The sequence below is a fragment of the Pyrgilauda ruficollis genome, unplaced genomic scaffold (genome assembly GCF_017590135.1).
Source record: "Pyrgilauda ruficollis isolate IOZ18807 unplaced genomic scaffold, ASM1759013v1 scaffold40, whole genome shotgun sequence".
Classification (NCBI taxonomy): domain Eukaryota; kingdom Metazoa; phylum Chordata; class Aves; order Passeriformes; family Passeridae; genus Pyrgilauda; species Pyrgilauda ruficollis.
Genome location: NW_024525490.1, coordinates 11,387,164 through 11,509,059, shown reverse-complemented (window position 1 = coordinate 11,509,059; position 121,896 = coordinate 11,387,164). Strand labels below are relative to the sequence as shown.

Below are 121,896 nucleotides of genomic sequence, written 5' to 3'. Positions count from 1 at the left end.
AGTGTGTTTGTGTATATATGTGGGACTATAAGATCATTGCATCTATTTTTTCCAATTTTAGTATTAAAGACCTATCTTTTTAAAAAAAATTACTGCCTACAAATTATCTGGACTTTCTCAGACTCCCAAACTCCACTAAATACCAGTTTCTTTCTATTTATAACTCTGCTTTTGAAAGATTTATTTGCTTTTCCAGTTCTACTTATCTGGAGCCACAATAATTAACTTTCAGAACATTACATGATGGGAAAAAACAATTACACAAATTAGAGAAATAAATAGTTGCTATGGAAAACATACCTGGTAAGGCAGACAATTATTTCGTGGCTGTCACACTTTCCAGGGATGCTGCTTCTGTAGTTGTTCCATTGAATGAGCAGATTTCAGATAGAACAAATCCTCTCTGAACACTGCTAATATAAGAAGCCAATCCTCATTATGAAAGGTCAGACTAGTTCTGCTCTCTGAATTCCAGCTCTGAAATGAACTTATCCAAACCAACACCAGACTGAGTTTTTCTCCTGCCATTGACTGGAAATCTCTCATATAAGGAAGAGCCTGGTGGAAGAAGTTTAATGTGTTTTGTCCTTCTGCATTTTATGAGTGCAGATATAATCCTGTGCAATATTGTTTCTATGACTGATTTCATAGGGAATACAAAATATACTGGAAAGGCTGTCCGTTGTGCAGTGAGGAATAAACGGGCCTCTTAAATGACTGTACTAAGACAGTGTTTAATTTAGATGCACTGTAGTGATAGATGCAGTGATAGACTGACCAGCAAAGTACTTCCTGGGCAGATGTACTGTACTGACTGCAAGTCATGGGCAGCAGCACACTTTTGCTTGTATAAAAACACTTAATGCTTAATCTTTATATTGTTTGATGTTCAAAGAGCTGACACTTTTTTTTTATTCTTCCTCTGTGCAAAACATATACTTAAATACATATATACATATGAATAACACATTTACCATATTCATATGTAAAGCAGATGCAACTAACTGTCAGGACAATACAGAGGCCAAATCTAGTGTGATAGCCACATGGAAATGATATTCAAGGTTAACAGTGCTGAAATGCAGAATATACTGTTTTATTCTGCCCTGGCAATGCAGTTTAAGGTAACAAAAAAAAAAAAAGAGGCGTCAGAAAGACAAAGTTTCCTGAATTACTCTACATCTGAAACCATTTCAAAATTTCTAAGAAATTCCTGGTTACCTGCAATATTACTATTACAAACCTACACCAGAAATGGACAATATTATTAAAAGTATACATATGAATTTAAATTTTGATTTTTGTATTTAAATCTGCTACTGTTTCAGTGTGTTCAGATTAGACAGCAAAGAAAATTGTGGAGTTGAAGTGCAATGGTCTTAATGTGTTTAACACTTGTCTAAGAAACAAGCAGACAGGAGAGTGTTAGTAAATGTTTATGCATTTCAGAAATGCCTTCTGCATCACATACTATGTACTCAGACTATGAATGTACATAGCAACAGTGCTGATTGAAAACAACCCATTTAATTACTGTGATATATGGAAGCACACACTCTAAATGCAATTTGTTGGTGTAATTTGCACGTAAATGATCTTAGGAGAATCATGGTTAGAAGAGTTCGAATAAGGAGTTAAGGATAAGAACAAAATCCTGCTGCCCTTGGAGTTAATTAATTGTTTGCTCTTGCCAGCTCTGAATCTTATTTCACACAAAGAAATTAAGCAATACTGGTCAGCTGAGAGGAAGGGGAGATACTCCCCTCAGCAGCATCTAGGCCTGTGAGGGAGAGCATATGATATTCTTGCTGACCTGAGAGACCCCTTGCTTTCAAAGTCTCCACTAATATAAATCCACCTGTAGCAACACACCAAATTATTTAAACAATATTTCTGAGTGATTTAACTTTAAAACAGAACAATGCATATTTTATTCCAGCTTCATTTTTGCACTAATTGTTTTTAACTATTAACATAAAATCTTCGTTATCCTATGATGAAAAAAATCCACAGTATATTGTAAAAAAATACCGTTGTAGTGCACAAGTGATAAAAAGACCTCATTTGCATTAATTCACTTTCTGTGGAAGGATATTTCATTGTAATCCCTGATGTCCATTCTCAAGAAACTATTTTTCACGCCACATTTATACTCATATTCTTGGCGTGTTCATTCAGGGGACTAAAATTTTTAAAATGTATTATTTCTTAGAAATATTGCTTTTCCATATTAGAGCTACATAGGAAGAAATCCAGTTACCCATGCCAAAATGATGCCAAAAGAGAAAATTCAACTCAACACCGGGGCAAGGGGGTTTAATAGGTCAAGAGTTTTATCAGTGGAGGAGATGTTGCTTTTGGAAAGTGCATTCTATCAATACCAGACAGCTGAAACTGTGCCGTGTCCTAAAGAGGAGCTGACTCGCTTCCAAAGTGTCTGGAAATGTCAGCACATGTCTTCTGGTTATCACTTTCTTTTCAGCATTTGGGTTGCTGTGTAGATGACAGGTCCGTTGCAGAATGAAGCTCAGGAGAGGCAAGTCCTCCTGCCGACAGGTCCTTGATCTCCCAGTCCTGCGGAAAAGTGCCCAGGAGCGGTCCACTGATAAAATATTCATCTCCACTATCGGTCACTTCCAGCCGCCTGGAGCCCCCGCGGTGATTCGGCCGGTCACGTCGTGCACGGAGCCGAAAGGGATCCTGCGCGGCCCCGGAACCTCCCCGGCCGCTCCGAGCCAGGGTCCCAAGCTCGGCGCGGAGGCGTGACCCCATCTCTCCCTCTCGCCGCCTTTCCTGTGCCTGTTTTCCATCTCGTCCCCACAGTGGTGGCCCCGGGGGCCCAGCGGCAGCCTCGGCAGGCGGACAGGCAGACGGACAAGACAGACGGTCCGTATGTCGGTGGCCGCTCCTGCCCGGTGCCGCCACCGGGGGGCGCTCCGGCACCACGGATGGCCCCGGTGCGGCGCTGGGGCTCCGGAACGAGCGGAGCTGCGGCTGGGAGAAACCCGCAGCTTTCCCCCTCCCTGTTTACCCCTGCTCCTCGCTATCTCTGTTCCGCGTCCCGAGTTTGCGCACCCGCTCCGAGAGGACGTTGACAACCCGTATTTTAGCCCGAAGGGGTCCCAGAGGACCGCGAGCGTTACCGGGGATGCCGTTCCCCACGGGTGCGGGGCCCCCTGGGATGCTCTGTCTGGGCCCTCGGGCAGAGAAGGGCCCGGCTATTTCGCCGTGTCACTCTTTGGCACGGCGTGCTGCAGAGGCCGGAACACGTCGGGTCACCCGGGAGGCACCCTAGAGAGAGTAATGGGAGACCCTCGCGGAGCCCAGCGATTATCAGATTTCGGAAGGTGAAGTTCCTGAAGGCACGGAATTTCAGACATGAGTTACGGGCGCGGATTTTCCGCGGGGTCCGAGGGAGGGTCGGTGCGGCCGTGCGTCCCGTCCCTCAGCCCGGGGACCCATACCCGCCCCGCCGCAGGCGGAGGGCTGTCGGAGGGAGTATGTATTTAATGCAGGTTTAATGTATGTATGGCTGCATAGCGTTGAGGCTAGACACACCTGAACCGTGTCACAATGATTTTTATCACCTTTGCCCTCAAGGCTCCCGGGAGTGCCCGCACTCCTTTGCAAAGCTGTGCCGGGGATCAGGCCAGCCTCGGGTCCTCCGCGGGGGCGGCGTGGAACCCCCCTCCCGGGGACACCGTCCGCGCCGCCGTCCGTCGAAGCCTGCCCGAAGACTCAATTTTTCCACTGCCCTCCCGTGTCCTCCCCGTTTGGGAAGCCTAGGGGAGGGAGGGGGCGGCGGGCCGGGCCCCTGCCTCCGGGCGCGCTGCCGCCGCGGCTCCCGTCTCATGCCGCAGGAATGCGCGGAGGTATGCGCCAGTTTCCAGAAGTGGATCCCCTTCCTTGCTGGAGCACAGCAGCGCATATATCACCCGGTGGCAGCAGTCCACCTTCCCTGAAGTTTCGTAACCGCTTACGAGGGTAAATTGAGAGTTGGGAACAGCCCTCTATTAAGTAGCAGATTGAGAAGAGGCTCTTCCCACTTGGAGAAGGCAAGTCTTCCCAGACAGACCCCTCGCATCGGGAGCTACAGTAATCGAGACGCCTCCTCTGCGCTCACTGTTGCCGCGGCTGCTGCTCCTCATTCGCCGCTGCTGCTACTTGCTGCTCCCTCCACAAGGTGCCCCCGGAGCTTCATCCTTTAACCTCCTCCCTTTATCCAGGTCCGACGGCTGCGCTCCCGCCGCTGCGGGCACCACCGGAGTCATCGCCGGAGGAGCTGTCCCGTCACGGACCCCGGCACGCTGCGGCCACCCCGGAAGGTCTGTGTGTGCCCGCGCAGGAGCGGGGTCCCCTGCCCGGCCCGCCGCCGCCCCCCGTGTCTCGCTCTGTCCGCACGCAGCACGCCCGCAGCCCCTTCCAGTGCACCTTGGGCTGGAAGCTGACACGGGATTAGGAAGGAGCGTGTGTGCGCGCGTTGGGCATGCCAGAGCCGGCTGCAGGCGTGCGGCCGGGCGGGCGGAGAGGCTCAGGGCAGAGCGCCCCGGGGCTGCTGGCTGTCAGCCCGGGAAAGGCACGGGGAAGCACGGAGGGATGCCGGCCCCAAGCGCTGCCGGCGGACGGGTGCTGGGCAGAAAGGCGGGCAGGGGCGGTGGTGTCCCGGAGACGGAGGCTCGGGGCGGCCGGAGGCTCCAGGCGGAGCCGGCTGTCAGCGCCCAGGGCGCCTGCAGGCACGCTACCGCTGCGGCTTTGGCAGGAGCTCTCGCTTCCCTCCCTTGTGTGTGCAGCTGCCGGTGATGCTTTATCCTGCTTCCAGTTTTTTATATCTTTGATAGGTAGTGGATTTTTCCTGCGTTTTTTTTTCTTTTTTCGTTTACGTTAGTTTTTTCTTCTTGAAAGTGTTAAATTATGTGGTTTAGAAATGCTTTGGCTAAGCTTTTGTAGGTTGAATTAGCCTGAGATGGGACTGGCACTGTGAAAGCTCGGGTTTGACTTTTTCTAAGTGGTCTCCAAAGATCAATGAGAAAACCTTAATCCTGACACGAAGTCTGCTGTGTCCCTGCCAGGAGGCGTCTTCTGCCACTTCTAGGGTTTCTTTCACACACCTAAATTCGCGAGAAGGAAACAGAGTTTTTAGGTTAGCAAATGAATGCTTTAAATGAGGTGGTGTATTTAATGAAATAAAAACGTGTATCAGGAATGGTAGACCTCCAGCAGTGGAGAATTCCTAGATGCCTTTGTGAGATGATTAATTTCTGTTGCTTTTCAAAACGATCAAAAGATGGCAGTCAAAGCTCGCATGAGATTATCAGGACAAAATGTCCTTTTGCGTTGAATTTAGGCGATCCTTAAACTCACTGCAGGATGCTGTAGATCTGCCCAGGGGCAGCCGTTTCCCATGCAGAGCAGTGATATGATTTTGAAGCTTTCAGAGCATTTGAAGACTAACCTTGGCCTTTCTTGTGTTAGTGACATTATGGTCAGTATTACTCTTCTGTTTAGCCGCTGGAGCTGCCATTAGACTGAAACCTTTGCTTAGAGTTTTGGTGAGCTTTTGGTATTTTTGTGTGCAGTTAAGGCATTTGGCTAAGGCAAGTATATACAGCTGCTCAAATGAAGCCTATTAAGCTCAGAGTCAGTAACTGGGAAATTCCTGGATCTCCATAGCGTCTTCCCACCAAATGTGCCTTGACGGGTAGTTCTTTAGATGGTAGAAGAATATTCTTTTCCCTTTCAGTTGTTTCTGCAGACTAATGATTTATAGGTTTTCTTCTTTTGTTTTGCTCTTGGAACATTCCTGATAAAATCTGTTGCCTAATTGCTTTTGGAATTCTCTTTCCCGCAGCCTAATCATGATATATGAAGCATGTATGACTTTATTCATACAAATTGCCTCTCTCCTACTTCTTGAGATAGAAAATCTGAAACTATAGAAAAACTTATATGCATGTGTAGGTTCACATTAGGCTTTACTTAGACAAGGAAATAATTTGGAAGTTTTTCTGGAGTAATTGGCAATAATTTTACATGAATTAGATCATATAGTTATGAAGGTATGGCTGTTTGCAATTAAGAGCCACTAACTTGGCCTAATCCCACTTCTTTTGCTAGACAACCTGCAGTGGTTGTGAGACTCTTATGCCTGTCAGCTTTATATAGCCCATTTTAAATATATTTTCTCTCAGGACATGTAAATGAATTATCAGATGTTGAAACATCATGGCTAGACAGACGTGTCAAATTTCAGATGTGTGTTACACACACTTCTGTATAACCTATTTCAGACTTTCAAGAAATGAAGAATAGCGCAATTGTAGGCAGAACCCCTCAAAAAAGTTTTATTACAGTTTCCAAACTGCCTTGAGACCAGTAAAACAAAGCTAACTAAGTGGTTCAACAGTTATGAAAAGGAGCCGATTAAAATCCCCAGCTGAAAGAGACATTTAGTTGATCCAAAGCAGGAATGACCTCTGAATTAGCTATCATCACATTCAGCGATGAAGTCATGGAGCTCCCTTCTGGCTCCTGCCTATGCGGAGGCACAGATCTTCACTGCTCTTCCCTGATCAAATTAACCCTAACTAGGTTAAAGCTCCATGTGCTTACTGTGATTGGAAAGGGTTCAGCAACAAAAGGCACATTATTGCGAGACGAGACTCTCCAGTTAGTCATACAAATCTTTTGTCGTCTTGGACAGCTTTCAAGTCTAGAGGTTTCAACCTGGTCCCGTGGGTGGGGGCTGGGGATAAGGGAACAAAGTGAAATCCACGGTTTGTCTTTTTTATGTTTCATGAATACACCCACGCAATCCTTTAATCCACATGTATCATTTCCTTCTCGTTTCTCCCCCTTCCTCCCTTCCCCATCATTGCAGATTCATTCATGTTGTTGTGATCTGAAAGGGCAGAAATGAAGACAGCGCTGTGCTCGGCAGTCGCTGCTCTGTGTGCAGCCACCCTCCTCTCCTCCATCGAGGCTGAAGGTAACCTTCTCCTCCCTGCCCTCTTGCCCCAGTGCCCTGCTGACCAGCAAACCTCCCAATCAGCCTTGAGCTACTGGCTCTCTCCCTCTCTGTTTATGAGTGTGAATACTTCACCTTCTTTCTTTCTCTCCTTCAGAGAAACGCCTCTCCTTCCTTGCCCAGCTCCTTCTGTGTTCTGTTTCTCCCGGCTAATGAGCCGGACCGTAGCTCCCTCTCTCTGTCCCTCTGGTGTGCTGTCCACACCACCCCACAGACAGGACGTGGGCCAGCTGCTGTGGCCACCCGGGCGCAGTGCCCCGAGGAGCCCTTTGCCACTGGCGGGCAGCCCGGCGTGGCCGGGGACATGGCTCTGCCCCCAGGATGGACCAAGAAGGGCTGGTCTCTGGCCTCTTTTAGTAATGTTGAGAGAGGAAACGGAAAACCTACTACTCAACAACCCGCAACTTTGTAATAAAATGCTCCAACAGTCTGGCTCTCTGCGCCTGTGTGTTTTGTCCAGCCGGACGCCTCGCCCCTGCCCCACCGGCCTGCCGGTGCATCGGCCTCCCCTGCTCGGCGGGGCGACCCCCGGCTGAGCCTCGGGGTGGCCGGACCCTCCCTCAGGGACACCTCAGCTTCTGTGGTGGGTCTGACCCGGGGAACACGCCTGGGGAGGTGCTGGCAGCTCTGTGACACGCGCCATGGGCGCTGCTGAAGGGAAGGCTGGGCCAGGCCTTGCTGTAGCAGCCAGGGCTCCAAGGCTCTGGCAGGCATGTGGTACTGTCACCTCCAAAAAGGCTTTCCTTTGCCTTCTCCTCCTCTTCCTCAGCCCTCAGCGCAGTCTCTGGGGGCTGAGGCCCCTGGCAGCATCCTGCCTCCATCTGAAGATGTGGGGAGACCCATCTTCACTGCCACACTTGCCACAGCGCGGCTCAACATGGCCTGGCCTGGCATTTGCTCCCCGGTGGATTAACAGCAGCTGTGTCCTGTGCCCTCAGTGTGAGCTGCTTGGCTTTGTGGTCATAGTCATGGCATTTCTGCCAGCAGTGGCTTCCAGGGAAGTAAAAAGGCTGAACGTCCTGCACTGAAATGACTTGATCTGACCTCTGCGACTCGACTCCATTGTAGGTGTGAACACCCCTGGATTTACTGGAAAAAAAACAGAAACCAGCAACTGATAATTCTATTTTTTTGCCTTCCTTTTCTTTCTGTCTTGAGCTGAAACAAATTCCCTGATCATGGCTTGCCACAAGATCCCTTGTCTGGACCTGGTCACCTTGGCTGATCTCTTCTAAAAGCATGGGATGTCAGAGATGCCTCTGCAGTGTTTGCCCCCTAAGCGGTAGTAATAGTGCTTGCTTGGGGCATGCAGATGTAAAATACACTGGCTTTCTGGAAAAAGATGGCATTTTTGCCAGTAGTGCAACATCTGGTCATCCTCGGAGTGAATCAGTCCATTGCCTTCCTCTCGTGCTGTGTTGCTATTGGCAAAGGAACCGAAAAAGGTCATTTGAAGTCATTTCAGAGTAGTGTTTGAAATGCAGGACTGCTGTGCCAGAGAAAGCAGAGAAAGTGTACATTTTTGATGGAGGAAGGGAGTGGATGTGTTTGTGCATTTTTCCCCATCTTAGAAGGGAGCTCACTTAGAGCTGGAGTAATATTGCTGTTATCCTGCACTATGATTTACATATGTGGAGTATGTTATTTTGGAACGTAAGCGAAGGTGTTTTATTTAGCTATAGTGTAGACTAAACCAGCCATAGCTTTAGTTATGTTAAAGCAATCTACAGAAATATATTTGGAGCAGCAGAATTATAATAGCAAATCTTGACACATAGCTGGATGACCTTGATTAGATGTTGTAGGATGCACTATTGCCAAGCAAAAGAGTGGATCTTGAGAGTTGTAGAGGGCTCTTGGACAGAACTTACATTACTTTGCACTCAGAAATATTTGATAAATAAAATACCGAATTTACAGTGATCATGTTTCTATGAGAAAATTCTCCTAGCTCCAGAGTTTTGAAGTAAGAGCAGGGAAGTGTGGGGTGAAAAATTGTGGTGCTGAGAATGGAGTGAGAAATAGTGGTGCTGAAAATGAAAGTTCAAAACTAGGAGTGCCTTAGAACTTGCTGTGGTGGGAACTGCTTTTGTAGAGTTTTTTACAGTGGGGTTTTTGTTTGCACTATACTGATCATTCTTCTGTACTGTTTTAATTTTGTGCTGCAAGTTTGCATAATTTTGTAAACTGCATCTTATTTACTTTTGCAAGTTATTTCCTTAATTATTTGTTTACTTTATGTTGGTGTCATTGCAACTTAGATCCTGTCTGCTGAACTGACTTTCTCCTGTGAACATTTGACCATTGGTCTTATTTTTCCAAATTTCAGATCACTTTGTGACAAAGCTGTCCTCTCCCATCAGTCAGTCAGTCAGTCAGTCAGTCAGTCCTGTTTCTCTTTTCTTGCTTCTTTTTGACTCTCCATGTACCATTTACAGGACATGCATTTTAAAATTTCTTTCCCAAAGATGTGGGTAGACACTTGATGGGATGAAAAAGTGAGACCAGAATAAAGGAGAGGGCCATTTAATGTGATGAAGATTCTTGATATGATGTGAAAAGATGGGGTGAGAGCAGAGGAAAGAAAAAGCTTAATTTTGTTTTCTGCCCTCCTTCAGCTTTCATTTTTCAGTCTCCCCTGGGAGCAGATCTGGTGTTTATCTGATGCTGCTGTCCACAGATTCCTGAACTTTCAAGTATGAAACTGATTCTTCATCAGCATCACAGCTGCTCTGAAGTCCTTTGTGAGGACTGTGCTCTGCTGCTCTTGGCAATGAGCAGTAAATGAGCTGCAGTAATGGCAGTAGAGCTTTTCTACAGAAGTACAGCAGAACAGGAGCTTCCAGTTGGGCAGTCACTGTAGGAATAGAGGGAGGGAAAGCCCTCATATAGTCTAAATGCATTCATGCCCTTTCACTGGGGAAGTTGTTTGTTTACGGTGGTCAAGGAAGCAAATCTGTTTTCATGCTCAGCATTTTTGCTCTTTTCTTTTACAGTGAAATTCTTGCTTTATTTTGCAATCCTTCTGATATCTATCTCCCAGCTTAAACTCCTTGTGTATGATTCTATATTTTATACTTAAACATAAAGGTGTTTAAACATAAAATTGTTTTGTGCCTTTTTAGTCCAGAACAGCAATATTCCAGTGCATTCCATATCTGTCCACATGTCAGAATTTCTTTCTGTTAGAGTATTTTATTCATCTGTGATCACAAAGCCAAGGGCTCTTATTCTAGTCATAGTTAAGTACATTGGCATGTGAAGAATCTATTAATTATAACCTTCAGTTACTGCTGTGATGTTGTCATGGCTTCTGTAGCATATCATGTTTCTTAATACAGAGGGATTTTCAAAGGCACAGGAAAGAAATGAGGAAATAATTGGTTTTGTGTAGCCTAACTGAGCTTCTGAAGGTGCTGACTTTTCAGCTTTCCAGGAATTGGTTGAGACCTAGAAAAGTCTGTTTTCTAGGCTGGAGGTAGGGAAGGAGGGCATCACTGATCCAGGTGTGGAACCTTTGTGTTGTGCATAGAAAGGTTTGTCTGGTGAAAAATCTGTTACCAGGACCCCAGTATAGTAAGTGACAAATAATTGCAGCATAGCAGTTGCAAAGGATTAGAATTTTTGGCTTGTAATAAAGCTGTATTGAGTACATTAATTTTCATTGACTGAATGATTCAGAGGTGATTTGGGATAGCTAAAACTTTTGAAGTTTTGAAACTGGTTGGTAGAACCATTTTTTTATTACCTTTTGATAGCAATATCTTTTGAGAAAGAATCTGTTGATTTCAAAGTTCCTAAATAGAGAGCCATGTAGATTGGCATTGGAATTTTTATATACTTAAGGGTGACTATACTTTTTCCTGCTGCTAATTAGAAACAAAATATCCATGCATGTCTAAGTGTATATACACATGCATATACATATATATGCACACAGGTGTAAAATTTGGTAAATATTCATACATACAATGTGTGTATATGTATATGGGTTATGTTGAGATATGTATGTCTTTATTTGTACAGGTATATGGTTTTATATGAATTTTTGAAAGTACACTTATGAGCTGTATATCTTCAATTTTGAAGAAGTTTCATAAACATATATAAAATTAAAAATGCAAAGATACAGATGGCAATGTGTGTTATGGTTGGCAATGAATATCTAACAAGTCTAATAACTGCTCTTTTTAGAAGCTGCTCTTTACTACCTTCCTAGGCTGTAGGTCATTCCAGTCACTTTGACAATGCAGGCTTCAGAGGAGCTTAACTGGGGTCATGATCTAGTTAGTTGTACCAAATTCATGCCATTTCTGAAAAAAATAGTAAATTAAGAGTTCTGGCATCTTCCAGCCTCAGCAGGCCTTATCACTGGGATGGTAAGGCTGAGCTTACTCTTCAGCTTCTGTAGATTGTATGATATGTTAGCATGGGCTAACACATTATTTTACATGCTAATTGTAGTGTGTCCTTTCCAGTGATAGAATCACAAAATATGTTTCACATAGGGATTGTGGATGGCAGCTACTTCCAACTTATATCACTTCTAAATCTGCTTCTAGATATAAATTACTTGATATTCCAGTTTCATTTTATTTCTGTCTTGTTAAGGTATTCATTGGGATCCTCTAGCAGTCACATTGTGTTATCTGCAAAAAGCTGTAAAATTTTTATATTTCTTGTGAAGTAATACCAACTAATATAAGACATATAAGACCTGCATAGCATGAGAAAGATGCTTTGCCCTCTTTTTGTTTTTTTTTTTTTTTTTTCAGAAATTATAGCCTTATTACATGTGTATATAACACAAAAACTGGCAATGTTTTAAGTATATTATGTATGATTTTTTTCTTTTGTTTTTCTTTTGTGATGCATAATATAGAAGATCCAGTTGAGGAAATTATCATAACACAATTCTAAGGATGGTCAAAATTAATGCTGTGGAAACATGATTGTTGTACAGCAGGCTATGTTTTTGCTACTCTGGAAACCTGTAGGGGAGCCATGCATTTCTGTGCTTCAACAGTTGGATCACTGTATGTAGGCAATACTACAACACCATGACACGTTGTGATCATGATCCTGTACCTTGACAAGTCAGTGAGAGGTTTGGCATGGATTTTGATGGACACAGGATCAGCAGTGTCACTACAATAAGAATACGTGCAACTTCACTGCTGCAGGCAGCCTGACATCAAGACTTCTTGCTGGAGTTAAGCTGCACTCACACATAAGATTTTGTTGAGTGAAGTTTTAAGGTTTGTCCCTGTAAAGGGGCAAACTCCTACTACAACAAGGGGCATTTTTTTTCTAGAGTCTGGTTTGATTCAGTATTGCAAATGTATTATTTTTCCACTGATGAATTCCTTTCTGGAGAAAAATTTTAATGAGATGGAGTAACAGTTGCCCTGTTTTATTATCACAATAAGGTTTTTATCATCTAAACATTTTTCTGTACTTCAGATCAGCTTACTACTTTCTGTCATATGACCATGGTTTGGTCTTCACCCCACAGCTGGTTTCACTTGGGTGAAATCTGACCCCTGTGAAGGTCTATGGATGTTTTGGAGATTCTATTTGAGTATCAAAAGCTCACAGGCCATCTGGAAGACATTTTGATGACATTGGATCCAAACAGCTTTTTTTTTTTTTTTTTTTTTTTTTTTTTTTTTTTACTCAAGAAAGATTCCTTTTTGGATTTCTATGGGAGAAGCATTCAGTGCTTGAGTTTGATAAGCCAGCCATAGGCTGAGAATGAATGGATTTAAAGTACAGCAATGAAGGTGGGGATTAGGTGTCAGAAATAAATATGATGATAAAGGCAGTGAGGTCTTGGTGTAATTTCTGTGGGAAGCTGTCAGTCTTGACAATAGTGAAGGTCTTTAAGAATGATCTCAGGAAAACGTCAGGAGTGACACAGGGTGGCCAATCTTGTCTTGACCATGGGATGGACAAGGGGGCTTTCAAGTTCCCCTGCAGTGCCATTGTTTATGATCACCTGGATGAATGGATACATCACTCATGTGTCAATGTACTATTCTTGTTACCTGCCAAGACCCACATCTGAATTTTCATAAAATGGAAAAACATCCTTTAAAATGCTAAAGACTTTTCCTCACAGCCAGCTTTTTCAGTTTATCTGGAATCCGGTCATTTGGATATCAACAAGCTGGGCTGCTGCTGTCCTTCAGCAGTTAAAGCCTAAAGTCTCTGCTGCAACATGCCAATTTACTTGCAAGGTTGGTGGTGCTACTTTTTCCATGTACTGAATTTTTTTTAAAAGCATGCTCAGGTCAGTTGTCTCTGCCTTTGCATTAAATTTGTCCTGAGCCATTGCTACTGAAACAATATTTTATAATGATATTCTTATAATCTAAATGTATTTTACTATTAACACATGTTGCATGATTTTGATACTAAGTAACTACCCTGCCATCTCTAGCATTGTGATACTCATAAACTGAATGATGAATAAACTGTGCATGCAGGTTAATGGTCTAATCTCACTGCCTGTGTATGGACAACAGGAAAAATAACATTTACTTCAGTACTAGTGTTATCTATTGTATCAGTATTATAAAGCCATATTATCCTATGGTTGGAAATTACAGAAAATTAAAAGGAAAAAATGTCATATATTTTTAGCTCAGTTTTACTTTTTGTAATTGGACAGTGTCTTTTCATAATTAAACATTCTAGCATTTACTACTTTATCTGCTTTTAAAATGATATTCAAATCTGATATGAAATCTGACATATGATGGAGATCTTCTGTGAAACAGAAGATCTGTCTTTTAAAAATGCCTGCAAAACTCTCTCACTAGTAGTTAAGGAAAGTATGGCTAGATCTAATCTTACTTTGTAGACCTATTTAAACAATAATATATAATACACCTACCATGCACTGACAGTGAGTCAGTAAAATACTGCATGAATAAGCATGAAAATTTTAAAAAGAGAATATCATTATAAAATATTTATTAAATGTCTTTGTGTAATGAATCTTGTACATGGAGGCTTTGTCCACTGTGGGAAGCTAAAAAACCAATAATCAACATTTCATTTATGTATGCATGATGCTGCAAATTAGCATATATAAACTATTTCTTTCTGTACTGTTCAGTTACTTCTGTCATCAGCTCCTATAAGTTTTATTTGCAGTCATTTGTTCAGTTCACTGGTGCCCTCTTTGCCATTTTCTATAAATTCTGTAAAATAAATGTCCTTAAATACATTTTGATGTTGTCTCTTCATAATTAACCATTGTGTTGTTTGGAACCATACTGGCATTTTATGTTAAAATGCCACTATTAGTATGGGTACACCTGCTGCAAAGGGAACATGAAAACATAGTTTACACCTTTGAAATTGTACGGAAATCTGGTGTAAACAGGTAGAATTTTATTTTTGAGAACTTTACATCAGCTTGAATATTTTGGCAAATTGCAACCACTACTAATGCCATTTATTATTCCCTTCGTTCCTAAATCCTTTGTTGCTATATGCAAAGTATGTCACTTTAGTGGCTTCTAGGAACAAAGGGGTGGAGTTCTCCATATTTTGTAATATAATGATACATCAGTGTATCATTATTGCTGATATACATTTTGCATGTATATTCCTATCTAGACCCTAACAGAAATTGTTTTACTGAACATTAAATGCCCAGTCTTTTCCTATATTCTTTAAATAGTTTATTTTCTCTGCCAAGTTTCTAGTTTCAGTGAAATTGATAAGAAATACAATATGCAGAGACTATATAAAAAAAACTGATCAATTCTTTGATGTCTAATTAAGAAGAGTACTGTGTTCTCCACATCCTAAATGATCTCATGATATTGTAAGCAGGTTGTGATTTGGCATGCTTGTACGGATTGCACCCAGCATGTAAAAAAAATTCCTTTAATTGTTATGTGAAATGTTTGCATTTGTGGTGATTATCTGTGAACTCATTGTACTTGTATCCAAATGTGTTTTCTATTGTGCTTGATTTTGCTGGCCATTCTTGAATGTCTTGGCAACTCAAGAAACATGTTCTGTGCTGTCCTCTGTAATGCATATACTCTTTGATGTTTTGTCATATTTTGTCAGCTTTTATTTTACTCTTTTTCCAACAATATATCTTTATATTTGTTGGAAACAAATTTATGCAAAGACAATTTTAGTAAGCTTTGCTCAACATTGTTTTATTTATTCATTTGCCAAAACTTGTTCAAGATTTTAAACATCTACCTGGTATAAATCTTTTGCAGTTAACCCACCATCAGACTTGAATTTTACAATTATAGATGAACATAATGTTCAAATGTCATGGAAAAGGCCACCGGATGCAATAGTGGGTTACAGAATAACTGTGGTTCCAACAAATGGTGAGTTCTGTCAAATTTTTTCATGTGATTACAAGCTTTGAAATATTGAGTTTATTTTTGCCTATATCTAACTTAGGTATGAGAGTAGCCATTAAAATGTTTTGTAAGTTAGTGATCAAGCCTGGGTAGCAGCAAAGGGCATACAGGAAAAACAGTTATTCTTCCAAGTTAGAGCTATTCTTGCCTTAGTGTTTACCATTTTGGGACTGCAAGTAACAAGTTTTGGATGCCTTTGCTTTGTAAGTGGCAAAAGAAGGTAGAATCATCATTCTGCTCCTCTTCTATGCTTTCACCTTAAAGTTCAAGAATTGTATTATGCTGTGTAAGACAGCCATTATTCTATTTCACTTTGAGAAATAATCAGTGTGAAAGTGATATTGAATCAGAACAGGACATGATTTGTTAGATGATAGTACATTTTTTATGCACATTTCAAGTTTCAAATTTCCTGGAATTTATTAAACACTTTAGCATTTTTTTTTCACTATTAAAAAATACATTAGCTTAAAGTTTCATGTTTCAATATTTATACTTCATGAAAACAGAGAGTGTATAATTCTAAAATTATTATTGTGTTATTTGAGATAGTTTGTTGCCTGTTGCATTTTGTTTTACAATCAGCTTATCAATATTACTGGATTTTAAGTCTGCATTGAGTGTTTTATATATTTATTGCAGATGGACCTACTAAAGAATTTACTCTTTCACCTAGCACTACCCAAACTGTCATATCAGATCTTATACCTGATGTAGAGTATATTGTATCAATAGCTTCATATGACAACAGAGAGGAGAGTCTGCCTGTTTTTGGCCAGCTGACAAGTAAGTAGCTGCAGTACAATTAAAACGCAAATTAAGAAAACTGAGCGGTCATTCACAAAACTTGGCTTTGATCCAGTTCTCCAACAAAATTGCCACATACCTAAACACTCCTTTGATGAAACTGTCTGAACAGCTTTTTACCATTAGTCCTAGTAGAAGCAGAGAAAATTTGCAAGAGATCAAAGGACACTAACACGGATATAGTGTCTGCCAACCCTATAGAATTCTTGGCAGGAGGCCACTATGTTTTTTGAGCTATATCTACTTCCAATAAATTGCATCTGCTGAATTCAAGGGGAAGAAAATCATTGACCTCAGTAACAAATGAATGGAACTGGCATCCTGTGTGAGAAAGCAAATTATATTCATCAAATAATAATAAAATGTGACACAATATACCTAGATGCATACTAAAATATGGAATTTAAGCTTTAATAATTTATATGAATAATTATAAAGCATAAAATAAATTTAATTAAATAAAAATGCATAGCAGACTCTTTTCTATGACACATTTTGTATCATGTCTCAGGCTTCACAAAGAGCCATGGGAAAATTATCAATTCTCCTAGGTGTTAGAGACGGGTAATACTGGTATTTCTTCCAGACATGTTGCAGCTAATTTTCAGGAATTTTGTACATCTACAAGATGTACAAATACAGAAGATTCTTAGATATTTACATTTTGGTATTTTGTGTCATGCTGAATACTATGTTGTCAAATCTGGAAGTACAGGTGGTATATTCAGGATCTGCATTTATGTTTTTGTGTTCTGAGGCTTGTTAGATGCATGTCTCTAATTCCTTATGTGCTTTTCTTTGATGTTTAAAAATTTAACCCTGTTTCCCCCATTTATTCTGTCTATGTTGTGCTTTGTGTAGTTCAGACAGGCGGCCCAGGGATACCAGAGGAAAAGAAGGTTGAGGCTCAATTACAAAGTAAGGTGCTTTGCTTTTCAACTTATCTGACACTTATCTTATCTGAAGTCTAGCTCGCAAAGTTAAACTGTGCTTCTGTGCTACCTACCAAGAAGTAAACTTGTAAAGTTGTGCAGAGTTGAGAAAACTTGTGAAGGGACTTGTGACAGAAAGACAAGTTGCATTGAGAGATTAAGGTACAAAGTTGGTACTGAAGCTAGGGATTTCATGCAACTAACCTGAGCAAGTCCATGAGTGTCTTGGTCCTATCAACAAAAGGTGTTGTGCTGTGAATAAAAGGCTTTGCAGAAGAACCTGTGCAGCTACAATGGGGAAAAAAAGATGTGAGGCACAAATGGTAACAAAATAAAATTTTTCTGTAGCATCAAATCATTGCAAAAAGTTTTGTATGGGTGTTTTCATCTGTTGTGGCATAACAGATCTTGTGGATTAGCGTGAAAGGCGTCTCAAAGCAGCTCCATTTTGATAATGGCTGTTAGAAAACTCATATGGGTGTTCACTTATGTAAGTAATGTTTCCCCAAGCAAAGTATCCCAGATAAGATCAATCTTTTAAATATCTGTTTGCTTTGGCTTTTACCTACTAAGTTTCATTCGACATTTCTCACTGATTTGTAAGAATGCAATTGCTAATTTGCTAATAGAGTTGGTTTTCCTTTTTTCCCTGTTGTGTTCCAGGATGCTCCATAAGTGCAATGACAGATTTAGTTTTCCTGGTAGATGGTTCATGGAGTGTAGGAAGAAATAACTTTGGATATATTCTGGACTTCATGGTTGCTCTTGTATCAGCTTTTGACATTGGGGAAGAAAAGACAAGAGTTGGAGTTGTTCAGTACAGTTCAGATACAAGAACAGAGTTCAATTTAAATCAATATTTCAGAAGAAGTGATCTGATTGATGCAATTAAAAGGATACCTTACAAAGGTGGCAACACAATGACAGGTACATATTTCCCACATACATGTTTATTCAGCATTTGATTTTATAGTTCAAATTTGCTTTAAATACTAGTTCATACAAGTCTAAAAAGACACAACTTGTGATGTTGGTTTTAGGTGAGGCTATTGATTACCTTGTTCAAAACACCTTCACTGAGTCTGCTGGAGCAAGAAAAGGCTTTCCCAAAGTAGCCATTGTCATTACTGATGGAAAAGCTCAAGATGATGTAGAAATTCCTGCAAGAGAGCTTCGCAACATAGGAGTTGAAGTTTTTTCTTTGGGTATGTTGAGTTTTTCTAATGATTGAGAGATTAACTTTCATAAAAAGTTAATTTTTAAGTATTGCAGACAGTGTGTTTGAAGAATTTCATTATGACCCTCTTTTCATGTGTGCACCTTGAAATGGGTCATTTGTGCCCTCCAGAGTGGAACACACCAGTTGTGTTAATTTGATGGTAATTATGTAACTTCTACCTTGAGATTAATATGACTGACTAGCATAGTTTCAACCTTGGCCTCATTCTTTCCTTACACCATGTTATTTTCCCTGGTGGAAAATTGAGTCTGCCACTTCATTTCATTAATCATTATTTTGTAGCTTGATTGTTGATCATGATGGAAGGCAGAACTAATTTAAACTCAGCTTTATACCAGGATGTTTTAATACTTCACAAGTACATTGAAGGTGTCTGTATTTTATGGCTACTTAACCATAGCCCTGTCTATTACAACTTCTAGGTATCAAAGCAGCAGATGCAAAGGAACTCAAGCTAATTGCATCTCAGCCATCACTGAAGCATGTGTTCAATGTGGCTAATTTTGATGGAATTGTGGATATACAGAATGAAATTATCTTGCAAGTGTGCTCCGGTGTTGATGAACAACTAGGTGAACTGGTTAGTGGGGAAGAAGGTGAGATACTTTATAAAAAAGTCTTTGTAGCTTCAGTTTATCCCAATGTCTATTGAGGAGGCTATCCCTACTTCCTTTGCTTTATTTCTAGAAATGAGTTTCATCCCTTACCTCACTTAGCAAGTGTGGAAGACTGGTTTCAGTTTTGTGCCTTTAAATGTAGGATAACAGAACATGTGATGTAGCAGATTTGGATTAGCTCTATTATTCCATAGTTTCAAAGGCAATACAGTGATGTGCAGTTTGGACACAGGCATCACTTCTGTGGAAAAATGTGTTAAAGGAAAAAAAAATTGCTTGGTGAAGGGTCAAAATATGTAATAAATTGAGAACCAAAGCATGAAAACTGGAGAAAGCTGAGAAGGCAAAGACATGAAGCTGTATCACTGCAGCTTTCTCGCCCTGTAAAGTTTTAATAACTAATTATTCTTTGACAAAAATGGCAGTAGAGATGACTCTGCTGTTGTAGTATTCTGCTCAAGTCTGCATTTGTTCACACTTTCTAACGTGTTCCTGTGAGTGATTCCTTCCCTTTTGGTTGAAGCAATTTTAGAGCTGGGCAGCACTTTTCCTGGAACTTATACATGAGGGACCACAAATGCATTGCTCATATTTTTGCCTTCTCACTGACGTCTCATTTGGACTGTCCTGTAATTAATTTCTGTCTATTTATGCTAAAAAAAACCCCAAAAGTGATTTTAGTAAGGATCAAGCAAAGATAACTAAACTTATTCTAGAAATAAAAACTGTTAAGAACATATGTTTATAATTGTAACTAATATTTTGCATTTGCATTTGATTTCTTTCAGTGGTGGAGCCTCCTTCAAATCTGGTGGCAACTCAGATCTCCTCAAAATCTATTAGAATCACTTGGGATCCATCCACAAGCCAAATAACTGGCTATCGTCTGCAGTTCATTCCAATGATAGCTGGGGGAAAGCAACATGTACTGAGTGTGGGTCCTCAGACAACTGCTCTGAATGTTAAAGATCTCTCTCCAGACACAGAGTACCAAATTAATGTTTATGCAATGAAAGGACTGACCCCCAGTGAGCCAATAACGATAATGGAAAAAACACAACAAGTAAAAGTTCAAGTGGGTAAGTTTGGAGCCACCTTATTTTCAAATTGTAGCTCTTTGTTGATGAAACCTCTGATGCTTGTTTTAATATCATACCTTTATTATTTTTGAGAAATACCTTTGCTTAGTGTAGTTTACTTTGTTTATAAGCAGTTGTGTGTGTAATACACAAACTACAGATACCATTGTAATGCTATGTGGCTATTGAAAATACATTTACAGTGGTTATTCTTTTTCTTTGCAGAATGCTCACGTGGTGTGGATGTAAAAGCTGATGTTGTGTTTTTAGTGGATGGTTCCTACAGCATTGGTATCGCCAATTTTGTAAAAGTAAGAGCCTTTTTGGAAGTGTTAGTTAAAAGCTTTGAGATATCACCTCGAAAAGTACAGATAAGTCTTGTCCAATACAGCAGAGATCCCCATATGGAGTTTTCTTTGAACAGATACAACAGAGTGGAAGACATAATTCAGGCTATTAACACCTTCCCCTACAGAGGTGGATCTACCAACACAGGCAAAGCAATGACATATGTGAGGGAGAAAGTGTTTGTTACCAGCAAAGGATCAAGACCAAACGTGCCAAGAGTAATGATTCTTATCACTGATGGAAAATCGTCAGATGCTTTTAAAGAACCTGCAATTAAGCTGAGGGATGCAGATGTAGAAATATTTGCAGTTGGTGTGAAGGATGCAGTGCGCACAGAGTTGGAAGCTATCGCATCACCTCCTGCGGACACCCATGTTTACACAGTGGAAGATTTTGATGCTTTTCAAAGAATATCATTTGAACTTACACAGTCTGTCTGCCTACGAATTGAGCAGGAGCTGGCTGCTATAAGGAGAAAATGTAAGCAACTACTATTACTTAGAGGAATGTAGAAAATGCAATGAAAAGAGGATCTGAACCAATGTTTTGTGATTATAGTTACCTTAAGAATTTATTTTGATGAAATTGTCCATATACAAATGATAATTTTAATAACCGGAGATTTGCTTCTCATTTTCAAATATATTGAAAGCAACAGATGAAATTAATGGATAAATGGAAATGAAAAAAATATTGGAAAATTTTTTTTTCTCCACCCCTGCTAGGTATTCAAAAAGCTAATAAAATGTGTGTCTATTGGAATGACCTTAGTGCATACACTCTGCTTTTGTACTCAATGTCTGGACTAAAACAGTTACCAGAGCATTCTTTTTTTAGCTCTACAAAATGAGGTGGCAAGTCTAACCTTGTCTTTTAGATGTTCAAAGGTAATGAAGTAAGGCCAACAGCTCTAGAGGGGAATTTGATAAAGTTTTAGGGTAAAATTAATGGCCCTCTGGAACTGGCTTAGACAAGACAACTTGAGACAGCAGATGCTAGGTGATAGTGATTGCAATCTAATGGTAAAGACTGAAGGGAAGAGCACATGAAAGTCTTCACATGCATCCAAATTAGGCCAGCATGGATAATATTTAACATTCAGCAGTTTTCTTAATTGCCAACTTTGATCAGATAAAGTTACTTATGATGAGTTGCACCCACAATGTCCCTACCTATGCTTAGCAGGACACTAACATTGAAAAGTCCCCATTGTTGAAAGCCCAGTTCTCTTTAAAATTAAACCTTTTGTTTCAGGATAGCTTTGAGGAACAAACCAGCAAAGCAACCTTTGTTTTAGAAGGCTTGAACAGCTTTAAGATCCCCACTGACAGGCTGACTAGGCCAAGCAAAACAAGCCCAGGATGTCAGATTTGTGTTTGTGCCTCGTGTCAAATTCCTTGTTCCCCCTTTGACTTCATTCCTGAAAAAATACTGGGTTTTATTTTGTCTTGTTTTTAACCTAGATCTGAAAAAATCCCCAACACTTTTTAGTTTCCATTGAGGACATAATGTTATTGCTGTTCATTGGACATATGAAATAGGGAACCTGAGTTGATAATCAGATTCTAAATTAAGTTTTCATAACAATATATTTTTTATAGAGTGACTGTTTTCATTTGATCTAGAAATCACCGAGTCAGTGCTTCTACTTACTGTGAATGATTTTAGGCAGCCTAGATATGATGTTCTTGAAATTTGATAGATATAAGCAAGCGTAGAAAACAAATCTTGTGTGCGTGTCAAAACAAATCTGTTCAATTAGAATAAATCAAATGATTGAGGAACATTTAATTATTTGTTGTAGAAATTTTGTATTTAACATATTCTTGCCAGTATGTCTCATATGCACATTTTTGTTTCCATACAGCTTACGTACCTGCAAAGAACATGGTCTTTTCTGACATAACATCAGAGAGTTTCAAAGTGAGCTGGTCTCCAGCTGGATCTGAGGTTTTGTCCTATCTCATTAAATACAAAGTAGCAGTCGGTGGAGATGAATTCATTGTTTCTGTACCAGCTTCAAGTACTAGCTCAGTTCTCACCAATTTACTACCTGAAACTACTTATGCAGTCAGTGTGATTTCTGAATATGAAGATGGTGATGGCCCTCCCTTGGATGGAGAGGAAACCACCTTAGAAGGTAGGATTCCCATTATTCTCAGACACAAGGGAGTCATATGTTCAAATAAGAATTTGCTTAGCTGGAGAATGGGGAAATGAGGAACAGTGAACTAAGGCTGAGAAGCTGTACTGCCGTGCAGGATGAGAATAAACTATTGTATCTCAATGCATTCAGTAAAGATTTAAAATTCCAATAATATGCAAGCAAAGTTGCTAAGATTGGACTTTAATTTTTCTGAGGTTGGATGTGTTCCTCTGCTGTGTTCCTTTGCAGTAGCCTGCTTTCAAATGAAATAGCGTGCCCTCAACATTAAATTCCATGGCATGAATTATTGTCAATATAGACTCAAGTTGGACTAGATGAACATGGTAGATCCTTTCCAATGGAACTATTCAGTTCTATTCTACTCTATTTAGTAATTATGAGACTGATGCAGGAATGCATGCTGACTTCAATACATTTAAAGACAAATATGTGCCTATGCGATTTGCTATGTCTACATCTAATATAACACTAATAGAAATCTTGTTCTATATACAATAGGCTTAAAAGGCCTTGAGTTTTGGTTAACTGTTTTTTTTATCAGAAATTCATTGGTCTGATCCAATAACTGATTCAAAACTTCCATTGATGTCAGTATGTGTTTTATGTGATCAGTGGCTGTAAATTTAAGCATGGTAGCTTTACTTTTTCTTGATAGAGTTGCCATGATGCATTTCTCCTGATTGAAAAGAGCAGCATGACAGTAGATTTGATATTCTATTCCAGTAGTTGAACACTCAGTCTACTTTAAATCATGCTTTTAAAAATATTGATCTAGTCTTTTTCATTATTCCATGCTGTCATTTGTGACCTTTGGTGACATAAATGGTTCCAAGGGAGCAAGAGAAACAGCTTGAAGATTTGTTAATTGCTCTTTCCTCTTAAGACTGATAGAAATAAACACTTTTAAAATTGCTTAGTTTGGATGTTAAGTTTGGAAGATACAGGTTACACTGTCAGTGTGCACATTTCCATGACTGTACCAGAATATTTTGGCCACACATAATTTTCCCTTAGGAAAACAAACTCTTGGCTGATAGAACATGTAGCTTGTGTGCATAAAGGACAGGAGAAGGAAAAGATTTAATAAAAATAATCTGTCTTCCCATTTGTAACTGATACTGCCTTAAATAATGATTGACATTGTGATCTGATGATATCCCAGCACGTCTCAGAAGACAGAGTTCTTCTACAGCCACGTAAACATCAGATCTATGCAGATCTATCAGAGCTAACAATTTGAGCCAGATGGCTCTCTTGGCAATTAACTTTGGTTTCAGGCTTTTAAAGGATTTGAGGTTGAATATTGTGTTTCTGGTTAATAGAAAACAATTTTTTTTTTTAAATTTGGGATTATTAATTATTCCGCTCTTAACTTTGAAGAACAATACTTATGGAATATAGATAGCAAACAACAAAAAACCAGAACTTTTCCCCCCTAAGTGACAATGCTATGTACTGCTAGGCAGCATGCAGTACAGTAGATCTTTATTTCTGTTGGAAGTTTCAAGTCTTTTTTTCCTGTGCCCACTGAGCTCATCTGAACTGCTGTATCTTTTGTCAAGGAGCAGGCTAGGTTAGAGGATTCACCTCAGTTTTTTTTCTTTAGTTTCTAGGATAACAAGCCATTTCTTTGAGTTAGAGACTAAATTTAAGAAACCTTTTTTAAACATTAGATGCAACTGATATTTCAATGAATATATTTTTTGTTTGAAATATTCAAAGAAATAGAATTGGTTTGGTGGGGTTTTTTTGCTCTTTGTTCCTTGTTTGTTCTTGCAAATAGGACAGCCGAGTGTGTAGTCAGGTGTATCTGACAAATGCCATTTTCCACCTGTAAATGGAAGAGGTGCAGAAGCAAAGGACCGCAGCAAGGAAACTTGTATCATTTGTTGTGTTAAGAAGTTTCCTCACTATGCCCAAATGTCCCCTTACACTGTACAGTTCTACTGTTACCACTAAACACAGTCAGACTATCTTAAATTTCAGAAGCAGTTCTATAAACTGGGATGAATGCATTTTTGGAGACAACTTCATTCCACTGCTGAATGTAACTATGATCCTAAATTTTCAGAAATTACTAAAGCACCCTAAAGCAATGGTAGGGCAATATAAGCAGTTTTGGTAAGGTGGATGAACTAACAGAATGGTTGACGTGGTTTTGCTTCAGATACTTCTTCATTAAAAGCAAATATTTACAACTTACATGTGTATATTTTTTATAGTTAAAGGTGCTCCTCGAAACTTAAGGATTACAGATGAAACTACCGATAGCTTTGTAGTTGGCTGGACTCCAGCTCCAGGAAATGTCCTACGGTACAGGCTTGTTTATAGACCACTTACTGGAGGAGAAACGAGACAAGTGACTGTCTCAGCAAATGATAGGTCAACTACTCTGCAGAATTTGATCCAAGATACAAGATATGAAGTGTCTGTTGTCCCTGAGTATCAGTCTGGGCCTGGGAATTCATTGAATGGATATGCAAAAACTGATGAAGGTACATGATCAATGCTGTGAACATAGTAAGCGTGAGAAACTCACTGCATGTTGACATATTCATACTGAAAGGAGAATAAACCACATAGTCCATATGTATTATCCTAAATGAACAGAGAGTTATAATATTGCTCAAGCCTAGCTGAGAGATAATGTAAGACAATAGAATTTATCAAAATTGCAATATTTCATTTTAAAATACAGTGTCTTGAACCTGATATGGCAAGGTAACTTGGGTGAAGAATCTACTTGTATGTTTAATTGTCTCCATGATTCTTCATATAGTCAATGATATAAATTATATACCTTTTGAGCAAATTCAGACTCTGTTTGCACTTTGTGCTGAATGTTTAGCAAGAAATTAATGGAACATTTAATTTTCTCAAGTTATCACTGTAGATTTAATGTCTGTGAAAATGCATGATCCTTTAACATGTATCATGCCTTATTAAACAAAATCCAGAGACTACCGAAGGTATGACTGTCCTGATCATTGTTGAAGTTTCACTGATCCATCAAAGTCATAATCAAAAAGACCTCTTTAGGAAACCAAAACATGTTAATTTCACATTTAATTTGTCATCTTCGACTTGATTCTGAAGACGGTGACTTCAACATTGATCTTTGTTGAATCTGAGCGTATCTAGAGGAGCTAGTGTGTATAAGTGCTCCAGGATTGAGCCTACTTTAACCGGGAAAAAAAAATTAAGTGCACTTTATTGTACATTTTTGCCTAAGGAGGGTGGGGATGGGAACGTACAGTCCTGATTACAGTAAAGGTACACTGTAGCAGTGTTGGTCCAGCCTATTAGAGAATTGTATTTTAGCATAAAATCCTTTGTAGTGTTAGTCTAAGAGATAAACCAAGAAATTAAGCTTGCTTCAACTTGTTTTCAACATCTTTTAACATGTGCAGTCCGAGGAAATCCAAGAAATTTGAGAGTTTCTGATGCTACAACATCAACAATGAAGCTGTCTTGGGCTGCTGCTCCTGGCAAAGTGCAGCAGTACTTTATAACGTACACTCCAGTCGCAGGAGGTGAAACTAAGGAAGTGACTGTGAAAGGTGACACTACCTCTAAAGTGCTGAAAGGCTTGGACCAAGCCACTAGGTATGCGCTGACTGTGTCTGCCTTGTATGCCTCTGGAGCAGGAGATGCCCTTTCGGGCGAGGGAGAAACACTTGAAGGTAATTATTTATTGTTTCTGTTATTATTTATTCATTATCAGACTGATGTTTATGGTGTCTTAAAGTGCCTTCCTACAGTTTTCTGTAGAAATAAATATCTAAATGAAAAATAGATGTGGACACTCTCCTACTTCTCATGGACTTTCCAAATCTTCTGTCCTTAGAGAAGAAAAGTGGGTTAAATCACTAGTTGTGGAGGTAACTCTGTGTCTCTTGAAAAAGCTTTTGCCAGAAGCACCAACCACAACTGACTGTACTTCCACACCAGCCTCCATTAAATATTTTCTTATAACTATTATCTTCCAAGCTGTTTTAGTGGCATATTCTTCTTAATGTAACAGGATTAATTAATGGGGTTAAGGCATCCATTTGAAAATTTGCAACATTTCTACAGTACTGAGTTTGAAAGATGTTCAGGGATCATTTTAGTGTCAGAGAAACACATAGTCTTAGGCATATGGAGTCAAATCCTGCTTCTAACAAAGAACCTGAAGCTAACCATAAACAGAATGCTGGCAAAAGCATAAGTCAGACCCAAAGGCTTTCTTATAAGGAGGAAAAGCTGTTCTTTCTCTGACATTGAGCAGATAATTTACCAGACTAATTCTCTGTGAGCATTCTCAATGTGATCTGTAGATTGTCAGACGATAGGGAAAGCTTCCTCGTAGGCCTTGAAAGGAAGTGTGACTCTGCTCTGTGCTGGCCAGGGATGCACTGCTGAAATCTGGCACTGCAGCTGTGTAGGCACCACTCTTGAAAACATCTTATGGATGAATTATGTGGAATTAAGGCTGGTCTCTTTATGATAGTCAAGTTAGAGTAAGAATATACTTGATTCTCAGTTTCTCCACCAGTTTGACTTTTTGTTTATTACATAGGTTATGGATTAAAAGTATTTTAAATAGGAAAATGTAAAATAAAATAATTTTAAAAATCACTTTCAATGATTCACCAGTGTGCTGAATTCTTCCTGCTAAAATGTAGGTACTTGAACACTGCTGTTTGCATCATGGGCTCCCTAGGATTCTTCTGTGATTGATGAAGAAAGGCAAATACTTCCAGTAGGCAGATAGTCCATCTGATATAACATTTTTCCCTCAAATGAGCATTTCTCTGTCCACTGACTATACAAGGAGTAAGTGGGAGATCTAGATACTGACTGCCTGTCCCACTGCCTGAGACCTGCTTACTCTGATGGATGCAGCTGTCAGAGAATCAGGCACCTTGCAGTTCATGCTGAAAGTTTCCTAACTGCCTTGTTTTCACTAGAAATGCAAGGTCTAAAGAGCTCCTTTTGTAGGAGAAAAGAGCCTGTCTCCTGTCCAGAACACTGTTGAGATCCAGGTAAATTAAATCAGGTATGAATATTCTGCCCATAACCTCCAGAAAAGCCAGAGATGATCAGGACATAATGACCTTGCCTGATGGTGGTGGTAGTGCTATTTCCTAGGTCTAAATTTTTTTTGAAGGAAGAGGAAGGGTGAAAATGTAGATTTTGTGCTGTGTAGGAGAGTTTGCATTCACCTCCACATCCCAGCAGGTTCACAATACTGCAGAATATATTGGGCAAGAGTCTCCTTCATTCTTTCCACTGAACATGAGCCACTGTCCATCCAGGAATCAAATTTCACCCTCGGAACAAAAACAAACTGGGTCCCAAGCAGACACAGGAAGCTGAGAGCCCTGCTTTCTCCTCTGTGCTGTCAATGTGTAGAGCAATGCCTCAGTCTTCCTTTACAAATCTTGAGAAGCCTCTGTCTCACTGTTAAACAGACTGAATGGTTCACTTCCTTAGGGACATACCTCAAATTTCAGTAAAGGTTTGACCAAGTTAGCTGTTTACATTTAGTAGAAACATTTTCATTGAGTATGCTTGCAGTAAACTTAGGAGAGCTCCTTTATTAACATGGAATCGTGGAGACACCAAGTGTGTTTCAATTCATAAAGTAAGCTTAGCATTTTATCCTATCATAAAACTTGAGCAAAAGAAAAATCTTTTAGGGCACTGCCCAGAACTGCAGTTAAAACACATCCTAGAGAGAGTGATGAATGAAATACAGTAGAATCCAAAATCCAAAATAATCAGAAAAATAGAATTCAGTCTCAGGTACAGATTGTCTTGTCCTTCCAGTGTTCCCTGCCCTCTATCTCCTTCAAGGGCTCTGATTCTTATTTGAACTTTCTGAATTGCTAATTTGTTAACAAGAAGAAAAACATTCTCAACATTGCTTAAAGAGCCAAATAATTTAAAAGAATATTTGCCTCTATCGTAGGAATAGGCTTATATGCAACCAGATGAAGTTTAAAATGGGTGTTGGACTTAAAGGGTCACAGAAGCATTTCGGTAAGATATTTTGCTCTAAGTAACTGAATTAAAACATTACATTAAAAATTCAGTGACAGACTTTTTCTTGGGATAACTATTAATAAAGGAGCATCCTATCACTCAAATGAATGACTTCTTATCCAGGTCTTCAGCTGGGAGGAAACCAAATTAAAATTACTTACTATTTTTACATGTATAGCTTTATGACTCAAGTGTAAATTCTTTGAAGATTCAGCAGGATTTGAAAATCCTATCAGGGTGTTCTTCAGAAAACATTACTCTTCATATTAAAGCTGTCTCTTAAATTTTCTTGGTTAAATAAGATGTTAGAAAAAGCACTGTAGAGATGTCAATCCTTGCTGAGTGATCAAAGGGAAGCAACAGAATACAAATTTCTTTTTGCATGACAGCAAAGATCTAATTCATGATATTTCCTCATGGAATTTCTACCAGGTATTTCAGTAATCAGCATATCTGCGGTTTCATGGGGCAATAAAATTACTTGAATTAGGCCAGGACTCTTTGAACATAGTCATAGATATTTTAAAAAACTCTCTGACTAACAGTATGAAAGGTTTTCAGAATATTTGTTGCAGCATGAAAGACAGCATTTCACTGTATGTCCCTATCTTACCACAGTGAAGAATAAAATAACAAAACCTTTAAAGAAACCAGACAATTATGAATAAAGAGTTGCAATTTTAGAACTGAAAGGTAACATTCCAATTTCAAAGCTTAATATAGAAATTTATATGAAAAGAGGTGTCATGCTGGCTGGGAAGCTAAAATAAATATGGTTGGACCGGGATGAAAAGTTACATAGGTCAGTGAAGTGAATACTTGACTAATGAGTAGCTGAAATAACTTGTCTGACTGAGGCTGGAAATAGGACAGGTCTTAACTTCTGGAGAAATAAACTTATCAACAGTAATGACAAAAAAGCTGTGAAAGGAAGCATAAAAAGTGTTTAGTATTTTAGTTAGTTTTTCCATGAGCCATGGTGTCTGAGAAACAAAATAGTGTGGTGTGTGTTTTTCATTGCCAACAACCCAGAAAGAGTGAGCACTTAAGTATTTTTCTGTATCAGGAATCCCTATGGGGCTTACTTGATGTCTTCACCATATGAATTCTCACCAAACCTATTCAGTCAGTGGTGCCACAGTTGCTCATCATATCAGGAGCTAGGCCTGAGATTGCCTTTCAGACTGGTATGGTTACTAGTTCATGGAATTGATATGTAGCCTAAGAGGAGTGAGTTTGAGTGTAGAGAACATTTCAGCACTAATAGAAAAGTGAGAAAAGAAGAGTTGGATACAGTACCTTCTCCAACTCTCTTATAGTCAAGAGGCAGGAAATGAAAAATCCAAACTCTCAGATGTTTATGGAATTTTACTGAATCACTGAATGGTCTCCTGTGATTAAGGATGTAGGCAAGCATTCTTCCTGCTTTCAGTAATGATTTATTTTATTCTGCATGTAGTAGTAGAACCCACATGGGCAGTTACTCTCAGACAAGGATATCCTTCAGCAGAGAAGAAAAAACCTCTCTGCTGAAGGATAAGAAATTTTTAGGCTGCTCTAACCCAATCTGCATGGACATGTCTGCCCAGGAATTCACTGAAGGCCCTTCAGTTATATTTGTTATCTCCAAAATATTTTGGAGCAGTTACAATTTGCCCCCATATTCCTCTGCTTTGCTCTGCATGGTAGTTTTGCAGTGTTTTGAAGTGGCTTGTTTGTTTCAGGATTCTTGGGAAAATTGATCCACAGAAACCCAGAAACCATTCTGTGTACTTGATATAATTTACCATCTGGGTAATCTGAGTTTGTTGTTTTTTTTTTTTTTTTTTTTTTTTTTGCTAAGCATATGCTTGCCCTTATTGCTTCTCTGCATAAAACATAAAACAGAGAGGGCAAATATTCCCCCAAGTAACTGTAGATAATCTCTTTTATAAACTGTTTGCATAGCTCTCTGGTCCAGCCCTAAGATAAACACATGCCAGAGGATCAGCATTTTATGAACTGTTCACAGACAGCACAGTGTAGAGAGTTTAGCAAATGAGTAATCAGAAAATGACTCATTTCTGAGTGCTGTTCCATTACCAGGTAATTGTTATTCAGAGAGAACTGATTTCTTTCAGAATTGTTTTCTTTTTTTATTTTTTTTTTTTTTTTTGTTTTGTTTTGTTTTGTTTTGTTTTGTTTTGTTTTGTTGTGTTTTTGGAGCAGGAAAAGGGAAACAATGTATTTGCCCCTTTGTCGAAGGAGTATGCTTTCCTTCTTCAGTAATCCAGATTTTTAGGAAACTTATGATATACTCATCTTTTATATGACCTCTTTCAGTCATTGGCTGATTTTGTCTACAGTTATGAAGTACCATCCAGAGGTGAAAATTCTGGAGCTTTATATTTCATAGTGCTTTAAACATAACTGCATGTGCAAAATATGTGCTGTAGAAAACTCTCCACTTTTATTCTCTCACTTTCAAAAGTGCATGGCAATCCATCACTGGGCAGCTTTGGTTGGAGCACTTCTATAAAGGTGCCATGGAAAAATTTTCCTCAGACGTACTTTTTGGCTATGATTCCCCTCAGCTCACACAAAGTTGTTGAATCTGCTAAAGTAAATGCAATCAGTGAAGGCTACCATTGGTCTTGGGGTGGAACAGGGCTTGTGACAGCTGGGGGAACTAAACAAATTTGCCCTGGTGGTTATATTTGATGTTATGTAATACAGATTGAAGAACAAGCAAGAAACACCCATGGAATGTCTTAGGGAAAAGTCTTTCTCTTATCTCCAAACACTCCAAACAAACCATTTGGCTTTCAATATTCCTTGGGATCGTATGATCTTTACCCAAGTCCTCATACACCAGAAATAAAATACAATGAGAAACATGATGAAGGCAGTGAGTCTAAATGCAGCAGATGGTGGGCAGTTTGTGAGAGCTACTGTTTTTCTAATCTGTTTTTTAATAAGAGAAGTGGTTTTAAGTCTGGTAAGAATTTGATTTTCTGCCCAAACGCATGCTGTCAGATGAAAAGAACATACTGTACATTAGCTGCTAAGCAGATTAACTTTCATAAATTGCAGTTGTTTTAAAGACTAAAAAATTCATTGCTAGATTAAACAATCAATACAGAAATGCTTAATCCTAATGAATGTCTGAAAAACTTGAAAGCTGAAGATCTGTTTTAGGTGTCCTTTTGCTGGCAGCTATATGGTTTGCAGAAAAGTTTTAAGAATTGAGTTACTGCCTGTAATCAGGGAAGTTATTACACTTTTAAACACAAATTTCAGAGTAATTTAGAAAAAAGGCTGATTCTTTTTTTTCCCCTAGAAAAATATTCAGTAATCAAGTTTCCATCTTGCTTGCACTGAGAAATTTCCAAATATTTCCTCTTATTATCACTGAAGATTCTAGGCTAGACACGCTGTTGGTAAAAAAAACCAATTTGGCATATGTGAGGTTGCTGGTCTCCATTAGCAGAGGTGTCAGCCTGTTTTGTTTCTTATCTTTATGCTTTTTAGAATAAGCAAAAAGACACGTATTATATTCAGGAGAGTATAAATAAAATTGAGAAATAATTATGTCATTGTGTCTTCTGCTTTAGAAAGAGAATCTTTGTTTCAGTGATATAGGGCCCAAGCCTTCCATTCTGTTTGAGGAGTAGCTATTTGTGTTGTGAGAATTAGGCTGTACCAAAAGAAGATATGAAAAAAAGTTGTCATAAATGGGTGATTTTCAGTTTGAATTAATTTTCCATTAAATATATTTCTTATAGTTTAGGTTTGGAGATTTTGGAGGCAGGCTTGTTTTTGGTCAGAAAATGAGTAGCAGCTCTTTGCTAAATAAATGATTCTTTTTTGCTGTTTCTGTAGTAACATAAGAATGCTTTAGAAATGAATGGCCTCCTACAGACAGAATAGTACAAATTCAAGTGACATTTTCTTACAATGAGATTTTTAGCCTATCGCAGGCGCTTTACGTAATGGTCAGACAGCATAGTGCTGCTTCCATCCTGGCACAAACAAGGACTCAGTGTCCTCAGGAGACTTAATGCTGTATCATGCATTTTTAAAATTATACATTCCAAGATTTTTGAGTGTGACCTTTGAAACAGACTTGATAATCTGAGGAAAATTATGGAGGCCCTAGAAAATTATCTTAGTTTTTTCTAGGAAACAAAATATGTATCAGAAAAAAAACCCAGCGGGGGAAGGTTGTGTGAATAATAAGAAGATATTTCTTCACAGTGTTAACGGAATAACTTTTGGAAAAGACAGATAGAATATTAAAGGGACTGAATGTGAACACCTGTTGGCATTATCCTACATCAGGGACTCAGGAGTGCTCTGGCTAAAGTTCCTCTAACCATTGTTTTGGGTTAGAACTCTTGGTTGGCATCTTCTTGCCTTTCTGCAGAAGAGAAGAAATCTGCTTTCATGGGGTCATGTGAGGTTGCCTCTGTGTAGTAAGTCTTTGGCTTTCCCCTGCACCATGGACACATCCCCTCTCTGCTTGCCTGAGGGCTGGTTGCTAACCACTTTATGTCGTGGAGGGAGGGATATCAGCCCACCCAAATGGCTGCCTCCTCCAGTGCCGAGAGGAGTTTGACCATTAGAGAACCATCTACTATCTAGAGTATCATCTGCTATCATCTCATCTGATGCATGCACTTGGATCCTTCTCTGTGGCAATCTAGCCTGCTGACACAATGGGATACTCCTGACACTATGGGATTCTCCTTTTGCCCATTGTAACCAAGGCAGGACTCAGGCCGGAACATTTTGGTCTATTCTTCTAAAAGTGAAGGGTTATTTAATTGATTCTGACATTTTAGGATGCTAGCTTACAGAAATCCTATGTTTAACTTAAATGAAACATAGCTCTGCACAAAATTTACCACTGCAGATTGATTTTGAAACCTGGTTCTAAAAAAACACATACAGAAAGCTGTTTAAAATTTGGGCCCAAATTGCTTGTAAAAATCCCACTGAGATCAGCTGGAGTTGTACAAATGTCTCTGAGGGGAAAGGCCATTTGAATAAGGACATTTGATTTTTATGAATGTCAACATTTTAATTTTAGCTGATTCAGTCTTGTGTTCAATAACAACTGTGATTGCTGGAGAGCTACGGGAAGTAAGCCAAGTGGACAGAGGGAAACTGCTTTAATATCATATTGTGTCTCTGGCACACTACAGTGGAAAAACTTAATATAGAAACTGGACATTTCAGAAGTCCAGAATAGGGTATAAAAGCACCTGACTGAAGGTTACCAAGTGAATTTTTCAAAGTGTGTCTGCTCTAAGCGATGGTAAAGTTGTACAGGGGACTGCAGGCAGTGAAACGTGCTCTGAGATAAAAACTGCCAAAGTGAATCTGATGGCCTGAAGCTGGTGCCTGGCTTGCTCTCCCAGGCAAGGGTTTAACCTGTCCATGCAAGCCCTTTGTTTTCCTGTGTACATACTCACCATGGCTTGCAGCTGTGCTTACACCAGCTGGTTTGATGCTCCAGAGCATCATAGGACTCATGCCTGTTAGGGAATAATTTAAAAAAAACAGCTCTGTCTTTGTTTGCTGATGTCTTGGGGTCTGTAAGAGGTGATGAACACACATTGGCTTCCATTTCCAGTCAAGGAAAAGCAGGAGTTCTTTGCTAGCCAGACAGTACTTTTCTTTCTTATGATGTGCATTGTCACTCCATGCTCCTTAACTGTCCTGTTTAAACAAGCAGGCATGAAGTGGACGTTCAACAAGAATTTCTGAACACATTGACCAAAGACAAAAAAAAACCAACAGGGTTCAGGTGTTACAGTTGAAGATTTTTGTGTGTACATGAAATATAAGCAAGTTACCTAGGTGTGGAGACTCCGTGGAGCATTCCTGGTTTAGGGAGACACAAGAAGCTTCCCTCAAAAAGCTGTTAAGACCTCATTGGCTTCTTCCCTTGTTCCTATGCCCCTGAAACACTTCCTCCTTATTCCTAGGTATTTTGTTTTAATCCCAGGGAAGAATATTTCATAGGTCTCATTGTATGTTTGTTAGTGGCCACATTATCCCATTGTTATTGTGAAGGATAAATGTGTTTCTTGACTCTGAGTGTAGAAGCATTGATATTATTTCATGAAATCCTAACAGTTTAAGACTTACAGTGGGAGTGCATCTTAAACATAGGTGTTCTCCTAATAATAAATTTAAAAAAAAAAACCAAACACTGTGGGAGATCAAATGGAGCAGAAAAAAGCTGAGCGTGAACTTCCACCTCACACGTGAGGTGCAAATCAAGTTAGCGTGTTATGTTGAAGAAATGTTCTCTGCTGCAGAGTAACATATAAAATGTCCAATTTCCCTTAGTAGGTAAGTTGTCTTGTCAGCAGTTTCCAACTATTTGAAGTAAAAATTTTCCATTTAGTTCTAGTGGTTTGGTAGAAATCCCAGTTCCTTTTCCCTCTTTTACCTTGACTTATAAAAAAGACATTTAGTTCCAAAGAATATTTCTTTCAGAACCAACATATTACAGTAACTGCTGTTCATTATAATCTGTTCCAAACAAATTATTTTCCTCTGTTATTTAATGACCTCAATAATGACTTAATCAATAAGGGTTTTAAATAAGAGGTTATTTTTGCAGTATTTCCAACATATATCATTAGCTGTAGTATCCAAGAGTAGACTTGCAAAAAATTGTGCTGTGGTAGCAGATATTTGAATACTGAAATCATGTTGTGGCAGAGCCATGTTTTAAAGTAGCCAAAATAAAGTGACTTGTATATTTATATTACATTAAAATATGGAAAGAAAGGTTTTTATTGTGAGACATCTGTGCATTCTATCAAGTTAGGTTTTCCATATTTTTTCCATTTGGATTGCCTTAATATTTTTTTTTATTGTATGAAAAAGCCAAGATTTGAGAGCAGGAGCTTAAGAGCAGACAGAAAAATTGTTGTAATTTACTTTTGAAGGCAAATCTTTTTTTCAGGCTTCCAGGAAAATTGTTATTTGGAGCTCAGATTCTGCCCTGGCTTTCATTTAATGCAGTCACTGAATTTGGTGAGACTTCATGAAGCATAAGCTGAATTGGGCCTTTTCACTATAACTTTTTCAGTATATGCAATCACTATTGTGAAATGTTAACTGAACTTTACCAAACCCTCTGTATCTTAACCTTTATTTGAAGAGAAGATGCCATAAATTGTGGTAATTTATATTATGCTGCTAGAATTGAGTTTGAAGTGTGCAATTTTAAGAACTGATGCAGAGTTAGGACAAAGAAAAAGAACTGTGTCCAGAAAAACATGATGGAATGACCCTAAGACTGAATTAAAATCATAACCCCCCCCACAACATGTCTGTTATCTGTATTTGAAAGTCATCTTTGTGATTATTGTGGTACTCTCTGATTCTGCATTCTGTGTAGCTGGTGAATCTTTGATAGGTTGACATTAATTTCTATTCATCAAGTCAAGTGGGATTAGTTGGCTCACTTTTAATGAAGTTGCACCGGCAATGAGATGTTTCTAAAACAAAACTTTCTACAGATAATATATTTCTGCTCCACTGGGATTGTGTTTGGAAATGTTGCAGATTGTGGCGGAAGTAAAAGACAAATGAATATGAAAAGTGAAAACTCAGACTATGACTTTGAGCAATTTGCTGCTCAGCCTAAAACTGCTTCAGGCTTCTGAACGTAGTGAGATCTGTTCTTGCAATGAGACTAGGTAGTGGAAATTGGATAAGTATTGAATTCCTCTGTGTTCAAAGAATTTTGATTCTGCTCCTGTGGCTGCTATGGATTAGTATAAAGATATATTTTTATCAGTGAGGGTAAAACTTAACTGTGATGCCATGAGGCCACCCCAAGTGTTTAAGTCCTCTTGCTAAGCAAGAGCCACTCAGGAATGTCCTGTAGAGTGAGAAATCCCACAGAGCATACACACCAAAGAATTGAGTACTTCTTTGTCTATGTGGATCTGGTTTCACAGAGCCCTTTTGCAGATTTTTCTACTATGAGGCTGTTGCACTAAATCCACCAGTCAATGCTCCTTTCCTGCTATCAAAAGCAAGTCATTGCAACAGGAAAATTGAACATATGTTATAAATGTACATTGAACATTAAGCAAAGGCATTCCTTTCACTGCACCACTTTAGACCAATGAACTTCCTTTTTAAGCAGAGGAATTACTCTGGTGTGTTAGGTGAGACTCACATTTCCATCTGACACTGGATTTCACAGACTAATGAGCTGCTTTTTTTGTTCCAAGCCAGCTGAAACAAACTACAGGGAGGAAAGAGGCAGAGGTCTTATGAATGGAAAGATGGAGAGTGTTTTCTAAAGTGTGGGATGATGTAAACACATGCAAATTAGTTGTGAACAAAAAATGAAATAGCTGATCTCGTAAGTGGGACTCTAGAATATACTAGTACTAATAAATAACAAAATAAAGTTGTCAGAGAAAGAACTCTGATTGATTAGAGGCCTGGGCAATTATCAAGCATATGAAGTTCAGTAAAGGAAAGTGCTGGATTCTGCACCTGGGATAGTCAACCCTGGATGTATGGACAGAACAGGGAATGAGATGCTGGAAAGCAGTGCCAGGGAAAGGGATTTGCAAGTCCTTTCTGATGGAAAGTTGAATATGAGAGCAAAGACAGGAGCAGGCACTGATCTCTTTTCTGTGGTGACCAGTGACAGGACCAAGGGAATGGCCTGAATTTGTGTCTGGGGAGGTTTAGGTTGGATATTATAAAAAGGTGGCTGGGCACTGGAACAGGGACGTGGTCACAGCACCAAGCCTGACAGAGTTTGAGAAGTGTGTGGACAATTCTCTCAGGAACATGATGCGACTCCTGGGGATGGTGCTGTGCAGGGCCAGTAGTTGATGATCCTTCTGGGTCCCTTCCAACTCAACAGACTCTGTGATTCTGTGAAAAATCTCCATTATTTAACCCCAGGAAAAAAGTTACACACATAACAATGAAAATGAATGAAATAAAATAATTTTTTTGAGAGTTAAAATTTGCCTAAGTAAGCTGCACCACATTTAAGCACTGGCTTCATTCCATGTCTTTGAATACTGCCATTCTTATTTTTCATATTGTAAAGCATGACTGCTAAGTATCTTACATGGTAAGGATAGGATCATTCATAGTCTAACGTTTGCTTTAAGCATTTTGTTGAAACCTTAATATATTTTCTCTTGGGACTACCATTGTATGTTATTGAAAATAATATTGATGAGAAAAGTTTGGTTTAGTTCTTAAGATCATCGGACTTTTACATTTGTACTTTGCTAGCTTTTGCTGTTTGTGTTTAAGAGAGAATTTGCTGTTTTCTTTCTTGCAGAACGCGGTTCACCACGTAATTTGGTTACCACAGACATAACTGACACTACAGTTGGGTTATCATGGACACCAGCTCCAGGAACAGTTGACCATTACAGGATAGTATGGAAATCATATTATGATGATACCATGGGAGAGAAGAGAGTCCCTGGAAATACAGTGGATGCTGTGATAGAAGGCTTGGAGCCAGAGACTAAATACAGGATTTCAGTATATGCAGCCTACAGCAGTGGAGAAGGAGACCCAGTCGAAGGAGAGGCTTTTACTGATGGTAAGTGTAATACATTACCACCATTTGTAACATTATGTTATGGATGAAATTATAATTTTTAAAGAAAATGGACCTTATTTTTCCTCCTTTTTTTTTTTTTTAATGAAAAGTTTCTCCAAACAAAAATGCCACCTCAGCTCAGCCAATTTTGACATTTTGTTGGACCATAAAATAACCTACAAAAATCATAAAATAACCTATCAAAAATCCACTGGTTTGGATGCAGCAAGAATTACTTCCAAGTTAAGATATGATTTGGTCTGCATATTACTCTGAATTCAGCCTTTTATATGTTTGGTGTGACTGCTGAAAATCAGATGAAGGAAATATAGATAGAGTAAGGAGGAAAGATGGGGTGCATTCCCACAGAATCAATGAGTTTTCTTTCCAAGTTATTGCCATTCCAATCTTCACAGTCCTCAAACTGAGGCTCACTGGGTGATTTTGATGTTTGTTATTCACCTTTCTGGGGCTCTTCTTTTTCTTATTTGCTAAACATTATGTTATATTTGTCAAAGCAGGCTCAAGCCTCTCCTTCAGTGTAGGCAAAGTGAAAAACCACAGAGACCAGGAATGGCTTTTTTCTGTGTAGCAGGAACTGCAAGTAAAGGAGTCAGAATGAATGAAGGGATGTCCTGGATAAGGCTTGACATTTCTGTTTGCCTAAAGGGGCCATGTGAAGACAAAGCCTGAGGGAGGGCTCTGGGGAAGCATCATGTGTGTTTACATGTTCTTGTGCTCTGTCCTAAGCATCTGTTTTGACTACTGTTGGAGACAGGCTGCTGAATTACGTTAACCTTTGTCCTTGACCCAGTGCAGTCGTTCTTAAGGTTTTGCAAGAGTAGTGATTGCTGCTGTTACTAAGAGCTGACTCCCCAGAGTCAAAGCAGACTGCTGTCCCACGGCTTCCTTCTTTGTTCAAGCACAGCAGCACCAGCTATTCTAGCTTTTCCAGGTTAGGTGGGTAGACTAGCCTTATCATTGGTGCTGACTCTGTGCGCTGACTGAGGGAACTTGCTGTTAGGCCTATCAATAGCCCCACACCTGGGGCTAGTAGCCTGAAACTATTGTATCTTTCTGGTATACACACAATTAGAAATTGTCAGTTCCTAGGAACTACAAAGCCTACCTTACTGTGCTTTGAAATATTGACCGATTCTACCATGCCAAGAGGGTTCAGCTTTCCCAAAATCTAGATGGCTTATTTTGGCTGACAGCCAGCACTGCATACCTGTCAGTTCACTCAGGATTATTTATACCATTTGTACAGTCTGGAAAATATCTCTTAGAAGCTGAATGCTGCAATTTGTCGAGAAAATGCTTTATTAGTTCAAGGGCCTATTTCAGCACATATGCTATGTTGTGATGAGTGATTTTCCAAGCATTTGGAAAGTCACTCACCTCTATTTGAAGGACAGTATGCATGGGGTTCAACAGCCAGCTGCTTAGGTATTCACCAGTACCTTATCAGACCTGTAAAGTCAAAACTTAGAAAATCTATAGGACATGAAAAATCAATGTCATGAAAAATCAATCGTGTTCATGAAAATCAATGACTTTACAATTTATCACTTTCATTTGAAAGTGCTGAATCCATTATTTAATGTATTACTGAAAAACACGATAAATTAAAACTCCCAATCATGCTGTGTCATCATGTGATTTATACTTCCCCCTTTTTGGTCTCAGTAGTGAAAACCACACTTCTGTTTGTTTAGTTCGTTATCATTAAAAAATAATTAACAATGGCCTGTGAGATTCCCCTGTGTCTTCTTCACAATCAAATACTGGAATTTTAAAAAGGGCAATTTTATTTTTTAGCACAGCAGAACTAATTTTTAGTCATGCATTTGAATATATCTGTATATGATAAAGTAAAAATTTATCCATATTTTTACACTGAAAAGTGTCACCAAATGCCAGGACTCTGACAGTAGACAATGAGACAGAAAATACAATGAGACTTACGTGGAAGCCTTCGCCTGGGAAAGTCTTGTCTTACCGTGTGAACTACAGAGCGCGCAGCGGAGGAAGGCAAATGTCTGGAAGAGTAAATGCTCCTGCTACCAGCATAGTGTTAAAGCGACTTAAGCCCCGCACTACATATGACCTAACTGTTGTTCCAATTTATGATTTTGGACACGGCAAATCAAGAAAAGGAGAAGGGACAACAGGTATGTACCACAAGGTTGACCAGGATTTCATAATGCAAGATTTGTGCTTAAAATTATTAAACAGGAAACACAGAAAAGCATGGTGAAATCTGCCAAGATCACGAATTGACAGGAAAATTGAAGAAAATATTATGAGTTGAGAAGAGAGTTTGATTTGTTTGAAATTTCACTGTGGCATAGCCTAAGTACAGCTTTTTGCTGTTGATATTAAAAGGTGTAAGTACAGTGTAAAATCTGTTTGAAAATATTAGAATTGTTTTGAAATGCTGTCATCAGAAGTTCAAACAAGGTGTTTTGTGAGGAAGACAGGCTACCTAATTGAGTGTTGTCAGCTGTTGCATATTTTGCCTTTTGCTTGTGGATATTGATTAAATAGCTACCCAGCATCCTGTAATTTAGGTTTGTCTTCTCTGGTCACCATATTTTCTGTGGAAAATCCAAGGTACTAAAAAGGGGCAGTAGACAATTTTGAAGATTCATCTGTGGAAGTCTGACTTCATGGTATTTTGGACAGGCTGTCTTCTCCCTCAGAAACTGAAACTTTAAAATGTTTATTAAATCTCAGTGAAGGCATTTTTGTGGAAAAAGCAAAACTAATTTTCTACTCTACCTTTAGTAGGAATGTGATGCTGGTCTTAGGTTTTGTAAGTAAATGTTCTTTATACGTTCAGATCAACCAGATTTAGTGTCAGTTTTCTCCTTCCATAGATGGAAAGCTATTACCTAAAGAGAACCTTTTTCAGGATGTTTCTGCCTGTCTGACACTAGTGCCATTCACTGAGGTACTCTGTAGATAGCTCATGCCATTCTCTGTTTTCTGAATATATGTTATATTGAATGACAGGAAGTAAGATAAAGTGGAGATATCAGTACCTCAGTTACTGAATAAAGGTTTCTTCTTTATCTAAAATGTGGTTGATATAAAGGAGTCACGAAAACTTGATCAGCTCTTGACCAATACATACTTGTTTAATGCTGAAAATTATACTGAGATAAATTTTAGATCATCCAGCTGCTTTTGATTTTTGAACTTTGCATCTTGATACAGATATGCCTCTGCTTTCAGTCTAAATAACTGTGGTGGCAATCACTCTTTGGAAGCAAGTGTGGCCTGAGTAATCTTTTTAGTTGAAGTTATCATGATAATTCAGGGAGTATGATGAGAGATGAGACAGGGAATCTGTACTTTTCCTTGTGAGTAGGAATGTATCTACTCTTTCTCAGCAGAATTCACATGTTGAAGATGTTTATGATTTTTTGCCTACAGCTAGACAATTGCTTAGACACAGGGACTATGTCTTTCAGGCAAAAGCTATACTGGTAGCTTTTTGTTTACTCTAATTCACATTTTTTTTTTCACTTTGAGCTTACAGTGATGCATTATTTTCCATGACTGCACTTTAGAGTTGCACACAAGCAAAAGTTGCACAAAATGCAGAAGTAAGCAACAGCTTTTTAACCATTGTCTGTGAGTACTGCCCTGCAATGGGCAGCTGTTCGTCTTTGGAGGAAGTTGCTCTTGACCTAAAAACCTCAAGCTGTTTGGCTGGCGCTCCTCAGAAGAATTGCTTTTTGACACACTGCCACACCTGTGGTTGGTGAAATTGCTTTAGCTGCCAGGCAATTTATCCCTCAGTACACTGACTGCAGAGGGAGCCGCAAAAAGAGACTTAGCCCACGTACCTATTGGTTAGATAGATGAGATTTCTGACACTTAAGACACTTAAGACTCTTATTACTTGTCTTTGTGTCTAAAGAAAGGAGCAAAGAGCTTAGGACTGTCATTAATACTAGATTTGCACAAATATATATATATATATATATATATATATATATACATAAAAACATACTTGTTGATTTTTTGACATGTGCAGACCTGATCGAAACTCTTTTGTTTCTCACCCTTTCAGCCTCTCCCTTTAAGCCACCTCGAAATCTGAGAACTTCTGATTCAACTATGTCAAGCTTCCGAGTAACCTGGGAGCCAGCCCCGGGGAGAGTGAAGGGCTACAAAGTAACTTTCCACCCTACTGAAGATGACAGGAGCCTTGGAGAATTAATAGTGGGGCCATATGACAGCACAGTAGTATTGGAGGAGCTTAGGTATGGTTGCTCCCTCATATTGGATTTTGTTTTGTTTTGTTTTTTTTCCTTTAAATAACTTTAGCATAGGATTTTGTTTAATCGTGATCTGGTATTGAAATGCCTGGCAAAATCTACTGTAAGTTAGACAAGTAATTTTGTCAATTAGCTATGAAAATCCTGTTATGCCATCTCTGAAAGGTACCTGGTAGATTTCTTTCTAAGGTTATCCATTTACATCACTTGTGGTCTTCTCACAGGAACTGAAGGAGGCAAAGATATCAGCTGGAACTGTATTCTGTATTTCACACATGAGAAAGATAATGGAATAATGAAGGATATTTGGGATTTCTAAAGTTTCCTCTCAAAAGTTTCTTGTCTCATGTTTCTCAAAAGATGCTTAGTTTAGCCTTCACAGCATAAGTATTCCATCCCTCTGATCATCTTTTTGATCTTCCTCTGGAGTCATTACAAGAGGTCCAAGCTCTTATATTGGTGGCTCCAGAGCTGGACACTGTACTTCAGGTGGGGTTTCACATGAGCAGAATAGAAGGTGACAATGAACCCCCTTGACCTGCTGGTCGCTTCTTGTGATGCAGCCCAGGCATCACTCCCAGTCCCTTAATTTGCCCTCTGTGACCTTCCAGCAGTGTGGCTGGAGCACTTTTCAGTGAAAATTGAGGCAAAAATATAATCTAGTACCTCAGCCTTCTCTACATCCTGGGTAGCCAGGTCCCCTGTTTTCTTCTGGAGGGGGCCCATTTTCTCCCTAGTCTTCCTTTTATTATCAATGTACCATAGAAACTTTTCTTGTTGCCCTTGGTGTCTCTGGCCTGATTTGATTATATCAGGGCTTTAGGTTTCCTAACCTCATCTCTGGCTGCCTGGACAATTTCTCTTCACAGAATTAAATAACTTCAATGAGGAAGGCTATAAATTTAAGTATAGAGTGTAAAACCAGCTTTTAAATTGTTGAAACATCAATGTCTTGTGGAAGAGCCAGTTTTGGGCTTCATGTTTTACCACCTTCTTTTCCATGAAGTATTTTTTCCTGTGAGAATTTAATAAGTGTTTAGTATTTAACTAGCCAAATGACTTTAGTTAAAGAACACCTCTTTGACTATTTCAGGGCAGGAACTACCTATAAGGTAAATGTTTTTGGGATGTTTGAAGGAGGAGAGAGCAACCCTCTGGTTGGACAAGAGATGACCACCCTTTCAGATACTACTACGGAGCCATTTTTATCTAGAGGTAAACATGACTGAATATTGAGAAAAAGGCAGTCTTGTATTTTGGATTAAAAAAAAAAAAGATAAAAAGTTTACTACATTTCCTTTTTGTTTTCCTAATGCACATACATACTTGTTTACAGGATTCAATATATTCCCTTCCCTGATGATATAAACCCTGTTCTGAAATGACCACAAAGCATGACCCAGTTCACAGTTCTAGTCCTCTGCACCCTTCAGATGATCTTACAAAGATGATAATGCAGGCAATCTGTGTTTTGCTGATTATTCAAAGCCATCTGCATTGCATTTTCAAGCTGTCCACATCTGTGTTAGATCACATAAGGTCAAATTTTTGAAGAGAGATCATGGCCCATCTACGGGGGTTTTCACAGGAGTAGAACAAGGAATTTTAAGCAGATTGTTGGCCCTTTTCTTGTCCTTACATGGTGACTTTTCCTTTTTAGACTAAGATGATAAAACGAACAAAGATCTGATGGTTGGAAATGTGTGTTAATATATATTATTTAAGTTTATATTCAACATAGTCATTGTTTAGTCTTTTGGGTTTTTTTCTATAGTAGGAGGAGACTTTTTCACAGAGGCAATTGCAGAATGCTCTCCAGTATCTCCTTGGGAGCTTCTCACTAGTAAACCTGTAGCTATTAAACCTTTCTTTCAAGATTTCTGTGAATATTATAGTATTTACCTCCCTTTGGTGTGGTTAATAGGCCTCTGCATGTTAATATTTGTGATCATCATACCCTCAATTATTCCACCTGAAGAAGGTTTCAGGGCTCAGTCCTTCATGGAAAGCATAAAAAAGCAGGTCTGCTTCTGAATAGCCAAGAATACATGAATAGGTAAAGCCTTTTCTCCTCTGCCATTTCAATGCTTGGATAACAATCAGAGAGAATTTGGTGAGGAGAAAAAACCTAACTGAAAAGCCCTTTCAGAGTTAAATAAAGCAAAAAAGGTTTCTGACAGCTGACTATATTGTTTTTGCTTAGCTCACATTAGGCTATATAAAAAGTACTCTTCTTGTATCTGACTTTATTGAAACATTTTTAGAAACTTCCTAAATAACTGGTGTCCTATTCTGTCTAATAATAGAGGGTAAAACTGAAAAAAATCCCCTAAAACAGGCCATCAGTGGCATTAGACTAAAGCTTTAATAAGGCTGGCAGCAAAAAATTGCACGAAGAGTGATTTGTTAGTTTTCATTATAGCAGCTCTCATTTCTGTCTTCCGTGTTATACTCTTTAAGCTAATTAGTTTTATTAATGCATAGATTTGAGTCATGGTTAATGTGAAAAATAAATGTATATCTTGGACTGCAAATGTAACAGTAAATTATTTATTAATGGGGGAAAAAAATCACGCTAGATCTGGCACATTTACTAGAATTTTCCATGTGAGGGACTACAGTATGTTGGAAGAAACATAAAAGTCAAAATAGATTAACTTTTTTATTGTACATAAAGTTAACTTTAACTTTCATACTAAAGTTATGCATGCAATTTTTTGAACTAACATAGTTTGACTTAAACCCTAGTCCCAACTGATTTTATTGTCCTGACTAAAGACTAGATCTATATTTTCTGTGCAGAAGAGGATCATGCTTTTAACCCCCAGGTACATGGAATAGTTATATTCATGAGTCTACAGTGTTGGATCAATTCTGTGGAACATATATGAAATCACAATATCTTTCAACTGTGATGAGTGTGGATGATTTTTCTCAATGGGATTTCTTCCATATAAAGACCAGAAGCTCTGATGGCAGGAAGCCAGAAAATTTTCAGCTGGTAACAAAATCTACAGGAAAAAAGAGAGAAAGGATTTTGGTGGTTTTTTTTTTTTTTTTTTTTTTTTTTAATTTGCAAATGGCTGTGGATAAAATTATTGTGTCATTCTGTTTTGTATAAATATTTTGTGATTTTCCTTGTGATGAGAACAATATGATGCATATTTTGTTTTGTAATTTGTAAACTGAAGATATCTGAAATAACTTCCTACCTTTAGAGAACATTGCAGCTTTATATGAATGTTTGTTCTTGTTCCCTCTGTATCTCTTGACCTGTGTTTATGCTTGTGTGTCTTCTCTGGATTGTGCTCTTTCTTTTCTGTACATGTGAACTTCTACACCACACGTATTATTATGTCTTTTCCCCCTGAAATTTGAAGAATGCTATTGATTTGAAAATGATTGCAATGCATAGTGTTAATCCCACTTTTACATGGTTGAAAATTAATCAGTAGTTTAGCTATATGTGACAGACTACAATACCATAAAACTGTATAGTCTAATAGTGCTTACTTTTTTATCAGTGGTTCATTTATTAGTTTATTAGTCTTGTACAAAACTTCTGAAATCAAGTCATCAGCAGTATTTAAAGGCCAAAACAGACAATGACATGACAATAGAGAGAGAGCACTGGCCTTGACATTTGCAAAGGCTTATTTTTAAAAGGAAACATACATGAAGGAATTTAGACAGCTTTTGCCATGGAACCACTGACTAGTGTGAATAATGCTCTCAAATAGGTCATACTTGATGGAGTGCCAGTGAATAAAACAGAGCTATTTTGGAAGTTAACTCATGACATATGTCATCTAAAAGGATGGGGAAAGAAAACCATCATGTTAAGGCTATATTTTTCTGGTTGACACGGCAGGTTTAGAATGTAGAACCAGAGCAGAAGCTGATATTGTGCTGCTGGTGGATGGCTCATGGAGTATCGGGCGGCCAAATTTTAAAACCATCAGGAACTTCATTGCCCGTATTGTTGAAGTTTTTGATATTGGTCCTGACAAAGTACAGATTGGTAAGTTCTCATATGTTGGAAGGAAAATGGAGCATAACTGCTACAGAGACACATAATGACTGAGTAAATGATGGCTTTTTTCCCAGGTCTTGCACAGTATAGTGGTGATCCCAGGACAGAATGGAATCTCAATGCTTACCGAACCAAACAGTCTTTGTTAGAGGCTGTAGCCAACTTACCATACAAAGGAGGCAATACTCTAACAGGTAAGTCACAGTGCCAGGATTTTACTTTAGCTCCAGTGAAAATGATTCTAGTAGCTGACCCTGATATTGTTCAGTGAACTCAAATGTGTCCATGATGAAAGGGACTTAACAGTTCAGCTCAGTATGGTTGGAAGAGGTCCAGCATAGGTTATAAACTCAGGAGAAATGTGTAAGAAAAGGTTTTGGGTGATGAAGAGCTTGTGCTGCTGTTGAGCCTATGAGAAGAAGAAAGGTAGTTCTATTTCAGAGTTGGGATGAAGATAACCAGGAACCAGAAGGAGGGATAGTGGAAGTCAGGAGGGTGATGCACACCAGGAAGGAGAGCACCTGAAAATATCAGTGCTGAGATCTAGATGATGGGCTGCAATTCGATTCAAATTGCTTCTATAAGGAAATAAACTGTGGAACTCTGTTGTCAGAGTGAAGTCACTAGGATGCACTAATTTCTTTTACTATGACTACTACATGAAAATAGTTTAGTGATGTTGCTTTCTAGTAACATCACTAGCAATGGTTACTTTAATAGTGATGGTTACTTTCTTTGTGTCATGCTAGGAATGGCCTTGGATTTCATCTTAAAAAACAACTTCAAACCAGTTGCCGGCTTAAGACCCAGAGCTCGCAAAATTGGTGTTCTCATCACTGATGGCAAATCACAAGATGATGTAGTTGCCCCTTCAAGAAAACTCAGAGATGAGGGAGTGGAACTGTATGCAATTGGTAAGTACTCTATGAAGGCATGGCCTGCAGCAACCCCCTCCTGCTCATCTGCTAAACCCACAGAGAAGTGGTCACATACATAAATACATAAAAGGTTATTTGAAGAATGTGTTTAGGGGCTTAATTGCATGTTATTGTGCTTCATGACCATCATTTCTAACAGGTTTTGCTTTCTTCTTCTCTTGTAAGGTATTAAAAATGCAGATGAAAATGAATTGAAGCAGATTGCAACAGATCCAGACGACATCCATGCTTACAATGTTGCAGATTTCTCCTTCCTGGCTACCATTGTTGATAATGTAACCACGAACCTATGTAACAGTGTGAAAGGTCCAGGTACATCACATTTTCAGTCTATATAATTCTTTATCCTTTTATGTGCTTGCACTGCTAGTTCCTTTTTATTATTTATTGGGAACATTGTGTTAGCCGTGGGCTGTTTTTTCAGCTGCTGGTGTGAGGAAGTTGTGCAGACCACCTGGACTACCCTGCAGGGGTTCTTCCTTTCCTTCCAACAGTGACTGTGTTATAACTAACACAGCATGACATTCCTGGATGTGTCTTCTTTTTCTCAGCAGAATTGTGAAGTATCTTTCTTAGCGTGTCAGCTTTTTATTCATTGTGGCATGTTTTTTGATGATACTCATTCAAAAAGGAAAATTTTAGCAGCCCTGTTCTTTTCAAGTATGAATGCCTGATAGCCTAAAACCAAAGCTGAGCATGAAAAAACAGTAATGTTAGCTGATGGTTCTTCAGTGAAACACAGGTGTTGAAGGTGGAATAGGAATTACAGGGAACTTGTTTAATCTTGAGTGTGTTAATATAAGCTATCTCTTCATGCAGTTGTTTTAAGAATTCCTGAGGAAAAAGAAATATAAGCAACAACACAAAGTGGGGTTTTTTTTTCCCTTCTGACAAGATAAATTAGTATCTTTTTAATTTGCTTCCCTCTTGCAGGTGATTTGCCACCTCCTTCAAATTTAGTTATTTCAGAAGTAACACCTCGTTCTTTCAGACTGAGATGGAGCCCACCTCCTGAGAGTGTTGATAGATACAGAGTAGAATATTACCCTACCTCTGGAGGTAGTCCTAAACAGGTTAGTATTGTATGTTCATCTTTTACATTGTCCAGTATAACCCTGGACTTCCACGTCATGGTAATATAATTCTCTATTTGTGCTGAGTAGGGTGTAACAGCAACTTAAAAGTGCTCCTAAGGTTAAGAATATCATGCCATGGTAAATGTTATACAAAATTACAAAAATTAGGAGCATATATATTACTTTTGTTGTTTTAATGTCATGAATCCAGAAGTAAAATACATATCTTATAAAGACTTGTCTTCTATTTCTAGTAACTCCTTTATTTTCATCCTCCACTGTCATATATTAGTTGAAATATGTCTGCACCAGAAATTTTCTGACCATACTTGTGGGTAGGCCCCCTGTCCTTTTAATGCATTTCCTGCTTTGCAGAGAACAAGACAGTGGGGGATACAGGTTGTAAGAAGTGCTCAGATTAACACTACATGACTCCAACTGTTTATTGCACAGGATCAAACTTATCTTATGGTTACTACTTTTCTACAGAGAGAGCCAGTGGCTGGCAACTCTTGGTCCTGGGAAATCTGAATTGCTCATTACTTTCTTTAACCAAACAGAATAGGATCTAGGAAAATTAAGTGTTTAGAAGAATGAAGTTAGGTCCCTCTGTGTCCCTACCTCTGAACGTCCCATCTCTGATTGTGGCTTTAAATCTTATATTTGGCTCATGAAGAGTTCAAGATTTGGCCTTTGATTAAAGTTTGAGCTGTTGCTCCAGTGCACATTGACTTTACAATTTGACTTGTTCCAGGCATTTCTGTTCTACCAGGTGTTTCCAATGCCTTGTGCTGTAACCATCTAGATTATCCCAGATTTTGAAATTTTTCCCAAAGTGGCCCTTTTTTTCCTGGTCCTTTCTTTATGTTCTTTAGTGGTATATAAGTGTAAACCATGTGTGAAATCAGAATGCACTGTAAGTGATGCTAAGCAGATCCGGTGCAGTTTGGAACGAGTGTCCATCTGAGATTTCCTTATAGGTTGCTTTGCAAAAACAATGCTATATTGTCAGACAAAATCTATACAAAATTAGGACCAGACTTATCTCCTTGTCATTGATTTCTGCAGTTTCACAAGGAATGATTGCTTTTCTTAGAGATAAGATTAGAAACATTTTTTTTTACAGTGATTAACATTGATTCTCTTGCAGTTTTATGTAAGTAGGATGGAAAGAACAACAGTTCTGAAAGATCTGCAGCCTGAAACAGAATATGTGGTTAATGTGTTTTCTGTGGTAGAAGATGAAAGCAGTGAACCTCTGATCGGCAGGGAAACAACTTGTAAGTTAGAAATGGGTCTTGAATAACATGTTAACAGCCAGTTTGGCACCTGGGGAGCTGTCCAGTAGAACTTTCAGCACTATGGATTTTCTTCTTAGCAGAAGTAAAATATTTAATTTGAATTACCAAACTGCATTGTGTTACTCTTGTTGTTCAGACCTTGTTGTCTTGAAGACTTCAACAAGGTGAAACTGCAATAGGGTAGAAAATATTGGTCCCAGCTTCTTTCTAGGCTCATAAAGCATGGCTGTACAAAACTAGAACAACAGACATGAATTACAAGACAGAGTTTATAAATTCTTGAAATCTGATCATAAACAAATTGTTTATGCTACATAATTAATTTCTTCAACTACCAGACAGAATTATTTCTAATTAGCAAAAGCTAATTTAACACAATTATGCCACTTCTGTGAGTTATAACTCAGCTATGTTTCTCCTATGAGCTGTCTACATTGATTTCAGGTATATTTATGCTTTATGCAACATAGGGTGACTCTTCTACCTCTTTAATAATATTGAATGTCTGCTGTTCATTTCACTTCTTTATTTTGTATTAGACTTGTCAAAAAGCCTTAAATTAGACTTGTCAAAAAGCCTTAAAATATATATAACTTTTATGAAGTCTTCATTAATTTTTCATATGATTTCATGGAAACTTTTCACTTGTTTAGCAATTTGAGAAATATAGAAAATAAAAAGAAAGGACAAAAATCCTCTTTGTACAGATCGCAAGCCAGTCATGTTGTTTCATATTAGAATTTTCAAGTGAGTTAATGTTGCTTTTTACAAGATTAAAATGTTCCAGTGCAGACTTGTAAGAGTTTTAGCTGTGTATGTTAAAAATCTGTGGCCACATTCAAAACAGTATTATCATTACCTCATTCTTAAACTAAGGAATTAAATGCCACTGTTTGCAGATCACCTCTCTACTACACATAACATGTCCTAATACCCATATGCAATATTCTCAGCGGTATGACTTGTGATATAAAATATTAAAAAGTTGAATTGAATAAATTAATATGTATTTTTTATTTGACAGTGCCAATCTCTTCAGTTAGAAATTTGAATGTTTATGACATTGGATCAACTTACATGCGAGTGAGATGGGAACCTCTCAATGGAGCTACTGGTTATTTGTTAACATATGAACCTGTGAATGCCACAGTCCCAGCCACAGAGAAAGAGGTAAGAGAATTTGTCTTTGCTACCTGTACTATACCAAAAATAAATTAAGAAAAAATGTTAGGCTATCATAATAGTCAAAAGACTGGCATGTGCTTCTTGAGTGCAGTGAACTTACTGGGATATTATATACAATGACATCAGTCAGGAAACTGTAAATATACTGTGAATCTCACAAACAAAATTCCCTTGAAGTTAAATCATTGTTTGCTTTTCTGCCATTGCTTTCTTCAGTTTTTAAACATGGTGTGTTATTTTTCATGCGCAGATGCGTGTGGGACCATCAGTGAATGAGGTGCAGCTGGTAGATCTCATCCCCAACACCGAGTACACTTTAACAGCTTACGTATTGTTTGGTGATATGCAGAGTGACCCACTCACCACACAGGAAGTGACATGTATGGACATCTTGATTTTTGCTTTGTTGTTGCTTCAGCAACACCTAATTTTAATTATATTTCATGCAACAGCTTTTATGTCATCTGTTTCATTTAGAAGACCGTCTTAACCGTGTTTTATGCATTTTCTAACACTTACACGTTTCCCAAAGACTTCAAAGGCAATTTCAATGAGAAGCGTCCAATTACTAAAAGGGGAACAATATAATTTTAAACTTAAATAATGAAAGAAATCTTGAGATTGCAGTGTTTTTAAAAGGTTTCAATTTTGCTTGTATTAATTTAGAAACCTTGTTCCCAAATTCAGGCATCCTCTTAAGCATAGAAAATACTAAAGAACTAAAGAAACATGCTATATTTAAAAAAAATAGATTAAATTGGCTTCCTTATTTATGCCTTTCCTTAAAATTTTCCTATTGGCAGAGGCATGCTTCTGGTCTAGATGCATGCAGCATGGCTACTTTTATGTCCTTAAAAATTTTAAACCATTAACCATAGATGAAAAGTGACTATTGTCACCAACACCAAACGTAATGGTCTTAATCCCTGATACTTCTGGAAGTATTGTGCTCATAAGTTACAAAGGTGAAACTACCATAGTTTATAGCTATTTTACTGGGAAAATAAGCTTCTGAACTCTCTCATCTAATGCCCAGGACAATGAACTTGTCAGAAAGTGGTTGCCTCCATTCACTGAAAAGACTTTAACTGAATGACATGAAGAGAATTCACTTCTATCTGTGAGAGACCTATACCTCTGCTATGAATAGCATTCACTTACTATTATAATTTTTTTTACAGTACCTTTGCCTGGACCCAGAAGTTTAACAATTCAGGATGTTACTCACAGCACCATGAAAGTCGTTTGGGATCCTGCCCCAGGAAAAGTTCGAAAATACATCCTAAGATACAAAATAGCTGATGATGCTGATGTAAAGGAGGTAAAATTTTTAAAGTACAAGGAAAGTTTTATTTTGAGAAGTTAGATTACTAAAATAAGTGTAAAGGTAGTGAGAGCACCAGTGAGAGCAAAGAACATCAGTTCCTAGTGATTGCAGTCCGGAAAGTGTACGGATTTCTTGGAAACTGAATGAGCACAAGATGGATTTCTTGGGTACTCCCATCTTCCTCCTCCTCCTCCTCCAGAGAGGAAAAGATCCTCAAACTGACTGAAGAATTTTCATATATTTTGGTAAATAGCCATATCTACGCTCTGCTTAAATATCGTACCGCCAAGGTCTAAGAATGGCTTACAATTAAGAGGACAGGATAGTGGAATAAAGATATGTTAGCCCCTTTGCCTACTAGCAGAACATGTGTGAGCATTGTTAGGGATGTCTTTTAGTTATGTACAAGTTTTCCTTAATTGTGCTGCTAGGCATAAATCAGCTCTTGGAGAATTAAATTTCTTTTTTAAAGGAACCAGAATGTTCCAAAGGTTCACACTGCATCCTTGTTTCTAAATTAATAAATCAGTGAATGATCGACAAGGACTATGTGTATCTGATATAATGTTTTGCAAAGGAATTAGTAGAGAATACTCAATATTTAGGTGTAAATGTAAGGGCAAATGGTAAAACTTACTGCAGAATACTTTGTTTTTCACCACAGGAATTTCTGCCGTTAGACCAAATGCAGAGTAAGAAATAGAGCAATTTACAATCCTTTAAGTCACTATTTTTATTCTTAGGTGGAACTTGACCGACTCAAAACCAGCACTACTCTCTCTGATCTTTCCTCCCAAACACTGTACAATGTAAAAGTTGTTGCTGTATATGACGAAGGGGAATCCATACCAACAAATGCAGAAGCTGTCACTCGTAAGTTTTCCTAATAATCATTCCTATGGTTGTTTTTGCCTTATGTTTGATTTAAATGGTGTGTGTTGCAATATGCTACTGATTTTAGGTGAAGCTCTAATTTAATCTGAGAAATACTTTATTTGCACTTGTAGCATTATTTGCAATGTAATAAACCTCAGAAATCTTAGATGAGCTGTGTCTTACTGCAGTGAACACTGACATTGCAGTCTGCAGAGAGGTGAAGAGCCACTAAGGCAAAACTATTTCTAATTAAAGACTGAAGGAGAAGTGTAGGTGTAGAATCTATAAGAAAATATAAGGACAATAGAGGAAAGGTTTAGCAAGTCTTCGCAGAAATCTGGGCAAGTGTGTCAGAAGCTGGGCCATGTACTAGAGGATTAGAGAGACACAATCCTGCCTCTGATCCAAGAGAGTTTTTGCATCACGGAACGCTAGAGCAGCCTTTACATTTAGACAATCATAAAGGTGGCTTTTGTATAACCTCAAAAAATAAAGGCAAGGAGATGGAGCCGCACAAGTTGTAAGCGATGATCTCCATACAAGAGATGTGCCAGACTGAAAGGAGAAAGCAGCTATCAAGCCAGTCATCCTCATCAAAGCACAGGATTTAAGAATATAGTTAACCAGAAAACCTACAATAGAAAAGAGTAATTTTACCTTTTCACTGCCCCTCCATCTGGTATGAAAAAGAAGAAAAAACCCATTAATATTCTGCCTCATTTTTTCTTCTGAATTTTTCATTTGGTAGTCTGGTGTGTTTTAAAATGCTTGTGAGATTTCCTGCTCGCTGTTGTGCTAGTCTCTGCTCTGTACCTGTGGTTTTGTGTGAATGTGTTTGTAAGGAAAGAAGAGGAAAGGTCTGCCAAAGAAATTATTTCAAGTTTAATTCTCTGGTTCTACCTGTTTACATATTTCTTCCCAGTGGCTATAATATTTTCCCTCCTTAACCTACAGTTAACCTCTGTGAATTCTTTCTAAATAAATGGCGACTTATTTGGCTTATATAAAGAATTTTAAGATTTGTGAGAAACTCCTGCAGGAACTTGACCTGTGTCTATGGGAGTTCATATTCACTCCATGTAACTCCAAAATGTAACAGCCAGGGCTTCAGTTGTTTTGAGTAGGCATGTGAGTTGTGACTTCTGCTGAGGTCTGTTTTATCAGACAATGACCTAATGATGTGACCTTATGAGGGATAATTTGCTTAGTGTAAGTGGACTGGGTAATACTACTGTGTTTGATTGTAGTCATTAGAAGTGTGGTAGCTGGGAGATGAATCTTCTACATAATCTTCTAAATTATTTGTCTGAGTAATTCCTCTGTTTAACTGTATTTATTTTGTATTTACATTTTGTGGAATATTTTTCCTTTTCTCATAATAGAGCCTGTGCCAGCACCAGTCAATCTCAGAATCACAGATATAACTACGAATAGTTTCAGAGGTACTTGGGATCATGGAGCTCCAGATGTCTCTCTATATAGAATAACATGGGGGCCCTATGGAAGAGGAGAAAAACAGGAGGTAAGAATAGGCAGCCACCCTATGCTTTTGTGGGCAGTATCTCAGAGGGTGTATTTTTAAACTCAGAAATGTAATTGATAAATGGCCTATAACTTGGAAATTCAGTGAGAAGGTGTAGGACACATACTTACAGCATGTCCAGTAATGTTACTGAGTAAAAACTCAGTTATATCCCACTCTGTTTGCCTGTTTCCTTTGTATGTTTTTGGTTTTGTTTATTTACCTTTTCCTTTTTTTTTTTTTTTTTTTAATTTCTTCACAAGACTATCTTAAATGGGGAAGAGAATAGTGTGGTCTTTGAAAATTTGAATCCAGATACATTATATGATGTCTCAGTTACTGCCATCTATCCTGATGAATCAGAAAGTGATGTGCTCATTGGCAGTGAAAGAACATGTAAGTAAATAAAGAGATTCTGCATGTTGTTATTCATAGTTATTGAAACAGAAGGCACACACATACAAGAATTCTGAAAATTCTTTCTGCTTTTTTTCCTAGTACCCTTGGTACCTATCACTACACAAGGTAAGAATCTGAATTTCCAGGTACCTTTTTATTGAAGGAAACTCATAGCTCTGTTTTTTTAAACTGTGACAAATGTTGACATTAAAAAGCTGAGATCATTTAATAAATATTATTGTGTATTTGGAAGAATACTAAACACTAGATTACCACATGTTTATTATTTTACAAACATTACAGTTTATGTTCCCCTGTACTTAATACGGTCTGCTCTTGATCAGGCATTCATGCAGCCCTAAAAGTAAGAATTGTTTGTCTGTGCTCTTTGGTGAGCTACATATTTATTCTTTTCTTTATTATGCTTCTCAGCCCCAAAGAGTGGCCCACGAAACCTTCAGGTGTACAATGCAACTTCACACAGTTTGACTGTCAAATGGGATCCTGCCAGTGGTCGAGTGCAGAGATACAGGATCATTTACCAGCCCATCAGTGGGGATGGCCCTGAACAGTCGGTAACTAATTTTAAAGTGCTAAAGTTATTCAACCTTAAATGCAACTTTCTGCAAAGTAATCCATTAGAAGAATTTCTTTTCAAAGCACAACACTGGATATATTAGTTATTTTTTACATGAAGATTTATATTTGTAGTGAACAAGTGTATAACCCTACCTTTTTTTTTTTCCCTTTCAAATCCAAGTTAGAATACTCTTAATTGAGCAGCAATAATTTTGGATGCATCCTGTTATCTCAAAAATCACATAATCATAGACTCATTTAGGTTGGAAAAGATCTTTTGAGTTCATAAACTCCAACTGTTTATCCATGGATAAAACTAAAATAAAGTGTGTTGAGGAGTAAGTCAATCAGCATCTAAGGCTACAAGTCACAGATAGAGGTGTCAGGACAATCAATAATATGAACTACCATGACTACTTTCATAGTCCAGAGTTTGCCATCATTTTCATAGTGTAATTCCCATGTTACCAGAAGACTGCCATGGAACATGCTGTGAACGGTTGAGACTCTCTCTCACCACTCTAGGGTCAGAAAAACACACAGAGGTAGCAGTTGCAGAGAGAAATACATGCAAAAATGTGCTGATGAAGTATTGAAGGTATTTTAGACTCTTTTACTGTGATGAGAAGCTGTAATGCTATAAAGAGACAGTACTTTAAGATCAGCCAGCTTTCCCTGTGTTGTCAGCATGAACACTTTTGGCTACTGGCAGCCTATGCAGCACAGCCTGGGAATGGTAATTCAGTCAGGCTGTTTATCAGGAGTGTGTGCTACTTAAAAATGCCCTATTCTGTAGTGGGAGGCTGTTGTGGTTACTGTCAAATGAGTCAGAGGAACAGTCTCAGATGAGAACCACATTCATTTAGCTCGCCTCTGTAATCGGAGATCACACATGTTCAGAAGTATATCTAGGAATATTTACTTTAGAATCAGTTGGATATTTACACACCCATTTTAACTCTCTTCTGAACAACATGCATTTGGGTTGAGGTAATTGCAATGTATTTTGAGCAAACACTATTTTAGTGAGAAATCACTAGAGGAATAATGAGGAACAGCAATATGTTTAATTAACATCTGTAATTAATTGCAGGCAGTGGAGTAAAAAGGGAATTATAATGATTCTCTTGAAATCTGTGCAAAGAATATGGTTAATAGACTTAATTGCTTACAGCTGGATAGAGTCAAGCAGTGGCAGTTGGAAAAAACACCTCTATTTAAGGAGAGCACACAGAACTCTCCTACTCTGCTCATGGCATTTAATGTGTGTTTGCAAATGACTTGCAGTCATATGATCATAATTCCTTGTCTTCTTTTGCTACTCTGATATTTTATTAAACTGTAGTGCTGGGTAGGCAGTAGAATAGTCCCACCAAAGTATTTAAAATATAATTTCTGGGGGTTTTTTATTGCCCTGTCTGACTTTTAATAGCCTCAGCACCAAGAGGAATCACAGGTGATTTGAAGACAGAAAAAAAGGCCTGCAAAAACTGCACACAGAACTGCAGAGATCATCATGATAATTTAGTGTCAGGTTTTGAAAGGCAGTCAGATACTAAAATGTAGAGGCAGCCATGATGAAAGCATTTGTGCTTTGAAAGGAGCTTTGTACACTTGAGAACAAAAACTGCTTTGATTGTAAGTTAAAATAGTCCGCTTGTAAATTAAAATAATCTACTGCTATGAAATGTGAAGATGTGTAAATGCTTGCTCGTTGTCAGTTCTTCAACAGCAGATGATTGGAAGTGTTATGCTGAACACGTTAGCTGAATAGGCTTTGAAAATGTGCAGATAGTCTTAAAAGTAGAAAGAATGATAGGAGGTACAATGTAATTTGTGCTGGTACAGAACTGGGAGTTTTTATGTAATTGTAGTTGTATTGAAGTTTGAAGATTTTAAAGAATAGTGTCTTTGTCTAAAGTCTTAACTTGCTAAAACCAATATGTACTAAATATTGCTATGTTCAATGTCTACTGTCAGTGTCAGTCACAAGAAAATCGCAGCATTGATACACACAGTGTTTTCCACTCTGCATCAAATGTATGCATTCTTTACTGGAGCAATAAGCACAAAAGAGAGGGTATAAAAGGGATTTTAATATTTTCCTTTTGTTTTGCTGCAGACTACTGTTGGGGGACGACAGAACAGTGTGGTGATACAGAAGCTGCAGCCTGACACACCATATGCTATTACTGTGTCATCAATGTACGCAGATGGTGAAGGGGGACGAATGACAGGACGAGGCAGAACCAGTGAGTAACACCTTCAGGTTTTCTTATTAAGTACAAGACAATATCCATGTATTGCTTTTCAGAAGAGCTAAGAAAACTTTCTTGTGGTGAAACTGTATGTGTCATTTTTCCTTTGTTGGCTTTCAAGTTTCTGAAGTAAGAACACCTCTCAGTCTACTGGCTGTAGAGAAACCCTTGACCACTGACTTTGACTGGATGCCCAGCTTTTAAAGCTGAGAGAAACCCAAATCTTACTATGGAACTTCTTCTTCATTTAAATTTGTTTAATTGTTTTATGCCATAATTTGGTAAGCACCTTAAAGCATCTGAGGGCATGTTACTCTCATATTTGTATGCTTTTAAGCACCTTCAATTGAAAGGCTGACCTTCACAGTGTGAGCTTTAGGACTCCACCATTTTATATTGATGCATTCTTTTTATCCTACTATAGAAATCACTGAGTGATTTGCTATCAGAGAGGCTCCAGGTATAAAACCCATTTCAATGTATTTACCTAAATAATTATATAATTATAAAATTATTAATTCAGTTGCATTTACTATAATTATGAGCTTGCAATGGAAAGTCCAACACAGCAATGGGTTTGGTGAGGAATGAAGAAAAAATCCTAATGAACTCATTGCAGAATTCCAAAATAGTGTCCAGAAATAAATTTTTCCAACTAGCATTGTTTGTGGTGTTGGATAGAGCTCATGTGTTCTGAGCAATGGAGATAAATAAGATTTAACATGAGCTACTAAACCTATTTTTAAAATTTTCTAAGGATACATTACAGAAGTGTGATCTGACAGCAAAAATGAGAGAATAGGGTTCCACATTTCTGACATCTTACTGATCTGTTTCAGAACCGCTCACTACTGTGAAGAACTTGCTAGTTTATGACCCAACCACCAGTACTCTGAATGTTCGATGGGATCATGCAGAAGGAAGTCCTCGCCAGTACAAAGTGTTTTATGGACCTACAGCTGGAGGTGCAGAAGAAATGGTAAATTATTCATGTGGATCTCACTAACCATCTCAGATAAATTACTGCTCATGGTGGTGGTGAGAGAAATGCTGCTGGGTGAAGTAGGTCTTGTTTGCCTATGCAGTGGCTTTTTTTCTGTTCATAGCCCCTCTGGAGAAAATGCACAGGAACTCCATGAAAATTCCTCCCACATGTATTACAGATGTTTGATTTCATATAGTAGACCATCAGTGATTAGTTCTTAGCATGGGATTTAATACCACACACAGTTTTTTGTTTCTTTATCCCTAGGGCACTGTGTGTGAATGTAAAGCTGACTTCAGGGTGTACAAAAGCTTATAAAGTTGGCAGACTTAATTTCTACCCATCTTTAGTGTTAAGAAGTCATGTGACTGTAGGCTTCAATGGTATTGGTGGAAGCAGAAAAATCCACATTCTAATCTGCCAAAATTCTTTAATTACTAAAGAGCTAAAAGAATCCTGAAAATAGGAAACACTTGCTGCAGACTGGGAAATATTGTTTCCCCCTTGTGTTTATTTTTCTACATCAGTGCAATTCAATGTGCAGATGAAATGAGTCATACATGAATGTTATTGTTTCAATAGGAACTAAGGTGCTACTGATGACAAATATTCTTAAGTGTTGTGGAGTTTTATTTCCTAACATGAGCTGCTCGTTATACTTCTTGTCATCAGCATGTTTGTAGTGCTATGTAATGGGTTTTTTTAAACTTAGAAAGTGATATTTTAATGCCTCTGAACTGCTAAATAGTAGTCATTAAAGAGATCATGGCAGATTCTGCTACTTTCATTAGTACAGCAGGATCTGGACCCAAAAGTGGAGAGAGCTGTAAGGGAGCTATACAGGAATGCATGGAACTCCTTTGTGTTAAGTCTGCGAGAGAATGTTCTTGAAAAGCCGTTCTAGAAGATACCACAAACCATGTTATTTTAAGCTTCACCTTTTGTAAAGTTTTTATCACATCCAGTCTGTAAATTAGATATGGTAGGGGAGTAAGTGATAAATAAAAAAGCTTAAACTATTTTTTGGCATGTTTTTGTAACTTTCTTGACCCTTTCTTTTTAAATTTATAGACCACAGTACCAGGAAATACAAACTATGTCATTCTGAGGACTCTTGAACCGAACACACCTTACACTGTAACTGTGGTTCCAGTTTTCCCAGAGGGGGATGGTGGACGTACCTCTGACACTGGACGCACCTGTAAGCAAAATAGCCCTTTTCAAGAAAATGTTAGGAATTTTTTATGAATAACCTCAGATTATTAGAAATTGATTTTACATTAAAAGTTTAACTGTTTGGTTATTTCTGCAGCTTTGTAACTTATTCTGTTTCCCTTGCTTATTTGTGTGGAGGCTTTCAGTCCACTTAACTCAGGCAAGCTTAGCTCCAAAAGTTGTGCAGCACACTTAATGTAGAACAGTAACATTTTAATTGTAGTGCTTGTAGAAATACTTGTGAGCAAAGAGTGAATATTGGTGTTAATCCATGCTAATGTGCTTGCATGTACTTAAAATTTTCCAGGAAGTTTGGGCTACTAATGTCAGCTTGACCTAAAATGTGTGGTTTGGGGTACATATCTGATCAACAATAGGAAAACAAAGTGTTATGATCATATTTTCAATTTGCAGTACAAACATGTACTTTGCTGCCTGGTACGGAAGTTTGGAAAGACTGAACATGGAGATTCTTAGCTTTGTAAATTTTGGGCTAACAAAAGCAATTTGTTTATCTTGGGCTGAGGTGCTTTTCATCTTCTTTTGAGCACTGTTTTAAATTCATTTTGAAATAGAACTTACACAGGGAACTTTCTAAAACTTAATTTAAATTATCCTTGATCTAGTGGAGAGAGGAACACCAAGAAACATTCACGTTTACAATCCCACACCAAACAGCATGAATGTCCGTTGGGAACCTGCTCCAGGTCCAGTACAGCAATATAGAATTAATTATGCTCCACTGTCTGGCCCAAGGCCATCAGAATCTGTAAGTAATTTAGCTTTTATACTATTAGTCAAATGTGTGTAGAGAATACTGCTTCCTTCAATGAGTGTAAAAAATAATAGTAAACTCAGGCCAACTGTCTGCCCAGGAGAGTCTCTGCGGAAAGCACAGTGTTTATAGAAGCCTAGTCCATTGTTAATAGAGGCTTAATTTGGTAAAATGAGAGAAATAAGAAATAAGACTCTCCCATTTAAAACACTGTATTGATGATTGAGTATTCTTTATCATATTGCAGGCAAATATGAGTTAAATCATTTTTTTTTCAAGAGAGTCGGAGACAACAAATATTTATTAGGAATTGTGTAATTATGAAACCAGATGCCATCTGCTTACCCTAAATCACTACTCTTTTGTGGGGGTTGGTGACCAGTGAAATCTGGATATGGGTAAAAAAGTACCCTCCAGGTGTGGAGTAATACTTCTTGGATTTCTATAGAAATAAGTACAGTTTTAAAGTTTTGACTATGAATGTACTAACGTAAAATGTACACCCGTATTGTAAATGTAGATGTACATGTTTTTATGTAAGGAATTGTAAGGACTTTTGATGTCCTTTATACATAGTAAACTGTGACAGAAATTACTTTTTAAGCTTCTGTTTATGAATGTTTCTCCTATTTTTTCTGAACTATTTTAATGTAAAATGTAAAAAGTAACAATTGTGTTTGCAGAATGAGAGCTCCTTATGCTGTTTGTTCTTTTTTTCACCTGCTATTGAATTTTTATCAATATTGCATGTTTATTTTAAACTTGTGTTATTTTTCTTGGACAGTGCACAACATGGTCATGTTTCCATTTTTTTTGTATTTCATTCAAGTTGTTTTCTAAAAAGAGATGGTATAAGCTGAAACTTTATTTATATAGGTGCTTGTTGTTTCTTTTTTAGATTGTGGTGCCAGGCAACACTCGTGATGTAATTCTGGAGCGCTTGACTCCTGACACTGCTTACTCAATAAATGTTATAGCTCTGTATGCAGATGGAGAGGGAAATCCAAGCCAAGCACAGGGAAGAACATGTAAGAGACATTACTTGTGTTGTGAAATATACATCAAAACTGGTGTGTGAAGGACATATAAAATTAGTTACAATTACAAATAATGTAAGCTATTTAGTGCAACTCTGAATTATACATCTGAATTATGCTGCAGCAATTATAGGCCTCTGGCAGGGGACTTTTGCTATGCTGTCAGTCAGTTGTGGTACTTGAATGATTAGCAATGTAATTTTCAGTTGGGAAATAAGCTTAATTTGAATGTGTAAGAGTTAAAAAGCACTTTTCAAAATCAAATTACAGGTGAATAACAATTTATCTTTTGTAAAAACTATAACCTATTAAGATGGGTAGAATTAGTTGTCAGTAAAAAAAAAAGGGATTCATGTTCAGTGTCTGATATAGTAATTGTATGTGTTGGCCTCCGCAGCTCTTTGTTTTTTGCTGCACACACCTAAACACCAAAATCTCCTTGTTACAACTTATCTCACAAGATCTTGGTTGAGTTATGCTTAGATTCTTTAAAATTCATACTAGAAGTAACAGGTACAGAACCTGTCAACAGCAATAATTTTGCTTCTTCTATGTTTTCCCTGTAAAATCCCTATATTTAGCTAAAACCTGAAGATGTGACAGGCTATAGTTATATTTGTCTGCAGGAGTTTGAGAAGCAGAATATGTGTAGATGCTCACTTTCCACATCTGGATGTCCTCTCTCTTCTGTACTGCTCCAGTTTGGCACTCTTTCTATTTAAGACCTTCAGGCACTGCTGCATGATCATTGACTTAATCTGCCCAAGTATATTTATTTATTCAGGGTTTCAGGAAGGGCCCTTGACTTTGGCTTCAGGGCAACATTTGAATTGATGAAGGTGACACTGATCTAGAGGTAGCATGCCCTGTACAACCTTCTGTATTTTCATTCTTCAGTGCCTCGCAGTGGCCCAAGGAATGTGAGAGTATTTGATGAGACTACAAACAGCCTTTCTGTACAATGGGACCATGCTGATGGGCCAGTCCAGCAGTACAGAATCATTTATTCACCCACTGTGGGAGACCCTATTGATGAATATGTAAGTTCTGTAGTTCCTTAGTAAGCACTGAGATGTTTTCAGTCAATTCTTTAGGCTACAGAAAAAACAAGACGTGTTCTACATGTAGTACACTGTGCAGGCTTTGTGGGTTTTCTGGTCATTGTTGTCAATGTTAGGAAGCCATGGTTTGTATGAAACAGGGTTTTTTTCCATGAAGCTACAGAAAATATATGGTTTCTTGAACAAATATGTGTATGAAATAATGTTAAATATGTGAGTCATGCATTAATCAGAAGATTCTGAACTGAATCTGCTTCCTGGCATTTTGTTAAAGTGCAATGGATTGAATAGCCATCTATTACTTCACACTGTATTCATTACAAAGTCAGTGCTCTAGGTTACAGAATAAATATAAGTCTGCATTTCATAAATTGAAGAGAATTGACAGTCTCATAAGACAGCAATGATAACTTTGATTCAGCATCTAACTTGCTGTTCTAAGTTTCAGTATGAATTGTAAGTGTGTTTCATTTCCTGCACCTTAATGATAGCACAAGTTATTCTGAAACTTATAAAATTCACAGAGTATTTATAGCAAAGCTAAGCTCAGATCCTGTACAAGACAAGGGCAGAATTCCTGCCAACTGCCACCAGCCAAAATGATATTTTTATTGCTTTTATATTACTGTATAGCATATGCTGAAAATTCACTGTTTGAAAGTTCCCTACTGGACTCATTAATCAGGACACACATATTGTCAACACACATATCTTTGCAGGAAAGATTGGACAATCCATAAAAACAGCAAGTCTCAAGCAACTGAAAATTTTAATCAAGTATTCATAGCAAGTGCTGACAGGCATGTGCTTTTGGGAGAGATCCTCAAGTTACTTTCCTTAGTTTCAGTGCTTTATATCTTCCTCATGGAGCAGGATCACTTTTGGGTTTATACCTACATTTTCATTAGAAGGGAGAAATAGTGCATGGCTGCATAAGGAAGTTGAGATTGAGGGATGCATAAATAGGGACACTTTTATATGTCAATATATTTAGAGCTTCCCTCTCAGAATAACTAGTTTCTACCAAGAAAAAAACCCACATCATTATGACTTCTATATTTCTATGAGGGAAGAGTACTGAAATCTTGGTGGAGAACTGCAGCATCTCAGTCTGATGTGAGTGGTGGGACTGAAGAACCAATTTTATTTATACTTTTGTAATGGCCACAGTGTTTTGTAAAAAAATACTGATAATTGTTTGCAGGCTATAACCCTTAAGGTCCTGAATGAATTTTTCAATGATGGACATAAAACGTAGTGTGCCAAATGTCAGAACAAATTTTTGTTTCTAGCTACTGTCACTACTGATCAGTTGCAAGACTGTGAATGTGTTTACCTCTATTTCTTTTGTGTTCTAGACAACAGTTCCTGGCATAAGGAATAATGTGATACTGCAACCACTACAATCAGATACGCCATATAAAATTACTGTTGTTGCTGTGTACGAAGATGGAGATGGTGGACAACTGACTGGAAATGGCAGAACTGGTAATTATAGTTTTCATATTGATTATTCTTTTTTAAATTTAAGACATATTCCTTGAACACTTCAACATTGTAAAGGTTTCATTGAGTTAATTATGTCCTTGATGTGATTGTTACCGGCAGGGTAACAATCTGCATTTCTTAAAATTGAAAAACAATTACTAGCCTAATTAGAATGGGTTTTTTTCTTTCTTTTTAGTTGGCCTGCTTCCTCCTCAAAATATGTATATAACTGATGAATGGTATACACGCTTCAGAGTTTCCTGGGATCCTTCACCATCTCCTGTTCTTGGCTATAAAATTGTATACAAGCCTGTGGGTAAGAAAACTTGTTCATTCTGAGTATACCACTCTTAGAACAGTGAGTAGCTAATGGCAGACCAGAGTAGAAATCATATGTATCATTTTGTGTTAAAGGATCTATTTATTTCCTCTGTTTACCAATTTTCATGAAAACTTTAGTCTTATAATCAATATTCTATAATAAACACAAACTATCAATTGTAGTTTCATACGTTCGGTTACAGGGATTGAATTGTATAGTTAAAACCTGATATGTTTCTATCCTCTTTAATGCCTCTTGTCCTTCTAAGGCTATGAACTGGTATATATGAGATGATATTGGACAGGTATATGGCTACTAATGGCCTGCAGAACTTTTGTATTATGTGGCCTTCCAACAATATACATATATTTCTAGAAGCTGAACACAAACATAGCACAATAGTTTGTAAAACTACGTGTATGTTCTGTTTGCAACATTGTAATATGCTAAAATTTAAGAAATCAATATGCTTTGTTTTGGAAAAAATGAAGTTAGCATTTACTGATGTGTGAGAGATGGAATAGTTTTGTAGCTCATGTAATCATGATTCTTTCTTTTTCTGTTCTTAATGCTTCCTTGATTCAAGGTTCAAATGAGCCCAGGGAGTTTTTTGTGGGAGAAGTGACTTCCTACATTTTGCATAATCTGTCTCCCAGTACTACTTATGATGTGAATGTTTATGCCCAGTATGATTCTGGAATGAGCATACCTTTGACAGATCAAGGCACTACATGTAAGTCAGAACAATTTTGTTGTAGTCATGCTAGATACATATGCTAGTATGAGATAACATTGATTAAGAGAAGATTTTGATGTCTAGTTGCTAGGAAGCCTGAGCATCCTCTCATAGAGAATACTTGTCATCTGTCCATGAGGTAGATCTTAAAAACACTAATCTTGGGAAGAGTAATGAAAATATATTTTGAAGTAATGACATGATGATATAAAATTTTCTAGTCTATTTCCTAAAATTTTGTTAAGCTATACTTGAAGTCAATCTTTACCTGTCTCCAGGGTACTACAGAATCTAACCATGTTACTAACCAGGTCTAGGCTTTTTGATATCCGGCTTTTACCTCATAGGAATGTCCAGTGATTTTGATGATGGCCTCAGCTAAGAAACTTCTAAAAGTTTCTTCATTATGATGAATCAAGTACATTATTTTCATGCTGCTGTATATATGAGTCAAATTTTTATTTTTGGAGATTTATTATTTTGTAAAGAAATTGTCTTCATGTGAAAACTCATAAAATGGGCTGTTACCCATTATGGGATCTGGGGCCTTTGCAAATAGCTAGGTAGGGATCTGTAGGGTGTAAAATAAAGAGATTTGACTAGAACTGCTCTTTCTTTCTGCAAGTGTTTTTAAAAATCAAGTTCCAAACCAGCACTGCTAATATAATTTTCATTTTGGTGTGCTTTACCTATTATACACTATTTTACAGAGAAAAATTTCTCTCTCTTTTCACAGTATATTTAAATGTCACTGACCTAACAACTTACAAAGTGGGTTGGGATACTCTCTGTATTCGATGGTCACCTCATCGGTCAGCAACTTCCTACAGACTGAAGCTAAACCCAACTGATGGTAAGTGTGTTCTATTTTTTGCATTTTCTAGAAACATAATTGTCTAATGCCAATGACAGCACCACTTATTTGGATTGGTGGCAAGCACCAACCATAATGATACATCTGGTTGAGTTTTAGAGCTCTGAATATAACCTGTTTTTCTTGAGTGGTGAAAAAGCTGCAAAGAGAGAGCGCTGGTTATTGTCAAGTGGACCTACATCTACCAGTTGCCTGTTTTCACATGTGGGCTGCAATTGTACTTTCCAGTGTGCTCCAGAGTTCAAAATCACAAGTTTTGGTCTAGAAAGGTTGTTATGGGACAAGAATGAGTGCTGTCCCAACCTCCTTTCAAGAAGTTTCTTCATTTCTACACTTCTTACATTAGAAGGGAAGTAATAGGTTCTAACTTTCTTTCTGTTGGGTTTTTTTTTGACAGGTTCCAGAGGACAGGAGATCACAATTCGTGGGTCAGAAACAAGCCACTGTTTTACTGGCCTCTCACCAGACACAGAATACAATGCTACTGTCTTTGTTCAGACCCCTAACCTTGAGGGACCTCCAGTCTCTATGAGGGAGCATACAGGTAGGTAACAGATACGGTGAACTTTAAGTTTTAGCTATAGAATTTGTCTTGTTTCAGCTGTAGAATAAAATTATTATTTCTTTTCAGTCCTCAAACCTACAGAGGCACCAACTCCACCACCTACACCTCCTCCACCTCCCACAATCCCTCCAGCTCGGGATGGTATGTTTATTTCTAGAATTATTCAATATTTTTGTGTAGTTGCTGTACTACTTCATAGTTTACCTGCATTTTTCATAACTTTAAGTGGATTTAAAACTAGCACAGTCTTTTAGGAAAATGAAGATTGAGACCTTTCTTAATGCCATCCCTTTGTTCTAGAGCTTACTACAGCATTTCCTGGTTTACAACAGCAAGATGCAAACCTTGGAAAATATTATTGATATTCTATAGCTCTGCAGAAAATTTATGAGATTATCTGATCTCAGCACACAATTCATGTTTTATGTTAGCTGATCAAGGAAAAAAAGTAATTTACAACATTTACATTTTAGTCTTGAACTCTTTCACATTTCTTGAAGCTTTCTTTGATATATTTTAATAAATGTTTTTGTGTAGCGCATTAGTCATGTGCCAGGTTGAATGTGTGGTAGTAGGACAATTACTGAATATTTGTCATTCTTGAATTTTCAAATTTTGAAGCAATATTTTTTTCATGGTGGTATGGTTGATGTATTTTAAGGGTTCCTTTTCTTGGACTTTCAGTATGCAGAGGTGCCAAAGCAGACATAGTATTCTTGACTGATGCTTCCTGGAGTATTGGTGATGATAATTTCAACAAAGTAGTAAAATTTGTTTTCAGTACAGTAGGAGCCTTTGATTTAATCAATCCTGCTGGAATCCAGGTAGGTTTGTTACTTCCATTGGGTACACTTTGGAGGGAAATTGAAGATTAACTGAATTGTTACTTTCAGAATGCTGTCATTTTTTGTATTAGATTGCTGTAAAAGACATGTATGTGGGTGTGCAAGCCCATTATTTATTAAATTTATGTGGCATTTTATAAATACAAGGGAAATACAGTCTATTTTGAGATGTTATTATTCTGAAATACAAAAGTTACAGTTTGTGGGAGTCCTTCAGGTAGAGAAACTGGGACGATTTATGGTCAATTTTATATTTTTGTTTATTTGTATACAGCATCAACAACTGGCACACTGCTTAGTTCTTATAGCCTAGGTTTTGTCTCTGTTGTATCAGAAATTTTTTTAGGGGCATTCTGACTTTTGATTGAGGGCTACATTTTAAATTTTCAGTGTAAAAGATGAGTCCTGTGCCTGCAGGGTCCAGCTGGCTTGCCATTGCTGAGCTCCCTAGAATCCCAGTGCACTAAGTAGCAGCATGCCTTTAAAAAAGGCACTTCCAGAAGACTTTTCATGCTGTGCCAACATGGATCTACTCCACAGTGGGCATAGTAAAATTATGAAGAGGTCCTCTTAATGAATTAGTGCATTTTGAGAGAGTAAACAGAAATATCTAATGAGGGATAGACTTTCAGGAGTTCTGGGCTGCTCACAGTTCTGTCAAAGTAACTTCCTGTCAGGCTTCTTACCATAAGTATTGCTGCATTATCAGTCTTCTTCTACTTGTAGGAAGCTGGATGAAATCAATGTCTAGGTTCCCATAACCACTTCCCTTTCACTAGATGAAATTAATGACATGAGGTCTAAGGAGTTTCTTACATGGTATTTCTGGTTGCAGAGAGCTGCAGGTGCAATGCATTTTCTTTGGTTAGAAGGATGACAGGATATTTACATAGTTAAAGGTCTGCTTTTCATCTTCTAGGCATATTTTTAGTCATTTGACTCCCTATCTTTAACTCTCTAGACTTTTAAAGGAAAGAGACTCCTTCAAGTCACTGTGTGTCAATCTTTATCATTCTTAGCTCTAATGTACACTGGGTAGTTTTTGTGTTCATTTATTTTTTGTTTCATATATTTTTCTTGCTAATATATGTGGAAGTAAAGAAGACAATAAAGGTGATAGACACATATAAACACTTATGTTTAGTAAAACAATGAAGTCACATACCACTTGAGATGCAACAATCTGAGGTTTTTAATTGAAGATTAATAATTTTAAAAGGGGAATTTACTACAAGAAATGTGAATATATGCATAACAGAAATATTTATATTCAGCATTAAAATAGAATGCTATAATATTGCAATTTTACAGAATATTAAAAGGAGCAAAGTAAAAAAAATGATTATGTAGGAATACATTTTTAGTGATTGTATTTCAGTGCACGAGGCAAGCGAGTTTGCACTTATGTGTGTATTCAACTTTATTGACATCCTATTGATGAATTACTTTTTATTCCTAAAAAAAAAGCTGGAAGAAGTTTAGTAGATACTGTACATCTGCTCAGAAGTAGAAAATGGGCATATATATCTCACCATAGTAACAGGAAGAATTTGATCATATGCATTTTAGGCCATATTACATTTTATACACAGAAGAAAGAGAAAGAAAGTAAGAAGGAAAGAAGGAAAAAAAAAGATAATTGTGTGCACATTGATGTGATGTCTATATATAGAAATATGTATGTGTGTGCATAATCAGACATATTTGAAAAATAATTTTTGGTTATTTAATAATTATTTATATACAGACTTACATATTTCAATGGAGACAGTTGGCCTGAATGTGGAGGTGTGAGACTGAACACTTTGTTGTTACATTCCATTTCAGGTTTCATTTGTGCAGTACAGTGATGAAGCAAAATCTGAATTTAAGCTGAATACATTTGATGACAAAGCCCAGGCCCTGGGTGCTCTTCAAAACATTCAGTACAGAGGAGGAAACACAAGGACAGGTAATTCTGGGCTGTAATTATGTTTATTTAAGATAAAATATTTTCAGAAAATATGTAATTATCCTAATATTGCATGGCTGAAAAAGTGGGTTTTTCTGTGGTGTTTTAGCTCTGTGGCTGCTGCCCTTAAGAAGTAAAAGAATTCTTCTCTTGTGGATAATATGGATGATTCCTTGTTTATTGTATATTTCACAGGCAAAGCCCTAACATTTATCAAAGAAAAGGTTTTGACTTGGGAGAGTGGCATGAGGCGAGGTGTTCCCAAGGTACTTGTTGTTGTCACAGATGGTCGGTCTCAGGATGAGGTGAGGAAAGCAGCGACAGTCATACAGCACTCTGGTAAGCAATTCACAGGACCTGGCTGTTTCTTTTCTGTATTGCTTCAATTATCTGGGAATCTTTTGCTTATCCTTTATGGACTCAGAAATGTATTCTGAGTATTTGGGAAAACATCGGAACTATTCAAAGAATTTGTGCTCTCTAGTCTTACATTTTCTTTCTTAAGCTTTCTCTCTGAGGAAAGATGCAGCTTCCCAAAGTTTTCATAAGCATATCTATTCAAAGATGTAGCTTTTGGTTACTTCTTCTTTTTGATGTTTGGAACCCAGAAATCATTGGGAAGTGTACTCCATACTAGTGCTTATATTTTAATGAATCTGATTTGCTGAGGTTTATGTTTTATCTGGTATAAACCAGTGGATCTCCAGTTTAAGTAACTGTTTTTGAAGGAGCTGGGTCTGAATAGACTCCTCTGTTGCCTTTTTAGCTAAGAAGCACTTCCTCACCAGATTTGATGATTGTGGCTTATGTGAGTGCAGTAATCTGTTCCTGTCCCAGCACTCGGCATTTTGCATTTCAGTGCATGAACCACCTAGTCCTGATCTCTGAGCAGGGAGATGTCATACATCCTTATGGGAATCACATGCATGTAAAGCACAAATGGTCATCTTTGTCTCTTTAATCTGGAAGAATTAGCTTGGTCTAGATGGTTTCTCAGTCTCCCTGGACAGTATGTTTCAGTGCTTAACTACCCTACTGGTAGAGGACCTTTGTCTTGGATTTCACTGAAGTCTTTCTCCATGCTAGTGGGATTGTTGTCTTCATTTACCTAGTTAACCAGGAAAGAAACTGTTCACTGTAATGGGCCTTTGTATTTGAAACCTGTTGTCATCTCCTCTTTCTGTCTTCTCTTTTCTAGACCAAACGAACCTACATTTTTCCTTCAATGTCCTGTTTATCATGTTTTTGAAACCCCTTATCATTTTTAGTTTCCTCTCTACTTGCTTTGTTTTCTACACATATCAAAGCATTCTTGAAGTTGGACAGAGTATTTCAGCCAAAGTTTCACCAGAACTGGCTATACTTTTATTGCTTGGAATAAATGTGAATCCCAGTTTCAGCCTCCAACTGGCTTTTCCAATGTCTGTGCAGTTTCTCTTGAATGAAATTTACACCTGGTGATATGATTGACTTCTGTGGTCTGGTTCTTCTCATTTAACTTAAGACATCTGACAACTAAATGTCTAGTCTAAGGTCATCATGTCGGATCCTTTTATGACTGGTGAAGAGAGAAACAGGCATCTATAGACAATTACTTTTCCTATCCTGAATTCAGCATGTGAGGGAGCTAAGATGAATTGCTTTCTGAATCTGGCCATGTCTATCTGGTGATTATAGAGAAAAATTAGACAACTTAGAAAGTAGAAGTTGGTGAAGTGAATGCCACTCTAAGAAAGATAAACCGAGAGGCATGAAACGCACAAGATGGAAACAGATAGACATCCGGGTAACTAATGGCCTGTACAGTTTTTGGCTGCAGAACAGATTTAAGATACTGTAGAGTTGAGAGAATTGTGGTAAAGAGTGAGGAAACTATGTAGCCAAGGGCGCATGAGATTGGATAATGCCCCAAAAAACAATGAATGAGGAGAAAGTTTTGAAAGAAAGATGTGAAACCTCTTTCAGAGCTTTGACAGGGTGAAAAGAGATCTGGAATGGGTGCTCATCACAAGCCAATGGTTTGTGCAATATTAACATTAAAAGTGTTAATGTATGTTTGCTGCATTTCAAGTAACAAGTGTTATTTTTACAGGCTTCAGTGTCTTTGTAGTTGGTGTGGCTGATGTGGATTACAATGAACTGGCCAAGATTGCTAGCAAGCCCAGTGAGCGTCATGTGTTTATTGTTGATGACTTTGATGCCTTTGAGAAGATTCAAGATAACCTTGTTACCTTTGTGTGTGAGACAGCTACCTCAAGTGAGTAGAAGACATTGGTTTTCATTTTTCCCAAATTAATATGCTTGTTTATATATTGCTAAAAGTGAGTGGTGGGCTGACCTTGTCTGGATGGACTTCCACAGTCTGCAGAGTGACAGCCTGCCTCACTATAGTCTTCACCACAGGGAAGACCAGGAATGCACTGGAATCTCTGCTCTGGTGCCTGACAGAGTTTTTTCTCTCACACTTTCGAGTTCCTCTCTCCAGCTGCAGGCTGTTCCAACACACACAACCCCCAAGCCCAGCCACTGCCCCTTGTTAAATGTGTTATCCTCCAGTCACTACCACCACTGCTGGTGGGTTCAGCCTTGGCCAGTAGCAGGTCTGTCTTGGAGCCAAATGGAGCTGACTGTGTTGGACACTGGGGAAGCATCTGGCAGCTTCCCACAAAAATCACCCTTGTAGCTCCCCCATTAGCAAAGCCTTGCCATGCAAACTGAGCACAATTTGCCATCTTATTTAAGGTACATCAGAAGATATGTTCATATTAAAAAGTTAGATTTCAGAATAACTGGATATAGTTCAAGGGACCAAGTTACTTTTTAAAATTTTGAAGTGAGTATAGTGTTTTATGTAATCTAATTTTGCATTTCAAAAGCACTACTAGAAGAAGAAAATATTAACAGTCACTGACAATGTTAAGAAGTAGAATGATGCCTAATGTAAACTGCAGAGCACAACAAGTTTCTTATTTACCCCTGGACTAAGTGCTAAAGATGTATAGCTATACTGTGTGACACTGTTTTAAAATTATCTGAGTAAAGCTCAGTTGTTTATTCAAGAGAAATCCTTCTATGGCAAAACCCAGAAATTCTCAGGCCTGTCATGTGCAACTGCATGTTCTCTAACTGCCTCATCTGCTGGCTCCTGAGGAGCCACATAAATTTGCAGTTATTTCTTGAGAATCTGACAGCTATTATGCAGCTTGACTCATGCCTTAAATATTAATGGAAAGACTGTGTCATTGTCCTCCTTTCTTCTTATGAATTATAATCTTAAAATATTTGGGGTTCATTTGTCATTTCATATAATTTGTCAGAGTAGAAATACCCTACTAAAAGTGATGAGTAGAGATTTTGACGTTACATCTATCACAGGACACAGTGTGACAAATGTAGCAAAGTCTGTCTCAGAATTAATAATAGCATAGACTTCTTGGTAATAAAACTTTCTAAAGTATACATGTGTTCATGTCCTGTTAGGCTTAGTAGTTTTGAATTATATATTTTTTCATATCTTTCAGCTTGTCCCCTTATTTACTTGGAGGGATACACTTCACCTGGTAAGTAATTGTCTAATATTTTGGCATAGGATCATTTGTGTCTTTTATAACTCTACAGTGTTTCTTATTTTTTATTTTCTTTCTGGACTTAAAGGTTTCAAGATGCTGGAATCATACAATCTAACAGAGAAGCATTTTGCTTCTGTACAAGGAGTTTCACTGGAAACAGGCTCTTTCCCAAGCTATGTAGCATATAAACTCCACAAAAATGCCTTTGTTAGCCAGCCAATACGGTAAGTAAACCTCAAGACTTATATTTAGGGTGACCAGGTGATGAAGGATTAGCAGAGTTTGTAGATAGCATATGTGTGTTATGGAAGATGCATTAATTTAATGTTCATTTTACTGAGCTTCAAGAAATACACTCTGAATAACATCTATCATTGTTTTCATTAAATGTTAATCTATTTACACTCTGAAGAACATCTATCATTGTTTTCATTAAATGTTAATCTATTTCTTCCACTGCGATCATAGTTCACTATTAATCTAGTTGCTTATTTTTCTTTGAAATTATGCTTCTTAACTATTCAAGTTGCATATAATCCACAGTTTATACCTAGGCAGTTGAGCAACAACCTCCTTAGTACAATGAATTCCACGTTGCTGGACAGAAATGGTTTCAATATGGAGGGATTAGCATGATTTTTTCCAGAAGCATTGTTCTTACTGCAGTAGGCAGCACATTGATGCCATTGACTTAGGATAGTTTCTCCTCTACTTGTCTTGCCTTATTTGGCAAATGGAGCAGAGTTTTCAAGGGCCTGTGGTCTTAGAGCTTGGTTATAGATAGGTAATATGATGGTTATTGCCAATTTTTCCAAAGAGAAAAAGGACTTAGTTAGCGGTTAGTTTTACTAGAAATGGAGCCGTACCATTTTTTTTTTTTTTTTTTTTTTGACTAGTTTCTCTCCCATCTATTTAAGTAAGTTTCAAAAAAGGTTGTTCTGGTTCAGAGGAGATGCCTAAAAATAGCCCATTGTTCCCATTAAATTTAGGAAAATTTAGTTTCCTTTTCATGGAAGCCTTTGAAATCATCTGCAATCCTGCCAGATTGGGTAAAGATAAAATCACAAGCACAGAAGCTGAAGTTTATAAAGAAATAATTTAATTTTGCTAGTCTTCTGAGATCACAGCTTCAAAAGTGGGGGACCTGAGGATTTTTAAGTTCATTGGCATGCCATTAATACCTGTAGGGATGATAGGTCTCTGACAGCATGGATTTTTGCAGTCTAGAGCAATACAGATAATCTCAGTTTTGCAACTGTCTTGCATTGATAGATATTGCATTTAGGATAAGCTGATGAAAAGACAATAAAAAGATAGGCTTCACATTTATTTCATTTTTTTAGAAATGTTGTGGTACACAGTCTAATGTTTGCTAAAGAGGTAGAATAGACTTGCCAGAGTATTCTGGGCACTTATTTTTCATGAGAATCCAGAAAATAATACTCTAGACTGAGTCAGCAAAGCAATAAACTCATACTGATCCTAATAGCATAGTTGCTTCCATATCTGAAATAACTTGTTATCTAAATTATAAATTGTGTTGCTATATCTACTTTAATATTTGAATTGTTTCACTGTGCTGTGTGATGTTGTTGACTTAGCAATATGGTTTTTATTGCAGTGTTCCTATTCGTATTGGTTCATAATCTTTGTCCAACATACAAAGCAGCTCCTCTTTTCATTTTAAGGTTTTTATGTTTATGTTCATGTGACTTCTGGACTCCATTATAATGGTTAAGGAGAAGCAGTGATCACCTCTTTTCTTGCCGTTCTCTTCCTGCATTCTGTCCTTTCCCCTACAGAAAATTCTGGAGGCTGTTTCATGCATGTTTTTATGTACTTTTGGCTCTCTGCTTTTTTAATGTGTAACAGCCCAAATATCAGAAATTTAAACCTGAGCCACTAAAGAATGAGCTGGAGCCCAAATGCATCACCAATTGCAAAGAAGACTAATATTAAATATTCCATCACTGTAGCTGTGCCTGAAGGGCAGCAATAGTTAAATGATGTTGCCTGACTGAAGCAGGCCAGATGAAAAAAAAATGAATAAAGCTGTGGTCTTTTCTTTTCTGTACTTATCAAGAAGGAATTTAAAACATGTGTAGCTTATACAGAATTTTGCCACAAGAATACATGCCCAAGAGTTCTTGGTCGTATTCTGGCATCTTCTCTAATTGTGGTGCTGGGACCAGCTGAAGACAGTAGTGAGTTCATCTTAACAAATCACAGTGTTTTTATATCACAATGTTATTTTCTATTTGAGAGAATAGTTAAAATGCTCTCTTCCATTAAACACTGTGGTCTCCCTGTTATGTCTTTTCATAACTCCCTGCTGTGTCTTTTCTTTGAAAAAGAGCAAATGATGACAATCTTATTTTTGTCATGTGTTTCCATGTGAAAAAATGTCTTTATATTGTCTTAACAGGGAGATTCACCCGGAGGGGCTGCCACAGGCATACACTATCATTCTGTTGTTCCGTCTTCTGCCTGAATCCCCCAATGAGCCTTTTGCAATTTGGCAGATTACAGACAGAGATTACAAACCACAAGTTGGAGTTGTGCTTGATCGTAAGGATGATTATACTTATCGCATAGAGAAGTTACATGTTACATTACTTTGCATGTGTTCTTACCAAGTATTTCCAAAACCAAAGCATTTCTACACGATAAAAGGATTATATATTTTTAGTTTTAAGAAATTTCTTTTAAACTTTGTACATCTATAGTTCAGCTAAGAATAATTAATGTAAACTGTGTTTCAACTTTAATATTAACTCTAAAATCAAAGGAAAGTACATCTATATACTTACAGGTCATTAAGATAATCTATTATTTGTGTTTACCCAATAAGGAGTAAACTAGATTTTATCTATTAGGTTGTATTAGTATGGTGGTTTCAGTAGTATGTATGAAATTAAATGTGTTATTTTTATTTATTGCAGCTGCCAGCAAAGTGCTGTCATTCTTTAACAAGGATTCAAGAGGAGAAGTTCAAACTGTAACTTTTGACAATGATGATGTAAAGAAAATCTTTTATGGAAGCTTCCATAAGGTAAAGGATTGAAATTATGATGTTGCTTTCTGAAGTACTGTTCTTTTAAATAGCAGAAAGGCAAGTACAAGTCAGGTGTCTGTATGTCAGGTGGCTGTATCTGGTATTTGGATATTATTTGAAATTATGATGTTGCTTTCTGAAGTACTGTTCTTTTAAATAGCAGAAAGCCAAGTACAAGTCACTGTCAGGTGGCTGTATCTGGTTTTTGGATATTAAGTTGACATAAGGACCTGCATTTCATGTAAAACAAGATCTCTGAAGTTATAGGTCTTCTTTGATACAATGTAAAAGACTTGTCAGGAATTTAAGATTGTGCAAGTGGAGGGATATATCTGAAGAAGAAATTGTAGCTTGGTTCCTGCTGCACGAAAGAAGAAGAATAAAAGTTAAAGTGGAAGAAAGAAAGGAAAGGGAATTGTGAGAAAAGATTGTGTGGGAGTGTGATGATTTGAAATCATTCAGAGCAGAGGAAGATACTGCCAGAGAAAGTTAGTAGGCAGGGAACTAGTGTTTGGAGGTAAATAACATATTGAATAAGATTTGTGTGTTTAACAAACATAATATATGTGTATATATTTATGATTTTTTTTTCTTAAAAACACTGGGCTTAAAATATTCCAATGTCATGTTAACTGAGGAAGCAATAAGAAGGAGAGAGAGCCCATAAAAGGTCACATTTTATAATTAAGAATGAAACTTACAGTTTTTGAATTGACAAAATGGCTATTGAAATCTTTACACATTGCTGCATCTGCCTTCACTTGTTATAGATCTGTGCTTGCTTTTGTAATTTTGTGCACCAAGTTATGAAAATTTGATGTTCCCAAGCTTCCTTACCTCTAGTCATCAGGAGGTGCTTGACTCAGGCACCTGAAAATAGTTTAAAAATATTTTCTTGCTGTGTTAAGTATATATGTTTGGGGCAAGAAAATGAGCTGAAATTGCAACATTTTTGGTTAGCTGAAATGCACATTCTCATGTTTACATTTATCTCCCTTCTACTTAGTTTAGTTTTCATCTGATGACTAAATATGGCTTGAGTATAGCATTTGTTTTCTGTATGAAACCATCTTCTGCATAACTTGTCACTATCAGCATTCCTTTGAGGATACTGATAAGGGGTTGCCTCTGTCAGCTTCCAGACACTGGAGGCCAAATCGTCAACTGAGCTTTGCTAGACTGATAGCCAGGAAAGATAACTGGTGCTACCATTATAATGTTTTGTGACTTCACCTGTTTAAAACACAGGTGATTATGAAAATAACACAGTTCTATAAAAGCTATTGGTTTCCTCAATATCTGCAGTAACTTCCCAAATTGGTCTTATATTATATCCAGTTATTCTTGTTTTAGAATTTATGCCTGGTTAGTTTAGATTTTAGGCCTGAGTATTTTTACTATACGAAGAAATGTTTATGTCACAGATTTTGTAACTGATAGTTATGAGTAGCTTTGGATCATACCTACATTCAGCAGCCTTTATTTTGTCTTTGACATTCAGTGGTGTGGAGCTCTCCACATGCTGTACTGCCAGCAGTCTGTTTTAAATATCTGTTGCTAATTTAGAATGACATTTTTCCTTAGTTTCTCTAAATGTGATAGAGCTGAGCAAACTTATCTGACAGCCCTTACAGTGATGTTCTGCTCATTTATCAGAGCAAATGGATAAAAATCTGTGACCCGTGCTAGCTGCAAGAAAGTAGCAGTTATGTAAAATTGTCTACACTTGATAGTTAAAAAAAAAAAAAAATTACAGGGCAAATGAAAATCCGAAATTTTGTATCATTTAATAGTTAAATACACTAATACATATGGAGAGAAAGTGATCCTAAGATGCCAAATAATGAACAGGAGAAGCAGCGATTTGCAAATTATCTTAAAGCTTTACAATTATGAATTCTTGCTGAAAAGACTATTTCCTACAAAAAAAAATTCTCAGTTACTTAATGCAATGTGTAATTCCCTGTCTTTTTTTTTTTTCCCAGAAAGGAATCAAAAGCTCAGATTTTGATAATATTTAAAGTAGCTAGAAGAGCCTTGGTTTAAAGCAATATTAGGGATTTTTCACCATGAAACTAAGATGACTTTTCTGGCTTCTCTCCAGAAGATTACTAAAATTGCTGTCTCAGTCAGGTTGTTAATGATAGCATAGTGGGCTCCCCCAGCCCACCTGCTGGGAAAGCCTTATGCATCACCTGTGTTGTTTAGCTCCTAATAATGGATAGCCGTAGTTTCAGATGGATGAAGGAAGGAAAGTAAGATTAACACATTTCTAAAGGTACATTTGCAATTTCTCCTACCGTCCATCCACTTTCAAAGAAATGACAAATCTTTACAATGCAAGGAAAGGTTTTCCAAAATATTAAACATTTTTGTGGCTTTCATTTGATGACTTACTGGCTTATTCACTGAAATACAGTTAACTACACCTAACTGAGGGGAAATTTACTTTGGCATACTTGAAGACTCTGTGTAGCAGAGCCATGGTGAAAGCTGTTGAATCTGGCGAGTTTGATAGGAAAAATTCAGACTGCCTGAGACAGTCCTTAAATTTCTAACTGATGTTTTGGAGAGACAGACAACTTCTACTTTCTTATTCTTACCACACTAGACTTCCTTTCAGCTTGCCATTTTGCAGTAGTTAGCAAGAGGAAATTTGATAATGAGTGTATATCTTTCTGCTGATATACATATGAGAAATTAGTTTGCTTGGCCTATTGATGTGATTCACTTAGCAGCAGATCAGAACACCATCAGAATTTATCTTATAAGGCAGTTGGGGAGAAAAATTAAACAATGTTTTCTTTCCTAAAATGTCATAAATGAAATAACTAGAACTAATCAGTACAGATTCTTTATATTGGTGTGTTAGAAACTGTTGAAAACAAAATGTGTTGGAGTTAAATACAGAGACGTGTTATTTACTGTAAACACCACATGCCTCCTTTAATTAGATTTATTGCCTAGGCCATGAGATTCAGGCTGGAATGCAGATCTGGCAGTAAATCAGGGTTTAAGTGACTGAGTCAATGACTTGGGAGAGCTCTCCTTATTTTTGATTGTTGGGATTGCTTCTTCTTTGGATGGATAGGTGATGCTCAGCAGTTATTCCTGTTTGAACCTTTCCAAGCTGATCTCATTCAACATTCTGATGTAGAATTACCTTTACTAAATTGTTTTTTTGTGCTAATGAAAATAATCTATATTTGCTATGCAATCTGCTTTATTTTATTTAAATTGTGACAAATACTTAACATTCCAGTAGAAGAACTTGCATATTAGATATCTTTCAGAGCTAGTAAATTACATCTATGATGTGTTTAAACTGGATGATGCAGTAATTTTTCATTATTATTATTTGTTCAATGAATACGGTTGGGAATTTTAATTAAAATCCCCACTTGTATACACAGCACTGAGATATAAAGTGTAAGCACATAATTTAAAAAAAGAATTTTAGATAAGCTGTGCTGATGCTTTGGAGACAAGTCTGCATGGGAAAATATTTAAAAGGGGAAAAAAAGAAAAAATTCCCAGGAGATTGTTCAGGCACTTATTGACTCAGGACATTTAGGGGAATCTCTCAACTTTATGCCAATTTTTAAAGCAGTCATCAAATAACAATATGCTTCTGTACGGTTATGTACTATGATAAGAGAAGATTTAAAAAATAAATACATACTTCAGGGATTCTTTACTCCTGATCTTAATGTGTTGATACTTTAATAATTACATAGATATTATAATGATGTATATGAAATATGTGCTGTTGGCAAGGTATATAAAGCCCCTGAAAACTTTCTGTTGCCTGAAGATGCTCTTCCATCAACTGCATATTAGATGTGCTAAAGAGGCCCTTGTTTACTTCTCAGAGATCCCTAAATATTTTTTGTGCTTTCAGAGAAATGTTGAAAATTAACTTTTTGTAACATTTGCCATACATACTATAAATGTTGGGAAAGTTAATTTTTGCTTAGGTTTTCTATGTTCCTCTGTTTAAGGTTTACTGTTTTCCCCCAAGCTTTTCATTCTCATCTCCTGGTAAACATACTCTCTCTCTTTATTACAGTAATTCCTTTCTCCCTCCTAAGTGTCTTCTATTTCCAATAATTAATTGGAATTAATTTTCTTCATGTTCCCTGTTTCCCCTTCTTTCGGCATATGTTTCTGTAACCAGATTTCTTTTGTCGAAATTTTCTTTTGCATCTTCCATTATTTTGTCTTGCTCTGGGCAGGCTCTTTGGTTACTTCCTGGACCTCAATACAGTTAATGCCTCTGGCTGAGTCATCTGTGGAAACTGAACTCTGTATCTTTGGGTCTGAAACAATCCACTCTCTGAGCTACAGAGTCTGTTAGCCAGTGGGCAGTTCCAGGCTTATAAACATCTTGTGTGGTCCCAGCCATCAGAAGAGAACAAGAAATGCTTATATTCACTTCCTTTCAAAAGTTTTTATTTTTTTAATTTTATGCCATCTTAAAAAAATTTTGAGGAAAGCTTTAAAAATAGTTAATAACAGTCAACTAGTATTTCTTAGCTGTACTTGTGTGTTCATCTTGTTGACCTTCAACACATTCTAAAGAGATTATAAATGTCATAGACTTTCCCTGAGTTTGAATTTTTCCACCAGTTGGAAGTAAATCAGGATTACTGGGAATAAAATTTAAAATAGTACAATTGAATCAGTGAAATGCTATTAAGGTGTTAAAGTAACTGTGTCTGTGTGCCATGTCTTAATATTTTGTTAAACTTTTTTCAGGTCCATATTGTTGTTACTTCATCAAATGTTAAGATTTACATTGACTGCAGTGAAATAATGGAAAAACCAATTAAGGAGGCTGGCAATATCACAACTGATGGCTATGAAATACTTGGGAAACTTCTAAAAGGCGACCGAAGATCAGCAACAGTAAGCAAGAAATGTGAATTTTTGCAAGATCTTTACATTTTCTGAGGATAGAGATTAGGGATTGTTGGGAAACCACTGTTGCATCATCCGAAGCTTTCAGGAATCTGTACTGTCAAACCCAATGTACTTAACTGAGAAGTTTCAGCTTCTTGTTCTAGCAGAATTGCGAGAACAAAAATGTAGTAACTGGAAGTTGCACTCAGGTAAATTCAAACCAGAGTAGGAATTTTTTATCTTTTTAATAGAGAGAGCTGCTAGTGATTGAGTGCATGTATTGTGGACACGCTATCTTTAGAAATAAACGGAGGAATGATTTTTAATGATAAAGTCGATACATTTCATACTTTACAACATGTCTAACTTAATGATCTTTCAAGAGTATTACTTTCTTTTACAGTTAGAAATCCAGAATTTTGATATTGTATGCAGTCCAGTTTGGACTAGCAGAGACAGATGCTGTGATCTCCCTTCTATGGTAAGTATAAATGAACTAGAGGCTATCCAGAAAAATGTTATGGAAGTAAATTTAATAATATTTTTATTAGGCTGTTATTAAACCTTGTGTACTGACAACTCATATAAATCACAATTGTCAGAGCAGCCAGCCTTATTTCAAAGTTTTGTGTCTGAGACAGTAAAGCTGTAATGCTAGAATTGTGCCCCCTAGAAATTGCAAAAAAATGTGTTATATTTGTATTCCAGTGATGTTTCAAATTCTAGGTATTATAAATGGGGAATTTATTTATTTATTTATTTGTTTATTTATTTGATCTGTTCTTGGAGTGGCCTTCAAAAAGTAACTCTTCTTTGTCAGCACAAGCTGATTGTCAAATGCATATAAATACTAGAACAACATTTTGCTCGTGCCTCTATTGTTAATGCCTTGCATATCTCACAGACAAAATTTGCTAAAAATATAAAAGATCCTGTAGAAACATTTGGAAACCACAATTTAGCTGTGAGTTTTGCTTAGAAACAGGATAGTAAAGAATCTTCCTGTTATTGTTTCAGAAAAGCATGCTGCCACTGAGTACATTTCTTTAAAAGGGCAGTAATAATTGTGATTGAATTTTCAGAGAGATGAAGCAAAGTGCCCAGCTCTTCCAAATGCTTGTACCTGTACTCAAGACAGTGTGGGACCTCCAGGACCTCCTGGACCAGCTGTAAGTTACCCGCTGTAGCTATTCACAATAGATAAATTTTCTGATTTTAAATTTATGGAAGTAGTTTTGTGTTGGTCTGTGGTTTTGTGAAACAAATGTCAGTCACAGGCATAGTTTCTATCAATATGCCCTTAACAACGTGGTAATCCATCCCCTTTTCATCAGCTCCTACCACATCTACTTGTTTGTATGATCTTTTCCTATATTTCCAGTGTGATCACTGAGATTAGCTCCTCATTGTTTGATAGGCTGAAAGTCTCTGGCCCAGACCCTTCACATCATGTACAAGGCATTTTTAATGGACTGAGAAAATATTTTTCCTAAATACAGAGTCAAGATTTCACTCCAAGGAAAGATTCTTTACTCTGTCAGGGAAATAAATTATTTTTTATGGAGAGAGATATTAATTTATGGAATGGACATAGTCCTGTCAATTGCTTTGAATATTAGGGAGTTATAGTCAGGCCAGTAGTCATATTTTGAAACTATCAAAAGTGCTGCATGAGGAATCAAAACCCCAGTTAAGTTGTCTGGTAGTCTACTAGAGAGGTATTCAGAGTTTTTGATGAATATAAATTGAAATTTATGTCTGCAGAGACAAAAATCAAAATAATAATTTTTCATGGGCTGAATTGGCAAGGCTGAAGTTGACATAGTTTCCCTGAGTTCCTGATGCATATTTCATTCTACTACTCTTTTTAGCAGTACGATCTGTACAATTCAAAACTTTGGGGCTTCACTTAAGAGTTTGTTAAAGAGAATTTATAATGCACATAAGTATTATGCACCTTTGCTTTCTGTGTCTGAAATACATTTTCTTTCCAAATACTTAATATAGGGTGGCCCAGGTGCTAAAGGTCCCAGAGGTGAAAGGGGTTTGACTGGATCATCTGTAAGTATGTTTCCCAAAATGCATCTATAATGATGTTACTACAGGCTTACCTGTATGAAAATTTTTATGCTTAGTTTTAGTCTAAGAATGTAGATTAAAAATTTAGTTGAAAATATGCCTTTATGTTACTTATGTGCAGCCTCTCTATTTGAGACTATATACCACAGTCTATATAGCTTCAAAGGCATTGACCACATATCAGGATACTGGGATTATGTGCATCAGAGTGAACACACACTCTACAGCATTGTTGCTCTCTCATCTGTACAGAGGACATGGCAATACTTCTAACTGGCACTGCCAGAGGGCATGTATTGTCCTGAGACTGCCAACATGAATCAGAGAATAGCTTATGAAAGAGTATGCCTCTTGAACAGCTATTTCCACCGTTCTTTCAAAGTATTAAATGCGTCTCCAGGCTTCTGATTTATCTTAAGTTCTCCAGGCTTCTGAGTTGTCTTAAGTGTCTAACCCAAAGGATTTTGCAGATATGGATTTCAGACGGGATTGTAATTCTGTTTCAATTTTCTGCTTTAAGGGGCCTCCTGGTCCTCGTGGTGAAACAGGTCCTCCAGGTCCTCAAGGTCCCCCAGGTCCACAGGGTCCCAATGGACTGTCAATCCCAGGTGAACCGGTGAGTGGCCCTTCTGAGTGTCCCTTTTGAGTGCCATCAGCAGGCAGTGCCATCAGTGTGTGTGGAGCCAGAGCTGCCCGTGGGGATGGTGGCCTTGGGAAGAGGGTGGCAGCTTTGCCAGAGCATTCATTTGTCCCTACAATGCAGTAGCATTGTGAAACACACTTATTTCTGAAACAAGTCTCGTAATAAAATAGCATTTTATGCCCTGAATGTTACATGTGCTTATGGGATTCTAATGAAGGGCCAAAGTCTGAGTGCAGAAATGTAAGTTGTGCTACTCTGTTGTCAGTCTTAATAGCTTTTCTGTAGAGTTGCTAGGATTCCAGTTTAAGGACTCAAAACTACCAAACTGTGGAAAATTAAACAGGAAAATTAAGCATACAGTATTACTTCGAAGACTTTTTCACAGACTTACATGTTCAATTTCTATTATCTGGCTTAAATCAGTAGCAAGGAGTTTTCTTGGCAACAGCATCCATATTTTAGCAAGATGCTATTTCTGATTTCATGCGCATGCCTTCAAAGCCAGAGTAATTCTTACTAACACTGATGAAGTTTCACTGTGTTCTGGTTTTTATAGAAGATTGCATGCATAATTCTGCTTTGTGAATGTATTAAGGCTGCTTTTGCCATATTTCAATAAATAGTCACCCTAAAAGCAAGAATATAATTCTGATGTTCCCTATTTAGGATTAACTTGAATTTTAATATATTCAGGAGATTTTTTTATGAAGTCTTTGATCAAAATAGAAAGTCTATGGAAAGAAGAAGTGAAGTCTAATTGCAGGCTGTGCCATTTTTCATTTGAAAATTGGTTACCTGCTCCATCTGTAGTGGAATTTGGGAAATGGAAAACAAAATGTGCTTTAAGATAGACATCAGGAAGATCTTCTGTTTTGCAAGGACAAAACGGAATGATTTTGTTACCCTGTGTAGATTCTTTTCATGCTTTTTTCAGTTAAACGCTGTAAGGAAAAATTTATTAAAGAAGATATAGAGGTATCAAACAGCAAGAAAAGAAAAACATTCCTCTTATATGTGTAATGCAAATAAGACATTTATTTGTCACATTCACTTGAAAAAGTCTGAAGAATGAGAACACCAACATTTGTGGAATTTCTCATTAGCTAACATGAATTTAGGGCACTTTTGAGTCATGTACTTTTGTTTTTTATATCAATTGTGAACCACGTTCTCCGTCTGTGTTTACAAATTTTTTGCTAAGTACCAGTTGTTATGCTGGATGATAATGCAAGCCACTGTAAAAAAATGAATGTTGTATTGCCAAGTTTAGCTCATGTGGGTTTGGACTGTGCATTTATACTACAGTGCTGTAGAATATATGGAAGGCAAGCTAGTTGTAAAAGGCAGCAGATTGCTTCTTTATGTGCTCCTGCCCCTTGTGTTCTGGAAGCATGATGTATTCTGTAACCATTTGTGAAAACCGTAGGGTCGTCAAGGAATGAAAGGGGACGCTGGCCAGCCTGGACTCCCGGGTAGATCGGTAAGTTGGCACTTAGACAAGGTAATGTCATTTTGCACTATTCCTGATGCAACTTAGCTGCTGGACAGCTGTCTTTGACATCACTAGGAGTCATGCGCTCTTCTCATACCTCCCTGGGCCACAGTTTTGGAAACACAGTTATCTTGCACTTAGAAATTTGAAATGTAGGCAATAGTAAACCATTCAAACAGCAAACATGAAGAAACTAACTGTGCTTGGTTAAGCCAAATGTCCATCTGGACAGTTGTGAATGCAGAATGACAGTGGTTGATTAGGAAGTGTACTCTGATAATTCCCCAGGAAGGTCTGTCATCTTCCTACCATTTGCAGTTAAATGTCTTCCTAAAATAAAGATTGCAGAGCCTTTGCTGCACCCTTCTTTAGCAATGTTGCCTAATTACTTTCTGCTTTTGGAATTCAAATGGCCTTGGGACATTAATTGTATGCTTCCTGAAAGAAGAAAACAATATTAAAGTTCAGTTACATGCAGGTTTCTGTATTGTAAACTATACAAGGAGAAGAAAAAATTAGGATCTTTTTTAATTTGCCCAATTTATAGATAATCTAAGGTCATTGATCTGCACATGTCCTGGCATGGTGAATATTCCTGGGTTACTATATTGTCCTTAATTTACTGATGATAAAAAGACTACATGAGGAATGCTTAAGTGTTGTTGTGGACTTAGTTTCATATATCAGATAAGGTCAGTTATGGGTCAAGGGCCTTGTATTCTTCATCTGTTTCATTAGTCTTTATAACCCTGAGTAGTATAATTTTAGGGAGTAGTAATGCCCTTTTAGGAAGCAATGCTACACGTTAGTGTACAATGAGATTAGACAGAAAGGAGGAAAGGACGTATATACTTGTGATATACGGAATGACATAGCAGTGATATTTGTTCTGTCATGGATACAATTTCTCACTCTTTCTCCCTCTAGGGAACACCAGGTTTACCTGGTCCACCTGGACCAGTGGGACCTCCAGGAGAAAGGGTAAGGTTTCCTCAGTTTATGTTCTGAAAAGACCAAGTCATGTAATTCTTATGTTTTGTCAGATTTTTCCCATTCTTTATATATCTTTCAAATTTCAAATGTTTTTTTCAAGAAGAATCCTTTTATCAGCATCCCTTCTGGAGAGACAAAAGCAGAAGGGTTGGAAACACCTCAGGGGTGAAAACCTCTCCAGACAGCTATTGGTAGCCAGATAGATTCTGTAAAAATTGCCCTGCTTCCTCCCCTGATGAGGTTCTCAGCTGCCTTCACCCTTAAAGCAGTATGTCCCCTGGGCAGGGCTCTGCCAAGGGACTCAGCCCTGCTGTCTTCCCCACATTGTTGCTGCTACAGGGAATCCCTTTGATACTCTGCTTATGTCAACATCTGGGAGATGCCGTATTGGTAAGGAATCTGTCTGTGCCAAACTTACTGTGAAGTTTAGGCTTGCCCCTAAACCTTTGGCTGTCAGGAGTTTCTTTAGGTGGAGAACTCTGAAATGTCTTCCTAATGAAGGGCACATACACAGGTATTTCATTGTGGAGTTGTTGCAATTCCTTTCTTTGAATTGGAGTCAAGTAAATATCTTTTGTTGTAGCAATGGAATATCACCTTTAAGATGGCTGAATCAATTATTTTCCTTTACAGTCAAAATTAATAGCTGACACATGCATTTGTAGCTGTCCTTTAGTGGGAATTCATAGATGGAAGTGAAAATAGATGACTGTGTGATAGCCCGTTGCCAAAGAGGATACTGTTGGATTGCTGGGTCCTGGACCATCAACATCCACTTGTGAATACTATGTTGGATTACTGAAATGGGGTGTCTCAGCCTTCATTCTTGCAGGGGAAATATCTAAGAGGGAATTGGCTCTCCAGTTAAGTATAAATCTCTGATAGTCCAGTTAAACAGTGAATGAGAGAACAGTGACAAGAGAGATTTTGCTCCTCTGGGATAGAATACTGATTCCTTTTCTTAAAAATATTAAGAAACATTGATTTCATTTTCAGTTAATCAACAGCAGCTGAACATCTAAAGCGTCTGAAGCTCATTGTTCCATAGCCTTCTCCAGCATGATTTGTGATAGCTATTTTATAACTTGTACTGTGGATAGGTTTTAAAAGAAATGCCAATAGTAATCATATATATACAATTATATAATTGTAAAGACCACTTTTCTCTAATCTTGCCTTTGTTTTTGAATAGGGTTTCACAGGAAAAGATGGTCCCACAGGTCCCAGAGGTCCACCAGGACCAGCGGTAAATATAATTTTGTCTTTGATATACTCTGAATTAAGAGACCTGAGCCAAGAGAGGGCCACATTGACATTTTCAATTTCTGTCAAATGTGAAATGGATCCTTTGCTCCATCTCCTAAATGGGTCTGAAAAACTCTTAGTAGAAGGTGAGCAGAGAGCTGGGCAAACCATATATTCACAAATGTTCATAACAGTGGTTTTGAAACTGATTTCTGCCAGGGTAAATAAGGGAAGAACCAGTTTATAAAGATCAGTTTAGCCATGATTTTTAAATGCATAGCTAGATCTTCTGAAACCAACTGGCTTATTACTTGTACACTGGTGAAAGCAAACACTGCTAATATTACTTTTTGTTGACAAGAGCATTTGAAGATTGCTTTTTGCTTACAGAGCTGCTTCATTGTGTTTTGTGGGACCATGCTAGAAAAGAGGCTGGCTGATAGAGAAAAGCCTATGTTGGGTCATACAGCCTGAGATAAGCAAGTGCTGCAGCCCCATGACACCGCATCCAACCTATAGCAAGTTGGAATGTGCATTTCCAGAAGGCAAATGTACACAGAACACATATTTGCATTACATATATAGACAGCAGTCTCTAAGGCAGGGTACTATTTGGGCTGGCCCCATGTCCCCACAGTTGTCTTCTTCATGTTCCTTTGTGAATGTGCAGATGAGCTTTTGTCACATAATCTGACACTGGTCTTTTAATTTTTTCTATTTATCTAGTATTACTAGAATGGCTTATGGTCTTCTTGTGGATTTTTACATGGATCACAGACCTGCTAGGTGAATTTAGAAGGCCCAACTGTTTTGTACTGCTTTAGGAATCAGTCATTAAGAATGGTACCAAAAACATATACACACCATCTGCATCTTTCAGTGCCACAGTGTCTGTTAAACTGTGTCATTACATTAAAGAACACATGTTTCTAAGAGGAAACAAACTGTTTATTCCATAAAAAAATTTCAAGCCTGATGAATACCTAGCAGAAAAAAACCTGATAGGAACTACTTTCAATATTGCTTTGTACTCAATAGAGTAACATATTTCTTATTAGCGCTTAGGTAATTGTGTATTTCCACAATTCATATTACTTGTCTTCTGTTTCAGGGTGCTCCCGGAGTTCCAGGAGTTGCTGGTCCAAGTGGAAAACCAGGGAAACCAGGAGATCGTGGGACACCAGTAAGATAATGATACACTTAGAATATCAAATTTAAAATTACAGTCTGTTGATGAACATGAGACTTCTGCTGCTTGAAATAGTTGTCTTGCACTTATGATGGTGGTTAATACAGTGGACCTGACCTAAACCCACAAGTCTTCTTTTAAAAATAATTTTATTTTTACAGTATGCCATTTTGCTGAGTTTAATAGTTGGGGCTGGAAATTTTGGTCTCTGGTTTCCACTAAAAAGATCGTAGGCTATTATGTGCCAAGACATATATTCATTCCTACTGCATAAGCATGGAAAACTAGGTCAGCAAAATGATTGTAAAGTCTTTACACTAGTGCATGTGTGTGTAGTAAAAAAGTGATAAACTGCTGAAGGTGGACAATCTTTGATAATATTACATAATAATTTCTGTTTTGCAAATGTTTCATTATTTTTACAATGTTATTTCACAATTATTTAGGAGTGGTTTCTGTGAGTTCTATTCAAACTTTTAAAGTGCTTCCTGAACAGGGAGAAAGAGCAGGAGGTGCTGCCTCCCACCAACAGTTTCAGGAGAAATTTAATTTGATTCATTCATAGGATCTCTGAGAAGTTATGCTTGACTCAGGAGTAGAGACAGCAAGTGAAATGAGAAGTCATTCATTACTTGTGAATAACGTATGCCAGTCATCTAGAATTTTCTATCCTGCCTCAGTGTAGTTGTATATAAAAAAGCTGGATAATTTGAAAGAATATGTAGTAGACAGGGAAATTTGATGGCCATGAAGAGGAACCTCTCAGGAGCACCTAGAAGCGGGTTCATTTTCTCATACACACATTGAATTCAGTCTGTGTTTGCTGGACTACAAATTACATTTCTCCTTGTAGTAGAGGACATGAAGCGTCTTAGGAAAGTCTTGAAGCTTTCCTGCTTTTAGATATACATTGATAATGGGATATTTGTGCTCCGTTACATGTTGAATAGACATAGCTGGAACACAAAGTGCTGTGCTTTGTTCACGAGGGAGCTTTAAATTGTCAGGTGTATCTGATTTTTCCTTCACCTAGGACAATGGATAGCTTGATCCAGTTCAGAAGTAAAGATCTTCTGCAGATAAATAATGTGTTTAAAGGCTTTTGCAAAGCAAGACAGTCAACTCCTGTCCAAGCACCATGTCTAAATTCTCCTGCACTCTAATTCTTAGGAGTTCCTTTCAATTACAAATAAATGTTTTCCCCCACAGTTATTGGACTTTTTTGTAATGGGACACTGAGCACCATATTTACCATTTCTAATGTTTCTAGAACAGATCCCAGCAGGAATTCTGGCTTGTACCTTGTACAGATGTTCTATCAGATTCCTGGTGGACAGAATTTCAAGGCCTTCCTTTGTTTGCAGTCTTACAGCTGCCAAAGGTGCAGCCTGACAGCCAAATGCAACTTGCACTGTCATGAATCATAATTCTGCCTGAAGAGAAAGATAATGAGGCTTCACTTTGCCTTTGGTAAATACAAGGAATAAATAATTTTTCACCAGATCCTGCCAGTTTTTCTTCTAGCTCAACAATCTGTATTGCTAGTACTATTAAATGAAAGTGAGGAGAAAGACCCCTGCAAACCAAGGGATATTGCATTCCAGGTAAAAGGTATTCAGTTACCTGCAAATTATGAGCAGCCTTGGTGTTCTGAAGTTACTCCCAGTGAATGTGGTCAGCTGGAGCTCCTTCCTGATGTATTCAATACCACTGATGTGCTAAGCTGAGGCAGACCACACTGCAAACATTTCTCTACCTCACTGTGTACTTATGCTAGAACAAGTAAATCCTAGAAGTGTTAACTGAATTTTCATGGAAATAGGAAATTTGGCTTTTTGGTCTGCTTACAAGTACCTCCAAGAGAAACTTAGCTGTTTTTTCCAGTGTAGCAACAAAATGACTGAAAAAGGAACTGTAAGAACACAAATGAGTTGGTAATTTATTGAGAACTGTATGCAGACTATCCTAGAGGAGACTAAAATATCTGTTGTCTGTCTGGTCAGAGAGTGAGTATTCCATAGTGGTTCATACACATATATCATAAAGTAACAACCATCAACAGTAAGACTCATTAAACTAGAAGAGGATATTGGTTCAAGAAGAAAGGGATATGTTTTCTATGAATAAATATAATGGGAAATAGAAGATGTTGGACTATTAGAGAGGAAAGGTTCCAGTACTTGTTTTATAGGTGTGAAAAAAAATAGGTGACTGAAAACAGTAACAATGGGTAGGCAGACCAAGTTGTGTTAAGGTAGAGATGTCCTGTTTATAAAACAGACTCTCTGACAACAGGGTCTGACTTTGTTGATTTAGGCAGTTCCTGGGATTAAATGCAAGGCATTTAAATTTTATAAGTAAGGTGCTATTACACTGATGCCTCCAGGACCAAATAAACGGTGAAAACCTTTTGAGGGTAGTCCAAGTCTGTTGTGAGTTACATGCAGGTTTTCAGAATTTTGTATTCTCTGCTGCCATGTGTTCACTGCTCTTGCATCCATCTATGCAGATGTCCTAGATGAAGTCTCAAAAAATTGCTGCTTTGGGAGCAATGAGCTGGTGGTTCTTGAGGGAAGCAAACATTCTTTTGGGAAAAAAACAATTGAGCACATTATCTTTAAAAGTAAAAATAGCAAAACTTCCTTTGTTTTGTCCTCCTTCAGCAGTAGAACTATGCTGCAGCCCCAGCCTTCATCCCACAGCTCAGAAAAATCCCACATGCAGCATAAACCAGCTTTTCCTTGCACTGACCCCAAGTGACTCCCTCACTGCAGGATAGCAACAAAACAGAATGCCAGCAGCAGCTGCTGTTTCTCAAAATGCTGTCAAGCAGTAGGCTAAACTGCACTTTTTATTCTATTAAAAGAAAATTAAGTTAAATTTAAGAGGCATATAACCAAGAGGGAGGAAGATGCAAATAGTAACTCAGTAATTTCAGTGGTTATTATTTTTTTGAAAATTTGTTTCTAAAACATCCAGGTGGAAAATGCACTTTATTGTTAACATGGCCAGCCAGCCTCTAATCTTCAAATTTTAAAGTTAGTTCCAAATAGGCTTTAGACTTCCAGCCACAAGGCTGAATCAGTGTGTGTTTGCAAGGTCACAAATTGAGGAACGGGGCTCATTTTATTTTAGTGAAATTTAAAATTGACTGTACATGGCATTCGCATTTTCCTAGCTGGGGGACCTATTTTCCTTGTCTTGCCCTGCCTTGCCTCCTCTCTCTCCTCTTACCTAGTGAATGAACAAAAGATGTACTGTATGATTTGCTTCTGGTAGAAGGTCTTACTATGAAAGCCATAGAAAGAATGAGAATAAAACAAGCATGTATTATAAATACATACACAGCAGATAATTTCAAAAGAATATGCTTGCAGGAAATAGAAAAATTGGCAAGTTTCAAACAGAAAGAGAAGCATCAATAGTTTCTTTACCATTTCCACACCACTCCCCCCCACCCCCCCCCAGATTTTCAGATTTTCATATAATAGACCAATGCAATTAAAAGCCTACAGTTCTGTTCAATTAATGTTTCAGGTACATGGAATAGTTGATGAACAAGATGTTAATGGCTGTTTATTTGGGAATCAAATTAAGGTTTTTTTAGAGTTTCAGTACATCATCATTTACCACAATGTTAATTATTGGAGAATGACAGACAGAAATGCCATATTTTCCTGGTGGTTTTAGTTGTTACCATTTATTTATGGAATGGCATTTACAAGTCCATACTCTGTTTCAGCATGTGGCTGTAATAAGCTAAAACTAAAAGACAAATATTTCCCTGTGGACTTCAGAGTAAGAAAAATATAGATGGAGGGCAAAGGACAGAAGGGAAAGGATATTCATCAACTTCATGGGTATATTTTATACATATTAGCAGCTGCCTCATTGGTGGCATAATTTATTCCAATGGCACATTTATGGTGTCACCATTCTAAATCTTTCATTTGAGTCTGTACAATTAATTTTGCAAGAATGATCTGTTATTCATGATGCAAATGTAGCGTAAGACAACTACTTAACTCGGTGATGGATGAACTGTCTCATATTTTCTGTGGCATGTCATGGGGTAGGTGTGTGCAACTCTGCAGCAGAGAAGCTCAGAGACCACACTAAGCTCACACCCTGACATACCCCAAGGGCATTTGTCTGCCCAAGCCCTCGACAGAAGTCTGTGAAAGAGTGTCACCACATTCAAGAGGTGTCTGCTGTGACCTCAGTGGAATGATTTGGTGTTTCGTGTTGTTGAAATTAATTGCGGGTACTGTAGGAATGTTATGAGAAACAGCTGCAGCCCACACTTGGCCTTTGCTTTGTTAATGGTGATAAATAGATTCCTTAAAGAAATACTACACTGCAAAAAGCAGTAACACCCAGGATGTGTGTGTTACTATGTGAAGAGCCATGCAGAGCAGCAGATGACCAAACTGATCTTTCACCTTTGAAATATGCCTTATGTTCAAGTAGTAATTTGGGCTAGAAATCAAAATCAATGTGAAATTATGCTAGCCCTATCATTATTCCCAGTATTTTTCACGTACACATGCATACATCAAAATTAGAATCAGCCCTCCTGGTTTGCTTCTTTCATAGTACTCTCGAAAACTGAAAACCCCACAACCACTAAACTATTCAAAGGCAAATGGAAAGTGCTGCTAGAGAAAAGTTGGCAAATGTTAGTAATTATAAACTAAGACTTCTATGAGACATTTAAAAGACTAGAAATAGTTGAGAATTAAGAGGGAAACTGTTATTATAAATAGAATAAGCACTGTCTCCATGTTATCTGTCATCTCTGCATAACTCTATTTCACTTAATATAGAATCCTTTTTATATGGATTCAAAAGGACAACTACCTTTCCCTGACATGTGTTATTCTTCCTAACATGCTTTCTGTAATAAGTTGTCTTAAAACTTAAAATTAAACAGTCATATATGACTCGTACAAGACCATTGATCATTTACACAAATATGATGCTAGAAATTCAGCTTTGAAATTGACAGTGTGATCCAAGTGTCAGAATACATCCATTTTTTTGTCCTAGTTTGAATTTTTCCTCAGACCTTTTTCTTCTGCATCTATTAGTCTGTTTGATGACACACAAAAGATCATTGTTTCTCCACTCTTTTCTGGCACCTGTTTTAGCATCTCTGAAATGAGAAGTTCAAGGAGAACCGGATCTTCTTGAAGGAGTCAAAACTTTTTCTAGAATTACACATCTCAAACTTACAATTGGGATGAAATAACATAATCCTTCAGTTGCTTAATTTTTACTTATTTCTTTTAGGGTACACCTGGAATGAAGGGAGAAAAAGGTGACAGAGTAAGTCAGCTTAAAAGCCAATTCTTCTCATAATTTTAAAATTAAAGACTATGTATTTAAAAGTACAAAGTGCTAATGAAACACTTATTTTGGATTTGATTATTTAGGGTGATATTGCTTCTCAAAACATGATGCGAGCAGTTGCGAGACAAGTTTGTGAACAACTGATAAATGGTAAACAGTGTTGCTTGCTTTGTATCCCATACAAGTAATTAACTACTTTCTTAAAAAGATAGAACAATGGTTCAAATTTGGAGTGACAGGTATTGGCCACAGAGCAGAGCAAGAGCTTGACCAGTCTGACAGCTGTCCAATGCAAATGATTTGATGGAAAAAATGTAGCAGCAAATTTTTGCCAGATCCAGAGGATATTTTGATAATCACAGATTAACAGAATAAGCTGAGTTGGACCTAATCTGTGACCTTTGGAAATACACATGCAATCCTAACATTCTGGTGAGGTTCCCTTTGCAATTTTGGTCCAAAATTACTTCATCTTTGCAAAAAAATCAATATATATTTTCTCATTTAACATGTCTTACCTTCAAGAGAAGGGAATCAGTGAGAAAAAGGATGCTTACTGCAGGTACTTTGCCAGCAGGGAAAGACAGATGAGTGCTGGTTAAACACTTTGCACAGAATCAGTGGTGCTATGCAAGTAGAAACAATATTTGGAAAAACTATATTTGGAAAAGGACTTCAAATTTAATTTCAGTCCTCTACTGCCACATAGTGCAGCTCTGCAGCCCATGAAGTTGCCCTCTACAGAGTCTTTCTCTCTGATCTTGAATCAGCATTTTGCTATCAGTAGACCTGCCAAGAAAGACAAAGGCAAACTGGTTTTTAATATTGTATCTATTACAAGGTTAAGTGCTGACTGAGGAAAAGATATACCTTTTGGATCTTTAAGAGCGCCGGTGTACAGGGAGGAGGACTGTATGTCCTTTGAAATGTCTGTGATGGCTGCTAATACATGTCTGTTGGTTAGCCATCACTGAAGAAGTAAAGTACATTTGTAAATGTGTTAGGTTTATGAATATCATGTCCAAGGTCTTTTAACATTTCTTAGAGCGTCCCTGCCTTATTTTTTTTTTTATGTTCAGCTGATCTCTTTCTTCAGTGTTATGCTAGGACTGACACATTATACTAATCAGATGTGTCTCTCCATTAAGGCTTCCTTCCTGCACACCTTCAAAATGGTGTTGCTTTTGTTCACAAATCCTTTTATTGGAAATGAAATTTCCCCATATGCAGAAGGTGTATAGGTACAAGCCTGTGCATCCTACAGGCTTAAGAAAATTACTTCATTGACTGTGCTGCTAACTCTACACATGAATAATTTATGTTGCCTGTGGTAGCTGCAGAGGTCTGAAAGTACAGAGAAATGTGATACTACAGTTTTAGAAGTGGAGCAAATCCTTTCTGTTCTTCAGAGTAAAAACAACCTCTAAATAGAACTGCAAGAGTGAGAGTACTGTAAAAAAATTGCCTCTTTTTTGATTTTAATAGTTTTATGATAATTGTTTTAATGTCATTGGCTTCCAGAAACTCCCTTTCCTTCCCTCCCTGACCCCCTCCCTCTGCCATTTATGTTCAGCTTTCTTATTGGACATCCGTCTTAAATCTTTCTAAATAATCTGTACTAATTTATTGAAGAGAAACAAGAATAGGATTTAATTAAGAGAGATAATATTTTATTCCTTCCCACTCTGACAAAAGATTTTCACTCATTTCACATTTTTATTTTCTTTTGAAGGTCAAATGAGCCGGTTCAATCAAATGCTGAATCAAATTCCAAATGATTATTATTCAAACCGAAACCAGCCAGGGCCACCAGGTCCACCTGGTCCTCCGGGAGCTGCTGGGACAAGAGGAGAACCTGGACCTGGAGGAAGACCAGGATTCCCAGGACCTCCTGGGGTTCAAGGACCACCTGGTGAAAGAGGTGAATAAACTGCAAGGCAGCTGTAGTTGGACATAGTGCAGAGGCTGCCAGAGGAGCAGTCTGCTCCCTTTACCATGTCAGACTAAGAAGCCCTGCTAGGCCAGTTGGATTGCCTGAGGGACACTGGTGTACTGAAGGACAAGGTTAACTAGATGAGTGCTTTCCTGTCTCTCTCTTGCTCAGGTTTCATGAAATACAAATTGGTATAACATTTTGGCTGCTGTCTGAGACTTCCACATAATATCCCAGGAAAGCAAATGTTCTCAGATCTCTTCTGGCACTATACAGCTGCAGCTTGAAAGGCTGTTTGGAGTAAGACAACTCTTTGCAAAGCAGAACACTGATTAAGAGAGAAAATGAGTCATTAACAAGTATAAATGTAGGACATTAAAGAATTAGATCAACACCCTTACAACATTCTGAGGGAGAGAAGCAACTGAACTGAAAGTAAACATATGAGTACACCTACTTTACATCTATCTTGGATCACCGCAATCACATGGGGTGTCTGTAGTGTAGTCTTTTGTGGCCTTTGCTTATTTCCACTACTCTACTATAGCATAGACTTGGTGCTATGTTTTATAGGATATATTTTATACACTCTTTTAAAAAGGCTAGGAATAAATCAAGGAATTAAGAAGAATTTCTTAAATTTTTTTGATTATAATTGTTCCTAAGAGAGTGTAAACCATCCTTTATAGCAGAAGTATGCAAGACTGAAAATAACTTTATGATTGTAATTTAAAATAAGAAGATTCTGTGGTGCTTCAGTATTTCAAAACTTTTCTATGTTTGAGAGAGTTTATTCATGCTAAGTTACATCTACATCCTATTTTATTCTTGGGCTACTATATTTATATGCAAATTATTTTCACAAATTCACATTTGAACATCTGCAGAACATAAATTTTAACCACTCCTGTTGTATTAAATCATGGGAAGTAAAAATTAATGTCAGTGAGAGAATGTGAAGGAATATCTGTTGGTGTGGTTTCCTTTCTTTGATTTTCATTGCCTTTTTATTATTCTGTAGGAATCCCTGGAGAGAAAGGTGAAAGAGGGACTGGATCCCAAGGACCACGAGGTTTGCCAGGACCACCTGGTAAATATTTTTTGTTTAATCAGATTACAGAAAAGTAAGAGAAAAGCAAATATTTCTTCATAGAGAACTAGACTTGATATGGTGAATGAACACCCTTTGCCCACTTCATGGTCATGGTTTTGACATATATTAGAGTTTACTCTAATAAATTTGTAGGAAATCACCACAAAAGTAGGAATTTAGAAAGATTTTTGGTCATGGCCAATAGGTGCTTATCTTCATCTTTTAATTTAGTCATCTGGCATGCTTGTTAATGTGAAAATGTGTTTCATTAAAATACATTGTCCAAATATTTGACAGATATTTTTCATAAGTCTTATCAGATGCTTCTTTTGTAGTACATAGTTTTTTTTTTTTACTTGCTGGACTACAAAATACTCCCAAATGCAGAGTTACTGGATAATAGAGACAGATTTTTTGATTATTAGTTTGGTTTTTGTGTCACGAAATTTTGTTTATGCCTTTGCATAAATCAGCTGCATCACTTATTTCTGCTTGTAGTTTACTAGGCTACTCATTACAGGAACCATAATATGCTGGCAGCAAATTGTAGCCCCAGTTACTTGAAGCTTTACTTTTCTGCTAACCATAATAAGACTGGTTCCAAAAACAACATTACCTCATCTGTCCTGGGGCTACTGGGCAGCATAATTGATGTACTCCTATATTTTAATAGAAATCCAGTGTGCTTGTCTAATCTAGTAGTTTCCCTTGAGATCATCATATCTTACACAAAGGGGAAATTAACTGGAGAATACATTGACATTTCTCACTTGGCTCAAACATTACTAAATTAGTTTCTAAGAATAAGTACTTAAATAAGCCACACACAGGGAAGCAACTCATGATGAGTCACACTTTTAGATTTCTTTTGTATTTCTTTCTGTTGACCCCCATACAGCAACAGAGTGCGAGTGCTTTCTCACCAAAGACAGCCTGGGCTGTGAAGTCTAGACAGAAGTGTTGTTAGCTGTTTTATCAAGATGTCTCTTAAAAAAACCAACCTCCCAACCTCTCAATTCTAAAATTAGGTCCACAAGGAGAATCTAGAACTGGTCCACCAGGCTCCACAGGATCACGAGGACCACCAGGGCCGCCAGGCCGTCCTGGAAATGCGGGTATTCGGGGTCCCCCAGGGCCACCAGGATATTGTGATTCGTCCCAGTGTGCTAGCATCCCTTACAATGGCCAAGGGTTCCCAGGTAGGTCACGAACAACTTAACCTTAACTTTGCCTTAAATAGCCTTCACAGGTGTGGCTGTTCATAGTGAGCTGCTTTACATGAGACAGTCCTGCTACTCTGAGCACAGTGAGTCAGGAGGAGATGGGTCAGTGAGCAGGACTGCCTCATTGTAATGTTCAAGTATATGAGGAGCCATTTAGACTTTGGTCTAGGATTACCTGATGTTGTGCATGATTTGTTTTAAATAGGAAGTAGTGTGTAAATATTGTAGTCTTGTTTTGGTTTTTATTTTATTTTATTTATTTAATGTAGATGGTTACTAGCTGGTAGTGTTGCTCATAGGATTTAAGTGACCAATTTCTTCTCTTCTTTTTTCCCCCTCTGTCACCACCCCTTCCAATCGTCTTCAGAACAAGGTTGAATTCTCCATGTTTCTCTTGAAAAATAAAAGGAATGCTGTGGTTGGCAGTTTCCATGTGTCTCTTTTTGAGCCATGTCAGGATTTATACAAAATTGATTCCTGAAATAAAAATTTTTCACAAGGGAAATCCATTTGTTAATAACAGTGCAGACAACTGAAAAGCACCACTGTCCTACAATATCTACTAAGTTAAATGCCATGGAGTCTCTGATTAGCCCTGAGTCATATAAGCCTTCCACTTTGTGACGTTACTCAAAGCAGTAGGCTGCTTCCGGAACCAAAATGAAGGGTCCAGTGACCACCAGTTTTTGACTGGAAAGATTCTAATATATTTTAACATGGGGATCCTGCAGGACCACAGTATTGTTAACAAATTAATATGTATGCCTTGCTAGATCTCAAAATTAGTGTATGTGATACTACTATTGGATGTGGTTTGCTGTTAGTGTAATTGTGCATGTATCCATGAAAAGAAGAAGGAAAGAAAAAATATATATATATATATGTACACAATTGCAGATTCAGTGATACTGGTTAAAGAGCCAGGTGGTTGTGCATTTTGTGGATCTCACAAAAAATTCTTATTTAAATGAAAAATAAAGAAAATTGTGCGTGTGATTCAGCAGTGTTCTTTCTAGCAAGCAGCTATGTATACATATATAAATATATGCCTAAGACTTAACTGTTAATGTATTTAGTTGGATGAAAGTATGTTTTTGCACATCAGATGAACTTTTTAAAAGACTAACATCATCTTTGACCTGTTTCAGGTTTCGGCTAACACATTTTCTAAGTCGCCAGTGCTGCTTACAGTTTGAATACATGAAAATCCTGTTTCTGAGATGTTTGCGCACGTGCTTATTAGAAAATGAGTCCGTATGGATATTTCACCACGGATATGGTTCTTGAACCATGTTGACCTCATAGAACGGGGAGTTACTTTTACTAACACAACTCATGAATGAGATAAAGGACAGTGACGTCAATTCATTAAGCCTATTGCATTTCAATAATAAAATAGACAGTCTTTCTTTTTAAAAAAAGACCTAGACCACCAAAAACCTCAGTGGCGAAGGAGGCTTGTAAAACTACTAACCAGCGAAGGTAATGCCATTAGAAGAGAGACAGATTTAACCTGGAAAATGAGAAATAACTTATGTAAATAGTAAACTAATTGTGGCTTGTAGATGATTTGTATGTGACTGTATCCACTAAAATCTGTTAACAACTCTACGTGATACTTTTGCATAAAAGCCTGCTGCTGCTTGCTGTATGCCAGAATAACATCTTTGACAACTTATGAAACCTACCTGTCTGTTGCTTGTTACCAACATGTCTGAATTGGGGCATATACCTTTTTTATGTGTAATCTTGTTGGATCTGTAACTGCAGTTATAAATACCAAAGTTTTATAATAATTTTTCTTCTGTTTTGCTGTAGTTTTTGGTGTTCCTGAAGCACCAGCTGTAACTCGGTTTGTTACGAGGAACAGCACGACAAAATGACATGTACTGTATATTGCCGCTGGTGATAGTTATGTCTACACTTACTTTCCCATTCTCAGAGAAAATTAGCATACACCAAACCCATCTCTTCATTTTACCTTCTCCATGTCTTCTTTTAATTATGCAGTTTAAAATAAAGCCCAATGCTTAGATTTACTGAAGTAGCTGTAAAATAGTAATTTTATTTGATTTTTCTTGGTTTTGTTTGATTTTTTAAAATAGTTTTACCATGATCTGTCCCTTGCCTAATTTATGACTCTTTCTGCACTGTTTTGTGTATTATAAATACAAAGCCTTTAAAGATGAATATAAAACCTTTTATTATTTTGCTGCCAAAAAGGCATTCATGAGCAAAACTGAGAAATACCCCCAGTGAACTAATTATTTATATATTTATTATATGAAAATAAGGTTGAACTAACATTACGTAGACAGACTAACTTTCATAGCATATGTGGATTCAAAGACATGCGATAACTATTATGTTCAATCGGACAACTATTTTCAACCAGAACCATACGTGCCTGAAAGTGGACCCTATCAGCCTGAAGGTGAACCCTTTATAGTACCTATGGAGTCAGAAAGGAGAGAGGACGAGTATGAGGACTATGGAGTTGAAATGCATTCACCAGAATACCCTGAGCACATGCGCTGGAAAAGGTCACTGTCAAGAAATGCAAAAACAAAACCGTAAAAGATCTGTGTGTCTTGTTTTGGTTTTTTTTTGGTTGGTGAGGTTTTTTTGGTTTTGTTTTTTTTTTTTTTTTTTTGTTTTTTTTTTTTTTTTTTTTTTTTTTTTTTTTTTTTTTGCTGTGCTTGCATTTGCAGATACACACAGGAGAGTGCATCATTCCTTTTGCAATATGGCTTTTCTGGTCTTCTCATGTCAGACGCACCCCTGTTTTGTATCTCGCTTATGTGGGGATAGCAATGTGTGTACCCAAACACTTCATGTTGCTCTGGAAATGCTTGTAAAATACTGTTGCTTATAGTGGTTGCATACAGATTAAGGTGTGCATTCAGTTATCCCAGTGCTGTCTTTTCATTAAAATAATGTAAAAACAATTACATTAAAAAAAAAGAAAACCAAAAAACCAAAACAAAAATTACCACAGAGCTGTTGCAAATTTTTTAAGGACTGCTTTAGCTCTACATTTTTCTTCTTTTTCAAATGCATGTTTTCAGTTCAATCAGATCACAGGTCTGCAATATCTAGTTAAAAAGAACCAAAATTTTCCCTCTCCTTCCAGTATCATTGTAATTTTCTTCTATTCTGAGTTACAAGCTGCAGAGCATATACTGCTCTTATACATCTCCTCTAAACACCACAAACATTAAGTAGCTGAAGTCATTGTATCAACTGGATACAGTTTAATAATGCCTGAAATCTCCTTGTTTGTAGACACAGTTACATTTATGCCAAATTGCAGTCAATCCTGCAGAGATGGAATTGCATGTTTATGTTGTATATTTAGTATGGATTTTTTTTTCAGAATACAATGTTTCTTAGTTACCAAAAGCAGTTGGAAATTGTTTGCAAGACTATGGATATAGAATTGCTGCTTTTATATTTTAACTGCAAATTGTGAATTTCACTGCCTTATATTATTTATTTCTGAAATGAAAGAGGCATTTTTCAATAAAACTACTGAAAATGTATGTGTCTATTTGTTTTTTGAAAGGCATTGTGAGACTGATATATTTGTATTGTATTAATGTTATTTACTCAATCTGGAAATTCTGGGTATCAAAAATCAATTAGAATGGGAATAGTCTAATAGGTATTTGGGCTGTGGTGGCTAGACATGGTGGGATGAAAGCAGGAGATGCCTTCTCTGTCTGAGGTATGAATAACTTTTAGGAAATTCAGTCAGCAAGGCTTTTGGCGAGGAAAATGAGATTGACTGTGAGGATTAATTTCTGTCTTTTGGGGGATTTCTGGACCACGGCTGCTGCAGGGAGAGAGACTTTCCACCTGAGGAACTACTCGAACTGCAGGGAGTGCCGAGGGTTACACAGGCTCTAAGTGCAGGTGTGCTGCGAGCTTTGTGGCAGTGCTGGCACCAGCAAACAGCTTGCTTGAGGAAGCAGGGTGTGGTGTCTGCCAAGTTCCATCCTTCAGGGACTGTAGGAGAGATGGCTCCTCCCTCCTCGGGAGCTCATCTTTGTTCACACCAGCTCTGGTGGCTGTGCGGGAGCTTTACCTGCAGAGGGTGGTAATAGTGATTTGGGACAGAACAACAGTGAGCCAGGGGAGTTACTTGCTAACTGAGGAGGAAAGAGTGGATTGTGGTGATCCTTCTTTTCCATGGCATCTCCACTGTCCTCCTGATCAGTAGAAATGGCTTTTGCCATAGGACCTGGAGCAAAGCCTTTTGACATAACTGGGAAAGCTGGAGCTGTGTTTCTCATCATGCAAGACATCTGTCACTCACAGAAGTGAAGCTAGATGTGCAGGCTGGCTTCCTGATCACTGAATCTGCACTGGAAGCTGCATGGCAAATTTTAGTGTCCACAAATGGAAATTGCACAACTCCTTAGATTGCCTGACTCGTTATCAGAGAAATGAAATACAAACAAATGATATTTCAAAGAGTGATCCTGATTGCATACACATGTCTTTTAGATTGCGAGAGACAAATTCTGGGTCAAACTGAGGAAGGAGAATCAAAGCTATTAATCCTTTATGCTTTTTTTCTAAGTGTTCAGAGTTGAGTATCAAAAACATGTTTTGCAGTTTCATGTACAATAAAGAAAGGCATGTGTCAGGCAGAAAAAGAAAAAGTAGAAATTGAGAAGTGATTAAAAGGTTTATCAGAATTGTTTTTGAAAATAATAACAACTTTCATTGATCTCACATCTGTCTGTTTCTGGCATTGTCTCTATGACAAATTTAACTAGACGCCCATGTCTTCATTTAAAAGATTCCTTTCTGTCCTTTAAACAGAAAATTTTATCTTTTTTTAAAGCATATATTTTAAATTACTTTTTATTTCTTCACAAAATACACCAAATGCCTGCCAAGAATGCCTTGTATTTTTTTGTGTTCTTTATTGATATCAATCCTAATAGAGATGCCACTATTTGATTATCTGGTGGCCTGAAATATTTAAACATTCAATGAAACCTGTGCTTATACATTTTTAATGACAAAATTCTTCTCACAGATCTGTAGGGTAGATGTAAGCTCTAGGTTGTGTGCTCCCTACAGAATTGCAAAGTATGAGTTGTGACCATCTGTGTACTTGAGATAAGTGCTGACAAGCATTTATATTTCATTTAAAAATCCCCATAATCCCCAAAGCTGGGTAACACTTCTTTCACTCGTTTGACATGTGTCAGAATTCTGACTACATTTTGAAGAAAAAGAACTTTCACTGGGCTATCCAGAATATGAAGAAAATACTTTCGATGTTTGGGCAGCTTATTGAGTGTTTCCTGTTTGATGCCAACAAAGAAGAAAACTTATTTCCAGGAATTCTCAGGGATATGGCTCTAAGGGGGCGGTAGGGGCTACTGATGACACTTCTGGGAAACCTGTTGGAAAGACGAGACAAAGAAATCCTGGAAAAATACAGATTCAATGCAAATACAAACAAATTTCAGTTCCTGAATATTTCATATACAATTGAGCAGTTTACATAGTCTGGCAGTTTGAAAGAAAGAAATTGTTTGAAAGCAGAATTTTAATTGCATACACATTTCCTTTCATTTTGGCAAAAGCTGAGGATACCAACAAGCAGGTGGGAAAGGGCTGCTGCTTGCTTGCCATCAGTATGGAGCCCTTCATGGGCTGAGGGAGTTGAACATGTTCAGCCTTGAGAAGAGAGGACTGAGAGGGGAACTCATCAAACTCCATAAGTACCTGAAGGGAGGGTGCCAAGGGGATGTTTCCAAGCTCTTCTCAGTGGTGTCAAGCAACAGGACAAGAGGTAATGGGCAAAAACTGCTGTACAGGAAGTTCCATCTGAATATGAGGAAGAGCTTCTTGTGAATGACTGAGCACTGGAACAGATTTCCTAGACAGGGTGTGGAGTCTCCCTCACTGGACATATTCAAGGAACATCTGGATACAATTCTGTGCCATACGCTCTAGAATGCCCTGTTTGAGCAGGGAGGTTGGACCACATGACCCACTGGGATCCCTTTGAAACTTGCAACTTCTGTGACTGTGATTTTGTGATTCCCTATTTGCAGAGAGGAGCTGAATGAAGACAGTCTTTGTTCCACAAGCCCCCTGCTCAGAGAGCAGGTGCTTTGCGTTTCTGATAGCATGGATAGCCAAACTGAAAAAATACCCCATGTTACTGATTGATGGAGGCTAAATATTGTAGTAATGCATCTCTGCTGAAATCTTTGTGCAATAGTGGGCAAAAATGGAGCAAAGGAAAGGACGTAATAGTGTTGTCCTTAATTTTTTGCTTTTGCGGTGAATTCTCTAGTGCTGTTGAATTCTCTAGTACTGACTGCACAGAGAGACTTAGAAGAAGATACAGGGAAAATAACTGATTTGGCCAGACACAAAGGGTTTCAAAAACAACACAAGCAGTTGATCTTTGTTCCCTTCTTTGTAGTAAAAAAAATTAAAAAATATATATTAGTGATAAATTGATCAATCTCTAGATTTTAAAGGCAATAATTCTTTTTAGCAGGTTTCAAAATATATTCTTCTGTGGAAAACACAGTAAGAAGGCACATAATCCTTGAGGTTGTCCCTTGCTGTTAAGAAATGAAATAACGTATTGGCATTTTTTGACTGCAGCTCAGATCACAGCTATGAATTAGAAAAAAACTTGGGAAGATGTTGCACTGTGAGAATAGAAGTCGTTTTCATGTTAGTTTTTAAATGAGAATGAACACCTCATGTATAATTTTATTTTTGATGTACCATTGAATCTACTGATATGAAGATAGTTGTATTTTTGGTGTTCAAAGTAAAAAAGATCATACCTTATATAGCTTATAGCCATCAAGAAAACACATCTTCTAATACAGGGTTTATTACCTTCAGTATCCTGCAGAAGGCCTCATAGTTTTGCCTTGACCAACTAGTTAAAGAATGCTTACTGATCACTTCCATGTTCTGAAAAAGGACTTGAGGATTAAAAGAAATTCTCTTGAATGCTTCTCCAGATCTGAATATTTCTTAGATGACACTCAGCTAATAGAATAGAATAAAACAGTGAATAGAAAGAATAGAATAGAATACATTTTTGTGATTTTTTTTGTGCTGATACACTCTTGGCATCTGAAAAATAATGCTCAGTTGTGTTTTCATTGATTAATGTTTAATGTGTTTCCACCTTTTTGTTTTTGATATTTCGTGCAGTCTTTGAGCTAACTGTGACAGTTACACCTCTGAGAGTGATTATGAAATTCTCTTTTATGATCAACTATGTTTTTTCCACCAAATTTAATGAGGTTGCATTTTTGCTCCAGCTTTGAGTGACCAAATCTGTTTGCTAACCTTGGAGATTTAGAAAGCCCTAGTAGTCACAGATTTGCTTTTTGATTAGGAAATGCAGCAAGACTGTATTGAGCTGTCACACAAGCACTGGTCTCAGTTTCATTTATGTGTCAGCTTTGTGGTTATGAATTTCTTCATCCTTGAGCACTCCTGTTTGTTTCTGGATGGTCTGTAAAGAGCAGTTTTGTGTGGAGTTTGACTCCCCCATTCGTCTATAGGCAGTCCAGGATGTCTTGAGGTTTTTATTCATTACAACTGTACTTTTTATTTGTGAAGCTCATATTTATTACTTCCTGGGCTGATGGAAGCTACTCACTGGATTTTCAAGAGTTCCTAAAGTTTTAAGAACATGACATTTCTGGGTGCTTACTTTGAGACAACCATTGATCTCTGAGTTTCAGAAAGCAATACTGCCCTAATAACTTGTCCTCTTTAACCAGCCTTGAGTTACCTTCTAAGTCACTACAAAGATATTTCTATAATATTAAATATTGAACAAATCAATGAAAATGGGACAGAGAAGAAATGAAATACTTTCTGTTTCTCATTTTCAGAGTGTGTTGTCCCTGTAAAGTTCTGAAGTTAAAAATACTGAAGGAGTTGTATTTTCTTCCTTCATCTGTAATGAAAGTAGAAAATTTTCAGATGCACAGGAAATACCAGAAAGAAGAAAACAAAAGCTGTCTCTTTTTCCATTAGAGAGGGAACATATCCAGGGCCTACTGTCATGAACTTCACCAGAATTATTGGTCTCTGAGCAAGAAACAGAATGCCAGCATTATGAAAAAAAAGTATTCTTGTCTGGGATAAGCAGAAGTATATAAAACTGATAAATACCTTGAGTAATACCAGTTTTGCAGCTGCCAAAATAAAAGTTTATCAGTTTTAGTGCCCAGAAATTTATGCCTTATAGCAACCTCTACTGGAAAATTGCAACACTTTATTCAATGTTTGCAGATTTGGGTTCTCTTCATGACAATGAACAGAGCAAAGTAATTAAAATTACTGTACATTGTACAGGAGCATTTTTGTGTCTCATGTTATGCCAACGTGTCGTGCCTGGCACAGTGTTCCTTCCCTTCTTCCATGCCCTCTTTCCTTCCTGAGGCTTATGTGCTGTTCCCCACTCTAAAGGCCTCCTGCCTGTTCAGCTCTGGGAATGTGTTCAGCTAGTTCATCTGAGGAGCACCAAGGGGTCCAGGGCCTGGAGCACCTGCTGATTGCAAGAGCTGGGCTTGTTTAGCCTGGCAAAGTAAAGTCTGACAAGGAGGAATCTTTCTGCTCTCTTCCACTCCCTTTGCCTTCCTGCTATTCCAAGCACTTGCTATTTTTCTGGCAGTATATGGACAAAAGATTAAGAAAGTCTCTAGGGCTCCTGAGTCATGTACTCCATGTGACTTGCATTTTGTTATTGCCCATCTTGCATCCAGAGCTCCAAAGCAGGGGACTGGACACAGAGTTTTAGGGTTTCTTATAGTTGACACTTTTATAAGTATTGGCCTTTCTAAGTCTCCCTGTATCTTTTTGAACTGTTAGACCTCTTCCAGCTTTGATACTCCTGTTGTGACAGATTAAGAAGTGGGAAGTCTTCTGGGTAGATTATATTATTTTCTTTTTATGAGTAGCTTTACATATTGAGCTGTCACACAAGCACTGGTCTCAGTTTCATTTATGTGTCAGCTTTGTGGTTATGAATTTCTTCATCCTTGAGCACTCCTGTTTGTTTCTGGATGGTCTGTAAAGAGCAGTTTTGTGTGGAGTTTGACTCCCCCATTCGTCTATAGGCAGTCCAGGATGTCTTGAGGTTTTTATTCATTACGACTGTACTTTTTATTTGTGAAGCTCATATTTATTACTTCCTGGGCTGATGGAAGCTACTCACTGGATTTTCAAGAGTTCCTAAAGTTTTAAGAACATGACATTTCTGGGTGCTTACTTTGAGACAACCATTGATCTCTGAGTTTCAGAAAGCAATACTGCCCTAATAACTTGTCCTCTTTAACCAGCCTTGAGTTACCTTCTAAGTCACTACAAAGATATTTCTATAATATTAAATATTGAACAAATCAATGAAAATGGGACAGAGAAGAAATGAAATACTTTCTGTTTCTCATTTTCAGAGTGTGTTGTCCCTGTAAAGTTCTGAAGTTAAAAATACTGAAGGAGTTGTATTTTCTTCCTTCATCTGTAATGAAAGTAGAAAATTTTCAGATGCACAGGAAATACCAGAAAGAAGAAAACAAAAGCTGTCTCTTTTTCCATTAGAGAGGGAACATATCCAGGGCCTACTGTCATGAACTTCACCAGAATTATTGGTCTCTGAGCAAGAAACAGAATGCCAGCATTATGAAAAAAAGTATTCTTGTCTGGGATAAGCAGAAGTATATAAAACTGATAAATACCTTGAGTAATACCAGTTTTGCAGCTGCCAAAATAAAAGTTTATCAGTTTTAGTGCCCAGAAATTTATGCCTTATAGCAACCTCTACTGGAAAATTGCAACACTTTATTCAATGTTTGCAGATTTGGGTTCTCTTCATGACAATGAACAGAGCAAAGTAATTAAAATTACTGTACATTGTACAGGAGCATTTTTGTGTCTCATGTTATGCCAACGTGTCGTGCATGGCACAGTGTTCCTTCCCTTCTTCCATGCCCTCTTTCCTTCCTGAGGCTTATGTGCTGTTCCCCACTCTAAAGGCCTCCTGCCTGTTCAGCTCTGGGAATGTGAGGGATAAGGGCATGTTACAGCTAGTTCATCTGAGGAGCACCAAGGGGTCCAGGGCCTGGAGCACCTGCTGATTGCAAGAGCTGGGCTTGTTTAGCCTGGCAAAGTAAAGTCTGACAAGGAGGAATCTTTCTGCTCTCTTCCACTCCCTTTGCCTTCCTGCTATTCCAAGCACTTGCTATTTTTCTGGCAGTATATGGACAAAAGATTAAGAAAGTCTCTAGGGCTCCTGAGTCATGTACTCCATGTGACTTGCATTTTGTTATTGCCCATCTTGCATCCAGAGCTCCAAAGCAGGGGACTGGACACAGAGTTTTAGGGTTTCTTATAGTTGACACTTTTATAAGTATTGGCCTTTCTAAGTCTCCCTGTATCTTTTTGAACTGTTAGACCTCTTCCAGCTTTGATACTCCTGTTGTGACAGATTAAGAAGTGGGAAGTCTTCTGGGTAGATTATATTATTTTCTTTTTATGAGTAGCTTTACATAGTTGTCAAAAATGAAGTGAGATGGTTCAAGACATAATTTTAACCCAAATCTGTTAGTTCTTTGCAATTCCAGGGAGCAAAAGTAATTTTTGGTGCACTGGAAAACAGTGGAAAAGAAGAGTCTTTTAACTACAATGGCCTTTAATCTAAATATTGTTTTGCATTATGGGTAAATAAGCAAAGATATAAAACCATAACCAGGGTTTGAATAGAAAGCAGGAATCCTGGCCCAGAATCCATTCTTAGATGTTCATCCTTTAATTTTCAGTTCCACAAACCCTGTTCATGTGAAAAATGTCAGCATAACATCAAATAAAGGATAATCTGCAGGCTTGTTTTCTTTGGCAGTGTCTCAGAATACCATGAATAGTCTCTGTTGTTGTTTGGCAATGCCTTTGTGTACAATATATTTGACAGAAAATGCCTGTAGATTGTAAAATCCCAGCCAGTACATCCTCTAAGGTAGTATCCTGCAGTTATATTTCTCAGTCTCCTGAACTGATCCCTTTTCAGTAGCAACAAAAGCCAAAACAGCACCAAACATTTCCTGTATCTGCCCAGTTTCTGTCCACTCTGAAAGATGTGCCTTCTTTTTATGGCACTTGCTTCTCTACAGAGGAGGCAAGAAATTTCCTAGAGGAATAGGAAGCTTTAAGAAAATTGAAGAGAAAGATGTGTAAATGTATAGTAAAGATCAAAAGCTTTCCTTAGTGGTACAAATTTAAAGTGTTCTCATGGTTCATAACAGTGCTGGGGCTGGGGCTGATTGCCCCAGGCTGGGCTGAAGTGGCATCCTGGAGCACAGGAGGGTGGGGAGGTCCCCATCTTTGTTTGGAAAGGACAGTCAGGCTCAGCATTTATCTCTGAAAATACTATTTTCTGCTCATGCAGCGTTTTAACAATATTTAGTTTGGGAAACTGTTAAATGCTTGTCACTGGGACTATTCCTTCACTGGGTTGGATGGTAAAAGTGTACAAAACCTTTCCCTTAGGACAGGTTTGTATGGGCTGCTCCTGCCAAGGCTGAAGGTGTGCTAGGAGGGACACTGGCTGGAATGTGACTCAGCACAGCACAGTCTTGCTGGAGGGATGGAAGACTGTGATTTTGTCACTAAACAAAGATGAAAATGAGGCCTCTGCTGGAAGCAGAGAAGTGGAATAAATTAAGAACTGAGATATTGCACATAAAATGCTTGAATTACAGACACTGAAGTAGAAGTAAAATTTAAGAAAACCCACAGTTTTGCTCACAAATCCTCTTGTTAATATTTAAGGCATTGCTTTGTGCTGTGATTAATTGAGACTTACTGGGAAAAAATGGTGAAGATTGTAGCTGATGATCTACAGAAAAATAAAAATAGCAGTAAGAGGCCTACACTTTAAAATAAATGCACTCACCATCCCTTTCTGGCAGACGATACACAGACACAATTTCTGCATATTCTAAAAATACAGTAATTGGAAGCAGAGTGTGATTGATATTTTTTCAAAAGGGAATATGTTAGAGATGGGAATGATAACCTCTATCCTGCCTTATATACCAGTATACAGAAATAGTCCTAGAAATTTAGAATGGATAAGAGTCACAGGCAGTTTTTATAAATAGATATTTTAGACAATTCTCATTTAAATTAGCTCTAAATGGAAAGACATTAAAAGGAGACATAAATGATAAATCTTTCAGCCAAACACTGACAGTGTCAGGAGTGATATTACCGATTTCCTGAAATAAAGATTTTCTTTAACAACCTTACTCATTCAGCTGTGTGACTGACTCAGTCCATTTTTGATGTCTCAAACTCAGTCTAAATGCATTACTCAGACTTGCAACTTATAATTTTAAATTTCTCTGTTACATGAAAAAAATTATTTTCTTAGTTCTGAATCATTCTATGTCTCTAATTCAGAGGTGAATGGGTAATATTATAGCTCTATATGTGTGTGTGTGTGTACATATGATTAGGTATCACAAGAAGAGATTTTCCTATTTTCTGCATAGTAATATAATGAATTTTAGTAGATCCATCTTGCATATTGGACTAAACGAAGAGTTTTTGAGATCTCAAAACCAAAATATATTATTCATTCCTTCTTAAAAGTACTTCTGAGATGTCTCACAAGATGGTGGTGTTCAAACTGAACTTAAAAATGCTGGAGAGGTAAAAACCCTCTGGATGGACATATGCAAGAACAGCTTCATTTCAGATCAAGGTATAGGTGATAAAAAAAGGCAGTTCTCCCTTATTTTTCTTACCTGTCAACTGTCTTTTTAAGACTTTCTGCATGTATTGCAAGGCTTCAAAAATGTATGGAGGTCAGAATATAACACATTGGTTTTGTGGTAACTTAAAACACCATAACATTCATTAAAATATTTTTCATTTTGGAAGAATGCTTCTATGATACCTAGACATTCCACTACATGATAAATTAAGAAAAGGTAGTCAACTGTGCTTTTAGAACCCCAGAAGATCCCAATAGCTTATATTTCACATGTAAATGGCTTTGTTTTCCCCTTGTTTTGCACTCTGTTTAAACAGAATGAATAGAATGATAAATTATGGTCATTATAAAAAATTATGATAATTACAATAAAATGTGTTTTGTCATTCATAAGTTGTATATATACATATATATGTCTTATATACATATTTCTCATATACAACTGATTTTGCTTTTGCAGTTTTAAGAATGGCTCCAGCTACAGCAGCTGGGAAGGTCTTACTTTTATACCAATATTTTGTGGCATTTTGTTTCAGTTTAAAATTCACCTTCCTTTCTAAGCTGTACTGGATCTCATTCTTGCTAGTCTTTCCCCCAGTTGCACACCTACACACATTTCTGCAAAAGGATACATATTTCTAAAGCTGAATTAATCAATTCAGCTTTGGCAGCCAAATTTTACAACCAACATTTCTCACTTAGAATGCAGTTTTTTGGCACATTACATTGGACTATGGTTATCCTGTAACATTAGTAGCACTGTGCATTGTACTGTGGGAAAAGCCACATCTCACTGTGGTGGAAATGCCACTGGAGAAAGGCAAGTTCCTTCCAAACCAGTTGAGTTTTGCCTTTAATAAACTCATTGGAAATGGATCAGCACAGAATTTCATGAATTATGGCCAGATTTTCATTAGGTCTCTGTACCCTGAGTTAAGTTAGTTTTTTTTATCCCGGAAAGTTCAGCTTCTGTTTGGCACTGGGACCGGTTATACTCTGGTTTCAGACATGAACTAGCTTTCTAAAGAAGCCTGTTTAGCTGTGCTGTCATGGTGCTGAGCCCCAGCTAGCAAGACCTGATGATAGCACAGTATGATAGCAGTTTTTGCTGAGATCTAGTACCACATGAGTACATCAAAGTAACTTCTGAACAGGAGGTGACTTGTAACTCCCCATCTTCAGATGCAGGTCGGGATAACATGTGCCTCTAGTCAGCCTTAAATTGAATGGTCATGTTTTCAAGAATTCCTTCCATGTCAGAAATCATTGTGAGGCTTCCATGAACATGCATATAGAGCACTTGTTAGTTTACTTGTTAGTTTACTTGCCATCCATAGCTACAGCAAGCTCACTCCCTTTAAATCATGAAACTGTGCTTTGCAGTCACCCAGTGCTTTCCATGGGGAAGGAGGAGGTGCCTTCTTGCAGAAAGGTGGAGAGCCAAGAGTAAAATATGAAGCAACTTGCTAAAATCTTTTCCTCCCTGATTATCCAACCAGGACATTTAGACAGGAACTGCATAGCAAGTGCTCTGTGGTGGGGATCCCATGCCTAGTTTATGTTTTGGGATACAAAACCTCAGTTCCTGTTGAACTTTATTAAGCCCAAGACTGGGAAAATGTAATCTTTTAGTGGGTGAATTTGGATCTCTTAGCTAAATATGTTACATACATTGTACAAAAGCAAAATGAAGAATAATTTTCCTGTGGGCAATTATTAGTGCAGAAACAAGAAAATGCTCCAAAAAGAAATACAACAGATAAAAGAATTGTGTCCTTCATATTAAAAATATCCATCCATCTTTCCTAAGAAGCAAGACACAAGCTGCACATCTGCTCAAAGTATCTCCCACTGAACAGAAGCATATGAGCTAGCTTATATAAAAACCAAATTATTTTAGCAAAAGATGAATAAAAATGAAATCAGTTTTATAATTCTTACAAGTCTCTCTGTCATCACATAGATTTAAATGAAATGTAGGTAGTTGAACAAGAACAATTTTAAAAACACCAAAACCAACAACTTATCTCTCTGCCTTCTCTTGTACTTTACAGTGTTTTCAGAGGTTGTTTCCTATCCAATTGTGACTTCATGTGTATTGAAAAATGAGGTCAATTTTAGTGCTGCTATTCTTAACTGGGGAAAATGTCGATGTAGTAAAGCCCCATGTTGTAATCATTTAAACACATTTCAAAGGGCACTGGGCAGAAGGTAAAGAAACAAGAGGTCAGATTTACCAGCTGGACATTTACACTCAAGAAAATATAATTGCAGTGGGCAGAAGAACCTGGCTGGACTGTTCATTCTGAGAAGGCAAGAGAAGGCTCAGGGTGGATCTCATCAATGTGTATAAACACCTGAAGGAGGGAGAGAAGAAGACAGAGCCAGGCTCTTTCCAGTGGTATCCAGTGACAGGAGCAGAGGCAGTGGGCACCATCTGAAACACAGGAGGCTCCATCTGAGAATCAGGAAAACCTTTTTCACTGACTGAGTGCCTAAGCAGTGCCACAGGCTGTCCAGAGACGATGTGGAGTCAGACATTCAAAAACTCTGTGGACATAGTTTTGGGCCACTGGCTCTAGGTAGATTGGACCTCCAGAGGCTCCTTTCAGGCTCAACAGTTCTCTAATTCTATGATTCAGTAACAGACTCCTCCTTAATTCTTGTGATGAAAAGTGGACTATACCTGCATACAAAACACTTGGGCAAGTGCGACAAAATGAATGTAATTTGAATTTCTGGCACAAATCCTCATGCTGTAAAAATAATTGTAGAAGTAAAGCACAAAGATGTTATTAGCAATGTTTTATGATTTCCTCAGATTTTGATGTCTTGCCAGTATAGCCTTCCCCCGCAGCTCCCACTGCAAACTTATCTGAAAGAAATGTTGAGTATCCATCATAAGCAAAGCAATTTTCCAAGGATTGTGAAATGCGTCATGTAAATTTATGTAGTCACTGTCAAAGCATTTAAAACAGAGGCTTATTTTCAGAAGTGAACCCTTAGAGAGGACAAAATTTTTATGTAAACAGATGACAAAATACTAAATAGTGGCTGCAGTTTTGGTAGAGGATGTGTGCAGAGGTGGCTTATAAGCATTTCTGCTGGGTCCTCCATGGACCCAGTTCCAGGGACTGCATAATTTCCCACTCCAGGTTATCCAGCATGTCATAGCTCTGATCCCACACACAAAGGAACTGTGTGCTTTGTCTCAAACACCAGTTTCTACCATGGTTTGAAAAACTGCAGTTCTGAACTGCTTTGTGTAGAATTCAAAATTGAGGTGATTTATTCCATGGAAAAGCTTTTAGGGAAGGGGCCATCTTAGGACCAATGAAGGGAAATGGAGTTGGTAGGTCATAAAACAACTGATTTCTGACTGTACTCATCCAATTCCTGCTCTTAACCTTTTCCCAGCACCTTGCAAAATAAATAATTGTAGACATCATGGGAAGTGAGATTTTTACGAGAACGTCTTTTATTTTTAGACTAAAAAAGTTAAGCAATAATAGATTCAGCTCATTTTTGTCTGATTTGGTGCTCTTTCCTAATAAGGGTCTGAAAGCAATGGAAGAGAAGGAAGTGGAAGACCAATCTTTCCCTTCACTCAGATGCTCTGCTTTCAAATTAACCATTAGCTGCCACTCAGAAAAAAACTTTGGAACGTGGACCCCAGCACTATCTGGAACACCAGTGACTTGCCCAAGGGGGAACCTTCTTGTCTATTGAAAGAGTTGTTTGTTGCTTTTCAGATCACTGACATCTGTCTTTCAGTAGTTTGTCATTTTGTGGCACGTTATTGTTTGGATGTAACATATTATTTTGACATTATCACTAAATTGTTCTTTCTGGAGAAGTAGATCTGGGCCTTTCAGTGGAGGTTTGTTTTATTGCCAGGCATTATCACAAACACAAACGTTTTCAGAAAGTGATGAAATATGTGTTTATATCTGTCTAAGTAACCTCTTGGTCAATATACTGTGAACAAACAAAAGCATCTGATCTTTCAGAATATAAACCAGCATCTCACCTCCCTGCTAGGAGGAAAATCCATGCCCCATAGCTCTTTCTAGCTATGCTGCTCTTCAAGAAAAAGGCTGAAATGCATAGTGTCAGTTGGTGGGAAGCTGCCTTCAGAACTTGATGAATAGAGGAAATCTTGATGGCTCGTTTTCCTTTCCCCTCTGGGGTTATTCAACAACTCAAGTCTAAAATTAATTCTCATGACACTTGAAGCAGAATGAAACCCTAGCACTGGAGGCTTTTATGGATTGTGATGTCATGCCTAGAGACAAGTTTGTTTATGTGGTTGAAGGGGGATTTACCGGTCTTTCCCATTGCTTTTTGTCTGCCCGTGCCAGTACAGTCTGTTCTTGAAGAATGTTGGGTTCTCACACATGGTTTGGAAAGAAAAGCAAACATTATCTTTTATATCTGTAGACATCTTCTCTTTTGATCTTTTATTGGTCATTTTAACTTTTCTGATGGGTTGTTCGAGTCCTCCTTGGCACTAATCCAGTATTGATTGGATTGGTCAGTGGCCTTGATTGCTCAGTGTTTACCTGCAACTGGAAAACCAGGTGGATTTCTATATTTTCCTGTTCTTATTTTTGCATCCCCAAAGAGAAACTTTGGTTTGGTGTGTTCAGATTTATGATGAACATTTAAATTACTTCAACCTTACAATCAAATGTGGGTGATTTAAAACCATAACGCTACTCCAGAACATTACAAAATTCATGAATCAAAGCATTTTGCCCTACCTTCAAACCCAGGAGCAGCCTCACAAGAGCAAGGACACAATAAATAGATGATATTCACGGCAGTTCCTTGGGCTCAAGAAGAACTTAGACCATTCTGATGGTCTCATGGCAGTGAGAGCTGGGTCTTCCTCAGTAGGGAGCAGCAACAGGGCAAGTGGTACAAGTGGCTGCATGTCCAGTGCCTGGACCCCAGGGCTCCAAGTGCCCACATGTCTAGGCAGGGCAGCAGTTTCACCTGCTCTGAATCTGGTGCTGAGGTGCTCCTTGGAGACTGAATCTGGGCTAGCTGTTCTATTACTATTAACCCCTAATTTTTGCTTGTGCTGCTGTGGCCCTGGATGTACACGCTGACACTTGGGCCACCTCAGTGAGACTGCTGTGATTCCATGGGATGGAGACTCAGCAGGGCCACTGCTGCTTTTCACAGCATCAGCTGTACTCTTGCAATTAACCCATCAGTGTCCCAGAAACTCTAGGATTTCCACTCTCCAAAAAACCCCAGTCCAGCAGCCTCAGGCAGAGAAGCTCCTGTGCTCCCTCTCTCAGACACATTAAGATCCTTTCATAACAGTTTGCAGGGAAAATCTCCTTGTGCTCACAGGCTGTGCAAAGACCCCAAAGTTTTCAGTGTGCCAAGTTTTCCTGTTCTTTCAGGAGCTCAGCTCAATTGTAATGCTTGATGAAACATCTTGTGATTATTTTACAATTTTGGCGATCTAACAATATTTTTTGTCAGTGAAAACAATCAATGACTTCCACTAGAAACTGGCAGAAATATTTTATTTTTTATGTACAAAAAATTCTTTGTCTGTGGCTTCTAGGGTAGAGTCCCACATTATTCTCCTGTTAATTTCCCTGGCAATTCTGATTGCTGCAGTGTTTCATAAATGGATCAACTTTTGTACAGACTCATGCCTTCATAGTGGCAATCCTGTTTCAAAGCTTTTCTGTCTGTTTTTTGCACATTATAGATGATGTATTATCTTTACTGAGAATTTGCTACTAACTGATTTGTTGTTTTGGGTGTGGTGACTCACAGTTGCTGTTTATGCCCTTTGGAATTTTTCTATGAAGAAGGGAACTTTGTGCTGAGGCACTTGGGTCTTTGTTTTGGACCATTATTTGGAAAATACTTGAAAAGGCAATATGGATGTGCTACTACGTGGAGAAAAAGCAGCAAAAGACAGCGTGTATGTTCTAGCCCTGTGAAGTATTCCTGGTCCAGAGAGAATGGAAGTCAACCAAAAGTCTTTCCATTGACTGTAGTGGGTTTTGGATCGAGTCTTGTGTATGTAAGTGGCGTCCAAATATCTGAGCTGTTCACAAATGGTCCATGTCTGTTATAGTTACCAGGAAATGCAGGCAGTGGGCCAGAGTTCAAAGATTCAGCTTTTTCAAATCCAAGTCACACTTACAAAAAGAAAGATGCCTTTATCCAACCTGTTCCAGTCCTCCAGGGTGCTGAGTTTTCTTGTGATTCAAGTCCTCAGCTATTAAAAAAAATAACAAAAACTTTCCTAGCTAGATGCATATTGGGCAGGAACTAGTAAATCTCAGGAAAGGTGGAGTGTAATTCTGAAAATGGCCTGGAAAGTAGGGACGCAGTGACTTTTGAAAACAGACCTCTGATATAAACTAAATCTACAAATGCACTGAGTTCTGAGATGAGGATTGGTAAGTCTAAGGAGGGGAATGTCATGGGAGCAAACTGATTCTGGCAAAGCTGGCAGCCAGAGAGTGTCTTAGGAAGGGATTACATGGTGCAGTGTCTGCCACTGTGGGGACCAGGCCCAATGAATATATTTATGCTGTGATAAATACACTGAAGACTGCAAGGCATACAGCTACCAAGGGAGCTGCAAAAACACACAGGGGATATTTCTGTGTACACTCTATCAAGGTACTCAAATAATCTCTTCAGATGTAACATAACATCATACTGTACTGGGGAACATATTGGGTCTCAATTTAAAAGTTATTTCTCATGTTGATTTTTAGTACAACATTTAAGAGATTGTGAGCGCTTTGAGCTTGAATTTCCCATCATTGCATTAAAAAAAATACCAGAAACCAATGACCTGAAGAATCCTGTTCACTAGAACAAATTAAATTATTGGTAAGTCATTTTCAGGGAACTTAACATGCACAGATGAAAAACACTGCAAGAATAATTACATAAACAATAACCAAAATAATTAAGAATTTGTTGATCTATTCTTGAGAAATGGTGGTCTGAAAGACAGCTGTTTGCTGTACTGGCAGCTTGTTCCCCATAAGTATTCCTGAGAAGGACATGTTTGCATCTCCAGGTGAGCATAATCAATGGCACAGTTAAGTAGAACGTAAACTGCATTCAGCATCTGCAACCTTTTACTCACGCTGGCTAAGAAAATAAAAATTACTTCTGGCAATGCTTCAGATATTCCCAAGAGGTTTAGTGTGTATAAAGAACAGGAGTGAGAAGATTGGAAATCTTTTGCTCCTTGCTTAGAAGTGCTTCAAAAATTATTGCCAATTTCTTTCTTCAGAAGGAGTGCTATAATCTGGCCTGGTTTATCAATCAGTTTCAGGAATACAAAAAAAATCTTCAGCTTTGTGGCACCTTCTTAAATATGACAGAAGATGTTTAAGACTGGGTCATTACCAGTGTGTCCATTGAGAGGAGTGCTGGACATCAACAGCTGAACACATAACAGAGGGCAACATCTAATTAGACAATAATTCACTGTTCTGGGAAGTCATGGAAAATTCTCCACGAGTTAGCTGGGTATCATTACTATTTGATTGAATCCTGAAAAGTAAAATTGCAGATAAATCAAGAGATGAGGTTTTGTATATGCACTGGATACTCTTCCTGTCTATAAAGCATATAGATTTTGAAAAAAACAATAAAAATGGATCAGAATGAAGCACTTTGTCTTCAGACTTGCAAAAATGCCATGAGAAAAGTAGCACAGAGGAAGAATTTGCCTTACAGTTACAGAAAAACTATTCATCCCTATTTTCATCTGTGGTGACAACAAGAGCCAAAAAATGCTTTACTTACTGCTGAAAATGAAAGGTGACTCACACAGGCAGTGTGAGTAAGTAAAATTTTCAAAGACTGCCTTTCATATTTGACCAGTTTAGTGATTATGTTGCAGACCTTTTATGGATGATTTGGAGTACATGTGAGCATAGAATGAATGTGGGGGTGAGGAACAGCTTTTTTCCCACACATAAACCCTAACCACATTAATCTTAAAGGAGCCATAAAGCCATAGTCCAAACCAAGCCCACCTGCACTGGACTGCACTCTAGATTCTTGTTAATTTGCAAAAAGAGCAGGAAACAAGAGCTTGTGCCTTTTTCAGAGTCTGTTTAGGACAAGACAACATAAATCCTGGAAGACTAGAAGCAGAAAAACTGCTGTCTTCCCTTAATCAGAAAGGCTGTCACTCATGGTCAGGTTATGTCCATAGACTTGATTCTATTCCCATCACAGATATTCTTGGGGCTATTTCTCCTCTCTTCTGCCTCTAACCCCCTGCAAATTTGTTTTTTTCTCAGTGGATCCAATCTGAATTTGTCTGCAGCTTTAGGGACATGAGGAAATTTCTAATTTATTTGATCCATCCTGTTGTCTGTCTGTTGTGAAGGTAGAGTTTGGTGAAGCCAGAGTTGAAAGTGGTGACATAATAGAACAGAACAGTGCAGCTAAAGCATGGGACACTGACTAGGGACAGAGAAAAAACATACACCCATTAAATTCTTCCAGCAGTTATGTCCTTCTCTTTGGGTTCACTCTGAGTACCAGACCTCCTCTTGCCGTATAACCTGCACTTCCACTTCTTCAAGAACAGGAGCAGCAGACAAATAGATGTCCATTTCAGGGGGAAAAAAATCCTATTATATGCAGCATTATCCTATATTTCATACATTCATGACTCTGAGGCACTAATTGTGAAAAATCAATACAGAAGGAAGGCAAGGAGCATTATCTTTCACAATTCCCTAACTTTGGGAAGGTTTTCTCTTACTGTGACCAGGCATGAAATTTTACATCTTTTTGTAGCTGGAATTGCAAAAAATCTCAATGACACTTATAAATTTTTTACTCAGCTTCTAAATCTACATTTAAGTCAATTGGAACTATTGTTCTGCAAGTTCCTTGCAAAATCGCTCCTTTTAATGGTGTGATTAAAAGGACCATTTTAAATTTCCTGTTCTAGACATATCACTTCCACGATCTCTTAGTTACAGAAGTATAATCCAAAATGTATCGTTTAAAAGCCAGTTGAATTTACTTTTGGAAGTTCTCTGGAGATATACCAACAGAGAAAGAGGAAGGAGGCTGTTAGTCAGTAGGACCAAAGCTTTGTATGCATGGTAGCATTTTTGGTAATTCCTTCCTGATTTATAACATATTAGTGTTCTGATCAAATTATGTCATCACTGCGTGGGTTTTCTCACAATATTTTTCAATTTCTGAAACTGTGTAGTATAAGATATGTCAGAAATAGAAATAATTATGATATATTGTCCTTCTGACATTTTTTATGTTGGAATGAGTTAGTGCCCTTGTCGGGATCATCCGGCTAATCCCTCTTTTCAAACAGGTCACTGCTAGAAGTCACTTGACATCCTCTGGAGTGGATTGCCTGAAGGAAATGTAGGCAATCTTTGGATGTCTGGCTTTTGTCTATACCACTGTAAATATTAATGATGATATGATGCAAGCAAAGTCCTGCTTTCCTGCGAGCAAAGTCCTGCTTTCCTGCCCAGCCTTGTCTGCAAGCGAGTTCCTTAGTGTTGCTGTGAGACCAGGCTGTTTAATCTGTCATGTAGGCAATTTAAGGATTTCCACTGCCCTTTTCTCCCACCAGCAACTAGAAGAATGAGCAGGACCACACAGTTATAAAGAGCCTTAGGATGTGTGTAGCAAACCCAGCTAGTCCAGGGTTAGGATGTCTCTTGTCACTTGTCTTGCTCTTGCATCAAGGTTTTGGGGTTTTTTTGGGCGTGTGAACACTAATGCATGCAGAGCAGGTGCTTACTATTTGATAGTTCCTTGCACCCTCTTTTCTTGCTACCTAAAGCCAAAGAATTTGAAAGGTCAAAGCCAAAGAATTTAATTAGAATTTTCTATTCTTGGCAAATCTGGGTCATATCCAACACAACCCTACGGCTACTTTTAGCTTGTAAGACTCAAGAAAAAGAATTGTGAAGGGTTCTGTGTTTTTACTCCTCATTTTTGATACAAATCACAACAAATAGGCAAGAACCCTGAGTCTTTGTTTGGTATATTCAAAATTCTGCTCTGCTCAGTACATTTTGGATTTTTTTCAAGAAATGGTTAACTCTGCTGACAGCTGCAAGATGTGACTTCTATGAGGCTGCTTTGAAGCTTCTTGCACTGATTTGTAGAACTCCATCAGATGCTCTCCCTTAGCTTGCAACAAGGCTGTGTGTCTATAGGGAGGTGAGCCAGAACTCAGCCCCCACTCTGAGATCCACTTCTGTTTCCTCCACTGCACTCTTTGGCAGTCCAGTCTGCTGTAGAAGTCCTCTAACTCACCAGCTGGGATAAACATTTTTGAGGAACTGCTGCCCCAGGTGCAACTAAGTAATGCACTGATATCCTTCAGAATAGAAAGGCACAGCAGACACCCATTTTCAGTCCTTGCTGCCCACCAGAAGAGTCTGTCAGCT

The 121,896-nt window shown here is 37.8% G+C and overlaps 1 protein-coding gene across 1 annotated transcript; it reads left to right on the top strand.

Annotated features, from left to right (window-relative positions):
• The first annotated feature begins 4,061 nt into the window (after positions 1–4,061).
• COL12A1 (collagen type XII alpha 1 chain) lies at positions 4,062–102,194 on the top strand. The gene is made up of 66 exons (XM_041477463.1): positions 4,062–4,325; positions 6,878–6,985; positions 15,277–15,393; positions 16,072–16,215; positions 17,098–17,154; positions 17,832–18,095; positions 18,209–18,373; positions 18,831–19,004; positions 19,814–20,104; positions 20,330–20,932; positions 22,320–22,592; positions 24,842–25,114; positions 26,030–26,302; positions 37,978–38,247; positions 40,155–40,421; positions 42,332–42,524; positions 43,633–43,754; positions 46,411–46,560; positions 46,647–46,766; positions 47,322–47,486; positions 47,676–47,822; positions 48,444–48,583; positions 49,737–49,866; positions 50,912–51,057; positions 51,323–51,452; positions 52,254–52,393; positions 53,143–53,272; positions 54,658–54,797; positions 55,061–55,193; positions 55,296–55,322; positions 55,629–55,771; positions 57,898–58,027; positions 58,873–59,012; positions 60,090–60,219; positions 60,860–61,002; positions 61,907–62,036; positions 62,943–63,085; positions 64,465–64,594; positions 64,791–64,910; positions 65,503–65,649; positions 66,389–66,505; positions 66,924–67,070; positions 67,158–67,232; positions 67,776–67,915; positions 69,764–69,887; positions 70,083–70,226; positions 71,980–72,144; positions 73,409–73,447; positions 73,542–73,680; positions 75,882–76,024; positions 76,399–76,508; positions 81,270–81,419; positions 81,817–81,894; positions 82,496–82,582; positions 83,421–83,474; positions 84,013–84,108; positions 85,562–85,615; positions 86,555–86,608; positions 87,813–87,866; positions 88,977–89,048; positions 94,347–94,382; positions 94,490–94,556; positions 96,139–96,327; positions 97,361–97,429; positions 98,461–98,631; positions 101,051–102,194. The coding sequence occupies exons 2-66, from the start codon at positions 6,913–6,915 to the stop codon at positions 101,230–101,232; spliced, it is 9,369 nt and encodes a 3,122-aa protein (XP_041333397.1). The 5' UTR covers positions 4,062–4,325; positions 6,878–6,912; the 3' UTR covers positions 101,233–102,194.
• Positions 102,195–121,896: the final 19,702 nt, after the last annotated feature.

Coding starts and splice junctions, on each gene's coding strand:
- COL12A1 (XM_041477463.1), top strand. CDS start 6,913: ATGAAGACAGCGCTGTGCTCGGCAGTCGCTGCTCTGTGTGCAGCCACC. Junction 15,394..16,071: donor AACTGTGGTTCCAACAAATG/GTGAGTTCTGTC, acceptor TATTTATTGCAG/ATGGACCTACTAAAGAATTT. Junction 51,453..52,253: donor CACCACACAGGAAGTGACAT/GTATGGACATCT, acceptor TTTTTTTTACAG/TACCTTTGCCTGGACCCAGA.